The 144,179-nt window shown below is 47.6% G+C and overlaps 1 protein-coding gene across 3 annotated transcripts; it reads right to left on the reverse strand.

Annotated features, from left to right (window-relative positions):
- Positions 1-5,586: 5,586 nt before the first annotated feature.
- Positions 5,587-121,044, reverse strand: IQCA1 (IQ motif containing with AAA domain 1). 3 transcript variants are annotated; one of them, XM_070423368.1, is made up of 19 exons: positions 120,793-121,044; positions 112,955-113,089; positions 109,549-109,668; positions 106,007-106,198; positions 103,849-103,920; positions 91,415-91,620; positions 67,206-67,290; positions 58,245-58,364; positions 53,147-53,222; positions 48,308-48,414; positions 47,757-47,858; positions 45,635-45,690; positions 43,896-43,978; positions 38,107-38,214; positions 33,869-34,068; positions 22,329-22,415; positions 16,956-17,133; positions 11,038-11,276; positions 5,587-6,125 (listed from the first exon to the last, which is right to left on the reverse strand). In XM_070423368.1, the coding sequence occupies exons 2-19, from the start codon at positions 113,051-113,053 to the stop codon at positions 6,003-6,005; spliced, it is 2,253 nt and encodes a 750-aa protein (XP_070279469.1). In that variant the 5' UTR covers positions 113,054-113,089; positions 120,793-121,044; the 3' UTR covers positions 5,587-6,002. The 3 variants fall into 3 exon arrangements, with proteins under 3 accessions (XP_070279469.1, XP_070279467.1, XP_070279468.1); XM_070423366.1 differs by having other exon boundaries at positions 112,955-113,279; XM_070423367.1 differs by lacking the exon at positions 109,549-109,668 and having other exon boundaries at positions 112,955-113,279.
- Between the last annotated feature and the right edge of the window lie 23,135 nt (positions 121,045-144,179).

Genomic DNA, 144,179 nt, shown 5'->3' on the forward strand with positions numbered 1-144,179 from the left:
GGGAGGTGTGGTGAGTTTGGCCGTGGCTCCCTTATCACAAACGATGACCTTGGTCATGGTCACAGTTGGGGGTAAGGATGTTCAGATCTGTCACCTGGGAAGCTTCTGTCCTCGGGGCCACAGGAACTTGGAGCTTGGAGGACCTTTATGGAGTTCACCCCATCTTTTAGGAGGAAATACACATGGCTCCCCCGGGGACCACAGGACCAGCCCCGGATCACCAGGTACACGGACTCCTTGCTCCTTCCTCTAAATCTTGTGCATGTCCTGTGGTGTCAGAGCAGCTGTGTGACTCTGAGCAGGCCCCTGACCTCTCTGGGCCCTGTGTGTAAGTGGGGATAGTGGTTTTGGTTTCTGGTGTAGAGGCACTTCGGCTGCTCTCCAGGGCAGCGGCATCGGCCCTTCCTGGCCTCCATCCCCATGCAGCTGGGGCAGCGGCGTCTGCGTCAGCCTTTCCTGCTGCAGCTGGGTCTCCCCCGACTCCCCAAGGAGCAGGAAGCGGATGTTTTCAGCACACACTCACTAGGTGTAGACAGTAAACACCGCCCCCCCCTCCCCCCCGCGCTCTGGGGCCCAGAAGCACCTGCTGAGCATCCTCCCTGTTTGCTGCTCTGGTCCCATGGCCCCAAGTGGGCCTGAGGCTCAGGGACGCTGGGGCCACAGCATATGCTCTCAGCTCTATTGAGGAAATGGGGCTGTGGGAGGCGTATGTGCATCATGTGTAGTGTGTGTATGCATGTGAATGTGCATATGTTTGTTACATATGTGTGTTTGTGTAGGGTGTATGAGTGGGATGTGTGTATACCTGTATCTGTGTGTGTTCCCATTTACATGTGGTGTATAGTGTGCATTTGTTGCATGTGTGTATGTGTACATGCAGGTATATGTCTGCATATGTATATGTGTGTTGCGTATGTTATGCGTTTTGTATTGTGCATGTGTGGTGTGTAAACACACATACACATACATGTGCATGCACGGATATGCATGCATGTTCATGTGTGTGACTGCACGGGTCCAAGGTCACAAGGTTGGTTTGTGAACCAGGACAGTCCAGCTTCCAGGGCTCTAGAGCTCTCTTTCCAGCTCCTTGGCTGGTCTCCCTTCCCAGTCAGCCTGGGGTGAGGCCCGAGGACAGGGTGCAGCAAGGCCAGCTAGGGGCTCAGGGTCCCTACAGGGAAACAGCCGAGTGAAAGGGTTGGAGATGGAGAGTGGTGGGGGGACCCCACAGAGAGGCCCCAGCTTGTGCAGAGCCTCACCTGCTTCTCAAGGGACCCTTTACCCAGGCCCTGAGGAGGCGGGAGCTCCCCTCCCGGGCCCTCCGTCACCGCAGCACTGTGAGGGCCTTTCCTGACAACAGAGACCACGCTTACAGCACCTGCCCCCGCAGGGCTGCCGAGAGCGTGGGCCAGGCACTGTGCGGAAGGCCCGGGTCCTGGCTGGTTTCCTCCTCACAGCAGCCAGGGAGGCAGAGGCTGAATGCGTGAGCGTAGAAAACCTGGTGTGTGCAGAGCCGGCCAGGGTGAGAGTGGTGGCGACTGGCCTTTGCTTAACACTAGACTTATTTCTAAGAGGCTGAGTCCTGAGGCCAAAAGAAAGAGCTTGCTTGCCACTGGGCGGGGACCTGGGCTCCTTGGAGGAGAGAGTCTGTCGCCCTGCACTGTACCTGCAGGTTTCACCGACAGGCCGTGCGGCAGATGCCTGATGCTCACGGGGAAGGTTCTGGTGCTTGGAGACACAGGTTTGGGCCCACGTCCCTTTGGTTTTCCGAATCTCAACATTTAGGTGGCTGCCAGCTCGTCTGCCGTTGCTTCCTCTGCTTTTGTTGGCACTAACCCGTGCCTCTCTCCCATCAGAATCTTCACTTTCATCACCGAGCCGATGCCCTGCCCTGCGGGTGATGACGTCAGGGGCATGACAGCGGTGACAGCACCTCCTTCAGGACATCAGAGGCCACGCCCCTCAGTGGTTTGGGTTCCCTGGTGTCAGTCCTGTGAAGAGCCAGGCACACCTACCACAGTGACTGTCTCTGTGGCGAGCGTGGGCGTTGATTCCTCAGCTTTGGGTGATCTGCCGGTGCCAGTCCTGGATGGAGGCGTTCAAGCCCGAGGGTCTCAGGACATCTCTCCAGGAGCACGTTGCCACGAAGGGTCCGGGACCTGGAGCCAGCTGGTCCCCGGGCGGGGAGTGCAGACCCCACCCCCAGTTCTAATTCCACTCTCATCAGGTTTCATTCCACCGAATGCTCCATTAACGAGGGTTAATGACATTAATTACTGTCCTCTTCACTTAAGAAGGTGCTTGAGAGGAGCTAATTGTCGCACAAGGGCTCAAGCATAGCTCAGACTCGGGTAGAACTCCAGGAAGAGCGTGTCTCCCCTTCTTGGTTCCAGTCCCCACCCATCCCCACCCCAGCCCATGCCAGCTCCTCCCTTCTCTCCTCTCACATCAGAGCTGCCGCTTCTCCTGTCTCCGTGTCAGTGCCAGGGAGCTGCAGCCATTATTGCATCACCCTTCCAGGGACCCTGCCCCATGGGTGGGGAGGGAAGGGGCACCTGTCCTCTTGTGTGAGGCCGTGAGGAGCACCTCTTCGGAGGGCAGTCTGGCCAGAGCTGCCGAAGTTAAAAATCCACAGGTAAGTTTACCCAGTAACATCGCTTCTAGGAATTTATCCTGCAGATCCCCCGCCCTGTACATGCCCACAAAAAAAGGATGTCTAAGGGAACTCACTGCGGCATTGATGGGAGAGCCAGAGGGTGGGCACAACCTAAAGATCTGCCCAGGGGGGGCCTGGCCGAATCGATTATGCGCTTTCCATAAAGTGGGCGATTGTGCAGCTCAGATAAAGGCCAATCTGTGTGCTGATACGCAACAGCCCCCAAGATATATTATTGAGTGAAAAGAGCAAGGGGGTAGGACATGTTACATTTATGTATAAAAAGTGGAATACATGTCTCTGTGACTGTATATGTCCACATAGCTATACATCCCTGCCACCCTCACAATATAGGAGGCCGTGGTGTAAAGGCCATAGGTGCTGGGTTGGGGCCTGTCAGAATCTTGTGGAGTCTGTACTGACATACCAGGGGGTCTGCTCGGCACAGAGTAGGTGGCATCTGTTGGCAGGGGGAGGAAGGGGCAAAGCCTGCTGGGGAGGGAGGCAACATCACGGTCCTTGGAAACTAGAGGGTGGGGCTGGCTGACACGACCCATGAACCTGGCGAGAAAACTTAGCTATAGAATGGGCACGCGGTCACAGCTGGGAGAAGACAGAGCTACCAGTGTGATCACAGCTCAATCTGAGTGGTCCCTGAGAGAGAAAGCATGCCCAGGCCATACTGAGGCCATCTTTTCAATGTTTAAGACTCAAGTTACTCTAAAGCTACATGTTTGAATACACCAGTCACACTAGCCATATGTAGTGATTTAAATGCAAATTATCATTAACTTAAAAAATAAATCCAGTTGCAGCAGCCACAGTACAAGTGCTGAATGGCCACACGGGACTATTGGCTACCCCCAAGGGACAGCACAGACCCAGACCATGTCCCCCCTGCAGGAATCCTGTTGGGTGGGGCTGCTCCAGAGCCTAAGCCTTGGTTAAAGTTTTGTTATTAATGACCGCTCATTCAGCTCTAGCAGATTTGTATGAGTTCTGATAAAGTATACTTGTTATTAAACTGAGACCAAGTTCAATGGTATTGGCTACTTTTTAACATTTTCATAATGTCCATTTCCTTATCATAACATTCAATTTTTATTATCCAGATCCTATTATTTTGCAAAGAATATCATATCCTAGAGTCTTGAAGTTCTCTTCTTGGGTCATAACCCTGGGTCTGATTCCCATGATGAATGATGGGAAGGGTGTTGGTACCACTGCCCAAGAGAGACCAAACTGCTCTCTGAGGTAAGGGTGCAAAGTCTGTCTCTCTCTTGGGTCACTCTGGGTCTTGGCCAGATACAGTATGAAGTGGGCAAGGGGGGGGGGGCGGTCAGGCCCACCGTCTTGAAATTGGGGGTCCTGCGGTATGAGAAGACAAGTCTATGGCAGGGCACTCGGAAAGCAGAGACTCGGGAGCTTCCTGGTGCGCTCAGATGTGTCCAGAGCATGTGGCCTGCGGCCGTCTCCCTCTGTCCTACATGGCATCGGTCTCCTGCACAGACACAGCTGAGGGGCATGTGCTGGTGGCCAGGAGATACCTGGAACCACTGGTGGTTCTGAGCACTGAATCCCAACCTCCTGGGAATCCAGGAAAACTGTGACATCTACTGTGGTCTACAGAGGAGGGGACTGTACCACATTCTGTGGTAGAACTAAATCTCAAATTACATTCATCCCACCTCCATGTGAGTCTCCTTCCTGTGTTCTCACCACAATTGAGAAATGGGTGACTATCTTCCACTCCTTTCATATTCATATAAAATTCAAATTTCCCTTTGAATCCTTGTTTTTCTATCCTTTATTTGGTTTCTTGTTCAGTTTTCAAAAATTTTTTTTTACTTATTCATTTAGGTTTTCTCTTCTCCACATTTATCCTATTTTTACGTCATAGTTTTCATCTAGCATCGGCCTGTCACTGTTCCGGTGCTTTGCAAGAGTAGTAGACAGGGAACTAAAGAGCAATTACTTCAGTCCCAATGTTCTAAAAGTCTGAGAACTCATGTTTTTACTTCAGGAAAATTCTCAGCAAATACTTCTTCAAATTATTGTTTCTTTGATATTTCTTCTAGAAATTCTGTTAGTTGGGTGTCAGTGTCTTTAAAGATTCTTAACTGTAGTTTATAGATTTCATCTTTTTATTTTTCTGTGCTGTCTTCTGGGCTAAAGAGCAATTACTTCAGTCCCAATGTTCTAAAAGTCTGAGAACTCATGTTTTTACTTCAGGAAAATTCTCAGCAAGTACTTCTTCAAATTATTGTTTCTTTGATATTTCTTCTAGAAATTCTGTTAGTTGGGTGTCAGTGTCTTTAAAGATTCTTAACTGTAGTTTATAGATTTCATCTTCTTATTTTTCTGTGCTGTCTTCTGGGCTAAAGAGCAATTACTTCAGTCCCAATGTTCTAAAAGTCTGAGAACTCATGTTTTTACTTCAGGAAAATTCTCAGCAAGTACTTCTTCAAATTATTGTTTCTTTGATATTTCTTCTAGAAATTCTGTTAGTTGGGTGTCAGTGTCTTTAAAGATTCTTAACTGTAGTTTATAGATTTCATCTTCTTATTTTTCTGTGCTGTCTTCTGGGCTAATTCCCCCAGGACCGTCTTCCAGTTCACTAATTTGCTCTTTGACCATGTCTAGTTAGAGTTCATACCTCTTTTATTTTTTTCATTTTATATAAATTACTATATTTTTAACTTCTAAGCTTTCTTTTTATGGTATTTTTCATAATTATCTCTTCTTATTCTATTTCTGTATGATTCTGGGTTTTAGTTTCCCCATCTTCGAAGTCAGAAGATGGACACAGTTAAATTTAAAGTTTTGTTTTCTTTTTGTTTGTTTTTAGCTCAAGCAACCAAATTACTGAGTCAGTTAAAGGACAATATAATTTTATTCCATTATAAAAGGTCTATTAATAGAGCAAAGAATTAATTTATTAAAATATGTGCAAGAGAATATACATTATATATGGATTAATAAAAAGCTAGTGTTCTCATAATAGATTCTAGTTACTTACTAGTTGTCAAATTAGAGTATTTCCTAACTATCAAATTTTAAATTTGGCAACTAGTACTGATGAGATGAAGTATCCAATTTGAAAACGTCATGGAGTGTGAAGACTGAGTTTTGGTTATGGACAAACTTTACGTGGACTAAGGAACAATTACAAGCTCTAGAAACAGTTGCCACGGACAGCTAGCCTGGTGTACAGCCCAGCAAAGGTCTCGCCGAGCGAGTCAGAGGCTGAGGAGCTTTCGGCATCAGCGTGGGTCTTCTTCAGACTGGAGAGTTGGGGCCACCGTTATCCCCGAGAGAGACTCAAGGATGGCTCCTCAGAAAGGCATTACTTTTTCTTCTTTTTCTCCTTTTTCCCCTTCTTTTGTCCTTTATCCTTTGCAGTTCCTGTGTTCCCTCCCATCAATGCCAAGGCACGCTTTTTACCCATAGGCGTTTTGGCATACCAGTTCTGAAACAAAACAAATATTTAGGAAAATGTCAAAATGACACGAATGCACTGGAATACTCTTAAAAAATAGAGAAGATCTTGCTAAGATGGAAGGGGCAAGCTGCCATTAAACTTTGGGCATTTAATGTATGTTTAATACAAATTCTTTGTCACTGGTATTTCTATACAATTTGGGGCTTCTACTCAAGGAGTTAACAGTTTTCAGAGAACCACAGGCTGAATCTAACCAACAGCACTTGCCAATGAAGTCACCTGTCTCCCAGGAATCTTACTCTATCCCGGGGTGTGGGTTTTCTTGCTAATGTGAATGGCTCCTCTGGTGCACAGAAGCTGCTAGAAGCTGGACTGGTGGCCGTGTGTGCACCATGGGAGATCAGACGAACACTCTAAGGGAGACCACTGAAAACATGGCAGGAATATTGGAGCCAAAATATCAACAAAGCAGTTAATTGCACTCGGGCCTGTGATGGCATTTTCCTCAGCCTTCACATTTTGTTTGAAACCTGAGAAACATTTTGGTTTATAAACTTTGTAGTAGTAATATTTCTTTCTTTTTAAAAAATATATTTTTATTGATTTCAGAGGGGAGAGACAGAGAGAGAGAGAGAGAGAGAGAGAGAGAGAGAGGAGAGAAACATCAATGATGAGAGAGAATCATTGATTGGTTGCCTCCTGCAAGTCCCACGCTGGGGATCGAGCCTGTAACATGGGCATGTGCCCTGACCGGGAATCAAACCATGACCTTCTGGTTCATAGGTTGATGCTCAACCACTGAGCCACGCCGGCTGGGCTGTAGTAGTAATATTTCACTGAATGACTACACTATACATTATTTATCAATGCTCTAGTTGCTGACATATAGGTCATTTACAATTTTTTATTAATATGAATGATGTTGAAATTCACAACTTTTGCATATCTCCTTATACACATGAGAAAATGTCTCTAGGGCTTATACATAGAAACAGGATTCCTGGGGTTGTAGGTCATGAGCATCTTTAATTTACTTACTATGTTCAGATTGCTCTCTGAAGCGGCTGTGAGTGGGAAACTACCTCGGTCTCTGTATGTCTTGAGATGTTATTTTCTCCTGTCTCTTGGATGCGAGCTGAGCTGGATATAATTTTAGGTTGATAGTTGTTTTTCCTCAGCACTTTGCAGAAATGACCTCAGTGTTTTCTGGCATCTCTTGTGGTCAGAGAGCTGACTGATTTCCTAAGTGTTGTTTCTTTGTAGGTAATCTGGTATCTTTTAAGACTCGTCTGTGGTCTTGTTCTCAGGTTTCCAATAATGGATGTAGGAGTAGATTTATTTTTATTTGTTCTGCTGGTCCCTTGGAGTATATTTTTAATCTGAAACTCATGCCTTTAGTTCAGAAAAATTCTCAGCAAGTATTTTCTTCAAAATTATTGTTCCTCAAATTATTTCTTCTCTTGCTTTCTTCAAAAATCCTCTCTTAGTTGGGTGTAATGCTTTCAAAGGCTCTTGATTACATTTCATAGGAGTTAGCGTCTTGTTTCTCTGTGCTGCCTTCTGGGCAGTGCCCAGGACCACCCCCCAGTTCACTAATTTGCTTTTGACCATGTCTAGTCTTTTATTTCCCCCATATATGTTAGTGACTATATTTTTAATTTCTAGACTTTCCTTTTGCAATTGTTTTCATAATGATCTCTTCTGATTCTATTTCTCCATCTTTGTTTCAAAACTTTGTGTATACCTCTAATGGAAAGTTATGCCTTCATTTATTTTCTTGAACATCTGCATTATATAAATTTCAACTTTTTTTTCAGATTATGCTTAGAATTAGATTTCCTAAAATGTTTGGCATTTTGATTTTCAGATGCATTTTGAGTAGGAGGGTTTGCTTTGGTCTCTTCCTCTCTCGTTACTCCTCCCTCCCTAGCAGTATTGCAGTTGTTCCTACCCAGGCCTCTCAACCCAGATGCAGAATTTATAATGATGCTGATGGCGTCTGGAAGCGGGTCTTCCTGGGTGATATGGGGAGACCAGAGAGCCTGTCACAGAAGCAGCAGGGCTGCTACTTCATCTGCCATGACTCAATCTCATTTGTGTTCTGTGCCTTGTTTCTCTCTTTGCTGCACACCAGGCTTCTGACTGCTCCTGCATTGGAGACTTTTCTTGGTTTCTGGCGCTCAGGGATCTTCTCATCCTTCTTTGAACTTTGGCTAACATGTAAGGGGAGGTGGCCAAGTACTTAGGTGATGATTCATTGAGACACAGTAGAGAATATGGGTAATGGAATTGGCTTTTAGCTTTGGAATAAGGTTTGAATTTCAGTCTCCTCCTTTCTAGCTGTGTGACCTGGAACAATAGTCCCTTTGACTCTTGCTTATTTTTTTTCTTCTGTAGCAAAGTACCACGAACTTCGTGGTTTAAAACAGAACATCATCTTCTATTTCTGCAGGTCAGATGTCCAAAATGGGTCTCCCTGGGCTGAGATCAGGGGTCTGCAGGCTGTGCTCCCTCCTGAAGGGTCCAGGGGAGGGCACCTCCCTTGCCCTCTGCAGTTTTCAGAGACCACCCGCTTTCTTGGCTTGTGGGCCCCCCTCCGTCCTCAAGCTGGTGACACTGGGCACCCAAGTCTTTCTCCTGTTGCTCTCTCTCTGGTTCTTTCTTCTGATCCCTTCTTCTTACTTCTGATGATCACAGTGGACTCCCAGGGACAAGCCAGGATAGCCTTCCCATTTTAGGGTCCACTACTTAGCAACCTTAATTTGACCTGCTCCCTGAATCTCCCTTTCCCAGGTAAACTCACATATTCATATGCTTCAGGGAGTAGGATATACATGTCTTTGGGGGGGGGGCATTATTCTGCCTCCCACATATCTCCATAACTCAGTTTCCTCATTTGTAAAATAGGGGGCTAAATGAGTTATAGAGTGTCTGGCACATAAGTAGTCAATATGTATGAGTTAACAGTATTCTGATTATTACACTATTATCACTCAATATTTCCTCCATCATGTCTACGGAGCAGGGACAACGTGTTTGGAGGCTCCGTGAGACCTCAGTCTGACACGTTGTCAGAGCATAGGTCAGGTTTGTCAGGACAGAAGTGACCAGCTGGTTACAAGCAGCTATAGCCACAGTGTCACATTATTCAAGAGTGTGACAGGGCCACTCCATCTATCTAACTGCTCAGGAAACTTGCCCCTAAACAAGTTTGTTGAACAGGCAGATGGGGCAGCCACTGTGCCCAGCCCTGCAGCTATGAATGGGCAGCAGAAGTGAATTTGGGGGGGATGGGGGAGGAAGATGGTGGTAAAATGATATAGTTTCCTTAAACAATGAAGTGATCAAATAGGCCGAGAACGAATGTGAGAAGCCTATGTGTTCTCATCCCAGGGTATGACATGGTAGCATTTACTACTCTTGAGTTGTATGATCAGTTATATGTTAGCTACTGGGCCCCAGGAACCAAAGGATCATTTTGCAAAGTGGAAAACACGGCTCAGAGAAAGCATAGGTACTTTATCACCCTAAACGTTGCTCCTCCAAATAAGGAAGAAAATGATATTTTAGAAAAAAGGAAAAGAAAATTTGGAATTTCAGAGAAAAATATGATATATCCCTTGAAGAGGGTAAATATTTATCATTAATTCCAGCAAGGCTTGAATAGTTAACAAGAATAGGAATGCAAATGCCTGGCAAAAACTCAGCTTGGAGTGAAAATATCTTTTTCCAGTTTTGCTGGCACGTGGCTCAGCAAACTATGGCCCATGAACCTGATCTGGCCTGCTGCCTGTCTCTGCAAATAAAGTTTTATTGGAACCCAGCCATGTCCATCATTTACCCACTGTGGGTGGATGCTTTTGTGCCATGATGCAAAATCGGACAGTTGTGACAGGGACTTCAAAGCTCTGAAAGCCTAAAATAGCTGCTGTCGGGGCCTCTACGGGAAAAGTTTGCTAACCACCGTGCCAGGTCATCCTCCAGGGGATCAGCATTGTGGCTATTTCCCACCTCCCCTTGAAGCATTCGTGGCAAAGCAGTAGGGAAACACAGTTTTCGAGTGGGTGGGACAGGGTTACAGTGTGAGGGACTTTTCTTAATCTCAAGCTTCCAGAGCCTGCGTTGAGGGAGAATTCAGATCCTCTCTCTAATGGTGGCGTGGCTGATATTAGGGTGGGCAATACTGCATGGGTATCACTTTCCTCCCTTGTCTTCCCAGTCGGGCAAGAACTATGTGCAGGTCCAGAAAGAGGACACTGCATTCCTCTGGATGAAAAGCACTTTGAGGAGTGCCCGCCGCCTGGGCTTCAGGGGGCAGGCTGCTAATGTGCTTGGATAAGGAGGGACAGAGCCTCTGTAACTCCCTTTCCTTCTATAGAAGACAGGTTGGGAAGAGTTGGTTCTCCAAGTCTCCTCCAGACCTAGGGAAGTCTGAACATCTCAGAATGTATTCAAACATTAGAAAACTAAATTTTGGTGTGTTCTCCTAATAGGTGTGATTTCCTATTGCTGGTGCCTGAAAATTCAAGTGGACCACGGCAAGTATGGGACAAAAACAGCATTGTTTGTAATATAGGGAATGGTCTTCTCTATGCAAGACTTGTTCCATTGCCTGAAATATGAAGTGAAAACCAGTGAGAAACAAGACCGGGAGTGTGTGCAGGTGCATGTGTGTAGGCATTTGTGTACATGTGTGTGCATGTGTGCAAGGGTGTGTGTGTATGAACCCAATAGTATTGATGCTGCTACTCAATTCTGCAGTCTGGCTGCTAATTTATAAGATCACGGACCATGATGTTCTTAAAATTTGGAAGGCACATGTTTTACTGCTCAGGATGGAAAGATTTTGTGACCCACAAATTCCATTGCATATGGCAAGAGTTCAAATTCCTGCCATCCAGGGCGGGTTGGCTGCTGAGACCATATGGGCTCCATTTACCTTAAAGCTGTCTTCTTCCTCTTGGTATACGGGGTCCATGGTGCTCAGAGCCCCAATGAACTCCATGGCGATGAGCGGCTTCTGCTGCTGCTGCCGGAGTCTCCGGTCAGTGAGCACACTCCTCACCACCCGGACGATGTGTCCCTGAGTGAAGCCATCAGTGACCTTCGCCAGGCAACTTATGTTCAAGGCACTCGTGATGACTCCTCCATGGCGCTGAATGATCTGCTGCCACAACACTGTTGTTTCAGAGACAGTGGGAGAGACAGAGAGAACAGAGAAGGCAGGATTAATCCGGGTCTCTGCACAAAGCTGCATTGCCTGGATAGGCTCAGGTCCCTGTGGGTGTGAGACACCTTGTATTAAATAGAGCAACTCGACCCTTATTCTCTGCCCCCAACAACTGTGAACACACGCAGCCTGACTGACCTACCAGACGGGAGCCCAGCTGTTCTCTGGCTGAGTGGGACCCGGGGCAACCGAGAGATCTCAGGACACAGGGTGTCGTGAACATGAATTTTGAAGTGACTCTTGAGGTTTACTTAACATAAGAGAATGGACGCCACGCTCCATCGGAGATAACGCTCCACTTAGAGAACCATGCCCTTTCTGGAAAGACAGGGTGTGCATGAGGGTCATGGTAACTGGTGCGCCCGCAGGCAGACGGGAGGCCATCGGCAAGGCCACCTGCCTCAGAGCCGGAAAGATCTGCTCAAACGTCTCTAAAGCATTTCGACCTTCTTGGAGGAACATTTAAAACTTTTTACAGAGGCGACCATTGCCACCTGATCTGAGCACCGTTGGGTCTATGAAGTGACCACGTCATCCAACCATGTGGATTCAAAAAAGCTCAGTGAAACTCGAAGTTCTAACTACTGCCAAGGAATGAATGATGGGCAATGTCACTGTGACCACATTGGAGCCTGGCATTGGGGCCATGAGTTAAACCAACGCGTCACCTCCACTGTCCTCTTTGGCGGGGGTCCTTGGCCCGGTGGTGAGCTGAGGTGCTGGCAGGGGACACTCTGCCACAGGGCCTGCCGGTGTCTCCAAAATGTGGAAGGTTAGGCTTCAAGGGTGGAGAGTCAGGGCAAGGAGTGCAGCCAGGGCTCCAAGGACCTCAAATTGGCCCCTACAGCAACATCTCACTCTCCGGACCTACTGCCTGGTGGGTGTGTGTGAGCTGGAGCCTGCCTTGGGGTTCCCTGGACATGGGTGGGGGGAAGGCTGCGTGAGAAATCAGGATGTCTGCCGAGCACCTGGGAGACCGCTGTTCTTGTGCAGGTCGGGCATGTTGTTTCTGTAGCTGCGTCAGTGTTGTTTTAGTAATAATAGTAATAATAATAATAATAATAATTAGTCATTCCAGTTTGTGCCAAAGTTCCCTACTGCTCATTACACGTCAGTTATAGGAAATCATGCAAAATACACTAAAAGCTATTTCAAAGCTGCTTGTGTAAAGACAGATTGCAGAGGTAGGAAGTGCCCTTATCAGAATATGACTGCTGGAGGGTGAGACACCAGAAGCCACAGCCCATGGTCAAAACAAACCACCACAGACAGACAGCATCGTTCCAGGGATCTGGTCTACCTCCTGCCCAAATTCATGGCATCTGAAAAAGTGCAGCAGCTTGGAGTGCTGACTGGACGCTGAGAAGGGAACGCGTTTTATGGGCGAGTCTCAGGGGTAGTCCCTAAAGCTGAGGACCGGTGGGTACCCTAGGCTGGGGACCCAGAACAACTTCATCCGTGGGCACCCATGGGCCAATGCCCACCTGCAGCACAGAGCGGACTGGCCACGGGCACCAACAGCAAATACTCCGCACTCCCCCTGCCAACCATTAAGCTACGACAGACCCTGTCATCCCGCTTCTGACATGAGGAATGTCTACAAGTAAAGATTCATGGACCGTGGAGCAAAGACCTACACGGACTCTGGTCTGGCGTGTACGTGTAAACACACCATTGACCATCTAAGTGTATGATTCTTGGTAGTCATGTAGAATTTGGTCAAGATTCCTCAAGGTTGGTTACTTCAAAGCTCACCAGTGTTCCATGGAGGCGCAGTAAGGGGCTCTGGGGATGCATCACGGTTACCGTGGGACCTGCCCTCTAGCCCAGAGCCACCTCTGTACTTAGATCCCAGATCCAGAGAAAGGGAAAGGCAACCAAATTTGACGTCCTTTTCTTGTTAGATGAACTGGACGTATCAGCCTTTGAAAGAACAGCCTCGAAGCTTTGACAAAGCCACCGGCTCATTCTTGACCTTAACTAGCTGCTGTGGGGCTGCGAGGGGGCCGAGGGGAGTGAGTCACAGCCTGGTGGGCACGTGGAGGCGGCGGGAGCCACCAGCAGGCTGCTGAGCCTTTAGCCCACGGAGAACACAAGAGCAGGACAGGCCCAGGGCCAACAATGAGCGTGGCCGTGAGGACTGGGGCCAGGGAACCGAGGGTGGGAGGGCCGAAGGCAGCAGAGGGCTCCTCCCGACCGAGTGATGTATTATTTACTTTCCTCTCCCAGATGCAAAAGGCACCTCAGTTCTCCAGCTAATGGACACCCTCCCCACTCCCTGGACTGGAAGGGACCAGGCATCGGGACTTTGGGTCTCCTCTTCTGCTTCTGAATCCAAACTGATTCCACCCTGGCTGGTGCTCCATGACACAGTGACTTAAAGTTCGTGTTTATTTGGGATTTCGCAGAAGCATGAGGGGTAAGTAATATACTATGGATGAGCTTCTGGCCGCTGCAGCCTAGAAGTCCAGGAAAATCAGAAGATGTGGGCAGGACTCACCTGAGCAGACACCGGGACCAGGATGGGGGCCTGTGATGAATTGGGTTATTAGCAAAACAGACCCCAGGGAAGAGAGTCAAGAGGAGCAGCATTAGGAAAGCGGAGAGAAGGAAGTCCAAAGGGATTTCTGGGGACCAGACAGGCATTAATCAACCTTGGGGCGGGTTTTCTCTGCAGAGACATTTGGGAGGAAATAGCTTGATTTGGGGCAAGAAAGTAGATACTGAGTTAGATCTGGTAAACCTTAAGGACTGCGCTTCCTTGGGCTAACCCACCCTTCTGTGCTCGGCCTAGTCCCTCCTTGATGCTGCCTCAAGGATGTGACGGTGGGACTGGGACTGCTCCTTACCCCTTCGGCTCTGGGCTGGGAGATGGATGGCTGAGCAAAGGCCCCCATTATGGATTTGCAGCCTGTGCGTATGGGCTGGAAGAGACCATTTTTGATCACTGCAAAGACAGGAACAGTCTTTCTGTGAGATGGACGTCCCAGCCACGGTGGCTAGGAATACTCCGCAGCCACTGGAGGAAATGTTGGGCATCATTTGTGATGCCCGAAAAATGGCGGCCTGAACAAATCACCCCCAAGAAGGAAATACGTGAGAAGCGTGTGCTGTAGTGGACAGAGCTCTGGGCCCACAGGTATGGGACGCTTTCTCCTTCCTCCCCCATGACGCTGTCTTGAGGAGACTCAGGTGGGAATCTGCAGATCTAGTCCTTAGAGGTGACTGGCATTTTATTAAAAGAACACAATTGTCTTCTTTGTACATCAAATAGCTCCACTTTTAAAGAGCCCATGGTTTTGTCAAATAGAAACTATTCAACCCAAAGTGAAGGATAATACCCTATTTTATTCCACTAAGATAACATTAAGAATATATATATATATATATATATATATATATATATATATGGAGAGAGAGAGAGAGAGAGAGAGAGAGAGAGAGAGAGAGAGAAGAGGAAGAGGAAGAGGAGGAGGAGGAAGAAGAAGAAGGAGAAAAAGAAGGAGGAGGAGGAGGCAGAGACAAAGGCACAAGAAAGGACACCTGGCCAAGGGGAGTGAGGAATGAGTGGGAAAGCTCCGATAAGGCCAGGAGCATGGGGTCCTCCACACTGAGTCAGTGGGCTGACACTGCTGTGCTCCCCCATTTCTGTGCTGACGCCTTCCTTGGCTGGACTACACACCCCTTTCGCCTTGAACCTTGTGGGGCCATGTGACTCATTCTGGCCAATGTAATATGGGTGGAAGAACAGTTGGCCTTCCCGGTCCGGTCCCTAAAATCTCCTTTGAGACTGTCCATACTGTCTTTCTCCCTTTCCTTTGATGCTGGTTGGATGCAAAGGACTGAGTGGAGGTCCTAGAAGATGAAGAAGTCACTAGATGGATGGAGAAAGAACTGGGACCTGAGTCCTCCTGTACTTTTTGTATAACATGGATTTATGAAGCCAGGACCATAACTTATCAAGACAGAAATGAGCGCACATTGCAAATGGGGTGGCTAAGCTAGGAGTTTGTAATAGGTGAGGAGGAGAGAGTTGTGCTTTTAGCTGACCAGGAGTTCAAGACCAACCAGAAAGGACCCCATATCCCCTCTATTTTGGTGGTGCTACTGTGACTAGCTAAGGATGAATAGAAACTAAGTCTGACCTAGTCATTTTTATAATTATCATGAATACTAAACACCGTTACCATGTCACCATGGCCACCGTCTCCTCTACCTCTCCCACCACTGTGACCCCCATCATCTCCATTAGAGCCACACTGCCACCCCTATCACCATCTCGACACCGAATTCACCACCACCACCTGCTACTGCGGGAGGTGAAGGTGACCCCTCAATGAGCCACAAGTGTGGCTTTCACACCTGTGTACATACTGCCCTTGAATGTGGGCTGGCCCTGCGAGTGGCTCTTGACCAGTCCGGGGCGGTAGAGTGACTCTGTGTGACTTCCGATACCGGGCCACAGGAATCCTTCCACATCTGCCCGGACCTCTCAAAATGTTGCTCTTAGGATGCTCCCCCTGGGACCAGCGGCTGTGCTGTGCAAAGCCACACGCAGAGGATAGGTAGAGGCTGTCCGGGCGACAGCTGTCCAGTTGACAGCTGAGCCGGCGGTGGCCAGTATCAACTCTGTCACAGGGCTGATCCCCTCGGAGGTCCAGCCTGTCCAGTCTCCCGATGAGCAGAGCCCCACCTGACATCTGACAGCAAAGTGCTGAGAAGCTCAGGGAGAACTCCCAGCGGAGCCTGTGGGCCCTCAGGACCACGAGAGCAGATCGTGTTGTTTTCAGCCCCTGGGGAGGTGACTCACAGCTGCAGAGAGCCCCCCTCCTCAACCCCATAGATGGCCTTCCTCCCTCTCCATCACCAAGCCCATGCTCTTCTGGGGGCGGATTTGGTGCTAGACATTCTGCCAACCACCTCCGGCCAGGGCTACAATGGCCCTGACAGATAACCATTCCCCTGCTCTGCAGAGAACATGGTGTCTCAAAAGTCAACTGAGGTGTCAAGGTCACCCCACTGTTCCCTGTCTGAGCCCGTCCTGGCTCTTTCCAGTCGGGCCCCACTGCCCTCAGGGTCTCTTCCTCCTATTGTTCCCATCAAAAACGCTTCAAAAGAAGTGGAATTTGAATCTATCTTTTCAAGAATAAAAAAATTGAAAAAGTAAGCTTCTGTTGTATTTAGTGTTTATTTTAAGTGAGTCAACATGCTCCTAGACTCACTCTTCAAGACTGAAAAAATAACAAGAGTGACCCGGTGTAAAGAAATGGTTTTATACGAGAAAGACACCGTCACCGTGGGTACAACATGAGATGAGTGACCACACTCTACTCTTCATAAGAAACATTTGCACCCATGAGGGCTTTGTCACGTTCAGGGCCCAAAATACTAATCGCTGCCCAGTGTCCTTAGCTCTCGGGTAAAAAGAAGTGTGTTAACAACAGAGCAGAGATGCATGTTTTGCTCTTGTGACCCAGTGATTTACATTCGTGGCACCGAGCTCAGCTGACATCGGTGTGCACGCCACTCTAGGGACATCACCTGGCGATGACTGGGTGCCTGGGCCACCCTCCCAGCACCTGACAGCCCAGCCTCGGCCACTGCTCAGGGGCGGCCGGGGTACTTGCCGTATCTGGACGCATAGTCTGGTCTGGGAACCAAGATGATTTTTTGGTAGACTCTGCAGAAAGACTGAATTTCGGCATCGAAAGGGCGGCGTGTGGTCCCCACGATCAGAACCCTGTCGTTGGGTTTCAGGAGCTTCAGGATTTTGGGAAGGTGTTTTTTCAGGCGTTTGGGCTCGTTCTGGGAAAAAGAGAGGGGAGACAATGAGCCACGTGCAGAGAAAAGGGTAAGCGGAAGACCCTGCAGCCTAGGTAGGGTGATACCAGCTCTCTAAGCACTGCCTCCCCAGCCTGGCCTGGGCTGCAGGGACCCGCTCCATGGTCTGGGTGCCCTGACAGCAGGAGCTTCCTGTCCTCAGCCTCTGGCATTCAGAGTTGGAAGGGGTAGGAAGGAAGCACCTGCAAGGCACTCCAGCACCTCGGCCCTGAGAACGGGAAACGGCGGTGGGGTTCCCAGCGCAGGGGAGCTGGCTGGGATTGACAATCTGCCTGCGGGGCTCCGCATCCCCTGAGCTGTTCCGAAGGGGACCCCGAGGTTTCCTCTGCTGGCCGCAGGGACAGGAGGGACGAGGTCCTGGATCTCACGTCTGAAAACGCCCGGTTACGTGAGGGTGAAGCTGCTGCCTCTGAGGCAGTTCGGAAACCGTGTGAACCTGAGATTTTAGCGGCATCTCAGCACTAACCAGGAAGAGAAGCAAGACTTGGCCCAGGGAGGACGACTTCCACCCCAGGGGTCAGCTTTGGCCAGATCGCCATGGAACCACGGCTCTAAGTGAACCTGGCCAGGCACAGGGGCCAGGGGGAAGGGAGGAGGAGGACACAGGGTGAGCAGTCTGCGCAGGGACACCCAGGCTTAGTCCTGACCAGTTTTGCTCTCAGTTGGTTCAGGGGCAATGGAGCGAATTACAATGCGAATGCTGAGCTAAAGACCACGCACGGCTTCCCTGCAGCGGCCTGTGGACCCCGGCAGAGACCACACCTGTGTATGGCACTGTGTGTCCGCCCCTCCCGCCCAGGCCCCCCCCCCCCCCGCCCCCAGCAGAGAGAGCCCTGCCTGCAGGAAAGGCCGGGCACCCAGGGAAGGGAGAGGGTGTTTGATAAATGCCACTCTCAGAAGGAAAAGTGAAGAGCAGGTGGGGTGACAGAGCTGGTATGGGGGTGGGGTTAAGGGGGGCAGAGCTGTGCTCAATTTGTGGGGCCTTTGGGATGATACACTGTTGGGCTCTAGAACCCTGCTCCATGGCAGGCCCAGGGGCGGCCCAGTGTCTCTCCCGCAGAGCTGGGAGTCAGACCCAGGTGGTCACGCTGCTCTGCACAGTGACAGTGCACCCTGGAGGACAGGGGAGCAGAGCAGAGAGTGGAGGGAGGAGTCCTCCAGGGAAGGCGGGGGTGCCCTGGGTGGGCGGCTGGGCTGGGCTCTGGGCACAGGTGTCCACTCCCGTTGTGAGGCTGTCAGCCACGCAGCGGCCGCGTGGTTGTTCACCTTCTTCCTTCCTGCTTGACGGGGGAGAAGGCCAAGTTCTCTGTCTGGTTGCCCAGGTGCAGGGAGAGCCTGGGCCGGAAGAGCAGGACCCGGGTGGAGGGGCTGTTGGGGGAAGTCCGATGGAGGCTGCAGACACCTGGGGCGCCCCAAGGACAGCACAGGGACTCAGTTCTCCCTAACAATCCCCCTGCACTCACCCATTCTGCCAGTCAGCTGTAAGTCTCCAAGGGTAATAATACTAATAATACTCGTATGTAGCCCCCGCTGAGTGCCGACTGCAGGTGCTCCTCTTAGTGCTCGGTGTGGGCTCAATCACTTAATGCTGGCGACCCTTGTGGGTGTGAAGGGGTGTCTCGCTGTGGTTTTGGTTAGTATCTCTCTGATGGCTAACGAAGTCCAGCCTCTTTTCATGTGCTTATTGGCTGTTTGCATATCTTCTTAGGGAAAATGTGTAGTCAGATTGTTTCCCCACTTTTTCCTTAAGTTACTTGCCTTTTTATTACTGAGTTGTAAGAGTTCTTTATGTATTCCAGATACAAGTCACTTAGCCGTATATGATTTTGTAGATATTTTCTCCCATTCTGTTAGTTGTCTTTGCACTTTCTCGATGACAGCAAACATTTTCTTTTTTTTTTAGTTTTGATGAGATACTACTGAATTTTTCTTTTGTTGCTTAAGCTTTTGGTATCCTATCTAAGACGGGCCACATGGGAGCTTCCCAGAGTCTGGTGGGAGAACTGATCCCAGGGTCCTGGCGAAGGAGGAGACTGCCACTCTGTGGGCATAGAGACCCACTTGCACAGTCTGAGCCCCTTTCTAGCAGCCTAGTTGCCATGGTGACGATGGGGCAGTTCTTCCTGTTCTAGGGCAGAAGATGGTATTGCTACCAGTCCTGAAATGACAGGGACATCTGAACTTAATTAGCCTGTTTAGATATCAAATGTTGATCCTGGGCTGTGTCCAGAGTGGCATTCCTGCTGGTAGTGAGACGCAGCCCCATTGGGAGGGCGGAGCGAAAGGTGAGTCCATTCAGTCAGCGCTCCCCTGCACTCGGGCTACTCCTGTTCCGGTTCAGAGCTGCATCCATTATGCAGGAAGTCCTCATGCTCATCCATCACACTAGCCAACATCCCAGTCCAACATCCCAGTGCAAACTCCACAGCCGTGCCCCTGCCGCTAGCCTGCAGCCTGCAGCCTGCAAACCTGGCATTGTGGGCAATTTCAAAGGAGTGCCCAGCATCCCCGCAGCGATGGCAGTGTGCTTTTCTGCAGTCAGCTCCTCAAAACCACGGCACAGCCAGCTCCAAGACCGGCCAGTCCCTCCCGGAGGCCCCACTGCGATGCCGGGAAGGCTGCTGTGAGATGAAGGAAGGAAGGGTAATGGTGCAGAAAACACAGCCCAGACAGTGCCTCATTCCTCACCGCCTGTGCCTCAAACACCGCTGACCGGCTGTGCTGGAGCCAGAGGGTGGAGGACGGCTCTGCTCCCAGCAGCAGGAGGAGGGGAGGGCCCTGTGCAGGCCCTGGGCAGGGGTGCGGTGTACGGGGAGCCATCCTGAGAGTCTAGGCGTGGAAGGCCTTCTCCAGGGTGTGGAGGACAGGGGTGTCGTGCGGAATGTGGGGATCCTGGAGCCCCGCACCTCTGGCTCTAAGACGAGAGGGCCCCACGGCGGTTTTCAGGATGTGGTCTAATGGCCCCGGGGATGAGGAGGGGAGGGGGGCGGATGGACAGACGGAAACCAGGTGCTGGTGCTCAGGTGCGGTCCAGGTGGGGAGAAAGGTGTGGCTTCTGCATCCAAACAGAAGACTTGTGTCCGGGTCCCAGGGCAACCCCCACCAGCTGTGCGCCCCTTACAACCTTCGTCCTCTTCTGCAAAACAGAAGGGCCGCTTCCCTGACACAGTCGCGGTGCCCCGGGGCCTTTGAGGCTGCCTCCGCCGTCCTGGTGTCCTGGCGGGTCCCCAGACCTGGAGCTCCAGAGCCGCACGCTACCTGGCTCTCCTCCCTGCCTCCCTGCTTAGGGCTCGGAGAGCCTCATGCATTTGACCACTGAGTGACCTTCACTGCGGTGGAGGCATCCAGGGTGGAGTCAGTCACTGCAGGTGAGGTTTTTCCCAGTGTGATTCGGGAATCCCTCCCATCCAGGGGGCAGCCGCCGGGTGCTGTTTGTGCTGTGGCTGGGGGTGGGGTGGGGAAGCACAGCCGCTCCGGTTTCTTTGCAGGTGGAATTCTTCTCTGTGCCTCAGTGCCTTTGGGATCAGGGGAGCCTGTGGGGCAGAGGCCGGGATGGGTGGATTCCTGAGGTCGCCGAGTGATGCCGTGAGGAGCCGAGCGATGCCTCGTGGTTGCTCTCCTCTGTGATGCAGCTCGGCATTCGGTGGTCACCTTCAGAACATGGCTGGCCGTGCTCATGGCTGCCCCGGGCCCAGAGACTTGGCTGAGGGCAAAAGTCAGAGCTGGGGGCCCGGAGAGCAGAGCCGGCCCAACCCTGGCCCTGAGTCCCTGAGGCAACAGGAACCCCTCAGCTCTGCTCTCCAAGGGGCAGGCCCAGCACCCCTTGGAGCCCTGCTCTCCTGGGGAGGGGTGGGGGTGGGGAGGAAGGGGGCGCTGGGGCTGGCCCCCACTGTGCTGGGGAAGGCTCAGGCCCCGGCTGGCCTTGTGATGATGGGGCTCAGGGAACCCTTCTGCTGTGCTCATCAGGCGGCCTAGGGTTCCCCCCAGGGCATGGTCCATGGTTGTCAGTGCAGTGAATTCCTCCCGCGATAGACTCTTCCAGTGCAGAGGCTAAGGTACTTGCTTAAGGACACACAGCCCGCTAAGGTGAACACAGAGCCGGCCAGGAACCCTTGCTTCCGGAGTCCCCGCTGCCCACCATCTTCCTGCTCCCCAGGCTGCTGTCCAGTGGGACGTCGAGCAGCCCTTGCCCATGAGTGAGACAAAGCGTCCGATGGCATCAGGTGTGTGGCAGCGTGGGTTAAACACCGCCCGGCATTTCTCTTCAGATTTACAGTCTGGTTCCTAGTAACCCCAGCCTTCCAGTTGGCCGCTATGTGGATTTTTTTCACATGTACAACGTCGCCAGCAGAGGGAGCTAACCACTAGGTTCGCAGACTAAATAATAACCGAGTCCTCCTAAGAGTCTCTAAAATGACAGGCCAATCAAGGCCCCTGTGGGGAAGGAAAGATTGAGCTTTCATTCTTCATCCAAATCATCCCTACCTGCTAACAGGGATGCATAATACATAAGGATCCAAAGTGATTAAAATCCTTACGAATTTAATCAGGAATTCGCAGTTAACCACTATTTGCTTTGGAGCAAATTGTTGTGGAATAACAATCATGTGTATCTGCACATTTTTTTAACGTGTGGGAAATCTGCGGTGATCTGTGGGGGGAAGTGCGGGGGTGGGGGCCATTGAAAGGAGAGAAAAGCAGGAAGGAAGCAATTGAAAGAGGGCTCCCCGGAGGCCCCGGGCGCTGCTCTCACAGTTCCATTGATGGCCTTTGTTCCTAAGTTTCAGGCCCTCTGCTATTTATTATTATGAACAATAGGAAGTCCTAATAATAACCCCTCTGTGTGCCATTTGCTCTAACGGAGCAGAGTTCCCTAAATCGCGCCCTACCTCTGACGCAGGTGACGGGGCTTTAGCTCCCCTCTCCCTCCTTCCACACAGCCCTTCACTTGCTTTTAAACGATGCCTCATGAAATCAGCCCGCTGCGTCCTTTCAGGCACGGACAAGTACTGAGGGCCCAGGGAGAGGGCTGAGCCTTTCCGCCCTGTTTCCTTCCTCCCTCGAAAAGCAAGACCTTCTTGAGAAGGAGAGGGAGCCTGGGAAGGGCCCCCCTTGGAAAAAAGCAGAGCCCAGACTAAGCAACGCCGGGGGAGCCTCACCATCCTCTCGGCGTTGGGTACTTTCTTGTAGAAGGTTTTCTCCGTGTCGCCGATCCACACCACGGACGGCTGGAGCTGTCGGGCCACCTGCCAGGAGAAGGAAAAGCCTCGGTTGAAAATGCTATTCCGTTTTGGGTGCACACTTGACCCCAGGGGACAGCAGGACCGGAGGGCTCCTATGCGGGCTCTCGGGGTGGCGGGGTCTGCCCCCCTTCACTGCAGGGTGGGGATATCGCAAGGGTCCCGTCCCACCTGATGGGCAGGGCACACCCGACTTCGGCACCTTCTGCTCCAAGTCCCAGGCCTCTCTCCATCTGGCTTGAAATAAGCCAATAAATAGTTTTCTGCCGCTAACAAACGGGAAACCGAGCCTTGAGTGTTAACTCCAGCCTGCCCGTGGGCCCAGGCTCATTCAGGTTTGCTCAGGGTGGGAAAGCCGTCTCAGCGCCAGGGCCCCGCGACGCCATTGGCTTGTCTCGCTTGGCTGCACCACCGTGGCTGAGGTTTCGCCGGGAAGGTGCCCTCCGGACGGGCTGGGGCTTTCTGGGCTGGTGAACAACCCACCCACACACACCCACCCACCATCGCTTCAAAGTGCCCCCGTGACAGCAAAGCCTGGGTAGTTTTTAAAAAATATATATATTTCTTTATTGATTTCAGAGAGGAAGGGAGAAGGAAAGAGAGACAGAAACATCAATGAGAAGAGGGAATCATTGATCGGCTGCCTCCTGCACATCCCCTACTGGGGATTGAGCCCACAACCCAGGCATGTGCCCTTAACCGGAATCGAACCTGGGACCCTTCAGTCCGCAGGCTGACGCTTTATCCACTGAGCCAAACCAGCTAGGGCGAGTCTGGGTATTTTTGCACCCGTTTGTGCTTGTGCTGAACGGCGACAGACAAAAGCCGCCCGCAGCCCCAGTGAGTGGTGATACACACTCCTATTTTTATGTTTCTTTAAGCATCGTTAAGGCAGCAGGTGTGATTTTAGACCAATGCGGGTGTTTAGTCAACGATGGGAAAAGCACCGGGAACACTGGCGGGCTGTCTCCCGGGGCCGTGGACCAAGGGGAGCGGACCGTGCACTTTCAACCACCAGGTGGGTTTCCCTGGGTCCTGGTGCCCATCCGACACCAGGCTGGCCGAGTTCACAGGCCCCCACACAGGACGTCCTGAGAGGAAACAGTATCAGCCAACCACTCTTTGCTAGGTGTTATTTGTTAGAACCAGAGATTTAAGAATTCCAAACTGCACGTTTTAATCCAGTCCCGAGGCCGTGGTGCGTGCTGTGCAAACAGCGGCAGCTCTGGGGCAGTTGTGTGCCAGGCCTGGGCCACACACGTGGCACATGGCCTCACATGCATGGTCAGGGCCAGCGTGGACCCCGCATGTCCTCCTGCAATAACTCCTTCACCCTCCCTGCTACCCGGTGAAACAGGTACCAGTATTACCAACCCTGTGTACAGACGGGGAAGCTGAGGCTCAGACGTCAAGTGACCTATCCAAGGTCAAAGGGCTAGAAAGTGACGGAAGCTGGAGGCAGGGCCTGCAGATGGCGGCCAGGTCTGTGCTGATGGCGGCCACACCATGGGCCCCTCATGTACTTGAGCCACACACCTGAGTACCCACCTTGCCTTGCCTCCCCACATCCAACAACCCCAAAGCCTGCCCAGTCCCTAACCTCCTTCAGCTCCATCATTTGTCCATTCTCTCGGCTCCTTACCAGGGTGGCCTGCCTGCGGGTCAGGGTCCCAGTCAGTGCTCCAAGGGCAGCCCAAAGGGACCTTGTTCCCTAGAAGCTATTCTCAGTTTGTTAAAAGCTTCCCTAATCCCAGCCTCCAAGGAAAAGAAGAAAATGAGATACAGTGAGGGAAAGGCTTTAAGCTCCATAGAAAAAAGGTACTTTATTATGACAGAGGCAACATCTTATTCTTTTCAGTCCCTCTGAAAAGTATCAGTTTTAGACCCAAAACCCATGGAAAAGCAATTTTCACATAAACAGTCGTCTCCTGTCTCAGCCTAACTCCTGCTCGCTCCTCTCCTATGTTCATTTGGCGAGCGATGGATTTTCCACGGTTTTTATTTGTGAGGTTCTAGTCTCTCAGTCCAGCTTTTCTTAATGGGAACGGCAGATGTGAGCACCAAGGATTTCAGGGGGACTGTTCTCTTCCTGCTTGTCACACAGTGAGCCACATGATGGACTGGGGGCGCAGGAGTCAGTAGCTGGGGATCTTACTTCTAGCCCCCGGCTCACAGTGGGGTTGAAGTCCCGGCCACAGCATTCCGTTAAACGAGAAAGTGACCGATTGTTCCCTGAAGCGCCTGCCCTCCCCGAGCCAGTGGGGGACGCCACGCTTCCTGTGCGCCTGCTCTGGGGCACACAGCGCCGTGTGGAGGGCGGCGCAGGTGACGTGGTTTGGAAACGTTCAATTATTATAAAATGAAACAGAAAACATTTCCCCAGCGAGTTCTTTGACGATAACAATACGGGGAACGACCCTTTGCCAAATGCCTCCATGTCCAGGACACCCTCTCACCACATGCCACATGCTATGCCAAGCATGTCCACGCTTTGTCCCTCTCACAGATGATGTCACTGAGGCAGAGAGATGGGTAAACCATGTGCCCACCAGCATTGGAGAAGCGGTGGAGCCCGGGTCTGCCTGGCACCCCCCAGGCCGGCGCCATGACCCACAGCACTCTGCCACGCCCCATGGTAGGCAGCTGTCTGCTCCATAGAACCCAGTTACCCTCAACACGTGTCCTCTCGACACCTTTCATCCGGCAGGAGAGCTCGGAAACCACCACTGCCGTGTCCTCCGAGCTCGAGGCCCTGGTTTCCCTGACCTTCCTCAGTGGTGAGCTGGCTGGAGGATGCCTGTGACGTGCTCGGTGCTGGGCAGAGAGGACAGGCATGTAACACTGGGCCCCCAGGAGGAAACCTCCCCAGGAAGGTGACCTTGGAGGGAGAAGGGCTCATCTTCCTTGTCCAAGGACGGATGTCGGAGGGACAGACGGCTGCTGACTCGGGCAAGGGACGGGGGATGCTGCAGAAGCAGCAGGCAGACAGGCTGAGCTTTGAGACACATCTGCCAGAAACCCGGTGCTGTCTTACTGTGATTGCAAAACCTGTATTCACTAGTCAAAACTTCAGAGCGCACTTTCAGACTGCCGTCACCCACCCACCACCCTCTCCACGGAGGACCGGTCGTCCCGAGTTTCCCATCCTTACAGGCCCTTCCGACACTGGACTGCAAAAATGAGATGGTCCTGCCTACGCTGCTTTGTATTCTTGTTCACTTAACAAAATGTATTTGTCCGACATCACTTTAACACGCTGCCCCATAACGTACTGATCTAAGTGTTTTTGAACATTTGGGTGCTTCCCTTCTTATTAAATCAAACAGTGCTGGTGGAGGGGGTAAAGGGGGAGGAGAGAGACATCTATAATATTGTCCACAATAATAAAAGAAATACATAAAATAAATCAAACGGTGTTTAGAGAAGAGCGCTTTGGGCACGAGCGGTCTTATCCTTAGCACGATGGTGGACGTGACGCTGCTGGGTCCGAGGGCTCATGCGTTCTTCATGCTCCCACGCGTGTCGCCAGCCTGCCGCCCGAGGTTCTGTTTACTCTCTCGCCCTAAGAATGTGGGTCTGTTTTTCCACTTTTCTCCTCAATGAATATTAACAACAAAAAACTCTTTACCTATTTATTAAATGACAAATGGCTTCCTTTGCTCTTTTACTTTTCATTTAGCAATGACAAGGCTTCATTGAAATGACCCACAGATAGTTTGAGGTCATGGACAATTAAATGTAATTAATGCATAATTGAACTTTTCTGAAGTTACGTGGGTCGTGTGCTTCCGCTGCCACTAGAGGGCTCTTCAGTCCTACCAAATACACGGCAGGTTTCAGTTTCCTGTCCGTTCTGGGATAAACACCAGTTCCCACCAACAGGGGCCTTTCCCAGTTCCGGGAAGTTCCATGAAAGAACTGAAGACTTCCCATCTGTGTCAGTTTTATGGGTTTGACCTTTTGTGTTCTCCAAAGCAGCACTACCCAATGCTGGGCCTCAGACCGAGATCCCAGGATCAATGGCTCAGCAATGAAAGCCTGTTTGTGTTCAGTTAACAGGATCTGCCCAAACGACCCTGGGACGCTTTGGAGGTTCTTTCTGAAAGGCCCTATTCTGCCTGCCACGGAGAACCTTGGGAGAAGCTGGCTACTCTTTTCAGCGGTTGTGTATCAGTTTACCAAACTGAAAAGGACAGACCATCCACCCACCCACCCACCCACCTATCCATCTATCCATCCATCCACCCACCCATCCCACCCATCCATCCACCCACCCACCCACCCATCTACCCGTCCATCCATCCATCCACCCACCCACCCATTCATCCATCCATCCATCCATCCATCCACCCACCCATCCATCCATCCATCCATCCATCCACCCACCCATCCCTCCATCCATCCATCCATCCATCCATCCATCCATCTATCTACCACCCATCCACCTATCCCTCCCTCCCTCCATCCATCCATCTACCCACCCACCCACCTATCCATCTACCCATCCATCCACCCACCCACCCATCCATCCACCCACCCACCCATCCCACACATATCTGCTGAGCATCTGTGAGGGGCAGGCTCCATGGTGGGAGGCAGGGATGTCTGGGACCAGGCAGACATGGTCGCTGCACAGGAGCGGGAGCGGCGGGGAACAGGCCGCCGCCAGGGAGGTGCTACCGTGCGGGAAGCAGGGGTGGGGGCTCACTTTCTTGGACTGTAGTCACTGGGATTCTGTTTAAATACTAATACCTGGGGCATTCTGAATTCCTACTACTTTAAAATAATATTTTAAATTTCTATTTCCTGCATTACCTTCTGTGAGATTGTGGGAGTTACCTTAAGTCCTGACTGGGTGTCAGTTGGGATAAACTGCAAATGACTAAGAGCCAGGAGCTCAGCTGGGCTGATCCTGTACGGAAAAAGGTAAACCGAGGCAGAGGAGAGGAGAGGGCTGGGGATACAGGTGACGTGGGGGAACTAGACTAGTAACAGGGACAGGCTAGTGCTATTGCTGACAACCAGGCTGCATTCGAGGGGAAGGTGTGTGGAGGTGACAGGCGCCAGGCTCACAGAGCATCGGGTTTCCTCTGAACCTCGTCTTCTTTCGGCCCCTCCCCACACTTGATGCCGACTTGGAGAAGCACAGGCCATGCTCAACTCCTCCTGGCACCTGCTAGCCTCAGTTAAGGAGGCCACCAAGCCAGTGTCAGGTCCAGGCCACGTGGCCTGTGAGTCTGGACAAAGGGAGGCCATGGTGCTGCCCCTGCCTCGAGCGTTTCCAAATTGGTTAAAAATTCTTGAATGCCTGTGGCATCGACCCTGGTCCCAAGCTCATCCCCATGAGCCCGGCCACAGCAGGAGTGAACGCACCCAGTGCTGAGAGTGATTTACAGCCACAGAGCGCTCTCTAGGCCTGCCCGAGAGACTGCGCCCCAGGCACCCACTGCCTGTGCCCTCCTCCCTGCGGAGCCCACCCCGTACTGCTGTTCAATTCTGCTGTGATCCAAAAACTGCCCTAAAATATCATGTCTATGTAAAAAATACACCCGAGGTTTGATGCCTACATGTGCGCCCTGCCTCAACCTGAAACTGCACGACACAATGCAAGGTGACCAGGCTTTCTGGCCGCGGACCCACTCAGGACCTACGTCGCCAGCCCTCCCTCTTTATTTTCACACCTGATGCTGCACCACAGCCGGTAACCCTGCTCCTCCCCCCTGCTCCTCCCCCCTGCTCCTCCCTCCCCCTCTCACTTGGGCAGCTCTCGCTTTTGGGTCCGGCGTAGGTCTCTGCTTTATCCTTATTGAATTTCACCTTGTAAAGGCAGGGCTGTCACATGTATTGCATTTATTACACATCTGTGTGTGTGTGTGTTTAAAACTTCATCCACGAATAGCAACGCCGCCTTTGTTTGGGTTATTAGCCTGGAGTAGAAGTCTCCATGCCTGACTCCTGGCCCAGGGTTGACACCAGCACATCTGGGCAATACCCTCTGGTGTGCTGCCATGGCTGCTGGCCGAGAGCCCAGCGAGGAGCCCGGGGTGGGGTGGGGTGGCACCGAGGCAGAGCAGCACCCTAGCCTCCCTTCGTCCAGGCTCCCAGGCCTCGAGGCCTGGATCTGACACTGGCTTGGTGGCCTCCTTAGCCCATTCTCCCGAGAAGGACACAAGAACCACTGGGCAGAGAGGACAGGCATGGGGGATGAAGGAGAAACCACGTGTCAAATACCCAAGGAGACCCCACGGCTCCACCTCGACTATAAATCAAAGTGCCTCAGACGCAGCGGAGGCGGAAATGCTGTGGACGCAGTCATCAGAGTCACAGACACGGGCATCGTGTGTGGGGTCGTGGCCTCGAGGAAGTCCCTGCTCCAGCCTCTTTCCCTGGGCTCCACTGGTCTGCCCTGGCCGTCTCCAGGGCGGCCTGGAGGGCAAGGGAGGAGTGATGGCAAGGGGGTTCAGGAAGAAGTGGGGTCCTGGTGGAGCGCGCCAACAGGACACATGGCTTCCAGTTCCCTCCCCTTTCACGCTAAAATGCCCACGGCTGACACTTTAACCCAGGAGTGTCACCAGGACCCAGCGCCCCAGGGCAGGGCTCAGGGAACCTTCAGTGCCCTGGAGGCAGCGGAGGCCAAGGGATTGGCGGTGGGAACAGACCTGGGCTAAAGTCCAGATGCCAGCCCCTACGTTCCTTTGTAGTGTTTGGTCAAAGTAAGCACTCTGAGCTAGTCTTCTTGTTTGCAAATGGAAACATCAATCCCTGCCCCATCAAGGGCTTGGTCCCATGAAAAGCAAAAGCGTGTGTAAAACCCATTCGTGTGCGCTGGACTCCTGGCCAGAGGTCAAGGTCAGTCCTTCCTGCTCGTCCAGCCCGACTTACTCTTGTGAAAACCCAAGGAGGCCAAGGCTGGTTGAGAGATGGCCTTGCCTTTTGTCCATGAAATACTTATTAAATATTACTCACCACATTTCTCAACTGGTTAGATGACAATATTCCTAATATTTTCCCACTAAAGAGATGTATATTCTTCTCCACAGATAGCTTTAGCAGAAGAGAGAATTTTAAATAACAGTAACCACATTTCTTAAAGGAACCCAGCTTGTTAATCCATTAAAGCTATTGTGTATGAAAGAAAGGAACCCTCCAGAAATACTGAAAACAAAATGGATTTGAATCTGTGGTTGTGAAACGAATCAGAGACGTGTCTTCCCAGTGTGTTTTCACGTGTGCAGGGTGCTGGGTGCGAAGCAAGGCCGCCGGCCAGAAGTGACCGTACGAACGGCTTCCTAACGGGTGCCATCTCTGCTCTGCGGAGGTTAATTCAGTCCTAGGAGTTCTGTACCAGAAGAGATGGTGAGTCACCAGGCCTCCTGTTACTTCACCTTCTGCAGCAGCTGCCACAGATCCATGCTGGCTGCCCTTAAGCCTCAGCCCCCAGGCCATGGCTCAGGGGACACAGGAATGCACGCACAGCACCTGCCAGAGGTTTACCAGCTTTCTCTCGCTTAATTAAAAGCAAATACCTCTCCGCAGTGCAGATAGCTGGTCTGTCACTCATGCCGGGAGGCAGTGTCCTCACAGCACATGGTTATAATTGAATGACTCCTACACCTGGGCTCTGGGTCTTTCATTAATCAGTTACACACACAGCAGAGGTGAAGCTTAATGAGTGTCTGATGTAGAGTGGCCTTGGTGGGTGAGTGTGCCATTCCACATTTTGAAAATTTGACACATAGCATGTTGTGGTCTGCATCATGTCAGTTTGCAACGATTCTAAAAAAAAAAAAAAAATGCCAGCACAGTTTATTGGATAGCAAGGGGAAAAACCTCTCTGCAGCAGAAACAATTTCCTGAGCATTAGGACATCATGATCATGCCATGGGCTCTGTCCTGGAATCACACTGGGAGCACTGAGCCATATAGTGGGTGGGAGGAGACAGGCTTAATCCACCCCAACCTCAGGGAGAGGCTGGATGAGGCACTTGTTAAACCTGGAGGCTCTGGATGCAGACTGTGGCAACACTGTCACCTGGAAAAACGACTTAAATGCTCTGCGTCTCAGACCAGGGAATAATATCTGTAAAGGGCTGAAGAAAACATATGTCAGCCCAGAATTCTATATCTAGCAAAACTATCCTTCAAACAATGGAGGCAATATGAAGATATTTTGAAAAATAAAATGAAAACCAAGACAATTTGTTCCCAGAAGATCTGCACTAAAATAAATATGAAAGGAAGTTTTGCAGCTAAAAAGAAAATTACAACAAATGGAAAGTTGGATCAACAGAAAGGAATAAAGAGTACTGCATATGGGAAATATGTGACTAAGCGTAAAATACTAATTTTTCCCTCTTAAATTCTTTGAAGGACAAACGACTAGTGCAAAATAATAACACCCTATTGTAGTGTTTATAACACTTCTAGATGTAAAACATATGATAAAAACATATAGGATTACATGGTTGTAGGATTTGACATTTTATGTAAAATAGTACAATATTCACCCTTTGTAGACTGTGCTAAATTAAAAATGGCTAAAATAATCTGTAGAACAATCACTAAAAAATAAGAAAGAGTTTTTGCTAAAGTATATGATTGTTTAACTGCTGTGCTGTGTACCTGAAACTAACACAAAATAATATTGAATGCAAACTGTAATTGAAAAATAAAAAATAAGTGACATTGCTAAAAAGACAATAGAGAAATTCAAGTAAAATACTAAAAACTACTGCGTTACCCAAAGGAAGGCAGGAAAACAGAAAAAGAAGAGAAAAAAAGGAAAATGGGATAAATGGAAAACAAACAGCAGAATGGTAGACCTAACCCAACCAGACGAATAACTGCATTTAATGTAAATGCTGCAAGCATTCTATTAAATGGTATATATTGTTAGACTGAATAAGAAAGCAAGACTCAACTATACCCACAAGAAATGCACTTTCACTATAACGACATTGAAAATGAAAGGGGATCAAGGAAGCTGATCAGACCAGGTATACTTCAAGACAATGCGTATTACTAGAAACAAAGGGGACAGCTCCTAACGATAAAATAACTGATCAGAAAGACATAACAGTTCTGAATATGGTGCATCTCATGACAGGGCTACAACATCCACGGGGCAAAACCCGACAGCTACAGGGAGAAATAGAGAATCCAACAATCCTAGTTGGAGCTTTAACACCCTCTTTCAATAGTTGACAGGACAAATAACAAGAAAAATGAGAAAGTGAAAAAGCAAATCACAGAGAAAATTTGCAGTATGTTATGTCCGACAAAGAACTTGTATCCAGAGTATATGAAGAACTCTAACAAATCACAAGACCAACAGTCCCATGAAAACTGGCAAATTACTACTTGAACAGACATTTTAAAAAAATACGTCATACAAGGGGCCCAAGAGCACATGAATAGGGTGGTTACACAGCTGCGTATATTTTTCAAAACTCATACTTAAAACGTATACTTAAGATCAGCGCATTTTACTGTACGTAAATTTTACCTTGATAGAAAATAGTGCAGGAGATAAAGAAGGACATAGGTTTGAATCCCAGCTTGGCCACTTGACCTTGGTCGCCTTGGACAAGTTGCGTCACCTCTCAGAACCCCAGTTTCTCTCTCTGTAAAACGGGGACAAGGATGAACCCCCTCACATAACAATACAAAGGTGTGGAACACCTAACTTGTTTGAGGTGCTCTGTTAAATAACTCAATGATCTTCCTCTATTCCCTACCCACCGTCCTCTTCTCCTGCCTCCTAGCTCTTCACATTCTCTCTCCATGGGTTCCTTCTGGACCAGCAGGGAGGGGAGGAGAGCGGGGAACGTCCTACTACCTCGCCACAGGGTTGGGTCCATGTGGCCAAGGGAAGAAACCCCACTGCCCTCACTTCCTTACTGTGGCCACTGGGATGACAGGGAAGAGGAACTATTCCTGTGGGCCACTGCTGATGACAACCATTGCCTCAGGGCCCCCTGAACACCGATGCACAGCCAACATCTAGCCCCAAGTACAGTGCTATGCATCTGCATTGATATAGTAAAGCTGCCTTATTCTAGCCACTAAAAATACACTGAACAGCATAAAGTTAAACTTGAGCTATTCAACCAAATAAAAATAAAATTCTGTGAAGTTTTAATATTATATATAAGTATTCTGTATCAAAGGGCTTTAAAACTTGGTAATCTTTGTGCTATATATGTATGTTATTTATCTATTTATGTATCTACTAGAGGCCCGGTGCACGAAATTCATGCACTCGGGGGTGGGGGGGTCCCTCAGCCTGACCTGCACCCTCTCACAGTCCGGGAGCCCTCGGGGGATGCCCAACTGATGGCTTAGGCCCGCTCCCCATGCTGGCTGTCAGACATCCTTAGCACTGCTGCAGAGGCGGGAGAGGCTCCCGCCACCCCCACTACGCTTGCCAGCTGTGAACCCGGCTTCTGGCTGAGTGGCACTCCTCCTGTGGGAGCGCACTGACCACCAGGGGGCAGCTCCTGCGTTGAGCACCTGCCCCCTGGTGGTCAGTGTGCATCATAGTGACTGGTAGTTCAGTCATTAGGTTGATTTGCATATTAGCCTTTTATTATATAGATCTATCTACCAAATCATCTATTTATTATTTATCATCTATCACTCTATCTAACAATCATCTATCTATCTACCTACCTACCTATCACCATCATCTACAGATAAACTATATCAGAGAATCATTGCTTTCAGGGCTGGCAGAGCACCTCCTACCATTTGGTGTGGCTCATTCACTGTGGGGATGATACAGTGGAGGCTCAGGGCGGTGCAGAGCTTATCTAAGATCATAGAACTGGGCGGTGCATGGATCTTCTAGTGCAGTGGTCACCAACCTTTCGGATCTCACGGAACACCAGTGGTCCGCGGACCACTGGTTGGCGACTGCTGTTCTAGTGGGTGCTGGGTGGCTGGGTGGGGGTGGCTCAGGCGGACTTCCCTACCCACTGGCCTATGATGTAACTGAGCATGGACATTATTGGGGTCGGCTTGGCTTCCTGCAGGCTCCCCTTACTACCCATGTGAGGAGCTGACGTTCAGAAGGTACTGGACTTGGCAACTCATGCATGTGAGAAAGGACCCAGAATGCAAAGGTAGATGCCATTACTGGAGGGAGGTGGGCTGAAAGAAGAAACTGTGGATTTAATTTCCAAACAGAGGTGCGAGCATTTCAGAGCGGGTTCCTGTGGCACAAGGAGGTGGCCTGGGGCACAGGGGAGTGTTTGTGCAGAGGAAGACGCTGTTGCTAATGGTTGGATGCTCAGCCAGGTGCAATAACTAAGACGCCTGCAAGAGGACGCAGTAGGGACGTTGGAGAGGGATGTTCACGTCAGCCTGAGGAAATGACCTGCCAGGGCCCGTGCTAGTCGGTTTAAGGGGATGAGCTACAGGAGAATGGGAGCCCGAGAAATGAGAAGCGTCGTCAGTACCTTGAGGACCACGTGTATCATCATCTGCAGGCCGCTTTTGCCCGGGTACTTCCCGGCAATGTTCTCCGCGGACAAGTTGAAGAGGTTGGCGCCCGTCTCGCTGCAGATGGCGTGGACCAGCATTTTCTTCCCGACCCCTGACGGCCCGGCCAGCAGCAGCGACTTCACCAACGGTGCATTCTGGTGCACCTCCGCGGAACCTGCAAGAGGCAGAGGCCCAAGCTCTCAACCCCGCCAGGAAGCCAGAGGCTTGCAGACCAGGCTTCCTTGAGGCCATGACCCCACACACGATGCCCGTGTCTGTGACTCTGATGACTGCGTCCCAAGCATTTCTGCCTCTGCGGCGTCTGAGGCACTTTGATTTGTAGTCGAGGTGGAGCCGTGGGGTCTCCTTGGGTATTTGACACATGGTTTCTCCTCCATCCCCCATCCTACACTTCCCCCCAAACTCATAATTTTAAAGAACATTCCTGCAATAACTTGCATCTGGCATTTTTTCGGGGGTGGTAGGGAGGAAGGGGATGGGGTTCCTCTGCTTGTCAGCAGCAATATCACTTCCTTGGAAAGCTTGGGAAGAGGATGTGGGGATGGTCAGGGGTGGGGGAGGTGGGGGAGGACTGCCAAGTGTCCATTAGCGATTCTTAGGAGACCAAGGGGGAACCAAGGATGCCGTGGCCGGAGCCCGACTTCTTTCTTCTGCCTGGTTTCCCACCTGTCGAATCATCGTGCTGTCTGTCACTCAGAGGTCCACCCGTGCCTCAAGCTCTCACCACACCGTCCATCTCCTGCGAGTGCAGATGGCACTCAGACTTGAGCATCTCCCACCGTCCTGAGCGCCAGGGGAGGGCCCGGGCACTGAGTAATGACTTCCACAGGGAGCGGAACTGCAGCCGGGGAAGGGCTGTGGTGCAGGCAGCTGTCGCTCTGGTTTGCTTTTGCTCAAGCACTGGGCACTTTCTGACGTGTAATTAATTGCAAAGGTATTGTGAACGTACCAGCTCATTGGAGACAGTTTTTGTGGTTACCTAACATACTCCACATGGACTAGAATGTCGTTTTGAGAAGTTCTCTTTAAAATGGCATTACGCAGGCATGCTTTATATGTGAGGGGTGGAGACCCTGCTTTCCACCACTGGAGAGCGCGCCCATTCGCGGGGTCTTCTCAGCAGCTGGGCACTGAGGGCTGCTTGGGCCCTGGTCCCGGCTGGCAGCCTATGGGGGTCGAATGTGAGAGGAGTCAGAGATTGCTGTAAAAAACGTATTAAAGCTGAGCGGACATGATGAGAATGGAAGGCAAAGAGTGCTAAGACCCCTAAGAGCCACAGAAAGTTCAGAGAAGAAACACATTTAACGTGGGGGTGGCTGGGTGGCTGGAGGGGGTGGCTCAGGCGGACTTCCGGGAGGAGGTGGCGTCTGAGCTGGCCTCTGAAGCACAGGTAGAACTGGAACTCGTAGTGAAGGGAACAGGTGGGAAGATTCCGAGTGAGGGGGACGCAGGCCTGCTGTGGGGAGCCAGGTGGGTAATGGGGGAGCGGCGGGTAATTCTGACTGGTGCTGCAGCAGGGGCAGCGAGGAGGTGGGGAGGGAGACGGATGCCAGCTGCAGGGGCCCTGGAAGGTGGTCAGGGTTGTAGGTTATCCAAGGGTGCTGGCTGAGGTGGGGTGGGAGGGGTCCTGGGAGGGGTGGCGGAAGACTGCTGAAGGGGGAAAGGGGGCGGGGTGTGGGAGACCTAGGAGGAGGTTCGCACTTACTCCAGGACCTGACTTTCCAGGAGGAAGGGGTGGTCACCAAGGTCGCTCAGAGAGGGAAGGAGGGGAGTCCGGGAAAGCCTCTGCACCCGGGGCCTCGCTGACCTCGGAGCCGCTGACCGGCCAGGACACACCTGCCACAGTGTCCACGGCTCCTCCTGCCCATCTGAACGTTCAGGGGCAGTTTTAAAAAAATACGGGGAATTATACAGAGACAGAGTGAATTTCCAGGCTTTTCGGTTTGGGGAGGATTGGAGTCACGGGGCCAGTGTTCCACACGCTGAGCCAGCTCTGCTGCTTCCTGACACTGGGCTCCTGGCGGCTGGATTGGAAAAGCAGGTTCGCCGCCATGGTCACCTGATGCTCCTGCTGGGAAGCGACTCAATTCCCCTGCAACTCCCGCAGGCTGTGCCGCTGCTCCTGCTCCGAGGGCGCCCTCCTTCCTTCCTCTTCCCCTCCTGCTCCCGGAAGGTGACGTTTCCAGGAGGGAGGGTGGATGCGGGGCAGGTGGGTCCTAAGTGGGAGGCTGCAAGCTCAGACCTGGTCCCGGGAGCCCAGCCCAGAGGCCAGCAGAGCCGGTGCTGGAGGCCAGGCGTGGACAGTGGCCTCGACCTGGGTCCTTGGTGTTCTCTGCCCAGTGGCCGGGTGGGTCAGTCCTGGCAGTGGTGACCTGAGGGGTCCAGGCCAACAAACACATTCCTTTTTGTGACTTGACACCATTTCAGATGCTGGAATTTAGATGAAGCACTGGGAAGGCAGACGTGAACACATTTCTCTGTTGGCCTTGGTTGTGCACTGCATACATGTGCACAAGCGTGTGCACACACACACACACACACACACACCCGTCATGAGAAAGACGTTGAGGTCAGCAGCCTGAAGGGGCGTCAGTTCCTCCCTGACAACGCCCGTCACCTGCACCAGGAGCCGAGGATGCAAACACACCCTCGTCCCCCTTGTTAGGAGTTTCCTTAAAAGCCCGCCTGCTCCTGGTCTCTCAGCTCCAGTGCCTCCCATGACACTGTGATGACGTCTGAGGACTAGTCTATTTATTTCATTTACAAGGACCCACGATATTATATACGTACTGTGTTGATCCCAGGTATTGTCTACTTGTTTATGTTATATATATTTTATCTGCATCAACCCCAAATTCCATTTACTACTTCTCACATTCAGTTAAAAGAGGAGTGTACTGCTTCTTGCCAATAGGTTTAAGTTCTTATTTAAGTCAAAGGAGAACAATATTCTAAGTGCTCAAACCACTCTCCTCTCATTTTAAAGCAAACTGCCTGGCCGATGTGGTTCAGTGGTTGAGTGTCAACCTAGAGTATCACCTGATTCCAGTCAGGGCACATGCCAGGTTGCAGGCTCGATCCCTGGTAGGGAGTCTGCAGGAGGCAGCCAATCAATGATTCTCATCACTGATGTTTCTTTCTCTCTCACCTTTTTTCTTCCTCTTGGAAATCAATAAAAATATCTATTATCTATCTATCTATCTATCTATCTATCTATCTATCTATCTAATCTATCAGCCTAAGCGACCGTTCGACTATTCTACCATTCGACCGGTAGCTATGACATGCACTGACTACCAGGGGGCAGACACTCCGACCAGTAGGTTAGCTTGCTGTTGGGGTCCGGCCGATCGGGACTGGGTGAGATGGGCTGGACACTCCCTGGAGCCTTCCCATGGTCCCTCCCCGGCCCCGATCGTGCAATGGTGGGATCCCTCAGCCTGGCTTGCACTCTCTCGAAATCCCAATCCAGGACCCCTTGGGGGATGTTGGAGAGCCGCAGGCCAGGCCGAGGGACCCCACCGGTGCATGAATCCGTGCACTGAGCCTCTAGTATAAAAAATAAAACAAATTAAACAATCAAGAAGTGATCTCTATTTCAGAATGGTGGTCAGAGAACAGCCTAGCTGGGTCCCTACTCCTGCCCCCGTCAACTCAGGCCATACACATATTAAAGTAAAAAAAATAAAAACAGAAGTGAGCAGCAGCAGCAGCAGCAGCAGCATATCTTTCTGTCACAGAGAGCCCTGCCTTTCCGACACCTCTGCACACATCGTAGAACTCAGGTCCCTGTGTCTGAACAGCCGTGACTAAGTCCCACTCAGCAGTGACACCTGGCAGAACCTCGTCCCTTGGATTCATTTAACACCTTGACCAACTCTCTTAAGGACCTGGTCACAGAAACCTGTGTGTTAGGCAAGCGGAACCTGGGCCCTTTGCCTAATCCGAGGCACTTTAATTGCAGGTGCCTGCATTGGCTGGTATTTCACCAGATGATCGCCCACAAGACCTTCCCGGGAGTGCCTTTCAGGGTGCCCTGGGATACACCATCACGATGGGACTATCTTCACTCAAAGCTCAGGAGGAAGAGTTACGCCCCAGTGCATGGTGATGACAACGGGAGACATGGTCAAAGCCAGCAGGTGGTGCGCTGGCCTCTAGAATAGTCCCAACAGGCTCGTGGTGTCTTTACCTAGTGGCAGGACCCCATACAGTGCGATGAGCTGTCTGACATCCAGGAGGGAAGGCATGGGCTCTATGGAGACCCGGCGAAGAGTGGCCCCCAGGTAGCTGTACTCACCTGGGGAAAGAAACGGAGGACAAATGAGTGGGAACTGCTGGTCAGATCTGGTGATTTTAGCACTTGATGCAGATCTAACATTTCTAAGCAAATACAATCCATGATGGAAGGTCATTCTGAAGGACACGTTTTCTCAGAGAAAGGCTGGAAGAATTTTCCAGTCTCGAAAGCATACTGGGGTAGTAACTGAGCTGTGTGCTGACTGTGACATTAACTTCTTCATATTAAAAACAAAAGTAACCTCCGAATATTTGGCTTGTGAAGAGGAACAACGTTCTAAAACAAGGGATGTACACAGGAGACTAAAAGATGCAGGTTTTGTTTACTTTATATTCCAGGCGAGTCTGACGCCTGCACACACAGATCGCCAGGTGAAGCCCGCACTGGAGCGGTGAAATGTGACTCTGAAACACACTCATTTGAAAGGAAGGACACGAGTCTAATTGAGGATAAATAGAAACATCTCTTTTTGAGGGTAATACTCATTTACATTTTTAAAGGATCACTAAAGGAATAAGTCCGAAATAAATCTTTACAGGCTTAATTAGAAGGCATCAAAGGGCTTAATTGTGAGGAGTCATAAATCTGAAGTGTTATTTTCTAACTAATCTCGAGAAGGTCACCACGAAAATGAGCTTGGCGGTCTCATTTGCGGAGGACGGACCCTGACATGCTCATAGAGTCTTGATGTGTAGCAGAATCTGAAGTAAAAACACTACATGATCATTTCTTCTGAGTCTTTCTATAACAAGTTCAGATCTTGCCTAGCTTTTGATATTATATATGTAGGACAAGTATACATTTATGTGTGTATATAAAAATACTGAAAAAAAATGCTTGTGTGCATATGAAATATTGAAAAAATCAAAATCTTTAAAGCATTTTCCAATGCTAAGAGAACTGGAGTCAAACACCAGATGACGCTTGCTATTTTGTTGTGGAGGGCAACCTCGCAAAGCCACCACATGGAAAAATAAAGTCCTTGGTAAAGACACGAGGACAGGTGTGCCGGTGGGGAGATGAGTGATAACGAAAGTTTCTGCTCCTGACCCCGTGCCTTTTAATGAACAGGTAATAAACAGAACAGTGGTTAATTTCACCGTCACTGGGATTGGGAGAGAGCCTGTAGTCAGCGTTAAATCCAGTCCTTATTACTGTAAACATGACATGAGCGGTGACGTGAAAGTGACCCCCATGTCCCTGCTTAAGTAAATCCACACTAATATCCAATGCACCATTTTTTCTAGCAGAAATTTACTCCATTTAGATAATTCATTTAGGCTCAATTAGTGGCTGTGGGTTCTGACAGAGTGGAGGACACAACGAGTCGGGGCCCTCTGCCAAGTGATGAAACGCATTCTGAAAGTATATGACCATGTTTGCGGTCATCTAGCATGGGAGCCACATGCCTATGTCACCTGCCCAGCAAGGACTCAGATGCTAGCTCCTCCATGGGGAGGAGAAGGAAATGGAGGTGAAGAGGTACTTGAAGTAAAGGGCAAGGAGACCTAGTGCCATGAAAGGAGGAGAAACAGGGACTCTAGGATGGATTGGATTGCGTCCCCTTAACCTTCCTAGGTTGAAGTCCTAACCCCCAGCATCTCAAAGGTCACCTCATTTGGAAGTAGGGTTGTTGCAGGTGTAACTAGTTAAATGAGGTCAGGAAGGTGGGTCCTAATCCAATCTGACTGGTTTAGCATGCAGGAGAAGGCTACGTGAGGAGGGACACAGAGATCAGGTGATATAGCAGAAGCCAAGCAACACCAAGGGCTGCCAGCACACCAGCAGGGACCAGAGGAGGGATGAACTGATGGGGTCATTCAGGCTGCGGAGCCCGGGGGCAGTGGAGCATCCAGACTGGAGGACCAATGGGGCCAGGTAGCAGGAGAGAGGAGGGGGCTGCAGCACAGGAGCTGGTTCTGCCTCAGTGTCTTCGGAAGGAACCAACCCTGCCAAAACCTTGATCTTGGCCTCCAGAACTGTGAGCCTGGTACATTTGTTAGAACGTCTTGGTGTTGGTCAATGGGAGTTGATATTCTCAGGTACACAGTGAGATACTTCACTATGTGGTTTGCATTTCTGTTTTAGGAAGCTTTTCATGAATAATAACTCTTGGTATTTGTTCTGTTCCTTCCTTCTGGCTTTCTTTTTCAGGACGTCATTATCTGTAAGTTGGATCTTCTTTGCCTATCTTTAGTATTTGTTACTTTCTTTTGAACCCTTTTAATCTTGCTCTTCATTTCCAATTTTTTTAAAAAAAATTTTGTCTTTCACACTCTATTTCTCTTAAAGCATTTGTTGACTTTATCTATTATAATTTTTTTCTAAAATAAATTTTCCCTTTATCATTAGCATTCCTTGAGTTTTGTCAACTCATTTCTGAGTTTTTCTACTTCTATTTTATACATTCTTACATATCATCTATACTTTTCTTAATTTCTATATTCACTTGGTTTGAAAGAGTAGGTGCCATATATGTCTACTTTATCGATCTTTTTTGTGATATAAATTTGTTCCTGTTTTTTCTGTTTTTATAGAAACATTGCATAAGCTTTTACTGTGAACATTTTCCATTGCTTAAATATATGATTAAAGAGAGTTCAGGGTAGCTTTTAATGTTTCACAGAGCCCCCCTTTCTGCTGTTTTCATTTATGTTAGAAGTATGGTGGCTTGCTTTTTCAGATGTCCTTGTCCTGTGCCCCACCCCCAACTTTTCTGGACCTTCTCTTTTATCTCTATTGGCCTTGTCCCATTCAATTCTAATTCTAGTCCCAAGAGTTTCTTGTCAGTATAAGGCCATCTGGGAAGGGCGCTGTGGTAGGTCACTTTTAAGAGTGAATAGAGGTTGGATTGCTCTAGCCCAAGCATGTCAAACTCAAAGGCTAACATGGGCCAAATAAACGAGGCATGCAGCCTGTGGGGCGTGAGTTTGACATGCTTGCTCTAGCCGCTATGTACTTTCTTATTTTACCCCTTTGCACTCATCTGCTTCTGAGGTGGGCAAAGCCCTCCCCACTGGCGCTGTGCATTCCAGTGAGTGCTTGCCGTTAATTTGGAGACCTCTGTTCCCTGTCCCCGATGGCTTGCACTTTGAGATCTGAGGGGAAACCTTGGCATTTAGTTTTAGTGTAAATGTTGCCCACAGGTTTTTATTTTTGTGTCTATTTTTATGAGGGGATTGGGGAAGATTCTCTGCCATCTTTTAAACTAAGGGTCTTCACTGGAAAAAGGAAAGGAAAATGTGGAAAAGACCACAGGGAGACAGCCCTGGTGGCAATTCGAAGAATTCTGTCAGACCGGGTCATTTTCATTGGAGGCCACTCCTCAGCGGCTGATCCCCTCCACTCTGACCTTAGGCATCTGAAGGATGCTGCCTGGAAGTGGACAGAGATCACGGAAAAAGTCCAACAAGTAAATTAATAAGAAGATGAGAAACAGGTCCACTATTTTTTTGAGACTCTACCATGTGCCAGGCACTGCACCAAACGCTAGGAATTCAGTGGAGAACAAAACAGACGTGATGTGAAGGAGGAAGAAGGCAAGGAGGAGAGGACTCAGAGATCCCAATCTTGAGTCCAGAGTTCTGTTAAAAATATCATTTTTTTTGCCCTAGCTGGTTTGGCTCAGTGGATAGAGTGTCGGCCTGCAGACTGAAGGGTCCCAGGTTTGATTCCATTCAAGGGCACATGCCCAGGTTGCAGGCTTGATCCCCAGTAGGGGGCATGCAGGAGGTAGCCGATCAATGATTCTCTCATCACTAATGTTTCTATCTCTCTCTCCCTCCCTCTCTGAAATCAATTAAAATATATTTTTTAAAATGTCATTTTTTTCATAGGCACAGAATTAACATAATAAAGGGAGTCTGGCAAAAAACCCTATAGTACTTGAACAAGAAACACATAAAATAAACAGAAACCCAACACATATTCCAATATACCTTGGTAAAATTCTTACACTCTTAGGAACTATGGAGGCCCCTCCACGGCCTCAGGAACGAGATGTGACTTTCTTTCAAGGGGATTAAAGTGACTTTTTTCTTTTTTTTTAATCAAAGGGCGACATCAGCCTTCTCGCTCCCACAGACCCAACTGGGCCATTGGATACGTAAGAATGAATAAGATGGAATTGAATTATAACAGTATTTTAAAAAGAGAGAATCTATGTGTCTACACTGATACCACAACTTTACAAGGAGGTTTCTTCCTGGAAGAACAATACCTAATAAACATAGGGGTGCTAGACACAGAACACCGGTACCTGACAGCCACCATGGCAACAGCTGACGCAGCGAAACTCTGCAGTAGATGCAGACACCTTGAAGCCGGTGAGGAACAGACTCTCGACAGCCTCAACGTACCTGCCCCCCAACTATCCATTAGTGAAAAAGTGGAAAATGAAGCTTTACAGGGGAAACCTGGGGAACAGCTCACTGGCCAGTGATTACACTTATCACCCGTGAGGGACAAAGTGTCACCGTGTGTCCCCGACGTGAACTGCCCAGAAGGTCACAGCGTCACCGGAGCAGCTTTCCTGTTACACGTGTCTCACGTGAATCAAGTCGTAAGAAAACAGTCAAACCAATTCAGTCGAATGACAGTCTGTGAAACAGCTCCGACTGTTTAAAAAGGTAATTCTGTGAAAGACTGGAAAATGCTGGAAATTGTCCTGGTTGAAGGAGTGAAAGGAGACTGAAAAGGGGTGACCAGCATGTCCCTGATCCTGGACTGGAGTTTGGACTGAAAAAGACAGACACTTTTACAGGACATTGTGGGACTGCTGGTGAAATGGATTAGTAACTAGATATTAACTGACAGCATCATATTCATGTTAATTTTTTTTTGTTAGTCCTCACCTGAAGATATTTTTTCCATTGATTTTAGAGAGAGCGGAAGGTAGGAAGGGAGAGACAGAGAGAGAAACATCGATGTAAGAGAGACACATCGATTGGTTGCCTCCCACACGCCCCCAACCAGGGCTGGGGACTGAACCTTGAACGGAATCAAAGCCAGACCCTTCGGTGCTTGGGCGATTCTCTAACCACCCAGCCTCACCGGCCAGCACAATGCTAGATTTTCTGAGTGTGACCATCCGTCTGTGGTTATGTAGGAGAATTTCCTCGTCTGCTGTGGACACCTGACACTGAAAGTGACATCTGAGTCAGGGTGGGATTGCGTGGAGTCTTTAAGCTTTTACTTTGTTTTCAGGTCATCACATTTTTTAAAAATTAAGGAAAAAGCATTAGTTGAATTGGTGATGGCAAATGTCCTCCCAACTTCCTCCCGACTCCGCCAGTGGTGGCCCCTCTGGACGGGGTCCTCCTAGAAGGACTGAGTGTGGAAGCACCAGTGCTGTCCCCTCAGCACCCCTTTAGCCATGAACGCATGGACACGTCTCTGTGTCCTCACATCCTCCATTCAGCTTCTACCAGAAAGAATGCCCCAGGGAACCTCGCCACCAGGTTTGAAAATCTGCCTCTTCCGCGTCAGGGGCGAGAGCTGGACCCATTAGTTCACAGCGGAGTGAATTCAAATCAATTCAAATCCAACAAACACTGCGAGCCACAGTGGGCCAGGCCGGGGGTTGGACAAAAACACAAATGGAACATACTTTCAGCTCTCGGGGACTCACCACCCCGGGGTGACCTAGCGGCCTCATGCATGCATTCCTCGCCACACTTTACCGATGTAGTCGGAGAGGTTGACTTTCAGAGTCTGGACCAGGAGCCCTTCCTCCACCAGTTCCTTGTACAGAGACTCGATGGTTCTGGGAAGGGAGCAGACGGTCGGTTTCATGAGCACATACGCAGGGGCAGCAGTATTTCCACTAATCATCACATCTGCAGAGAACTTCAACCAGATCGATTTCAAAGTACGTTTGTATATGTGCAAACAAATGGGTTTTTGAGGCATTTCTACAATTTTGGGATAAATTAGACTTTAAAAAAAAACAATACGTTCACACATTCATGTATATAGCAGATGTTTCCCAGGAACACGAATGGTATCTAAGGACCAGCTATAACGCCTGCTGTCTGTCCTTCCATCGGTCTTCATGATAGCACAAATGTGAATTAGAAATTACCCCAAAATAGTAACACAATGGACCATCACCATATATTCAGTTAGCATCGGCAAGCCATGGTAAATCATTAATCCTCCTCAAAATTGATGTTTCCTTTTAAGCCAATAGCATAATCGTTTACAGGAAATATGTATAAAGAACAAAAGACTTACAGGGGAAATGATTCCAGTCTAAAGTTCTGAGTGTGATGATCTTTCAGGAGGATATTATACTTTTCCATAGTGTTTACAGATGTCAAAACCACTTCCCTAAGAGGTCCTTGGGCACACAGCCAGCACACGGGTAATTTATACTAATTGAGGGAAAACATGGAGGTACTATGCCCCTTGATGAATGAGACTCCCCAGTGAAATTAACTGGGGCCCGACTTGCAGGCATTCAGATGGGTCAAGTTCAAATATTGTTTGGCAGAGTCCTTGGAGGTGTTTTGTCTTTTCCCTTTTCTCTCCCAGGGGCCTTACTCTTTCTTTAGATGGAGGAGCTGTAAATGTGACGATATGTAAACAGCTCCGTGGCTGCTTGAGGACCCAGGTTAGCGTGGATCCAGGTTAAAGACTTCAGAATATCAGGTTCAAGCCAAATACCAGTGGGATGAATGTTAATTCAATGACCCCAGCCTTTGATTGACTGGAGTTTTATTCCACCAAGTATATTTAAAACACGGTGCCCTCAGCTGAGAACGAAGGAGGTTTTAATTGTGATGGAATTTGGGATAACAGGATCTGACCTATGTCAAGGAAATATCAACTGTAGCAGTTTAGCTTGAATACCTTATTTAATATAAGCATATACCATGCACAAAATATTAACATGAAATGAAAGATTCTCTAAAAGAATGGAAACTCTATATTAAGAACACAAGCCTATATTTGAATATTGCCAGTGAAATAGACTTTTGTTATAGAATACCTTTTCACCCTCAAAACTACCTTAAGCTATTATAAAAATACTGGATTAAGGTTGCTATTAATTTGATGAAAAAGACCTTTCTTAGAGTGTCTCCATATGCCCTCAAAAGTTGGATCAGGATGCTATCGTTTAAACAATTTCTAAGACCCCCATGAATTTTAAAATGCAAAAAAGGTCACATGAGCTCAGAGGCAACGGCCCAACATGTGCCTTTCAGGCCCATCTTCCTGGTGCATCTCCCAGTAGGTGCTGCTCCTTGTACAGGGTGCACGGAGGCCTCACTGTGCCCGTGACACCCATGGGGTGTGGGGAGCCAGCAGGGGCCCCTTTGCCAGATGGAGGCTGAGGACTCAGGTGTGCCCCATCCTCCTGTGGGTGTCCTCCCGCCCCCCCTCCCCGTGCTTTACAACAAAACAGGGCCCTCCTTACCTGTCAGCCGTCAGGTCTTTATCCTTCCCCCTTCTCCCTTTCTTCCCCTTATTTTTCTGGAAGACAATGGAAATATCCAACAGGTTAGGAAAAACAAGGAAGCAGATTAACTCTAGAAGTCAGCTAAGGGAGCTGGTTTCTGGCGGCGGAGGGAGGCCGAGGAGAAGCGGCTGTGGTAGGGAAACACGGAGCAGATAGAAGGCTGGCTCCGTGAACGTAGGAACTGGCCCCAAGACCCCACGTTGCTCAGTGGACACGTCCCTGGGTGGACAGAAAGGAAGGGCAGCACCGTGAATCCGCACGGGGCCGCATTCCCATCAGGCCCTGGGCATTGTGATTCTGTTTCTCTGGGCTCTGACACAGGGTACAACAAAGTGTGAGAGGCCGTGCACGCAGGCTAGCAAGTCAAGCGTGTCTTTGGTACCCAGTCACCTCTCTGTTAGCACCCAGTCTGAAACCAGGAGCCCACAGGGCCGGGCAACTGTCCACCTCTGGTTCCCAAAGGGCTCTGCCTTCAGAGACTCGAGACAGCAGGGGAGGCGTGGAGAACATGATCTTTATAACAGGGCCTGTGACCTCTCCATTGTGATGAGAACACCCCGCTCCCAGGAGCAGGTTAAGGTGCCTCAGCACAGGCACAGTGCTTCCAGCCCGGCCTCTCTCCTCCTTTCCTGCTTCATCTTCTATCTCAGGCCTCCTCAGGCGACCCGTGATCCGTGCCACACGGGACTGACCGCGGGCCCTTTCTTAACGCTCTGCTCTTTCTCTCCTCCGTATTTCCATTCATTCATTCATCCATCCATCATTTTCATTGCAGTATAATTTATGTGCAATAACGTATACCCATGGCTTCTTCAGAACTCTGATGACCTAAAAGGTTTCGTGTTACAACAAGGGAGGAACTCAAGAGAGAGAGAGATGGCCCCGAGAGGCAGGGCCAGCGGTGTCATCAAGGGGTTGCCAGCTGATGAATGTGAATCGATTAATTTACAATAAGAAATAGAATTGTCCAGGGAAATGAGCCCTGTAGATATCCCCCTGGCCAGAAAATCAACATGGAACTATAACAACTGCTTACGAGGCTGCTTGGTGAGAATGCTGCAGACCAGCCGGCTGTAAATCTGAGCTTCCCACGATGCCCTCCCTGGGTTCCATTAATTTGTTGGAATGGCTCACAAAATTCAGGGAAACATGTCTATTGAAGTATATTATAAAGAATACAGACCAATAGCCAGGTGGAGAGACACAGGAGGCGAGGTCTGGCAGAGTCCTGAGTGCAGAATCTCGGTGAAGTTGGGGTGCATCATGCCCCTGGCATGTGATTTGTTCACCATCCTGAACACTCTCCAAACCCCTCACTGGGGTTTTTATGGAGGCCTCTTCACATCAGCACGGTCAATGACCCTCCCCCTTTCCGGCCAGCCTCCCTCCTCTAGAGAATGGAGGTGGGGCTGAGGGTTCCAGGCTCCTCGTCATGGATGCTCTTCCTGGGGACCACCTCCCATCCCGACCCATCCAGGAGCCTGTCCAGTGCTGCCCCATCAGAACAAGATGTTCCAAGTGCTCCTATCACTTAGAAATCTACAAGGGTTTCAGAAATTCTTTGACAGAAGCAGGCAGAGACCAATATATATATTTTCTATGACCTCATAGGGCTCTAGGAAGGGAACTTTAATTATTAGGATCCAACTGGCTACTCCGAACCACTGTGAGAAGGATCCGTGGCAATTTAAAATTCAGTTCATCTGATCTGCCCCCACCCCACCCCCAAAGAAGCTGCTCATTGCCATAGAACCCCCACCCTCACAGATCTACCTACAGGGAGAGATGGGTGGGCATGTGAGGCACGTGCGCTGGCTCCTCTAGTTCCCCTCCGATCGTTGGGGCTTGGGTGATCAGAATCCACAATGGTGAGGGTTGACTTTATCCCCACAACCTGAGGGCTAAGTGGTAAAACAAGGCAGATTCAGGGAGGGAAGGCATGTTCCCCCGGAAGCAGAGGGACAGCCAGGTGGGCTGGGCAGCATCCTGGCCACGCCGCTGGAGCCTGGGAAAGGGGCTCCTTGTCACAGTTGGAATCTGCCCTCGGCCTCATCCCTCCCCACACTCATTCACTACTCACATTTTTACCTCCTTTCTTCTTTCCTTCTTTGACCGGAAGTTCCTTTTCTCTGTTCACGGCTAGTTTGATGTTTTTCAGTTCCTGTCTCATCAGCTCATCAACCTAGGTGAATACAAACACACGGCTTTTAGGTGACTTCCATGCCTTGTGTGTCCTCAGTTCCGGGTTGGTCATGAGGAGGACGGCGCTGCCATGAGGGCGTGGTGTCAGCACGCCAGCAGTGTGGCTCTACCTCAGCGGTTCTCAACCTGTGGGTCGCGATCCCTTTGGGGGTCGAATGACCCTTTCACAGGGGTCGCCTAAGACCATCGGAAAACACATATATAATTACATATTGTTTTTGTGATTAACCACTATGCTTTAATTATGTTCAATTTGTAACAATGAAAATACATCCTGCATATCAGATATTTACATTACGATTCATAACAGTAAAAACATTACAGTTATGAAGTAGCAACGACAATAATTTTATGGTTGGGGGTCACCACAACATGAGGAACTGTATTAAAGGGTCGAGACATTAGGAAGGTTGAGGACCACTGCTCTACCTGAACCCGGATCTCCGACTCCAGCTCCTTCCGTTTCTCCTCTTTGATCATTTCCGGATCGTAGTTCTGGAGGAAATTCAACGACTCGTCTTTATTCTTCCATATTTCTATGCTCCAGAAGGACAAAGAAAAGGAGAATGAGCATTTCTTTCAACAGGAAGACAGATAAACAGCTCCTGCAACAGAAAACACACGTTTACTTTCTACACGCAGGTCCGGCGGGCCCACCTCACTGCGGGGACCGGCGACTCAGCAGGAAAGCTGGCCGGGCACAGCCAGTCTGGATCCAGGTCTGGCAAGGGCAGAAGACCTCAGAGGCTGGAATGGGCCCATGTGGCAGGAGTGGGCATACAGGAGGGGGCTGACAGCGGGGCTGAGTTTTTATTATTTGAAATAACCACTCCCATGAGAGAGGCCAGAGAGGCCTCCCCGTTTCCAGAGTCAGAGCACGAGGAAAACACATGGTGTAAAACGTCTATATCATCCCATTGGTGTGAAAAACGCCATCAGTCATAAATGAATGAACGTCATCTTGTCCCGAGCCCTCCGGAAGGTGAGTTTGTGGTTAGCGTGTTGGGTGTGTGCACCGAAAGCTCAGCTGGTTTGCTGAAACGTACATACGCTTAAATGAGGAGAATTGGAGACGGAGGAGTAATAGCACGCTTCTTCTTATGTGTTTAAAGTTGTAAGCTTTCCCCCTCGAAAATACTATAACAGGTTTAAATGTGTCCTATTTGTTAACAGTAAATATACGATTAACTAATAACAATAACTAATGAGAATGTACTATCTACTTATGACAACTCTTTTCTAACTTATATGATGACTAAATCTTCTCCAACAGTGATTTATAAGCGTTTCAATAAAGCAAAACTGCTTTGTTATTTATTAACTTTGCTTTTCACTTAGATACTAGTTTTACCAAAATCGGGAAGCAATGCATTCAATAATGCGAAGAACACATCAAGAAACAGCACGTGCTGGCGAGGATGCGGGGAGGAGGGGACTCTTGTGCACTGTTGGTGGGATGCAGGCAGGTGCAGTTGCTGTGGAAAACAGTATAGAGGGTCCTCAAAAAGACGTTAAAAATGCATCTGCCTTATGACTCAGCGACTACACTTTTGGGTATATATCCAAAGAAATCTAAGACACTAATTCAAAAGAATATATGCACTCCTGTGTTCATCACAGCATTATTTACAATAGCTAAGCTATGGAAGCAACCCAAGTGCCCATCAATAGACAAGTTGGATAAAAAAGGGGTGGTACCTATACACAATGGAATATTACTTGGCCATAAAAAAGAACGAAATCTTACTATTTGCGACAAGACAGCATGGATGGACATAGAGGGTATTATGCTAGGTGACATAAGTCAATTAGAGAAAGACAAATACCATAGGATTTCACTTATATGTGGAATCTAAAGAACAAAATAAATGAACAAACAAAATAGAAACAGACTCATAGACACAGAAAACAGACTGCTGGTTGTGGGGAGGGGTGGGGTGGGGACTGGTTGAAAGAGATGAAAGGAGTAGGAAGCACAAATTGGTAGTGACAAAAAAGTCATGGGGATGTAAAGTACAACATTGGGGATATAGTCAATAATATTGTAATAACTGTGTAGGGTGCCAGGTAGAAAACACATAAAAATTTTTTTAAAAAGCAGAAAGGGACACAGACTTCCACAGAAAGGAAAGCATGATGCGGTTACTGATGTAACAGCAGTCGCCCCTCGGGGCCAGTTCCCGGCGCTGTAACTGTAACACAGCGATGCAGCCCGCCGACCGAACCTCCACTCCATTCACCCGGTCCAGGCCTCGTTTCCACCGAGACTTTGCCTTTCTCATGACACTTCTGCACAGGGCACTTCTCAATCCCTTCAAGAATGTCACGGACATTTGTAAATGCAGGCAGCCATTCACTGCCCTCCAAGGGCGACCCCTGCCCTGCTCCCCCCTCCAGCAGAGAATGAGCCTTTATCTGAGACTGAAAAGCAGGCCAGGCCCTTTCACACGTTAGGGGGTGAAGAGGGAGGGGGTTTCATCTCAGCGATTAAAATGCTAATGTTTGCTCTGAAAAGGAAAACCTTTGATTTTTAAGAAAAGAGATCTAAGACAGGACATTTCATTTCTTTAAGTTACCGAGGACCTGGCAGATAACACACAAAGTGCCACACCACCCGCCCAGGGGAGTGACACCGTGTCCTGCTCCGGAAGGGCCACTGGGCCTGCTTTGGTTTTAGTTTTCGTTTTTTTGTTGTTTTTTTTTTTTTTTTGCCATAATGGAAACAGATATTACACAAAAGGCATGGATAGTCTCAAGAGCTTTCCTGGAGCTTTTCCTTGGTTAAAAGACTTGGCTTCTCCAGGAAATGTAAGATTTTCCCCAAATTAATTTTTCCTTTTATCAAAACAACGCATGCACATTGTCTTCAACGAAGTTCGAGAGTATTAAAAGATTATGATGAAAAATTGTCTGTCCGCCTCCAGGACATTGCCTGATGACATTCATTCCCACGTTCATTCATTCATTAGAAAATGCACTGAAAAAATTCAGATGTATTCATAAATCTGACTTATTCACATGCTATGTAATTTATAAGTACTTTCTCCACAAATTGTTAAATTCAGACTTTATGGAACCACATTACCAGCCAGGCACTGCCCTCGGAGTGGCCCAGAGCAGCAGGCCCTGCTTCCAAGGACCTGGCTTCCCGCTGCAGGAAGACAGTGAACACACACATCCAAGGCAGATGGGGGTAAGTCAAGCTGTGTCAGGGTGGGCACAGGGTCAGGCGGGGAAGGCCTGCAGGGACAGGCATTCCAGGCAAGGGGAACAGAAGGTACGAGGGCCCTGAGGTGGAAGTGTGATTGGCTTGTGGGCAGAAGAGCAGAGCAGCCCAGGGGAGCAGGGTGTGAAGTGATGTATTTTCACATGAGCTTTAGCTGTTTCTCGGGTCTTCTCCTGGTGTCTGAATAACATGCTTATAGAGCTACCTGTTGATTTACCAATGTTAGCCATGAGCTCCTGACTTCTTATGATGGTCGATGAAGATTTTTCTCTCTCCCACTTTTTCTCTTTCTCCCTTGTTTTCAGAGGGGAAGAGAGCCAGGCCTTCCAAATGCTGGGGAACTGTTGCCTGTGTGCGTGCAGGACAATACCTAGATGTGCAGGGCACTGAAGTCCCCTTCTCAGGACGCCCTGGAGGACAGGCTCCACCTCAACGAGGGGGTAATGAGAGAATGAGGGGGTGGCAGTCAGGAGAAGCAAAGGAGGCCCGAGGATGAGGTGCCCGAGCCCTGGGAGCCAGGGCTTCTGGTCAGTTGCCTAATCTGTTGGAAGGCAGGGAAAATGAGCTTGAAGGTCCGAGAGAATATAAAACAAGTGAGGGTTTAACTTACACAAGCTACCCAGCATATGGCACTGTCCCCACCCCATCCACCGCCACCATCCAGTAGGCGTGCTGCTGGCACGTACCACTCTGTATCTCCAGGTTGGCACAGTGCCAGGCACACGGGAGACAGCCAATGATGTTGAATGGATGTTTTTGATAGTGACTGCTCTGCTCTGTTGTTGGTTAAGGAGTGGATGAACTCTCAAACCTCAATGACAGCAGGTCTATCAGCACCTGCCGACAGGGGGCAGTGATGCTCACCTGGCCTGGTTGTTGTGAAGAAGTGAAGTCAGCATGGGAAACACTAAGCTTTGCATGTCTGGGGCCCCTAATAAGTTTAAACTTACCCCCCCTCCCCGCCTTCCTCCCCAGTTAGAGCAGCACCGAGTCCTGCCAACACTGTCCTCTCCTCTGGGCTTCTCCCGCAGGCCAGCCTTTCATGCAAAGCAAGACCCTCACTCTAGTGCTTGGTGAGAAAATTTTAGGGGTACACGACACTCTTACTTTGGATAACTGGTGTATCAAACCTGTAAGGACACTGGGATTGTGGCTGAGGATGAGGTTCCATTTATTGGGGTAAAACCATGAGTCGATTTAATAATATGTTATGTAACCACCAGCATGGGTGCTGTCCAGACAGGACCAGAGTCAGGAGGAGGCGCACATGTGCCTGACGCTGGGGAAACACCACTTCACGCCCTTGTTGCATTTCTGAGGAATTCCCAACTACCGCCAACCAGCACCAACGACCACAGTTCCCGTGGCCAGTCATTCTGTGCTGGGGTTTATCCCGAGGGTGGAGTGGACCCAAAGGAATTGGACAATTGTTCTTGTAAATCTTCGTGGAAACATCTGAAAGGCCGATCCGCACACTTGCAGCTCCGGCTGGATGTGGCTGTGCTAATTATGAGAACAGGGACAAAGAACGGTGTCGTATTTGGGCACAGGTCTAACAGGGCTAAAACCTTTTGCTGTATAGATAGTATTGGTTTGTCAAACCATCCAGGACATGGCTTCCTTCCCTTTCATTACAGCCAGAGAATGTGAAGTGTTAGGGGTCCAAACACAGAATGGAGGTTTGGATTATGTTCTCATCCTATTTTCTCACCCACTATATGCCTTCTTCCTTACCCACTATATGCCTTCTTCCTTACCCACTATATGCCTTCTTCCTTACCCACTATATGCCTTCTTCCTTACCCACTATATGCCTTCTTCCTTACCCACTATATGCCTTCTTCCTTACCCACTATATGCCTTCTTCCTTACCCACTATATGCCGGGAAGGCACTCAAAAGAATGAAAATAGAGGTGGACAGGTCTTGGCTCTGAGCTGCATGCTTGCAGCCTCTCCTGACGGGGCACTGGGTGCTGGGGTCAGGGGCCTGCAGGCAGACGGAGTGACACCTCAGTTGTTGCTCTCATTCTCCAAAACTGACCTTTATAGGTGTTATTTCCTTCCTCCATTGTTTGAAGGAAAGCACTGGGTGACATTTTCCACGGCTCATCTTCCTCCTGTTAAGCAGAATGATATTTCTGTGACTCGCAGGCACAGTGCATCTGCCGAGACCGGACAGAAGGGGTGCATCTGTTGTGACTCCTGCCCCGATGGTCCCCACACAGACTCCTCCCTGGGCAGCACCCCTGTGGGCCGCCGGACTCAGGGCGTGGATAGTTTGGGAGATGTAGCTCCGCTGCTGGCTCATGAGGCGCCCTGATACTGCTGTCCACATCGGTCGCCTCCCCTGTGGTCCCCACGCCCTGAGTTTGGTCCTATCCCCTTCCTCCACCAAGATGCCATCCAAGCCCCACCTGGGCTCCAGGGCAGAGCCAACCACCTGCCCGAGCACCTGCTGACCACGCCATCCTGGGTCCCTGCACCGCCTGCAGGTGAGGCTGAGCCCTCACCCCCTGGAGAAGTCCCCTCTGCCCCGCGGCTCCCCCTGTGACAGCCCGGCTTGCAAACCCTCATCTGAGGTTTCTGAGCAATAATGTTTGTTTATACCGTTCGAGTGCCAGGTGCCTGCAGACCACTCTCATGGCTGTTGTCACCCCACAGAGGGAGGGGAATACTGTGGGGGATGTTATGTCCATGAGGAGGTTTCCTGGGCCCCCGGGTACTCCCTCCACAGCTGAGAGGCAGCACGGCCACCAGACGATGAGCACTTTCCCCAGCGTGGCTCCCGGAGGGCATGGGCGTGTTCCTCCTTTCTGGACACCATGCACCCAGGGCCGGAGGGGAGACCGGTGAATGGAGCTCACAGAGTGAGGGGCTCCGAGGAGGAGGGGGTCGGGGTGCTGGGGGTCATTCACGGAGGGCCTGCCTGGAGTCACAGCTCACAAATCATGCAGGGCTGCTGCAGCCCAGGAGGGAGACCACCTGCCTTGCAGAACCTGGGGGAGAACTTGAGCCCAGAAACACCAGGGGCTCAGAGCCCAGGGAGCAGCTGCCCCACCTTCCAGGGCCCACAGGAGACCCGAGCTCACTGGGAAGGTACCTCCCTCCCCAACCCCCATCCCCCCAGTGCCCAGGGCTGGCCACCGCCGCTCCTGGCTACCCCACATCCAGTCATTTGAGAAAAGCCTGCAAGGTCAGCAAGAAGACCAGTGTTGGGTAAAGCACATCCTTAGAGCAGGGGTCCTCAAACTTTTTAAACAGGGGGCCAGTTCACTGTCCCTCAGACCATTGGAGGGCCAGACTATAGTTTTAAAAAAACTATGAAAAAATTCCTATGCACACTGCACATATCTTATTTTGAAGTAAAAAAACAAAACGGGAACAAATACAATATTTGTATTTGCATGTGGCCCGTGGGATGTAGTTTGCGGACCCCTGCCTTAGAGGAAAGAGCTAATGTATGGCCACCCGGGAAATTTGAAATAACTGCAATTAAAGTTCTCTGAGGTCCTATTCATATCTCTCTCTTCCGGTGTCACTGAGGACTCATGGGTCTTTGACATTTTTTAGTCAATGTATTGCTAACTATTATTGCCATTTTTGTTTTGGATACTCAGATGTCCTAGTTAGCCTCTGGGAGCCCCTATAGGTGAGAATATTGCCATTATGAGGAGGAGGAAGACGAGAAGGAGGAGGAGGAGAGGAGGAAGGAGAGGAGGGGTAGGAAGAGGAGGGAGAGCAGGAGTGGAAAACTCCTGTTAGATCTGAGGCAAATGTCACCTCCTCTGTGAAGCCGTCCTGGATTCCCCCAGCAGAAGTGACTTTCCCGTTGCTCAGCAGGACGCTCTGGCATCCTGGCGTCTGTTTCTCTGTACGGATTACTGGCTATTCACATGTCTTGAGTGCTCGCTTGGAGCAGGGTTCCATCTCGCTGATGTTCTGTACCCTGCCTCGACCCCGCACTGCATCTGGTCCCAGAATAGGTGTTTAAGGTGTTTAAGGCACGTAGGTAAAAGTGAGATGGATAGGTCTATTTGTATGACTTTGTTTCTATAATAAATATTAAGTTCTTGAGGGGAACGCAACATGGAGGCCTATTGGGGACTCTGATCCTGGCCGCAGAGAATGATGGGAGTGCAGATACTCCCATAAGTCGGGGCGCAGCGCTCCACGTGGTGCCCACATACCAGGTGGTCTCGGAGACACCTTTTCACTGCAGGAGAAAGCATGATGAAAGTGCTTGCTTTCCTCTGGACGACATTCTTCCTTTGGTCGACAGCCCTTGAAGTTTATTGGGCCTATCCCTTTCTTTGGTTGCTGTTTTAAACATTCAGTATTTTGCTCATTTTGACATTTGTAAGTTACACCCCCCCCCCCACCCCCCCCGACCTGGGAAGGGGATGTAACTTACAACCCAGATATGTACCCTTGACCAGGAATGGAACTCATTGCCCTTAAATGTGTGGACCAATGTTCTAACCACTGAGAAACACTGGGCATTCCCCCACGAGCAAACTCCCAAATGGCTCAGAACCCAGGCCACACTTGCCCTTGGGTGGCCGTGCCTTGCCCTGACACCGTCTCCGGTCTCCCCGCCTCTCCATCCTGTACCTGACTGGCCTCCCTGCCTTGGTCACTTCCTCCCCCACAGTCCATCCCACAACATGGCCGTGCAGCACAGATCTTAGACTATAACTCACTGAACTCCCAGCTGCTCAAGTCACTGCCCGGAGCTGACTCCTCTCTGGAGGCACAAGGCTCCGTCAGCCCCCCCGAGCCCATCCCGCTGCACCTTGGCGGCCCCACCCGCCGCACATCCCTCTCTGAAGCTGTCCTCTGGTTCTCTGGCTTGGAGACTGCCTGGAACCCCGCCTGGAACCCCTCATCCTGCCTCCAATACTTGTCCTCCAGGGCCCTCTCAATAGCCCCCCTGCTACCTTTGCTCACTTGTAACATCCCAGGAACATACAAAGCTTTCAATCTTCTCCCTGTGTGACATTTTGAAGAGTATTTTCTGTTTCTAGAGGTTAGTGGAAATATTCAGATAATCCTATCAGCTTTTTAAAACTATGAGGTCTTTCCTAGTTTTCTGATTATACACATGTGGCTGGTGACTGACAAGCCACTAAGTTATGAGATACCAGAGCATAGTCACAGCTCTGCCCCGCGACACAGGCCGCGTGAGTCAGTGTCTGTGCACATTCAACGGAACTAGTTCCTCTTAACAGATGTCATTTTTCTACAGGTCAAAATACCAACTCACGTGGGTTTCGCTGGCTGGTCTCAGGAATGCTTCCAGATACTTGGGGGTTGATTCTAGAATACTTTTAAAAGTCAATGGGGCCTTAACTGGTTTGGCTCAGTGGTTAGAGCATTGGCCTGCGGACTCAAGGGTCTCAGGTTTGATTCCGGTCAAGGGCATGTACCTTGATTGCAGGCACATACCCAGTAGGGATTGTGCAGGAGGCAACTGATCAATATTTCTAACTCTCTATCCCACTCCCTTCCTCTATGTACAAAATCAATAAAATATATATTTAAAAAAAAGTCAATTGGAAAGATAGTCTGATCTCTAAGAAGCATACCCGCATAATTTAAATATACCAATTTTTATTAGTGATGACCATTTATTCTTTTAATAATCACACTGTCACTTTGGAGACCTGTACTTTTCAGGACTAAATTCATTTCTAAATGATTCTGCAGGGTGTCACCTCTCATTTGCAACTACATCATAAATACTGATGTACTCAAACTTTGCTTTTTGTTCCAAACTGTTCATCGTTAAGTGACTCTTTAAAAAAAGTTTTTATTGATTTTAATTTTTAAAATATATTTTTATTGATTTTTTTTTTACAGAGAGGAAGGGAGAGGGATAGAGAGTTAGAAACATCAATGAGAGAGAAACATCGATCAGCTGCCTCCTGCACACCCCCCACTGGGGATGTGCCCGAAACCAAGGTATATGCTCTTGACTGGAATCGAACCTGGGACCTTTCAGTCTGCAGGCCGATGCTCTATCCACTGAGCCAAACTGGTCAGGGCAGTTTTTATTGATTTTAGAGAGAGAGGAAGGGAGAGGGAGAAAGAGATGGAAACATTGATGAGAGAGGAACATCATCGAACGGCTGCCTCCTGCAAGCCCCATTCTTGGGATTGAGCCCGCAACCCAGGCGTGTACCCCAACCAGGAATCGTACTGGCAATCTCTTGGTGCATGGGTCAATGCTCAATCACTGAGCCACACTGGCCAGGCCTTAGGTGACTCTCGAATAGCTAGTTAATAAAATACCATCACTCAACACAGACCAGATTGCGTAGCTGGTAGTACTTTCAGACTTTTATGAAATGAGCTTCACTCACAGTGAATTTTCAATCTGCAAATGGCAGGCGCCCTCAAGCATACCGAGAGAAGAGATGCTCAGAATAACCCTGAAACTCTTCCAATTGTTCTTGCTCTTGGGGGCTGCTTAAACCTCTCTTACCAAGCGAGAGGAGGATTATTAAATCAGCGTTCCTGTGTGAGCTGTCTTTTTTGGGGGGAGATGAGGGAACAGTTTATAACTTTTGGGGTGCAGGCAGATTAGCAGGGCAATAGGTGGTCTCACGAGTTGGGTTCCCTGGAGATACTCAGAGGGTTTACTGGGAGCAGCACCCACAGGAGAGGCGGGGAGGGAGCAGCGGCTCGGGGCCCAGGGAGAAGCTGACGATTACGCAATTAAAAGGAGCTCTTGCTGATCCCACAGAGAGCCAGGAGCTGGGAGAGCCCTTCGGAGTGGCCCCAGTGAGATAGGGGCTGGGCCTTGGTACTCTAAGGTGACTGTCCTTGGATGCAGCTGCCCTGGGGGTGGGGGATGGTAACCTCAGGTGGATCAGCTCCCTTAGACCCAGAGGTCAGAACATTCTGGGCAGTTGGGGACGGAGTGCCTGGGTCCGGAATTGGACGCCCAGGGGCCCACCTCAGCATCGAAAGGATGGCAACCAACTGTCGATCAGCATAAACAAAGGGGGAAAACCGCTGGTTGACAGCGTGATTTCCTCGGAAAGGACTGACTGCCATCTCAGCAGATCTGAGATGATCCCATTGAGTCAAAGCAAAAGAGCAAAAAACTCAACTTTCTAAAATTCCAAATTCCTTACCTTACTTTTTTCTTTTGGTACTTTCTTTTCCTTAACTTTTTTGACTGGCTTTTTTTCCTTTTTCTTCTCCTTCCTTCTTTTTTCCTCCTCTTCTTGGTTTGCAATAATATCTTGAATAACCTGGTGAAACACAAAACAATGGTAGCATTTTAATGGACCTATCATGAGGAGGACTGTTTTTCTTGTCTGGATGGAAGTGTTTGCTGGTCAGTCTCGGGTCTCTGCCTGCTCTGGGCCTGGAGGCTGGCTCCTCCTGGGACATCACAGGGCTCTCGCCTGCCTCTGGGCGGGTTCGTCAGTGGGTGGCAGCAGTCGGGCCTCTGAGGGCAGATGAAGAGAGAGGTCGGGCAGGCGTTCTGAGCCCAGCTCCTCCCCAAGGCAGAGCTGCTCAACTCCCAGCGGCTCCACGACACGAGGGGATCGAGGCTTCCTCCACACCCGAGCCACGAGCCACGGCCTCAGTGCCAGGCCTGGCCACACCTCTTCCCCCAATCCCAGTTGGGGACGCCTTGTTTCCTGCGGGGTCTCCGATGGTGACAGCTGCTCTTGTAACAGCATCACATTCCCGTAAACGATCTCTTCTCAGAGTTGGTTTCTTCCAGCTGTGGTTTACTTTGTATTTCCTGCAGTGACCAAACCCATTTACTCCTCTACAATTAAAATATTCGTTAAGTAGTACCTGGTTCACACAGGACCAGCGTCATCGAAGATGCCATACAATTCAGTTCAATGCAACGGATGCCTCAGGAGCTCTCACTCGCTGGGACGGAGAGCTATGGACTCTGGGAGCTGGGAGGGTAAGGATGATACGTAGGACACACATCCTGTTTGGCCCTCAGACTCTGCTCATCACTGGCCATGGGACTGAGATGAGCGACATACCTGATCTGAGACTCAGTTTTCTCAGGTCTAAAATGCAGTTAACACGTCTGTCCATAGCACTGGCGATATGCCAGGCCAGGTTCTGCTGGCAATATGCCAGGCCCCGTTCTGCGAGCTCCACCGACTAACTCCTTTACTCCTCGATTCAGCCCTGGGTGGCGCTGTTATCACCCATTTTACTGATGAAGGAACTAAGGCACAGAGTTCAGTAACCTGGTCAAGGACACACAGCTAGTGAGTGGCTGAGCTGGGATTAAACTGGTGCTCACCAGGATGCATTTCATCATGTAGGAGAGAGGAGGTGAGACGAGAAAGGATATGTGCAAACGCATCCTATAGTATGATATGCGTATAGTTAAGTAAAGAATAACGCTCTGCAGCTTCAGGATACATGCATGTGTAGTCTAAGCGTAAAGAAACGGAAAGGAATAGGTTTCAAAGGCTGACATCTCCCCTCTAACATGCTGTGCCAACCCATCCTCCTGGGAGCAAGGCCACCTGATTATGTCTTATTCGAATTTACCCAAAATGCTCAGTTTATTCTCTAGTAATATATACATATTTAAAATATATTTTTATTGATTTCAGAGAGAAAGGGAGAAGGAGCGGGGGAGAGAGATGGAAACATCAATGATGAGAGAGAATCACTGATCGCTGCCTCCTGCATGCCCCCTCTGGGGATCGAGCCCACAACCCAGGCATGTGCCCTGACCGGGAATCGAACCCTGATCCCCTCATTCATAGGTGGACACTCAACCACTGAGCTACACTGCCACTCTAGTATTATATTTTTGATGTTTATTACCTATGTTGCTCTTGCGAGCTTAATTCACACCTTTTAAAGTATGAAAAGCAGCTTTATCATGAACAGCGCAGCCATTCTGGCACCATCTGGACTTAAAAAAAACCCTAAACAAAACTATAGTCATGTGAGCTTGCATTCTAGGAGACTGTGGTGGGGTGAGGCCCTGAGAAGGGCATTGGGGAGGTGAGAGGTGACGTATGTGTTGTGTGTATTTTTTGGTAATAAAAAGGGTGTCTTTGGACAGGATTAAAAGTCTCTTGTCAAAATAGCAATGTTTTCCTTGGGGATCGAGTTCACCTCAACTCGTAGAACCAAATCATGGCTGCCCATGAGTGTTGTATCCTGAAGCACTGTGGGGCATGGACAGTTTTTGGTTCTTGGAAGTTTAGAAACTTTCAGAAATGCAAAGACTTTTAAAAACACATAAAAATGTGAGCAGTTGCAAAAAGGATGAAATCGTTATTTGTGGAGCATACAATTCAGCATATCTTTTAAAGCCTTGTCAATTGTGTTGTTTGTTCATTTAGTTTTTGAATAGATAATACATTGACATGGCTCAGAATTCAAAAATAACAAAAGAGCATGTAGTGAAACATTTCCTCCCGTGCTGTGAGCCAGCCAACAAGATCCACTTTAGAAAGCCAACTCATACCTTAGATATGCTTCCGGAGCCATGGTAGATAGATACATGAAAACATGTGTGTGTGTGTACACACCCATGTACAGGAAGCACACTAACACCGTCTGCCAATCATGTCCATGAAAAATGGTATGTGATTGTGGTGGTCCATCTTTTAAACCAACACTGAATTTATTTTGCTCATGCTCTTCAACTATAGCAAAATCCTCCAAAGTGCACACATATGTACACACACGTACATGTACTATAAGCATATATTTGCTGTGCAACCATCTCCATAAATCAATTTTAGAACATTTCCAAGATCCCAATAAGATTCCCTGGTGTCTATTCATTGTTAATCCCTTTTCTCTCCCCTCTCCTCCATCCGGGCCAGCACTAGTCTACTTTCTGCCTCTACATATTTAATGTTTCTGGACATATCATATAAACGAAATCATAGAACATGTAGTCTTTAGGGTCTGGCTTCCTTCACTTAGCATGTCTTTGAGGTCACCCATGTTGCAGTGTGTACCAGATGTTTGTTCCTTTATTTATGGCTAATACTCCATTGCATGGATTGATCACATTTCACCTCTCCATTCACCAGGTGATGGACAGTTAAGTTGTTTCAATTTTTGGCTTTTGTGAGTAATGCTGCTATGAATATTTATATACTAGTATATAAAAGCCTAAGCGACTATTACGACCGAACATCAGGTCGACCAGTCCTATGATGCGCACTGACCACCAGGGGGCAGACACTCAATGCAAGAGCTGCCCCGTCATGGTCAGTGAGCTCCCATAGCCAACCTTCCGAGGCTGGCCAACCTCCCGTGACCTCTCCCCCTGGCTGGCCAGCCCCCCCATCGGCTCCAATCGGAGGAGGGGGGCAGCTGGCCAATCTTCTGCGGCCCCTCCCCCCGGCCGGCTGGCCCCCAATAGGCCTTGATCGCCAGCCAGGCCAAGGAACCCCACCCATGCACGAATTCGTGCACCGGGACTCTAGTTCATGTATAATTTTTTATGTGTGTAGACATATACTTTCATTTCTTTAGGATAGAGTCCTAAGTATGGAACTTCTGGGTCATTTGTAAATTTATGCTTAACTATTAAGAAAGTGACAAACTGATTTTCCAAAGTGGCTGCCACATTTTACATCCCACCAGCACTGTGTGAGGGCTTCCTTTTCTCCACATCCTCAACATTTGCTGACAGTGGCAATTATTCCAGGAGGCACGAATCTTTTTGATAATGGCCATCCTGGTGGGTAGAAAATGGTATCTCTTTGTGGTTTGAATTTTGTTTTCCTAATGACTAGTGATGTTGAGCATCTTTTCATGTGTTTATTAGCTGTGAACTGTCTATTCAAGTCTTTTGCCAAGTTTTCCATTGCCTTATTTATCTTCTCATCATTGACATGTGTAAGGGTCCTTTGTATATTCTGGATACAAGTCCTTTATCAGGTGTATGTTTTCAAATATCTTCTCCCAGTCTGCTCTTGCCTTTGCAGTTTCTTAATGTCTTTTGAAATGCAAAAGTTTTGAATTTTGATGAGGCTCAATTGATCAATTTTGTCTGCAGTGTAGCTTTAATTTGCATTTCTCTTATATGTGTGAGGGTGATTATCTTTTCATATGCTGAACACCTTTTATTATGTTTCAAATCCATTTAGGTTTTCTGTTCTGAGAACTGTCTGTTCATATCTCTTGGCTGTTTTTTATGTTGGGTTATTGATGTTCTTATAGAGCCATGGGAGTTCTTTATATATTAGAAAAATCATCTCTCTCTATGATACTTATTACAAATAATCCTCCTAGTGAGTCCTCTGCCATTTGACTTGACTTGGGGTTGGTTCTGCCATGCAGGTTAAAACTATTTTTTGTGTGTAGTTGAATTTATCATTTTTTCTTCTATGACCCTGGGATTGTTCAACAGCAGTAGAAAGGTCTTTCTCACCATGAGGTTATGACATGTTTCTTCCTTGGCTTCTTCAAGTCCTTTTGTGTTTTTTTTTTTTGTGTGACATTTAAATCTTTGACCCATTTGAAACCATTCTGGGATAAAGAGATGATTTAATATTCTTCTTTTTTAGATGACAACCTGGTTATTCTAATACCATATATTAAACTAGAGGTCCGGTGCATGAATTCATGTACAGGTGGGGTTCTGGCTGGCCCGCCCTGGATTGGGACTGATTGGGCTGGGCCAGCTGGGGGGAGGGGACTCAGGAGGTTGCCAGCTGGCCCCACCCCCTGGTCAAACTTCCGGTCGAGGGGACAATTTGCATATTAGCCTTTTATTATAAAGGATGGTGTTTTTTTTCCCTTATATAAGAAAGGTGAGGTGCTACATTTATTATATAACTATCTTTAAATATGTACTTGGGTATATTTCTTGAGTTTCCATTCTTTTCCTCTGATGTGTCTTTCTAGTCATCTGCTTATACCAATGGTCCTCTAATGACATGTTTTCATACACAGCAGGGCTCATTACTCCTCATTACACTTTATTTTCTCAATTTTACTGGTTGTTCTTGGTTATTTACTTTCTACCTGAAGTTTAGAATTGGGTTGGTCCCCTCCCTGTACCCCCTCCCACCCATGCTCCAACATAATGCTCCTGATATTTTTATTGGGTCAATGACATTTATAGATGATGCTGGGGAGAGCTGAAGTATTTATGATGTTGAGTATTTCTACCTAAGGACACTGTATGCTTTCCCATCTTTTTGTTTGCATCCCTCCGAATATTTTAAACTCTTCCTCGCATAAACACATATTTAAGTTTACTCCTGGGTATTTTATGTTTGTGTTGTTGCTATTGTAAATGGGCCCTTTTATCATATTTCCTATCTAGTAGTACCCACAAAAGCTACTGCTTTTTATACATTAATTTTGTAACTCCCTCATCTGATTTCTCATATATGTTAAAGTAGTTTTTCAGTTCATTCTCTTTGCTTTTGTAAGTATAGAACACATGTTCAAAGGGTGATCATTTTGCCTCTTTCATTCCAATCTCTACATCTTTATGTTCTTTTTTTTTTTTGTCTGTCAGTAATCCATAGATCAGATGGGAGAAAGATGACAAAGGCGACCCTTGTATTTTTCCTGACATTAGTGAAAATGTTTCTAGTGAATTTCACTAAGCATGACATTGGCTTTTGAACTAAGATGGAAATATTTTGTCATGATAAAGAAGTATCCATAGATTCTCATTGTTTTGTTTTATTTTTTAATATCAGGAATGGATGTTGAATTTGCCAAATGACCTGTCAGCATCCACTGTGATGAGCTTATGGTTTCCATGTTTGGCTCTCTTTATATGACACAGTGTATTCATATACATCCTGAAATTGAACTATTCTTACATTCTGGAATAACCGTGCTTGCTTGATGGCGGTGTGTTGCTTATTTAAGGTGCTGCTGGGTTTTAGTTTGCTAATATTTCAGTTGAAATTTTTGCACTAATACTCATAAGGAAGACTGATCTGTGGTTTGATTTGTACTCAATCTTTTAGGTGCTTAGTATCAATGTGATTATGCTCTTTTCATTAAAAAGTATTTGTACTGTTTTTATTTTTTACAAATATAAACTTGACTACATGCATCATAAGAATGATTAGGCTTGGTCTACCTCTTCATCCTACTACAACTAACATTTGTACCAACTGCTAAAGCTTCCTGAAAGCTTTCCGCGTGCCCAGTTCTGTTTTCAGTACAAGTATCATCCCCTCTAATCAGTGCATCAGACCCAGGAGGTAGGCACGGCTTGGGTGTCCTTGTGCAGATGAGAAAACCGAGATGTAGGGGGACTAGCTGGCCTCAGGCTGCAGACCTAGCATATGGGGGACTGTGACTGCACCACGCCAGCCCGACTCCTCAATCGTCTGCTCTGTGTACCTTTGTGTTATTTTAATTATTAACCAGGCATCCTCAGTTCTCTCGTTTTTAGTTTGACTAGATGTTAACTCTACTTTTAGATGTTTCTCCTGTACAATTTAGACATTCCACTGACATTCTTAATCCTATAATTGTTACCTTTCTAAACTAACATGCAACGTGTTTGGCTGCTTGCCATGGACTTTCAAGACAGGACTTGTGCCTGATGATTTAGCTGGAGGGACAAGACCTAAACATAACGAGTGAAATAACACCAGTCCAAACCACAGTCACTCAGGTAGGGCTTGGTGACCTGCCAAACAAGGGTGGGTATTAAGTGTCCACGGAGTTCAGAGGAGAAAGACGGGAGTCCTCTGGGGGTGGAGGGAAGGCTCTGGAAGCTGAGTTGACTTTGACAGGGAAGTGGGGGAGACCTGTGTGCTTGACTCTGAGAGCTCCAGCAGGGGTGCACAGGGGGACAGCCAAGATGACCAGAGCCCTCCACAGCTGCACAATTCCTACTGAAGACCAGTAGCCAGGGATCAGTGAATTACAGTGCCTGGGCCAAATCTGGCCTGATGCACATGTTTATAAATAAAGTTTTATTGAAGCACAGACATGTCCATTCATTCACATACTGTCCGTTTTTGCTTTCATACTATAATGGCAAAGTTGAGTAGTTGTAGTAGAGAATGTAGGTTCCATAGACTCAAATATTTCCTACTTTTGTCCCTTTATGGAAAAAATTTGTTGATCCATGTAAGCGTGTCTTATTATTTCCTTAGTATCAATTTCTTCAATAATATTTATGGATCAAAGGATATAGATTAAAATTTTTGATATTTACTTAGTCCATTCCCCATAAAAAATGTTATGCTCATTTATGTATCCAGCAGCAATGTATGGGAGTGTTTTCCTCCCCACATGCTTAGAGACTCCAGTTAGTACCATGATTTCAAATTTTTACCAATCCCATATGTGCAAAAAGATACAGTAACATTTTCATATTTAAATTTCTGTTAGTGACTTGTAAAATTTCTGCTATTAAATTTCTGTTTGTATTCTTTGTCGTCTTTTCTACTGAGGTGGTCAGATTTTTCTCATTACTTTCTAAGAACTCTTTATATATGAGAGATATTTATCATCACATGTTATCAGTCTATTCTTTTCCCATTACTGTGATATTTTAATTACTTTATCTTTATAATTTGATTTATATCAAATGGGGCAAGTTCCCTGTGGTTATAGCCCTTTTTCAAAAACTTTTCACACATTTTCACGTATATATTCTTCCATGTAAACTGGAGAATAATTTTGTCAATAAAATTGTTTTGATTTGATTGGCATTGCATTGACTGTATAGGACAGTCAAAGGATAATGTGTACTTGTACTTTATTGAGTCTTTCCAGGGAAATAATCCACCAGTCTATAGGTTCAAGTCTTCTTTCAATTTCTTCAGTATAATTTTTGTAAATATCATTTTGTATAATATGTCAATACAATTTTTAAGTTTATTGTGTTTTCTAAGAAGATGATCAGATAATCTAAAATTAATGATAAAATTATCACTCTAAAATAGTTATAACTCTTTTTCTTTTTCTTATCTTATTGCATTAGGTAGTAAGAACTTAGGAAAATATTAACTAATACTTCTTACAGCAACCATTTTTCCCCCGAGTTTTACTTCTGAGAGCAATGCCTCTAAAGCTTCACTGATGAGAATCATGCAAGTCTTCTCTTGGTTTCTATGATGCTCCGAGAGTAAGAACATTTCCCTATCTCTAGTTTATTAAGACATTTCTAAGACTAGCTTTCCATGTCAGTTTAGTCAGATGCCAGGGAGATGAACAAATAGCACTTCTCTGGAAGAACATCAATGTGGCAAACAGTGGAGTCTGGACGGGTGAGAAGGACCTGAGCAGGGGAAGGTGGGTGGACAGGCGCCGTGGAGGGAGGGAGGGGCCTGACATGGACAAGGGCATTTCAGGCGCAGCAGCCTGAGGGTGAGGAGGAAGGTGAGGGGGTGTGGTAGTGACTGTGGTAATGATGGGACAGGAGACGAGGCTGAGGTGAGCAGGGACATGCACAGAAAGGGCTCCTGAAAGCAAGCCGCTCAGAATTGACTAATTGGAGCACCACGTGTTGTTGCATCTCGTTCAAAGGCAAGAGGGAGAAAGGTAAGTTCATTCTGAAGTAAATTGGAAAGTACGTGCATTGGTGAACTCATCGCAGACCTAGTCATTTACATGTTCCATCTTTGCAGTGGAGTTGCTTGTAAAGGGGGCATCAAAAGAATCAGGAGACTGGGTATGAACTAAATATCTTCACTTATCTATTAAATATATTTAATATTACTTTTGCAAAAAGTACCATGAAAAATGTATGTTATTAAGTCTTATTGTGACAATTGACGTGCAACAAAGTTGAAAAATAACCAAGATCTGCCCGGCTGATGTGGCTCAGTGGATGACTATCAACCCGTGAACCAGGAGGTCATGGTTCGATTCCCGGTCATGGCACATTCCCAGGTTTCAGGCTCAATCCCCAGTAGGGGGCATACAGGAGGCAGTTGATCCATGATTCTCTCTCATCATTGATATTTCTATCTCTCTCTCCCTTTCCCTTCCTCTCTGAAATAAACTAAAAAAAACACATAGTAAAAATAAATTAAATAAAAATAACCAAGACCTAATAACGACAAAACCAGCAACTCCAAACTTTAAGGAAATAAAATCACGGTACATTTACATTTTATTTTCAAGCATATTTGTACCTGTTGTGGGGTCTTGTTTGAAAAAATGATAGCGGAACCTCCTTCTTCTGCTTTAGGGTATTCGGGGAAGGCGCCAGTTAAGTTCCTGAGGAGGAAGGAAAGGCAAATTTAATAGAAAGGATCGCAGTCCTCTCTGTTATTTTCCCCCTTAGCTGGCTCTGCTGATGCTCATTTAAATAAGGGCTAGTTATTCAGATGGGGCCTCCCTGACCATCCGGGGCCAGACCCGAGGTCTCACAGGAACAGGAGGGTCTGGGACCCGCAGGAGCGGCTTCCCTCCTGCAGGAGTTGTTACTCTCTCTCTCAGGCAGACTGGACGCTTCGTTTTCTTTTTTTCCCCTTTAAATTATTGAGCTACTCTGTGCTTGAGTTAAGAATCAAGACAGAAGCACAAATCATTTCTTCCTGTTTAAAGTTTAGGATAAACACAGGAGTTTGAAACTAAACAGAAGGGTGGAGGTGTTACAGTTACAAATGTAGTAATAGTGCATGAAATACACACGCATGCTTTAGGCTTTAGTAAGTCTAAGGGTCTATATTTTATGGGTGCCAAGTAGTAATTTACTTTTGCTGTAACCATATAATTTCCTACATTTTGAAAAGCAGGCTTTGTAATTTAATGTTGAGGAATTTCAGAAGGAATGTGTAGTTAATATTTCTAAAGGGAACTGACTCTGACACAAATGTTATGTTTACTCAGCATATAGAAAGAGAAGATGACCCAGTTAGTTCCATCAGTATAGAGCCCAAGGGTCCGAGGAGACAACCATGTTTAAAATGACTCTATAGCAGTGGTTCTCAGACTTTGGGGCCTAGGAACCCTTTACATTCTTTTTTTGTTGTTAATCCTCATCAGAGGGTATTTTTTCCATTGCTTTTCAGAGAGAGTGGGAGAGAGGGAGAGGGGTAAAGAGAGAGAGAGAAATCAGTGTGAGACTCATCGATTGGCTGCCTCCTGCATGTGCCCGGACCAGAGGTGGGAGCAAACCCGCAACCCGGGTACATGCCCTTGACTGGGAATCGAACCTGCACCCCTTCGGTGCACAGGCCGATGCTCTAACCACTGAGAGATACTAGCCAGGGCCCCTTTACACTCAAACTTTTCAGTATCCCAAAGAGCTTTCTGAAAATGTGTTATTGCTATTGATATTTACCGAATTTTATAGTAAAACTGAGACATTTCTAAAATATGTATTTTTAATTCATTTAAAAATTACAATAATAAACCTGTTATATGTTAACATAAATGTCATTTTTAATGAATAACATATTTCCCCAATAAAGAAGTTTAGTAAGAAGAATGTGACTGATTTGCGTCTTTGAAGTCACTTTTTGGTTTGGCTTAATGGAATAGCTGGATGCTCCTATCTGCTCCTATGTTGAATCTGTTGCCATACGTTGTTTTGGTTGAAGCTTAGTAAGAAAACCTGGCCTCATGTATATGCATAATTGGAAAAGAAAGAGCAATTTTTTTGTGTTAATCCTCACCTGAGGATTGTTTTCCCATTGATTTTTAGATAGAGTGGGAGGGAGGGAGAGAGACAAAATATTGATATAAGAGAGACACATTGATTGGCTGCCTCCTGCACGCGCCCCCACAGGGACCGGGGAATGAACCTGCAACCCAGGTACGTTCCCTCGACTGGGAATTGAACCCAAGACCCTTTAGTGCCTGGGGCGACACTCTAACCACTGAGCACACTGGCCAGAGCAAGAGAGGACAATATTAATAGCCTTTTAGGTAACAGAATATTCCGCTTTGATTCTACACCACTCAATAAGTGATAGCTTCCTCAAGGCTGGCTGTGATGTGGAATCTGAAACCATCAGTGAACTTGCCTTCTCCATCACGTGAAAATCCATCCGCCCATCTTGAGTGTTGGATATGTCTTTTGCCCACGCACGGTTCTGTAACACCAGGTATTGGTCATTGGGTTCACTGCATTATGCAGATCTTCCCAAATGTCGATACATTTCCTCTCATCAAAATCACATTCATTATCAACCTTCTAACAAAAAGGCTAAGTAATGGGAAGCTCTCAAACTCATGGAGGTCCTACAGGGTTTTGAAATTTTCAATTTCCTCTAGAAAGCTCAAATTTTACTGTTGGCAACAGATACCCTGGGTTGTTTTCCATTAGGCTCATTTGGCTCATTTTTGAGAAAAATCTCTCCCCCAAACCCAACTCTGAATCACCAGAGTTCATCAGTTGTTTTTTAAATAACAGTGACGTCCTGTAAAAAGTGGCTAGCTCAGCTTGTGACGGTGGTCACACTTGGTGTGCAGTGGAAGGCATTTCTGGGCGCTCCTGGCTCTGTCTCACAGAATATTAAAAAGCTGTCTATTCAAGGGTCAAGTCTTAATAACTGAGTTATCCCTTACTGCACCCGCAGGGGTTGTTAAACGAAACTGTTTCCAAGGCCGGTGGGTAACGAGGAGGACCATGGTGACCACAAATGGGGGTCTCTGCCTTGCTCTCTGCTGCTCCCCCCACCACTGTGGTTTGGTGTGAATGTCAGGAACCATTGCAAATAAGTCATATGGAAAGAGTTTGACTTTTAGATCCTGAGAAGATCTTGGAGACCTCAGAGGTCACACACTTTGAGAACCGCTGCTCTAGAACGTCTCCCCGAGCCACTGCTCAGATGCCCCCATGGAGGTCGGCTCCCTCTCCCCGAGTCAGCCCATCCATTTCCAGCCCTCCGTTGTTATGAAGTCCTTTCTGACACTGGGCCAACTGCAACCTGACTCCTGGCTTCTTGTTTGACCTTCTGGGGACACACAGAATTTGATTCTTTCTCTTCCACATAATTGCTAGTCAAACATTTTAAGACAGTTATGTCATTGTCTGGACGAAACGGCCCAGGTCTCTTGAATCTTTACTGTTGGGCTCATTTTGTGGGAATGTGACTCAGTTCCTCAGTGTTGCTTTGAAAGGAACTAAACACAATGCAGTGTGTGTGTGTGTGTGGGGGGGGGGGGGGCGGGGCAGACTCTGTACAAATGCACTAACACTGAGGATGGTGGGTGATCACACAGTGTGTGTGACATTCTGTCTACGGAGCTACCATCATCACAGCTACTTTGGTGTCTTCACACACTCACCCACCATCCATCCATCCACCCATCTATCCATCCATCCACCCATCCACTTACCCACCCATCCATCCACCCATCCATCCATCCTCCACCCATTCACCCACCCACCCACCCATTTTTCATTAATGCATTTATTTGTGTAGTCAATCAACAAATACCTGGTTAGTACCAACTCGATTCTAGATGCAATGAGGGAGACAGTGATTGAACATTAAAAGATGCTGACCTTGCCCTCACGCAGTTCACATTCCACATCACATGGCGCAATATTTGGCTGATGCACATGCTTGACCCCAGACATTACTTGTCCACAAGATTCATAGCTCAGACCTCCTTAACTTGCCTGACCATGCTTTGTCTCGATCTGTAAATCACTTGACCCAGCCGGTTCCTGGTTAAAAACTCTGAATGCATGGAGCTTACAAACTAGGACACTCTCTTCTTCATATCCAGTCCCCTGATTCCGTTGATGCCACCTTTACAAGCAACTCCACTGTATAATTTTATTTCCACATTTAAAGCTCGAATGGTTTTGAGGACTCATAGTAGACGTAGCAGTTTATATAAACTAAAAACTAAAAGAATTTACATGTTCCATTTTTACAGTAGAATTCTCAACTTAGTCCCACACCAATAGTCACAGTAAGACTTAATAACATACATTTTTCATAGTACTTTTTTCAAAAGTAATATTAAATATATTTACTTTAATAGGTAAGTAAAGATACCTGTTTCTTCTTAGTTACAATAGTTTAAACAATTAATAATCTGAAATTGAATTAGTCTTATCTTGAAAGAATGTAAAAACTGCTACAGGGCACACATTTAAAAGATAAATTTTAAAATTCATATCTAGAAAATAACAGTGTAACTGATAGCTCTTCACCTTGTGCTCAGGAACACGAACACACACACACACACACACACACACACACTCACACACACAGGCTTTCTTGTGCTCATACCACTCCAGTCTGTCCCTCCGTGACAAGGGGACCTCCCCCACAGCAGCGGCGCCCTGCTTGGTGATATGCTGAGGGCACCCTGGCTTCGCCCTGGCTGGGACTCTGTCCCTGTGACTTGGTCACTTGGAGGATGCGAAGAGAAAACAGTTTTTGTATTTTCTTGGCTGCTGGGTGTCACCCCACGTTTTCAGTGTGTGGTCTGGCTGAGAGGGGGCTCTGGTTAAGACGGGGGCACTGCCTTCCCCCTCGCAGTCTGGGTGCTCAGGACTAAGACACAATTGATCCCTCCCTGCTCACCAGAAGGAAGCTGCAGCTGACGAGTGTTTCAGTGCCCGGGGCGCAGCGCACTGAGAAGGTGTGAGACCTCCGGGGAGAGACGCGTACACTCAGACATGAGCGAATGGAAACATTATTTTGGCTCCCACAGTATTTCTGACACTGACTGCTGGGGGCTGACAGCATCCCTGCAGATGACAGTCCATATGGGGACTTTCAGGAAAGTTACTGAGGACTTCAAATTATGGGGTACCATGGCCTCCACGTGGTATTTCCCCTGTGCCTGGCTCACCTCCCCCCTCCTCCCACTTCCTCTCTGCTCACCTGGCTCCCACTGCTCCCCCATCCACCTGGACCCCTGGGCACTCCCTCCTCAGAGAGAAGTTCACTCTTAGAGGTAAAATACTACACCCAGTGTGTCCCTCGCTTGCTCAAATGTCATCGCATCCATGAGGTCTTCCCTGACTATCCTATATAATAAAAGAGAAACATGTAAATTGACCATCCCTCCACTACACTTACCAGCCAATCAGGAGTGAGTATGCAAATTAACCCAACAAAGGTGGCAGGTTAATTTGCATACACAGGCGCTGGCGGAGAGCAGAGTGGGAGATCCGGCAGCTTGGGGGGGACGTGGCTCCCTCAGTCACTCCCCCAAGCTGCTGGGTGGAGAGCAGAGCAGGAGAGCTGGAGGCTTGGGGGGATGTGGCTCAGTGACTGAGGGAACCACGCCCCCAAAGCCCCCGGGCGGAGAGCAGAGAGGGAGAGCTGGTGGCTTGGAGGACTTGGCAGAGTGGGAGGCCATGGGGTGGAGACAGGGCAAGAAGAAAAAACCAAGAGCGCGGGGAGCACCAGGAATTCTGGGAATAGTAGTTCTGGTGGCAGCCCCAGGACCTGAAGCGGAAGCCCAGAGCACGGGGAGCACCGGGAATGCTGGGAATCATAGTTCTGATGGCAGACAGATCTCCTAGACACTAGAGCAAAGTGAGTCTGGAGCAAATTACTGTTGCGGTGGGGGATGGAGGGAAAGCAAAGGTGAGAGACATAAGTAAAATCAGAGTGTTTACGAAAAATTAAAGGAAAGATATCAAAAAACTTCCAGGAAATCTCCACCAATGAAGCAAAGAAAAAAAATGCCTCTATTATTCTGTAAGCAACAAACCAAACTGAGTTGGGGTCTCAGACAATTCACTCATATGATTGCAAAGACAGACAGAAACTCCCGGATTGGAGAGGGCTCCCCTGAGGGCTCCCAGATTGGAGAGGGTGCAGGTCGGGCTGAGGGACCGCCACATCCCTCAGTGCACAAATCTCCATGCACCGGGCCCCTAGTCTTGTATAAAATAAGTTTTTGACAAACAGAGTAGGTTCCTCTTATCCCTCAGCCCAAGGTCTTGTGCAGCGGGCACACTCGGGTGCAGCAGAGGGGGATGGTCAGCTGGTTTTAGATGGTTGCTGCTGTGTCTCTTTGCAGCTTGAAAAGTGCTTTCAGAAACACAAGGATCTTGCCTACTGAACTGTTAACACAAAATCCTCTGCAGAATTATTGTTAACTGTGCTGCTGCCTCTGTGCCTATACACGATTTAAATCATGGCTTTTCCTCCATTATTCTTTGAATCTTAATTCTAAAACCATTTGATTATCTTTGAACTTCCCTCATTTTGCTGATTTACAAAGGCAGTGTGCAGCCTGTGCTGGCACGTCATCCCCCCCGCCTGGCTTCTATCTGCCTTCATGTCCCCCAACAGGCGAGGCCAATGCAGCCTCTTCACTGGGCGCCAGAACCTGCCGCTGGGACCGGTGGTGTAGAACCTGGGCCCTGCCATGTGGCTGCAGGGCGATAACCTGAGGGTGCGTGTGAAGGCTCTGGTTTCTAAAGAACGAGACAGGAAAGGAGAAGCAAGACCGTGAAAGCCACCCAAGAACACAAGGTTTGAGGGCGGGGTATGGAGCCTGGCACGTCTGTGGATGTATCAGTATCCTGAGCTCAGTCTGCATTTAGTCACCCACAGGCCAGTGCCAGCACATCTCAGGGGATCACATCTTTTTGAAGGAAGAATTCAGCCTTTTGGAACAATATTTAACTTGTATTAAAAAGTATAATTTCCAAAGATAGACTTGAAGTTACTCATAAAATCTATTCCCTAAGAAGTATTTAGAAACATTTGAATATGAACATTGAAGATGGACTTTATAATCTAGAAAATTTTAGACTCTGCTTAACATTTTTAAAAACGAAATGGCACTGCTCTCTCTCAAGTCCAGATGGCTTCTGCAATATTGTAGAAGACGGAGCCCGAGGAGCCCCAGGTACCTCCCTGGCAGAGAACCAGTCTCCTAGGTGATGGGGTCGTCCCACTCTGCAGGCCGACGGCTCTGGAACCTTGAATTTCTGTGCATCCAGTTCCTTTTATGTCTTTTTGTATCTTTCTTAGAAAAATTTTTTTTCTACAGTTGGAAAATTCTGACCTTCCTTGAGGGGGGTTACACTCTCCATTCTGCTTTCAACTACCTGTGGGCTTTAACAATTAAGCAACCTACTTACTGCAACCATATTTTTTTCCACCCTTATTACCGTTTTCCTTAATTTATCACGCGCCGTCGGTTTCCATCTCTGTTGTCAGGTCCTGGGCTCTCTGCTTTGTTTTGCTGATCTATGTGTGTGCCTGTACATTAGTATCATGCATCCGCCTCATTTTTCTTTATAATATACTTGAAAATGCAGTGCCATTTGTCCTTCCTTATTGTTTTTCTTTTAATCCCAATGACTTTAATAAGTATGTTTTCAAGTTCAATAACTAATCCTGTTGGGATTTTAATTGAAACTGTGTTCTCTCTATAAATTACCCAGAGCAGACGTGTCATCTTCCCCTTTAACCAGAAACACGGCAGGGCCTGCCAGCTATTGAAGAGGTTCGTCTCTCCTTCCTGTTAACATTTATAGGCTTTGTACGGGTTCATGGGTTTCTCTTTCATAGTAATCCTATCATTGATCTAAACAACATTTTGAACACTTAGCAATATTTATTCCTCTTATTTGCTAAAATGTCAATATTTTAACAATAATTTATATTATGGCACTAACTGTTATCAGGGGCAAAGCCCATTCATATTGTTCTTTTCTTTCATGGGAAGGAATCTAGTATTTCCTCATTAAGTATGTAGCTCTCTTTTGTTTAAAAAAATAAATGTTTCATTCATTCATTCATATACTCATTTAAAATATATTTATTGAATGTCTACTAGGTGGTGGGTACTGTTGTAGTTTATTATGCTAAAAATCAACCCTTGTCTTTATGTTTTTAAGTTTTTTAAATAAGAAGTGGGTATTTTATCAAATGGTTTTTCTGCATGAACCAAAAAGGTCATATTGCTTTTATTGATGTATAAAATATTGCATTTTCCTACCATTGAGCTATTTATGTTTCTGGGAACAGTTACTTGAGGTCTGATTTTGTTCCACTGGCAGTCTCCAACCACCGTCTGATGGAGTACATGATGACGGAGCCAGAGAGCAAGCAGCCTCCAGCCTCGCTTCTCCCAGCTCCCCGAGAGGGACAGTCCTGGGAGCAGAGCCACGGAGGCCGGTCTCCCCAGAGCTGGGATTCCCGTGGATGGGGTATCTGGGGCGGGGTCCCAGTTCCTGCCCTGAGCTGGCAGATGTCCCTGAGCTGACTGGAGCATCTGGGAGCCCAGCTGTCCGTGGCCACAGGACAGTGAGCCCGGACTCGCCGTGCTGGAGTGAGGGGAACACAGCAGGACAAAGGGCTGCCCCTTCCCTGAGTGTGTCCTATACGGTGGTAACTTCCACCTGCTCCCCAACTCTTCTGCTGGCTTTGATGAAGCCAGCTGCCATAGTGACAGCCCACCTGGTAAGGGGCTGGGGTGCACTCTGGCCAACAGCCAGCAGGGAGCTGAGGCCCCAATCCGAATGCTGCTATGAACTGCACAAGAGTGGAAGCAGAGGACACCCCGACCCCAGGCGACACCTGTTGCAGCCGGTGGGACCCTGAACAGAGGACCCAGCTCAGCGGTGCCCATGCTTCTGCCCACGGGAACTGTGCCATCATCAGTGGGTGTTGTATGAAGCCACTAACTTGATGGCCATAGTGTTCCTCAGCAACAGATGGTGAATATCCGGCCATCACACCGAAACAGATTTTGAGAATAGGGTCGGAGCAAGGCGATGAGTTAGGAGGCTACTGGGGTCCAGGCCAGGGTGGGTGAGGCTGAACCTGACCCAGCTGTCAGTGAAGACAGGGGTCTGCAAAGTGGGTGGGTTTGGGCATATTTTAAAGGTGGAGCCAATGCTATTTTTTAATGGACTGGGTGTTGGGCTGAGATTGGGTGGGTGGGTTCACATGCACTGGGGAAGGAAAGGCCATATGTGGAGCCATTGGAGGGGTGAGATGCCAGCACAGTTCTGGACACATGGAAGCTGCGCTGTCCCACATCTGGACAGCTGGGTCTCCACATCTAGAATTTAAGAGAGCAATCTGGACCGGAGACTTGCCTTGGGGAGTCAAGAGTATGATGGAATTGAAGGCTGTGGGCCTCAATGAGATTACCACGGGGTCAGAGAAGGGAAGCAGACGAGGAGACAAGACCTGAGCAAGTCCGAGAGCCGTGTCCAAGCAGAGCCAAGCTCTGAGCAGCTCAAGAACCTGCAGGCTCGGCTACACCGCCCAGCACTTTCCCCGGGACTCCAGGGCACGGCCAAGTTCATGGCCACGGAAAGCATATACCACTGGGTTCCAGCAATAAAACCCTAAAATAAGGCCATAGACTTGAGACAGAAGCACTAGGGAGGCTGGACGTGTAATGAAAATAGCATTTTCCTGGAAATGAAGAAACCCGGGGCTCCTGCCACTAATTAGCGACGTGATTTGAGCCAACGGCTCCACTGCAGTGGGAACCTGGCCGGCTTCCCTCTCCGCCACGTGGTACAGTGCAACAAGGTTGATTCATTCAGTTATTAAACAATAAGTGTTGTGTGCCTATTAGCCCATTTCCAAAGTTCCTTTCAGCTCTGGAAACTCTAGGATTTGCATGTGACAAAGGCTGGCGGGGGAAGGGCGATGTTAATTTCTCACAGAATCCACTCAGTGATTCATGTTACTTTCTTATAAAAATGCCTTCAACACAGCCATCTGCCTGTCTGTTCTTTTACTGAGGCAGCCTGAGGAGAAAAACACCCGTGCCCTGTAACTCTCAGTGAGCAGATCCGAGGTGGAGAACATTTGGTAAAGTGGGGGCCTGTTAAAAATTTATGCATATTGTCAAACATTTTTGCACAAATGTGAGAATGACTGGCCCCAGAGTTGGCGGTGATTTAGAAAGCAGGACCACTAAGGTGATACATTTTCCCCCCGAGGCCCGACACTGAGCTTCAGCGGGTCCTACCGTTTCAGACACGCAGGACAGAGATTTATCTGTGTTTCATCAAGTATGAAAAATATATGGATGGAGGGGTTTCCGGCCGGCACCCCCCAAGCCATCCCGCCACCTCTGTTCATGTCAGCAGGCTCGTAAATCCCTCCTGCGCTCTGAAGAGAGCAGCTTGTGCCACTGCACAGAAGCGCCCAGAAGTGTCACTCGCTGCCTATAAATTCACTGACACTCAATAAAGGCAATTGGCTGCACATGGCCTTAGTTACCACGGTCCTCCATCCCTCACAGGAGAGGAGGAAGGAGGAGTGTGTGGAGCATGGCAGTTTCTTAGTGGCCCATTACACAATCTGATTTATCCCTGGATGTTTCTACTTATTAGCGGGCATCACAAGCAGTTACCACTCAGACGGAAGCCTCCTTCTTGATCTGAAGGTGTTATCTTTGCGCCTGCTCGAATCCTACAGGAACCTCCCTGCCCAACCCCCGCCCACTTTTATCTTATTAGAATGGACAATATATGACAGTTCACTATTGTGATTTGGGTTGAGAAAATAGCCGCTTTAATTTCACCTCTCTGTCTTAAATACCTATGTGTAGAGAAAAATTAACACCCAGGCAAGAGCACCCCTTTAGGAAGGAATGGAAAGATTTTCCCACTAAATAGGCTGCCACCCGTCTCTCTGCACAGACTCAGTTCACAACCCCAGGCATTGCTCACCCACCAACCTTCCCAGTTTAAGGGAGGCGTCATTCCCCTCTCTAACTCAAGAATCTAGGAAGCTTGGAAAAGAGGAGGAAAAGGGCACACTAACAAAATGTTCAGATATGTATGTTTCAAACTCACGTCTCATGTGCTACTTTAAGAAAATAAACAATCCTATATAATAAAAGGGTAATAGGCAAATTGTCCCAGGACCAGGGTCATCAGTGTCTCCTGGAAGCTCATTAGAAACTCAAACTCTACTCCAAAAACACAGGCGACAAAAGCAAACATGGATCAGTGGGACTTCATCAAACGCAAAAGCTTCTCAGTAGCAAAGGAAACAGCCAAATAAAAAGGCAATCTACAAAGGGGGAGAAAGCATTTGCAAGCCATCTATACAATAGAGGGTTAGCATCCAAAATATATAAGGAACTCCCACAACTTGATAGCAAAAACAGAAACAAAATAATAACACGTTTTTTAAAAAATGGGCAAAGTAACCTGAACAGACATTTCTCCAAAGAAGACATACAATTGGACAACAGGTACAAGGAAAGGTATTCAGCCTCACTGATCATCAGGGAAATGCAAATCAAAGCCACAGTGAGGTGTCACCTCACGCTGCTAGGATGGCCACCATCGGAGAGACGGAAGACCCGTGTTGGTGAGGGGATGGAGACGAGACCGTGGGTACGATTGGTGGGAATGTGAATCGGTGCAGCCACTATGGAAAACAGTATGGAGGCCCCTCAAAAAATTAATCATAGAACTACTATACGATCCAGCAGCCCCACTTCTGGGTATCTACCTACAGGAAATAAAATCAGATCTTGAAGAGTTGAATGCAGACTGTGAAATAACAGAAAAACCATATATTAGTCTCTGCTCTGGTTCCTGGCACAGAGTTCCTGGAACCCGGGTCATTTCCTAAGTGATAAGAGCACAAGGAGCGAACGTTTGAACTCTGACCCTGGTTCCTGACACAGGGCTCTGAGACCCCCTGGAATTTCCAGGTGACGGGAGTGTCTTTTGCTCTAATGAGGCAATGTTTGGTGGGGACTGGTCACCAGGAAGATGGAGCAGTGATTAGAAGCTAGGAAATTTCAATCTCACCCTCTACCTTCCAGAGAGGTGAGAGGGGATGGGAATTGAGTTAATGATCTATCATGATCACATGAGGAAACCCCCATAAAATCCAAAAAGTGTGGGTTTAGAGAGCTTCTGTGTTGTGGAGTTTGTTGTCCAGGTGCTGGGAGGGTGGTGATGTAGGACAGGGCGTGGGAGCCCCGCCCCTTTTCATGGGCCTTGCCCTACACATCTCTTCCATCTGGCTGTTCATCTTCGTCTTTTATCACATCCTTTTATAGTAAACCAGTGAATATAAGTGTTTCCCTGAGTTCTGTGAGCCATTTCGCAAATTATCAAACCCAAGTAGGTTTTTGTAGAAACCCTGATTTATAGCCAATCAATCAGTAGTATGGGTGACATCCAGGAATTGGTGTCTGGCACCTGAAGTTGGGGGGCAGTTTTGTGGGACTGAGCCCTCAGCTTGTTGGCTTTTATAGGGCGGTGTCACATGAATTGCTGGATGTGTGAGTGTGATAGTAGTGTGTGGGGAAGGGAGAAAACAAAAAAGAGTGAGTTATTTCTTTCTTTCACACACAACCCCATGTTCACTGCAGCAGATAAGAGATAGAAAAACCCTAAATATCCATTGGCGGATATATGGGTAAGGAAAATGTGGTATATATACACAATGGAATGTTATTCAGCCATCAAAAAGGAGAAAATCTATCTGCCCGGCTGGTGTGGCTCAGTGGTTGAGCATCGACCTATGAACCAAGAGGTCACGATTATATTCCCAGTCAGGGCACATGCCTGGGTTGCAGGCTCAATCCCCAGTGGGGGCCATGTAGGAGGCAGCTAGTCAATGATTCTCTCTCATCATTGATGTTTCTATCCCTTCCTCTCTCTCCTTTGTTCTCTGAAATCAATTTTTAAAAATATACTTTTTTAAAAAGAAGGTAATCTTGCAATTTGCTCCCATATGGATGAACCTGGAGGACATTAAGTGAAGTAAGCACAGGACAAACACTGTATGATACATGAAGAACCAAAAATACTCAGACTCATAGGAGCAGAGAGGAGAAGGTTATTGACAGGGGCGAGCAGGGGAGGGCAAAGAGGAAGTGCTAGTCAAGGGTACAAGTGTCAGTCTTACAGATGAGGAAGCCCTGGAGACCCGCTACCCAGCATGGAGCCCACAGTCAATAAAAGGGTCGTGTGAGTGAACAAATTAGCTGGAAGGACAGACCCTATGTTAAGCGTTCTTATCACACACACAGAATGGCAAGTCAATAAAGGGTGTGGGAGGTGACTTCAAAACGCAGCCTCTCAGGTTCCACCTGAGACCCACGGACAATGAACTCCGGGGCTGGGCCCAGAACTTGGTGTTTGACAAGCTTCCGGCTGATTCTGATTTGGGCCCCAGTGTAGAGGCGCCACAGTCTGGCTCAACATTCAGGACAGTATTATCAGGATCTTCAGCATCTGCTGTCCCCCCTGGCCCTGAGCAGAGTCAGGGAAGATGGGGTGAGGGCATCACAGCCCTGCCCCCCGAAGGCTTGCCATCCAGAGGGGAGGAGAGAGGCACACTGCAGGGAGCAGCAGTATCCCCTGGAACAGACGGTGGGCCGCAGAGAGTGAGTGTGTCCACTGCATTTGCACACGAGCCCTGGGCCTGTCTTTTAACAGGCAGGCGCCTGGAGAAATCACAAGAACCTATAGCTGCTGCGTGTTCTTAATCGGATTTACTGCGATAACGGACATCAAGATAGGCGATTGCTCAGGGGGTGCACCTGTCCCAAGGCCTCGGCGGGAACGCCGGGACCTTCAGTTCCCATCCCTCCTCTCCTTATGGCCCCCATTCATTTTCCACCAAAGCAACTGGCAGAAAAATGTTATTCGCCTTCTCATCTGAGTAACCTGCACATGTTCACATCTCCACCGAAGGACCACAGATGCTTCTGAGAATTTACTGAAAACATATTGCAGGAGGAATAGGAAATAATGAGCCCCTCACACACCTCCCTGTGTGCGGCCACCCCTCTCCCACCCTCCTCTAAAACTTCTTTTTCATCCTGAAAGTCACTCACACTCCATGCGGAAAACTTGGAATGTAAAGGGAAAAACGAACAAAGCCACGGTCCCCCTACCCAAAGGCATCCATTGTCAACATGCTGGTGGCTTCTTCTGATGTCTTACAAGTCCTCAGAGGGACAGCTCGGAGCCGCCCTCGAGACCCAATTCCAGTTTCACACAAAGCCCATGATTCAGTCTGCCGGTAACTACCCAAGTTTTTAACCAAGTTCCCTGACTTCCCTAAGCCCGCTTTGTCGTCTATAAAATAATTGGGCAAGCCAGCTCTTCAAATCCCATCATGCCCCTCTCCCTTCTATCTGCACAGAACCCACCCCAGCTCCGTGTGGAGGTGCTTGGAGGCAGGAGAAAGAGATGGGGTCAGGAACAAGGGGAGCCCCGGGTTCACAGGTTGTAGCTAACGAGCCCCGTGGCCTTGGCAACTGCCATCCTTCCCACAAGATGACACAGTGCACTCGGCCCGGTGGTGGCAGTCGGGGCCCACAGACAGGGCTTCTGCGGCTGGAGCGCTCAGAACGAATGTGCTTTGGGGACATTGTGCCTTTTAGAATCAAGCCCCATCTCTCAGGAGCCTCGAGCCCAATAAACCTTACTCAACCTTTCTAAGCCTTGGAGTCCCATAAGGGCAACCGTGGGAGGCACCTGGCACAGTCCCTCGTGTATGAGCAGTGGAAAGACCCACGGCATCAAAAGAGAATTTTTTGTCAGTGTCCACAGGAGTGAACAGCAATGGAAGCCAGGTAGGCCGTGGTCTAGGAGCGACCCAGGTAGCCTCCCACGTGTATAGGAGACAGTCTCCCACGTGTGCAGGAGACATGCACTCCTATGTGTACAGGAGACAGCCTCCCATGTGTGCAGGAGACATGCACTCCTATGTGTGCAGGAGACAGCCTCCCATGTGTGCAGGAGATACACACTTCTCCAAGAAAACAGGAAACCTGACATTCTCCTTCACTCCAAACACACCACTCACTCCAGCCCATTCCTGCCTTGCCCAGTGCCTGCTGGGCTGGGAGCACTCCTTTCCCCAATTGCCATCAATTCTGCAGTCCCTCCAAGAATTTGGGGCCGAAATTAGCACAACTTAGGGGGCGGGGTAAGACAGGAGTCCATAGGCCCCTAGGCCCACCTGCCTTAAAATGACAAACCTTGACTTGCAGAACTGTATGCAAAGGGTAAATCTGAAAATGAAAAAACAAAACAAAGCATTCCAAGACCTCTTCCAGAAAGAATGTCCGTTTGCGGGTGATCTTAGACATGTCACACCCCTGCCCTGGGGACTCGAAGCACATTCCTCACTGTCTATATTTTGTTTGCCTGCTCTGTTATTATCCCCTCAGCGTTATCCCCCTCTCACCCCCACTCCTCACAGCCCTTTCTCAGCCCAGCCTCCTCCCAGAGATTGGCAACAACGCAGCGTTTTGGAAAGACACAGTTGTGAATAGTGAATAGGAAGGCCGCAGACCCAGGGGTGAACTGCAAATTGTGTGTCTGAGAATGAACGCCTTCCTACACGTGGAACATCATCACTGAAGATACAGCCTGTGCTGCACATTGTTCAAAGGCCTTAGAAAAATTGATCTACATCATCCTTCCTTGCAGTGAGAGCTAGTAATACTAACACCCTCACTTCAAGATGAGGAGATGGAGGCATAAGTGGGTTAAGTAACTGGTTCAAGGTCACACAGCAAATGCTAGAGCTGGAATTTGAGCCCAGGCAGCCTGGCTCTAAGACCTCTACATATGGTGTGTGTGTGTGTGTGTGAGAGAGAGAGAGAGACAGAGAGAGAGAGAGAGAGAGAGAGAGAGATTTATAATGGATTTTTAAAATTATGCTAACAGAATAGATACCATTACATCATGAGATTAGAAGGCAGTGGCATTTCAATTCCCAGCCAGGCTCACCTGCTGAGGACCCCAGAGCCCTTCCTCTTAACCATCACTTCTGATTGTGTGTTGGCTTTAAAAGTGGAACAAGGCTACTTAATTTTCATCCCTTTCAGATTCCTTAAGATTCCATGGATGGAAAGGGACCTGCAGAAGAAGGACTGGCACGGGCCAGCCCGGAGCCATCAGCCTGTTTGGGGATGTCACTCTCCCTGGACTGAAGGGTGAGCCGGACGTCAGGCGTGGGTCCAACAAGTGAGTAACAGATGCAGCTGGGAGAACGGCAATGCTCCACAGCAGACCCGGCGGTCTAGGACCAGCCCTGGTTTCCAGAGCTGATGGCCACTCAGGTGGCTCTGCTCCCTGTGAGGGAGCCAAGGAGGAGCCCGGAACCTCTTCAGAGACAAGAGCCCGTGGTCCACGGCCTGGCTGAGGGCAGGCGGCTTCCCTGGGCTGCAGGTTCTCCTTTGTCACCCTAAGGGGTGGGAGGAAGTCACTTCTTGATGACACTTTATTACTTCCTTTTTTATGTTATTTATTTTTTATCTACCTGTCCATCTATTTTTAAATCTGTATTACTTTATTGGGGTAACATTGGTTAATAACATTCTCTAATACAGCATCTGTATATTGCCTTGAGTGCTCTGCACCTGAACTCTAGTCTCCTTCCATCACCACTTATTGGACCCCTTTTACTCTCTTCATCCTTCCCCTCACCCCCTTCTACTCTCATAATCACCATTCTGTTGTCTGTGATGATACTTTAAATGAAGCTTATTGATGGATCTTGAAACTGAAATGATGGTTTATAACAGGACCCAAGCCAAGAGAAATAGCACCTGTAGCAGATGTTTCTCCAAAGGAAGTGTCCCATGACTGTGCTGTCCAGTATGATATCCATAATAGCATGTGCCTGTCTACATTTAAATTTAAATAAATTGAAATTAAATAGTCAGATCTTCAGTGTCCTTGACCGCCTTTTCAGTGTTCAGCAGCCATATGTGGCTCATGGCTACTACACTAGAAAGTGTGACTCTAGACCAGTGGTTCTCAACCTGTGGGTCGCGACCCCTTTGGGGATCGAACAACCCTTTCACAGGGGTCGCCTAAGACCATCGGAAAACACATATATAATTACATATTGTTTTTGTGATTAATCACTATGCTTTAATTATGTTCAATTTGTAACAATGAAATTGGGGGTCACCACAACATGAGGAACTGTATTAAAGGGTCGCGGCATTAGGAAGGTTGAGAACCACTGCTCTAGACCATTTCCACCACCTCAGAAAGTCCATCCAGGGCAGTGCTGGTCTAGAGTGTGATACAAACTCTGTAGTTTGGTTCTTCATATGGATCAATGCATGAAGGGGAGAACAGTGCTTACCTCACAGAGTGATTGAGGGAGAATTAGGCTGAATAACAGCCTTCAAAATACTGGGTCCTAATCCCTGGAGCCTGTCAGTGTTATTTTATATGGAGAAAGGGTCTTTGCAGATGATTAAATGAAGGGTCATGAGACAGGGAAATTATCCTGGGTTATCTGGTGGGTCCTAAATGCCATCACAGGTGTTCTCCTAAGAGTGGTACAGAGTGAGATAGAGATACACAGGAGAGGAGAAGGCAATGTAACTCCAGAGGCAGAGACTAGCAGGGGTGGGCAAACTTTTTGACTCGAGGGCCACAATGGGTTCTTAAACTGGACCGGAGGGCCGGAACAAAAGCATGGATGGGGTGTTTGTGTGAACTAATATAAATTCAAAGTAAACATCATTACATAAAAGGGTACGGTCTTTTTTTTTTTTTAGTTTTATTCATTTCAAACTGGCCGGATCCGGCCCGCGGGCCGTAGTTTGCACACGGCTGGACCAGAGTGATGTGGCCACAAGCCGAGGAATGCTGGAAGCCTCTTGGAGCTGAAAGAGATGAGGAATAGACATCCCTCTAGGAATAGACATTCCTCTAGAGCTCCTAGGGGGAATGCAGTTCTGCTGATACTTCGATTTGATTTCAGATTTCCTACTTCCAGAACTGGGAGAAAATAAATTTCTAGTGGTTTAAGCGACTATGTTTGTGGTAATTCATAACAGTGACAATAGCAAATTAATACAAGGGTTAAATTAGTTGATGTGTTAAGCACGTAGAATTCCTGGCACACAATAAGTACCCAATAAATATTATTATCATTTTAAATTAACACACACTTAATATACCAAATCATCAGAATGGTTTTAATGACAAGAGAGGTCAGGGGTGAGTTACAGGCGATAAACCCCACATTTGAGTCCGACTCTGGGAGGATGAGGAGGGGCGGAAGGTGAAGGAGAGGAAGCTGGCGTTTGCTTGATGAACTGAAGTGCTCTCCAACTGAAACCATGTTTCCAAGATTGAAATATTTGACAAAAACAGTTATTTCAAATAGGTTGGCCTGTAGGAAGGACAGTGAGCTCAAATGCCCCCCAGTCCAGAGATTCCAGGTCCCTGGAGCATTAGTGTGAAGCACCCCGGAGGTGACCACAGCTGAGAGCCTGCTCCACGGGCGGGAAAGAGACCTAAGAGTGTGACATGGGCACGGGAGAAAGTATCAGCCATGCTCTCCCATGACTGTACATCCAAGAACATCCTAGAGCCTCAAGTGGAAAACCATTCGAACCCACTGGAGAGTTGGGTTAGGTGATGGTGCACATTGTTTAAAAATATATAACCAATATTAATAGAAAATAGTATTTGGAGAAAATCTCATCTAAAGCAGGAAAAACACCTACAAAGTTCAAAACCTTAACAGGAAGCTTGTGGGGCCCGAGTCTTTACTTGCAGCATCTCATTCAATCTCACAACAACCTGGCAGCAGGTACTATCGCTGAGGCTCCGAGCAGGGACGCCCAGGGAGCAGGGCCAGCCCAGCTGCAGTGAGTCGTAGACCCTGGGCAGTGGGCTCTTAAGGACTGTTTATTTCTTCTCTTCTGTGTCTTTTTCTCTCTAGCTTTCCTATCTGCCAGTTAAAAAATAAAAGGCAAATGACAACTGGAAAGTCATTATTGCAATGATATGTTAATAAAGCGTTGGTATCAGTAATATATATATATATATATATATATATATATATAATTATAATTTAGAGATCACTTAAAAAGGCATCATAAGGAGAAGCAGATAAATGACAGGGAAGAGATTACTGAGATAGTATCTTCTCTTTTCAATTGACAAAAGATTAAAAAGATAATAATTCATTAACTAGGGCAGGGGTCCTCAAACTTTTTAAACAGGGGGCCAGTTCACTGTCCCTTAGACCGTTGGAGGGCCGGACTATAGTTTTAAAAAAAACTAGTTGGCTGCTAAGCAACAGGCAGCAGCGGCAAAAACACCCGGCGGGCTGGATAAATGTTTTCGGCGGGCCGCATGTGGCCCGCGGGCCGTAGTTTGAGGACCCCTGAACTAGGGCATCCATGCACTAGGCTGTTAAGCAATCATTAAAAACCTCTTTTGAAAAACATTTTAAGGATATGGGAAAAACCAATTTAAAATTTTTTTAAATTAGAAAAAGAATCCATCAAGCTGCAATTAAAATACATATGCAAGAGGGAAAGACTGGAAGGAAATTTACCCAAAATTTACAGTAGCAACCTTTGTATACACAAGTTATATATGCTTTTAATGTTCTTCTTTAAACTCCTCTGTCTTATGAACTTTCTGCAATGAGCATGTATTACATTTAACTCTGGAAAAAAAGATTTCCTTTAAGATAATTTAAAAATTGACTTAAAAAAATCTGGGTATAACCCTTTTTGGCAACTGTAAGTATTAAATAGATGAGCTAAGAATAAGTATTTAAAATTGTGGGAGTATATACGAATTGTAACTTCTAGAAATTCCCTAAGTTGCCATCGTGTGGCCTATTGGAATTTAGCCTGAGGGTTGATCATGTTTCATGTTTCAAAAGACAACATTTGCTTTTTATGTGTCTTTGATTTAAAAGAGCAAGGAAAAGGATTTTTATCAAAGTCAATCAGATCAATGTAATCCAATTAAGAAGATAAATGCACCCTCGACCTTACATTCCTCCAAGAGAGGAACCTCTACATCTTTGTGAATTACACGCAGCAAAGCCCTGGGAGCTGCTCTGACTTGGCCTCAGACTGTCAGGTCAGTGACCCCAGGATGAACATTCTCAAGGGGCCGGCCAGCCAGGCCTGGATCTTCAAAGGGAGCCCAGAGCCCCTGCGCTGTTGGGAGGGCCGCTCCCGGGTGACATCAGGGCCTGCAGAAGTCTCCCATGACCCTCCCAGACCTCAGGTGGGGGAAGCAACTCCTGCCTCCCTAGTCTTTAATCAAAAGATGATTTCCAACCGTGCCATGCAGGTACTGCATTCATCACTTTGAAACATTAGAGTGCTTTAAAATTTAAATGTTTATTTTGGGTTATGCCCAATTCATTGCTTGTCTTTCTTCTAATATATTTTTAACTAGGCTTTTTATTATAAAAATAGTGCTTATTAAAAAAGACTTCAAAAGCACATGAGAATATAAAATAAAAGCCAACATCACCGCTCTAGTTTGCAGAGGTAGCCACACTAACAGTGTCTAGTGTATCCTTCCAGAAGATTTCCATGCACATACAAACATATAATTAATAAGTTAAATGTGTGTATGAATATATACATTGAGTGGCCAGATTATTATGACCACCTGACGTTTGTAGGCAAATTGGCCGTACATTGCATCGTATGGGATATGGAAGCCAAAGGCCTGTTCGAACACCTTTGCTGTCTGCAGTTATCAAGATAAAACGTCTCCAATTCGCACAGGAACACAAGGATTGGACAGTCGAGCATTGGAAAACAGTCATGTGGTCTGATGAGTCACGTTTCCAGTTGCATCATGCAGATGGCAGAGTGAAAATTTGGCGGAAGCAGCATGAAAGCATGCACCCCACATGCATGAGTACAACCCTTCAAGCTGGTGGGGGCTGTGTTATGGTTGGGGCATGATTTGGGCCCTTTAATTCATGTGGAACAACGTCTGAATAGCACAACATACCTAAGTATTGTTGCTGATCAAGTTCATCCTAACATGTTGATGGCATATCCCAATGAAGATGGTTTCTTACAAGACAATGTGCCATGCCACGGTGCTCGTATTGTGCAGGAGTGGTTTCAAGAACATGAGGGAGACTTTACCTTGCTTAGGTGGCCCCCACAATCACTAGATCTCAATCCAATTGAGCATTTGTGGGACGAAGTTAAAAGAGCCATCAGGCAGCTGGTTCCACAACCATCAAATCTCACAGAACTGGACAGTGCTATTTATCAGGCCTGGTGTCAGATTCCTCACATCACCTTTCAACATCTCATGGAGTCAATGCCAAGAAGATTGGCCGCAGTATTGAAGGCAAAAGGTGGCCCAACGAAGTACTGATGGGGTGGTCATAATAATCTGGCCACTCAGTATATATATCTCCATCCCACATTCAAAGGTTGTTAAATTGCATTGTTTACCCATATCTTCAGAAAAAATCACTTCTACTGTCATGGTAAACAACCTGCTTCTCTATTTATAATGGTCTGGCCCTCTAGCAACTTCAGTGTGAAAGTATAGCTAATTTGCCTACAAATGTCAGGTGGTCATAATAATCTGGCCACTCAGTGTATATGTATGTGTGTATATATTATATATTTTAGCTTATTTGGGATTATAATTGTACATAGTGCTTTCTACTTTGTTTTGTCAAATAAAAATAAATTTGATTTTAAAATGTCTATATATCATTGGTAAATATGTTCTCCCATACAGTGGGTTTCATTTTCATTTTGATGTGGGTTTCTTTTGCTGTGTAGAAACGTTTTATTTTAATGTAGTCCCATTTGTTTGTTTTTTCCTTTGTTTCTTTTGCCCTACGTGTTGTATCAGTAAATATTTTGCTACATGAGATGTCTGATATTTTGCTGCCTATGTTTTCTTCAAAGCTTTTCATGGTTTCATGAATTACATTTAAATCTTTTATTAATTTTTAGTTTATTCTTGTGTATGGTGTAAGTTGGTGATGTAGTTTCATTTTTTCACAAGTACCTGTCCAATTACCCCAACACCTGGGAAACTGTCCTTATTCCATTGTATGCTCTTGCCTCCTTTATAAAAGATTAATTGAGCATAATGGATTGGGTGGATTTCTGGGTTCTCTGTTCTGTTCCATTGATCTAAATGCCTGTTCTTGTGACAGTACCGGCTGTTTTAATAGCTTGATATCTGGTATTGTGATTCCTCCAACTTTGTTCTTTCTTAAGATTGCTGCAGGCTATCCAGGCTCTTTTTGGGTTCCGTATAAATTTTTGGAGTGTTTGTTCTAGATCTGTGAAATATGCCATTGGTATTTTAATAGGAATTGCACTGAATCTCTAGATTGCTTTGGGTAGTATGGACATTTAAATGATGCTAATTCTACCACTCCATGAACATGGTATATTCTTCCAATTGTTTATATCTTCTTTTATCTTTTTTCAACATTCTATAGTTTTCTGAGTATAAGTCTTTTACCTCCTTGGTTAAGTTTATTCCTAAGTATCTTAATTTTGGTTGTTACAATGGTAAATGGAATTGTTTAGTTTCTCTTTCTGAGAGTTCATTATTGGTGTATAAAAATGCCAATGATTTCTAGGTGTTAATTTTGTATCCTGCTAGATTGCCAAAATTTAATTTATTAAATCAAGTAGTTTTTTTGGTGGAGTCGTTAGGGTTTTGTGTGTACAATATCATGTCATCTGTGAATAATGACATTTTTATATCCTCCTTTCTGATTTGGATGCCTTTTATTTTTTCTTCTTGTCTGGTCACTGTGGCTAGAACTTCCAGTACTATGTTGGATAAAAGTGGTAAAAGTGAGCAACCCTGTCTTGTTCCTGTATTTAGGGGAAATGGCTTTAGTTTTTGCCCATTGAATATGATGCTGGTTGTGATACATCTGATAAAGGGTTAATATCCAAAATACATGAAGTACTCATACAACTCATACGAGTCAACAAAAGGAAGACAAACAACCCAATCAAATGGGCAGAAGACATAACTAGACACTTCTCCAAAGAGGACATACAAAAGGCCAAGAGACATATGAAAAAATGCTCAAATCATCAGAGAGATGCAAATTAAAGTGACAATGAGATACCACCTCACACCTGCCAGAATGGATACCATCAATAAATCAACAAACAAGTGCTGGCGAGGATGTGAAAGAAAGGAACCCTAGTACACTGCTGGTTGCAGACTAGTACAGCCATTATGGAAAACAGTGTGAAGTTTCCTTAAAAAATTAAAAATGAAACTGCCATTTGATCCAGTGATCCCACTTCTAAGAATATATCCTAAGAAGCCTGAAGCAACCAATCAGAAAGAATATATATGAACCCCTATATTTATAGCAGTGTTATTTACAATAGCTAAGATCTGGAAACAGCCCAACTTCCCATCAGTAGATGAGTGGATAAAAAAAACAACAACTGTGGTACATTTACACAATGGAATACTACACTACTATAAAAAAAGAGAGAAGGATCTTTTACCCTTTGAGACAGCCTGAAGGGACCTGGAGAGTATCATGCTAAGTGAAATAAGTCACTCAGAGAAAGACAAGTATCACATGATCTCATGTATATGTGGAATCCAATGAACAAAATAAACTGACCAACAAAATAGATCTAGAGACATGGAAGCGTGCAATAGACTGAGGATCCTCAGAGGGAATGGGGAGGAGGAAGGAAGAGATCAACCAAAGAACTTATATGCATAAATGAATAAACCATGGACACAGACAATAGTGGGATGAAGGCCTAGGGAGGGGAAGGAAGTGGGAAGGAGGAGGGTCAATGGGGCGGAAAAGGAGGACATCTGTAATACTTTCAATGATAGAGATAAATTTTAAAAATGTCTATATAAAACTAAAGCATCATGTCATTGATAGAAAACATTTCTGTGGACACCTATTCTCTGAAGTCCCAAGAGAAGGGAGGAGAGCTCCTGATGGCAGAAGTTCATGAACATTGGGCATGTCATCCTCATTAACTATAAAAATGAGGGTTTTAATGATAATCCCACAAGATTTAATCGGAAGACAATTCATTTGAAACAATGCCTTTCTCCCTAAATTTCCATGATCCCACAAGCCATCCTAAGATTATTTCCTCCGGACACAATTACGTAATTGGATAAGAATGAAAGGCTGTGACACCGTAGCCCACACCATTTACTGCAAATACCTGACTTGTATGTACCATTCTGTTCTCAGGCCAGATGTGTGAATAAGCAGATGGTCATAATATAAGAGAGTAACAATGATCTACACGGAGAGGTCTAAGTGCTCTGCATTTCCTAACAACCTCATGATGTGGTACGAGTCTTGTCCTCCTGTTCCAGATGAGGAAACTGACCCACAGAGAAGTTAACCACACAGGTCACTAAGCTATTTCTCCCAAAGCAAGGCTCCACACTGCCTGGAGGAGGAATGGGGGTGGGGCGCATGATGTTCAAGTCCACGGGGTCAGGGAAGCATTATAGAAACTGTGATTAAAGAAAAAGACAGCAGCAAATGCATTACAAAAAATTAGTTCCTGAATTCATAACCTTGACATTTCACTTTTCTACAATGAAGCCGAAAACCCTCGTGAATCTACATCAACATGCTCCTGTGCTGAAAACATACAAGAGACAGTCAGGCGTGGTCTCTACGCCACTCGCGCTCACCTGCATTCGAGGATCCAGTGCCGGATCTGGTCTCGGAGGTTCTCCTTGATGTCTGCACCTTCTATTAACTGCAGCTGGCTCTTGATGGTGTCCAGGGCAGTCTTGTAGTCCTCTTCATGCTTTATCTGCAGCTCATCCCGCAGGCCGGTCACCCTTTCAGCCTGGACTATTGCAGCACTGACTTCATTCAACAGAGGAGGCGGGTCCTGAAAATACAAGCAGAAAGGTTTGAGATCATAAAGGTTACAAAGCTGGTGGAAAATATTAGAACTGGGGAATTATCCCAATATCTTCAATGGTGTCTTACCAAAGGCTCATAGAAATACATGCAGGACACAAGAATCAGATTTGGCGGGAACATCTGTCACTGTGATTCACTGCCCCGGGGAAGAAAGATGGTGCTCATGCCACACCATTTCCCAGAATCCAATGGGAGATGTAAGTTAGCTTGAAAAAAATGCATATTCAGTAAACCTTAAAAAAAAAAATCACCCAAACTACAGAAAGTAAACTTTTTCTGAATCTTCTTGGTTAGTGGGAGAATAAACACTATAGAACAGGGGTGGGCAAACTTTTTGACTCGAGGGCCACAATGGGTTCTTAAACTGGACCGGAGGGCCGGAACAAAAGCATGGATGGAGTATTTGTGTGAACTAATATAAATTCAAAGTAAACATCATTACATAAAAGGGTACGGTCTTTTTTTTTTTTTTTTTAGTTTTATTCATTTCAAACTGGCCAGATCCGGCCCGCGGGCCATAGTTTGCCTAAGGCTGCTATAGAATAAGAAAATATTTGGAGCAAGCCAAAAGCTGTGAAGAGAGTGTGAGTGCTCTGATTTCAAGAAAATCCAAAATCAGCCCTGAAAACTCTGTTCCATTGCTGGAGACCTCCAAAAAAGAAAATTATCTGCTGACCCAGACACTCACTGTGATATTGTATCTTATTGTCAGAATGTTCTTCCCCAAAGTCTGCAGATTAGCAAGCCAACAAATGCCTGTCTATTGAGTACCAACCAAGTGCTCAGCCCTGGTCCAGCATCCTGAAGGGTGTGGTCAGAGAAAATACAGAACAATGTTGAGACTTAACTTCTATTCTTTAAAATCCCTAGAGAAAAACAGTTGGCAGGATAAGAATGATGCATGACATAGGCTAGAACAATGGCCAATAACCTATGAAAGTGCTATGTTGTAGGTTTGGGTGGAAAGAGCTAAAAGGGACTTGGAGAAGGAAAGCATGTCTGGGGCTCCTGGTGCCAGGAATCACACCTTGGAGAGCTGGGACAGAAGAGATCCTGAGCTCCAGGGAGTTCAGAGATTCAGCCCAGGTCACTTAGCAAATGAAGGGCCAATTCAGGGGTGAGCTGGAGCCAGCCCATAACGGCTCATGAGATCTAATTGATGCATTTTCAGGAATTTTGCAAGCTGGCTGTTAAATCATCATCTTTGAATGCTAAATTTTATAAATTTATAATTAAATCAGTTATATTAAAAATGAAAGTCATCAATACTAAAAATCTCATCACTTCTTAGCTGTTTTCACTGGATTTTACTATTATCTATGCGCTTGACATTATGAATGTTCATCATTTCTCTATGTTGAAAGTGCCATGTGATGGTGGGTGACTGTATGTACCTTCCAACAGTGTTCACTCAGGTAGGAGCCTGAAGTTGGCTACAGAAATTAGCAAATGCTGTGAGTCAGGGCTTCGGATATTGTTCTGATTGAACTGTCTAGACTTAAGTGATAGGAAAATAACAATGCAGATAAACATAAAAATGTGCCGTGCCTGTATCAGCTACATTGTGACTAGCACAAGAAGTTGAGGAAATATTCTTCCAGCCCCAAAACTGTAATCTGATTCAGCAAAGGGGTGTCCAACTTTTAAAATTGATGGCTGAGTGAAGCTGCAGTGTCCTTGGTTGTCTCACTTTCGTCTTATTAAGGCACATGAAGGTAACAATCTATGTCCATATCAGAACTACACTCACTCATCAGATGCAACCCCTTATCATCCAGACAACAGACAGAAGAGCTCAGTAACAATCAAGGAAAGTGTTCTGTGAGCATTGATGGCTAGGTGAGATTGGCAACAAAGAGGAGCGTATATTTTATTATTAGTAGTAAATTGTATGTACACAACCTTATATCAATGAAATGATATATGCATACATTTTCCCCAGAGAGCCTTGGTTAAGCATTACCAGTGCAGCACTGGGTACGTCCAAGACTAGAACCCCGTTGTTCTGGAAGGTTCTCCCACCACTCACCCGTCATCTGCATTCTACCCACCGCCCACCTTCTGTGGGCTTTCCTTCCCAAAGAGGCTGTAGGGTATGGAATGGTCAAAGAGCCTGCAGAATCCAGGGCAAAGCTAAGCTCAAAAGATTTCTGTTGAGTCAGAGCATAAAAGGAACCTCTCTTCCTGGAAAAGAGAACAGCATAAGCCAAGGCACTGAACTGGAAGAGAACATGGCTGTGGTTCACAAGGAGATGAGCTGGAACGGGGCACAGGAATTAGCAATTCTAATCCTCCGTCATACCCATCAGTGGCTCTTAACAATGTCTGTGCCTCAGAGACCTCTGTCGGTCTGGCAAAGCCTAGGGATGTCTTTTCCAAATAATGTTTTCAAATGAATAAAAAGAAAATAAACAGATTTATAAAGGAAACCGATTATACTGACACACATCTCTATCCGGTAACGACTAGACTGGGGTCCTGGGTCTCTGAGAGGAAGACCACAGAGGTAAAGTGCCATTTTTATCATGTCGTATCAAGAGGGCAGACTATCAACCTGCTAACCTGGATCACCTGGCTTACGTGGTATCTTCCAGGTTTCCCCTTCTAAGACCACTGCCCCCCTCCTCCCCACCCCCTCCACACTGTCCTCTGGTAGGAAGTCACTGTGCATAGCTCCCGCTTAAGGAGTGGGAGTGATGTTCTATTTCCTTGAAGGTGGAGAACCTGAAATTATTTGAAAATTTTCTGCATAATAGATTGGTCTCTTCTCCCACATTTATTAAATGATTCAATAATTTATTTAAATCAATATGGACTCATGGATAGTTCACTCATACTTTGGGTTATAATCCCAGTATCACTTTATTATGTTGTTTAGATTGTCCCAGTTGAACGGTTGTGACGGAGACTCTATGTCCTACAAAACCTAAAATGATGAGGAACAGGAAGGAGGAGGAGAGGAAGAGGAGGAGGAGGAGGAGAAATTTATAAAAGGGATCAAAGCAGCAGAGGGGACCACTTCCTGAGCTTCTCCTGCGCTTGCTCCCTCTACAGAAACAATCTCGTAGTCCTTGCGACAGTCCTGCTGGGCAGGTACTATTATCACACGAGGACATGGAACCAGAAAGTCGAGTTAGCGTTCCCCAGTCACACAGCTGGCACGTGGCAGAGGCAGGGAACAAGGCCTAGTTTGTGTGCTCCAAAGCCATGCTCTGGGATGTCGGGGCAGGGTGTCTGGGCTTAAGTCTAGGCTGTGCCACGTGCTACCTGTGTGACTTCATACAAGGCCCCAACTCTCTGAAGGCTCCGTCTCCCCCTCTTTAGGATGGGGGCAGCATTAGGCTGTGACGACTGAATGGGACCCTCTCTGGAAAGCCCTGTCTGGAGTCTGGCATGGGTGGGGGTGCCTGGTGCAGGTTCACTGTGGGGTCAGTGTGGAGGTCAGTGTGACTGCTGTCCTTGCACCAGCGGCACCAACATTGGGTGCCTGGAACCCAGGGAAGCTAGGAAGCTCCCTTGTAGAGAAATTTCCAGGATAAGAGAAAAATATTAAAGTCCATTTTGAAAGCTGTGAAACCAGCAGATGACAAAATTGAAGGCCTTGTTTCCATGGATACAACTATAAATTTCAATCAATTACTGGGGGAAAATGGTCATCTTAAAGACTCAATTCATGTCATATACTAAAATAAATTCCAAATGAATGAAACAGTTAAGTGTAACAAGTACACACACACACACAGACACACACACAGACACACACACACACACACACACACACACCACAACCTCCAAGAAATACCTATGAACCCCTGGGAGTGATTTCTCAACTTGAAACCACAATCCAGATGTTGTTGGAAGTCAGCATTCACTTAATGACACAAAATCAAGTTAGAAAGATGAAAAGAAAATCGCACATATAGGAGTTTATAAAAACATGCATCAGGAAGTCGAAGGAAAGAAGGCAATTGTCTACATTTAGTATAACAAGAATGTGTCACTATTATGATAGGAAAAAATGCTAAAACTACTTTAAATCTGAATCCAGAATGAAAATTATAGAATCCTTTTGAAGAACAATCTTAAAAACAAGCTAAATTGCCTCACTGTGCAGGTGCTCAAAGGCAGGACTTTATATGATACATTTGGTGTCACTATAAAGAGATAGGCATTCCCTTTATTTAATCATATAAAGAAGTAGCCAATTCTTACACCTCCCAGGTAATGTTTCCCCTTCCTAGTGCCTACATCTTATAATTCTTCTACAGATTTTCCCCTCATCACTCCAAGGACTACTGTAGAACCCATTGTTTTCGTGACTATGTTAAAATGGGTCCCTGCTACAAAGGACCAACTTCCTCCGTCTGTGATGACTGTGTGAAATTGAAGTCTTGCATTAATGTTATGATTCTCACAATCAATGAATCACACAAACGGCTTCCGCCCCCAATTACATCCTTCTTATGGTGATTTATGGCAAATTTCTTTCACAGATGTACGTATACAAACTGTAGTTTAAACTGGGCCTTCTCCCGGGTTATCCCTAAAAATGAAGTAATGAGTAGTGACTCTGATGCGTGTCCTGTCCATAGCTCTCCATGTGCTGCATGGCGGACTTCCTCCCGCTCCATGGCCTCTGAGCGGAACAGGGAAATCTCCCAGCTCCCATGGGACTGCACTGTGTCCCCACGTTGGTTCACCGGAGTCCTTTACTCATTTCACATCCACCTCCGAGGTGGAAATGGGGACCTGGCCGCCCCATTGGACAGATGAGGACACGGAGGTTCAGAATTAAGTGAGTTTCCGAGTCATTCTGCATTAATGAACAAGCCATGAGGTTTCCGGCTCCGTCGCTATGAGTTCCTCCTGCTACACCAGGCAGTGCTGTTCTCCTGTGTGTCCATGTGTGTTTCTCCCTATAGACGCCCTCCGACAAACATACACTTGGGGTCACTGGCAGCATCTTTCTCTAGTTGCTTCTAAATGTAGAGGTTGTCATCTCTTCGGGTCCCAGGTTAATGAGCAGCTTTTCCTTGGGGCTAAAACATCTTTTCCTCCTCGGCAACCCCGGTCATACGGAATTCAAATTCGAGAACTCATCATCGCATCAACAGCAACTCATTTAAAAATAAATTACGAATATTAAGGGGAAATAGGAAGCGAGATAACATACGATGTATTGAAATACATTAGCGGTAGAATTACGCGTCTTAATGAAGGCTTCCCATGTGAATAAACCATTATATTTACAAGCTTTCCACAGTTAATGACCTGGAACCGGATAACGCAACCTACACTGATGGCAAGGTCCTCCGTCAGCAGAAATATGCATATTAATAATTGATGCTGCTGTAAAAACAGGACATCGGGGGACGCTTCCTGGGTTTGTGGGGAAATAGGACTCCATGGTCCATTAACTTGAAATGCTTAGCTAATGTTTCATGGGCTTTGTCTTAAAAAATCCGTGTTCAAATTAGTAAGAGAAAATGGACATTTGTCCAAATGGAAATCTGTTCCATGTAGCAGTCGCAAATGCACTTGCAAATAGGTGGTTGGATGAGGGCAAGCTTCTGGAGAGGCCCAGGGTGTTGGGGGGTTCGCTTCTTCATGGTGCTTTGTTGTCCCTGAAGGCAAAGCCAGAGCAGTGAGGGGAAGGGGGCATCTAGCGAAGCAAATGACCGCCTTGCGGGGTCTCGTGCTGTGGCCAACCCAGAGATGAACCCGCCCGCCGCCTCCTGGGAACAGCGGGCAGCACTGCTCATTAGGAAGCTCTCGGGCCCAGCTCCTGGGGCCACGGGGTGCCCCTGCCCCCGTCTGACTTTGCCAGGGGATGACCGCCTCATGCTGTGGAGGGAATGGCGCTGCAGTTGCTCCATTTCCTTGGTTTATGGAAATGAGCCATTTTGTTCCATCATTCCATTTTAGAGCGATGTGTCTGTATTTATAAACCTGTGCTTATACCAGCGCGCCTCCTCATGACGACGGAGCCAGCAGGCGTGGCAACAGGACCGCAGGGAGACCCAGGCTGGTGGTTTCCTTTGCCCTCAGCGCCAAGTCCAGTTACGTTATGTCGTTAAGTGAAGATGCCCCAATTTGAGTGGGTGCCAAACTATTAAAGGTTAAAATTTTTCTAGTCCATTAGGTCCAATTTCTAAAACTTTCTTAGTAGTTTTAAAATGTGCGTAATTAGGAGCTGTGCTAGAACAGAGTCTGATTGAGCTTATGATTGATTAGTGGAGGAAGCTTAATCTGTTTCTTGGGTCCTACATTCTTTAAAAATGTTTTAGATAAACACTTTAATGGCATTTACAGGGTGCAAAGCACTGTTTTAAGTGGCTGACCAATATTAACTATTTTATTTATTATAATAGCCTTATGTATAGGTACTGTTGTTATTTTCATTTTAAATATGAAGAAACTGAAGCACAGAGACCCAGGGTCACACAGCAAGGAAGTGGTAGACTGGGGCTTTGACTCAAGGCATCTATTTCTAGACTCTCTGTTCTTAGCCTCTATGCTTTGCTGTGTTTCTCCACTGACAGGTTTCTTACAGCTTAAAACATTTTGTCTGAAGATATTTTTTATGGATACTATAAGTCAGACCTTTTAAAAAACGTGCATTTGTAATTTCAATAGCTATTGCTGATCTGCCTCGCAAAGAGGTCGACATGTCCCTCTCCCCCCGACAGTTTGATGGAGCCTGTGTTTCCAGACTTGCCAACATTGTGGCATTCACCTTTCTGATCTTGGCTAACTTCAATAAGTAAAAATAGCAATTAAAAAAAAGATTTACTTTTATTTTTTAAAAATTGACTTTTAGAGAGAGAGGGGAAGGGAAAGGGTGAGGGAGAAACATAGATGTGAGAATGAAACATTGATCGGCTGCTTCCTGCATGCCCGCTACTGGAGATCAAGCTGAAACCTGGGCATGTGTTATGACCTGGAATTGAACCAGCAACCCCTCAGTGCATGGGACGACACCCAACCAACTAAACCACAACGGCCAGGGCAAAATGGCAATTTTTAAATAAACCTTTGAATCATGAGCGATATGAGCATCTAAAGCTGTGATTCTGAGCCACTGGAAGAAAAACAGCTGGCACTTCCCCAGTGCTCACTGTGCACAACACGCAAGACTGTTTTGAATGCTTTCCAGAGGGCAGTGTCTTTAATACGTAGCACACACCGATGCGCAGGTGCCAGGACCATTTCCCATTTGCCTATGCGGAAGTCTCGGCCCGAGAAGCCAGGCCACCACCCAAGTCCACACAGCGGGGCAGTGGTGCGGCCGGAACGTGAGCCCAGGCGGGCCGGCTCCGGAGTTCTGGGCCTCAACCACTCTGCATGCTCCTTGAAAGGACTCTGCGGGCCTAAGCGGAGATGAATTAGGGCAAACGTCCTGTTTGAGGACGTGCCTGTAGGAATCCTGGGATCAGGAGGCAAGAGGGAGAGAATACCTTCATCACTGAATTGCTGATGACCTGAGACCCGGGCGAGAAGAGAGCAGAGGAATAATAACAAAAACCACCTCACGTCAGACTACAGGTTACCACGTCTCTAGACTGTAAAATCCCATTTAACAGAAAAAACAAAACAGTGACTTTTCCTTTTTTAAAACCTCTTGAGGCTTTTGAGTTCCCAAAGATGACTCAGGGTCCGCCTGACTCTCCGATCGCCTGGCTCCGCCTGTCGGAGACCGCACATCTGCACCGGATACACAGGCAGCCTGGTCTGCGGGCCGTTCCCGGGCAGCACACACAGGGCGCAGTGTGGCGGCACCTGCTGCCTTAGGGACCCTGGGCACCTCCCTGGCAGCCAGATGCTCAGCTGCATGCTAGACTCGCGCCTGCGCCGCTCCAGCTCCACTGCAAATGCCTGAATCACAAAGGCCGAGGTATTTCCTATTTGGAAGCCAGTGGCCTGTGAATTTGATGCAACAACTTGTTCTGAAGTGTTTCGTGTTCTGCAACACAGAAAAGTTATCACACTTCTTGGTACTTCGCACTGTAGACATCATTCCGTTACCAGGACGACACACTGATGTTCCACGATGACCAGCAGCAGCCGCCACTCCTGGAAGGGTGTCTTTGTCATCCCCCCTGAAGCCCCATCAGCCCTTCTGTCCTGCTCTTACAGCAGATGGGACGGAGGCTCACAGGGAGGGCCGGGGTGTCGCTCAAAGCCCCCAGCTGGCCACCTGGATGCCTGCTTCCTTGTCAACACAGTGGAGCAAACCCTTCAACACCTGTGGTGGAGACGGCCACTCATTTCTAAAATGCCGCCTCCCCCCGGGACATTTAGGGAATGGCTCTTTTGCATTTAAGACATTAAAAAAAAATCTAAAACAAAGCAAAACAAAATCCCATAGATCATGGCATAGCCGTTCATTGAGAATAAATTTCTTTCTAGAAACAATCAAATGTCATTTGGAGCCAACTATCCTATATAATATAAGCCTAATATGCTAAGTGTCCGACTGATCGTTTGACCATTTGACCAGTCACTCTGACGTGAACTGACCACCAGGGGACAGATGCTCTGACCGGTAGGTTAGCTTGCTGCTGGGGTTCGGCTGATCAGACCCCAGTGGTCCCTCCCCAGCCCCAATCATGCAGCAGGGGGGTGGTCCCTTGCAGGACCCCTCGGGGGATGTCTGCAGGCCAGGCCGAGGGACCCCATTGGTGCATGAATCCGTGCACCGGGCCTCTAGTAATACACAATGCACATGGCCCGGCTGGACGCCATGGCTTCTGGTTGATATTAACGTGCAACCATGAAAGCGTTTCATTTTGATTCTTGGCTCATTTCAGCTTTGACAGCCCTTTCCAAAGAGGAGCCCACGGGTGCTGAGGGCTGGGGAAGCACTGGGCGCTGCACCCGCCTTCCCAAAGGAAGCCTTGGAGGGAGCGTGCCGGGGGCCCCAGCACCTACTGGGGGTGATTTGTTCATAAAGAAATAAGTCTAATTCATTGACCTAAAAACAACCTAGCACCCAGCTTGCTTTGCGTTGGGATCTGAAAGTGAGCAGGCCTTTCCGGTGCTATGAGGGTCCCACTGATGCATTTCACGGTGACAGTTCTTTCTCTTTACTACGCGCCCCCCCAGTGTTCATTATAATGCAAACAGTGATAGCTTCAGGCTAACACAGAATATATGATGGTCATGACTGTAGGACCAATTATTTCAAAGGGATCCACAGAATGAAATGTATGACATTCATTAAGTTTCCCTCTACCTGATCCACCCCATTGCCTCTGCCAATTAAAATAACTGCACATGAATTTCTAGAGTGCTATTTATTTTCCTTTGTAGATTTTAGAATATAAATATTTAAAATGGCAATATCAAAAAAAAATTTATATGTCAATGGTAAGAAAAACATTTGGCCGGGAGTGGAATGATGGCATAATGATGTTTCTTGCTCTAATTCTGGTTTCAGTTACTAAATAGTCACCCCTGGAAACATGCCAAGCTTCCCTGACAGATGCATATACAGTTTTGATCAGATAAGTCACTGGTTTCCTCACTGGCATAATATAACAAAATGAAATAAGGGAAAAATGAAATTTTAAAACAAGCAGACACTATCTTAATTAGTGATAGAGTGGAAAATACATTCAATTGGAAACATTTCTTCAATTTGGGGTAATGAATTTTTATGGTTATCAATTAGTGAGCAGAAGATACCATTCTTAATAAATTGAATCCATGTATTTCACAATGGTGTAAAATTTCAATGAGCATGCATACCACACACACACATACACACACATACACACACATACACACGCACACGCACACGCAGAGGGGGAAGAAAAGTCACCTTTAATAGAAAACAGATGAGTTACTCTCTTTATATTGTCCAAACTCTGCACTGCTGAAAAATTAATAGGCATTTTTTATTTGAGCTGAGCAGATACAAATGACAAAAGCAGAAAAAATCATAATAAGAGACATTCTATCTTTATGTGGGATCAATATAAGATATTAAGGCTTCAAGATGGAAAAAAATATTGTTTGGCCATTCCCTAAGTTTCTGGTGCATGAACGTAGTAGATGGTCAGCAAATGCAGGCTGGGTTAAATTAAATGGAAATTGTTGAATTAAAACTGCTGCTAACACAAAATTTTATGTCCAACTTAGATTATCTGAGATTAAATCTTTGACTGCGAGTTTAATTTTTAAAGTAGAAATTGGAAGTATCTATTGTTTTTATTATGATGTCTCATATCTGCGTGTCTATTAAGGATGGTGTAGAGGAATGTCAGCTCATTCCCTATCTACTTCCCCACATACACCACACAATTTGGAGGGCTTAGGAGAAAAAGTTGATAATATTCCATGGCCATTTACTTTTATTTTTAAATGTGTACTTTTTTTCCAGTTAATGAAGCAAAATTCAAACGCGTAGGAAAATACAGACAATTATGGACAAAAAATTATTCAAAAGTCCCCACATTAAAAAATGAGCAGCCCCAGCTGGTTGCTCAGTGGTTAGAGCTTCAGCCCTGGTGAACTGAAGGGTCGCCAGATGGATTCCTGTCAAGGGCACACACCTCGGTTGCAGGCTTGATCCCTGGCCCGGTCCCGGTGAGTGCCTGTGGGAGGTAACCAACCGATGTGTCTCTCTCACATCAATGTTTCTTCTGTCTCTCCCCCTTCCTTACACTCTCTCTAAAAATCATTGGGAAAACTATCCTGGGGTGAGATTAATGAAAACCAAACCAAAAAAAAAAAAAAAAAAAATTAGCATTATCTGAACTCGGTATATTTTCTTTCTTTGCATGTGTGTGGATGTGCGTATATATTTAGATGAAATCGTACTGTTGTGTATAATTCTAAATCCTGTATTTTCACTTTGAGCATTGGGCCGCCAAAAATTAGTCATAAACATGTTTCTGATGGTGGCTGGTGGCGTGGCACTACATGAATGTAGGTCCACCGCAAATCACTTAACTACATCCCTACTCTGAACACCAGAATTGTTTATTTCCAATTTTCATTAAAAAGGACACTAGGAAACTTCTATGCACAGACATCCCTATTTCTGATGATTTCCTTAAGCTAGAACTAGAACTGGGGGTGAAGGACGGAAATATGCTAATGGTCTTGCACAGCCGGCTGACTGCCGTTCAGAAAGGCCGAGTGGGTCTCACCCATCGGGGGTGCGGGTGAGCACCGCCTCACGTTCCTGTCAACAATTATAACTTGAAACACAGACACACCTTGCCCTCCTCGGAGGCTTTTGCTGGGGATGCCGACCAAGGAGGAAACGCCCAGCACAGACAGAGGCTCCAAGACGGTCCAATGATCCTCACCTCCTGGTGCTCGCGCCCTCCTGCCCTCCCCTCTGCCTGAGTGTGGGTGACCCTTGACCTGCCTCTAACCCGCCCGATTGGGCAAACGTGAGGCGTGCCACTTCTGTGATGCTTGCAGGAGATGGAGCATCTCTCCCTTGCTGGCTTTGGTGACCAAGTTCTCACATGGAGGGGCCCCATGGCACTGAGCCGGGCTGCGTCCGGCTAACAATGGGCCGGAAAATGGAGGCTTCTGTCCGACAGCCCACAGGGGCGGAGTCCTGCCAACCACCACACACACTGGGAAGCAGATCCTCCCCATGCTGAGCCTCAGAGGGGATCCCAACCCGGCCAACACCTTGACTGCAGCCTGGGAGAGGCATCCAGTCAAGCACAGACTCCTGACCCACGGCAACCGAGAGAACACGCCTGTGTATGAAAGCTGCTCGGTTGGTGGTAATTTGTGACGCAGCAGTAGGTAACTAACACACCCTTTCAAGTCTGCGTCAGTCACTGTCCCCCAGAGGCAGCAAGTCAGTGCAACCTGGTCACCACAAATACTAATAAAGACGAGTGCACTGCTGACATCAGCCGGAACAGCATGTGGTGAGCAGCTCAGCACCTGCGTCCACATCTGGCGGCGGCGGGGAGCGGGGTGGGGAGGGGTGGTCCACAGATTCTAACAGAGCGGGTGTGGGGGCACACCCCTGCTCCCCTTCCCCCAGGCAGGCTCTGTCAAGTACAGGTGATTCCACCTTCGTCAGTCACTGGTTGTTTATTTTTCTTTCCTCTCTCCCCTCAAGGAAGACTAGCTAAGGAAGACTCAAACCATACAGGTGCTACTGTCTTTCAGAAAAGCGGACACATGTTGTGTGTGTGTGTGTAAGTGAACTTACCATGCCCAGGAACACCATCTCCTCTTGTCTCTCTCTTTCGGTTTTCTTACTTTGGTGGAAACCTCGCCAAACCTAAAAACAAAGAAATGGTTACTTGTTTTGTATATAAAAATATAAAAGAGAACAGTACCCTACTGTTTCTGCCGTACAAACGCACGTGCCAAAGGACAGGCTGTGCACGCAAGGTCGTGCACGCGAGTGTTGATGGAATACATTTTCTTCTGCCATCAGAGGCACAATCTCTAAGAAAGAACAAATCACAGAAACGGTTTATACCGCTGTCTGAGGACACAACCATGGACCCTAAGGTGGGCCCTTGTACCAGCACCGCCCTACTGACCGGGGGGTCCTGGGGGCAGCCCCTCCACCCAGGGACCAGACTGGATCCACACTCACCAAGACCCTGGGAGGAAACCTGCTAACCTCAAACCCCATCCACCCAGCAACAGCCTCACACCTGTCAGAATGGTTATTACAAAAAAGACTAGAGACAACAAGTGCCTGCAAGGATGTGGAGAAAAGGGAACGGAAATGGGTGTGGCTACCATGGAAAATAACATGGAGGTCACCAAAAAAACAAGGAAGAAACAGAACTACCACACAATCCACCAATCCTACTTCTGGGTATAGATCTAAAAGGAATAAAATCAGCACCTCAAAGAGATATCTGCACCCCCATGTTCACTGCAGCATTCTTTATAACAGCCAAGACAGGAAAACACCTTAAGTGTCTGTTGATGGGTGAATGGATTAAGAAAATATGGTTTACAATATAATGAAATATTATTCAGCCATAAAAAGAAAGAAAACCTGCTATTTGAGACAACATGGGTCAACTTGAGGGCATTATGCTGAGGGCAATAAGTCAGACAGAGAAAGGCAAATACTGTATGATCTCGCTTACACGTAGGTTCTAAAAATACTGAACCCATGGAAACAGAGAGTAGATTTGTAGTGGCCAGGGGCTGGGATGGGGGGATAAGTGAAGGTGGGCAAAGGTACTAACTTCCAGGTATAAGATGAGTGGTAAGTTCGGGGGATCTAATACACAGCATGGGGACTGGAGTTAATGACACTGTATTGTACCCTTAAAAACTGCTAAAAGGGCTGCTCTTAAATGTCCTCACTATAAGGAACAATGGTAATTGGGTGCAGTGATGGCTGTGTGGGTTAACCTGACTGTGGTCACTGTTTTACAATATATTCGTGTATCCAATTATGACATATATCTTAAAACGTGCACAATATTCTATATCAAATACATCTCAATAAAGTTGGGGGTGGGAAGAAATGGCCTATAATTGTCCTTAGGGAGATTCCCCTATCTGGGTTTCTTCTAGGTTGCAGGAACATGGGACTAGATCTAAGGGAGTTAATTCATAGTTACAAAAGAAAATTTCTGCAGTCACGTGGGGAAATATAACGGCAGCGTTGAACTGCACAACTCAGCTGTGAATTCAAATGCTTATTTAAAACCTCATATCTGCATAGAAACCAGACAGAAGATAGTCTCTTATCTGACCCTCCCCCGCCCCTCGCTGCCATTCAAACACAATAAGGGGCAAGCATCCGACCTCCCTGCTCCAGCTCATGCCCTTATACTTCCTTTCTCTCCAGCCTAATTCTAATTTGTCACATGCCGTATTTTGCGTTTTCCTATAAGCAACGTGGTCTGTATTTGAAAAACGACAGGGTATAAATCTGACTAAGAGGAGGGAACCTCAAGGCCCGCTTTCTAAAAGGGCACCGAGGCCCCGCTCACTGGCGCTGGTCGCTGGGACCCTGTGTGCACCGTGCTGTAGGGCACCAACACCTCCTGTACTGTATGTCCATGTGTCAGTGGGTTTTAAAAAGTCATTAAAGATTTATATCCTCACTGAGTTTTCAGCAACATTCTTTCCAACAATTATCAATGACTTCAAAAACGTGTGAAGAAAATGCCTAGACCTATTTATAATAACATTTAAAAAACAGGACCAAGCTTAGTTAATGGTTTCCCCAGGGTAAGAAAAATCAATCTTTCTGGAATTTCGTCCGGCTCTACTACAGGTAAGATTTTGGAATTCTGAGGTTCGGAGCTGACTGCACCCTGGTACGCATCCCTGGCGTGCCAGACACCAGATCCCCAGGACTGAGGGCCCTCCCCATCCCATCGCACCTTCTGGATCCGCAGTGCTGCTGCCCCCACGTCTGCCATTTTCTCGCCGATGAGCTTGGCTTGCCTTGCTCTGAATTCTTGGAGGAAGATCTGCTTCATGAACAGAGCTCTCAGGCGACCTTGCCGTGCCCTCTCTGCAATCTGAATTAATTTCACAGCCTGTTCTAGGGAAATGGTCTTTATAGATAATCTCTGCAAAAAATATTTGAGATCAATCAATATTTAATCATGTTAACTATACCAACTGATCCCAGAAACATACAGGCGTACTGCCAGCCCCACCCTGCAGAGTTGCCAAACTGCTGATAAAGAGTGTGACGTCCGCTCACTACTAATCATCTTCCCCGTGATTTATGTATATTTTGATAAGATGCCATACTCGTGCCGTGGTCCCACATGTAAGCACCCCTTCGGCTTTCCTCTACCATTCCAAACAAAATACTAATTAGCTCCACATTTTAGGTTGGCAGCAAATTATACTAAAAATGCCAATAAAATGGATTTAATGAAACTTGAAATGGCTATCAATGTTCATCAACTTAATAGTATAACCATGAATTAAAAACACATCTCTAGCTCGGCTGGTGTGGCTTAGGGGTTGAGCATTGTCCCGTGCACCAAGAGGTCACGGGTTTGATTCCCATCAGGACACATGCCCAGGTTGCCGGCTTGATCTCCATTAGGGGGCGCTCAGGAGGCAGCCAATTGATGTCTCTCTCATCAGTGTTTCTATTTTTCTCTCCTCTCTCTCTAAAATCAATAAAAACATATTTAAAAAAACATAATACAAACAAAAAACAAACACATCTCTGAGAATTTAAAACATAAAACACACGTGAAGTAAAATGCTGACTTTAAAATCCATCACAGAATGATCTGGTGAATATAACGAATGCTAGAATTACTGGAGGAGTGTTAACTTTATATATGAAATGTCCTCCAGTATCTACAAGTTTGCATTTCAAAACATTCAGACATGACAGGCTGGTGCAGTACAATGCTGTCTTTGGAGGCAAAGTCAGATGAGGGAATGTGATGTTTTGGAGGAAAGAGGAGTAAGAGCAAGGCTGCAGAGGCACCCAGAGGCCTGCATGTGTCCAGTGCGGGCTCAGGCCCTCGGCCTTCCATTTTCCTGGGAGGGAAGGGGAGGCTGTGCATGTGGTCTGGCTTGGGCAGAACCGCATACACGGATGGGGCAGATGGGAGAGGCCACTGGAATCAAAAACACCCACGCACAGGCTGAGTCCTTGCCCAGGCCTCAGGGTAGCAGTGGCCATGATGTCAGGATACAGCGCAAGACACTGAGGTCCCAAGTGTGGCTGCTCCGATTCATCACCTGGGGCCATCACTTCTCTGTGTAATGGCGTGTATGTGCATGGGTGTGCACATGTGTGTGTATGAACAGGAAGGACAGCAAAAGGACATGGACTGAGAACCCACAGATGCCAGACACTTTCCATGCACATCCTCATCAAATCAAGGCAGGCATTACAGTGGCCACTTAAGGGTGAAGGAGAATGAGGCTCCAAGAAGTAAAGTGATTTGCACACATTCCCTGGTTAGTAAGGGGTGGAGCCAATGTGAAGGAGAGGCCCCTCCTTCCTCTAGAGCAGCCACCACTCCTCAGTGTGGGCTGGGTTCCTCAGAGGAAGCAAATTCACCTAACAGTCCCCCAGAGTTCTGTGTTCAGTGAGCTCTCGTCCTTCACCTTTGCAGCGAGCACACATTTTCAATAATGAAAGAGCGCGTGTTAGACTGGAATGAATGTTATTCAGGCTTTAAGTCAGAAGATGTGTGTAAAAGCACTTAAGCAGATAGCAGGTGCCCAGCAAACGTTAGCTCTTATTGTATTTATTTCCTTTAGATTCTGTACTGTCTGTTGTTCTGAAGATAATTACAGTCCTTACTGGCGACTTCTAAGGGATGGAGTAGTCGATGCGACAAAGATAAGAGGCTCTGAGAGTAAATATTAAGTATTACAAATGTAGGAGCGGACAATCATTTTCATTTATCAGAATTCCTCTTGGGGTATATATTGCATATATTTTCCAGAAATAAGCAGCTTAAGATGAGAGTGGGGGTCCAGTGAGACCCCGAAGGGCATGGTGACATCAGTCAGATGCCCAGGGCTGGTGCCAGAAGCCAGGAGTCTTTTTTATTTTTTAATATATTCTTACTGATTTCAGAGAGGAAGGGAGAGGGAGAGAGATATAGAAACATCAATGATGAGAGAGAATCATTGATCATCGGCCTCCTGCACGCCCCACACTGGGGATCGAGCCCACAACCTGGGCATGTGCCTTGACTGGGAATCGAACTATGACCTCCTGGACCATAGGTGACGCTCAACCACTGAGCCACGCCAGCTGGGCAGAAGCCAGGCATCTTGCTGAGAGTGAGCACCTGTGACCCAGAGCTGAGCAGTGCCAGGGCTGGATGCTGAGGGAGGTAGAGCCTCCTTGTTGCTGACCCACACAGAGGAAGAGGAACAGGGGGAAAGGGGGAAGAGTAACAGCAAAGAGGAATTTTTAGGGTTTTCCTGTAGTATGTGCAAAGTAATCTCTCTTCTCTGCTCCCCTGTGCAACCTTAATTCTGCTCGCTTGCCAGTACTCTGGGCTCAGGAGGGGATGGGAGGGGTGACTAAATGAAGGGCTTCGTGCAGATTGAGCATGAACTGAAGGGCAGACTCAGGGCTCCAGGGGTGAGGATGGCTAGATGACGCAGGCAAGTCAGCCCTGGGACCTACTTCCAGGAAGGTACAATGTGGAAGAGGGGTCAGTTACTTAGGGGACAGGCGTGGGAAGGAGAGTTGTCTCCAACTAGGTGGCGGGGGCTGGGGCGGGGGAGGTCAGGAAAGAATTCCTGAGGGAATGAGTGTCATTTGGATAGGCTGGGACAGAGGGAGGAGAGGGAGCCCGCTCTGCCCAGGAAGCAGCTCACCTACTCAAAACGAGAGACAGTATAAGGCTGGTGAACCCGGAACACGTGATCTTGCCCCATCACCACTCAGCATGAGCCTGGAGTCAGGCTGGCAGTACCCAACGGGGCCTGTGTGTAGGGAGACGGCACAGGCGAGGCATCCTGGGCACCCTGGTCGGCACCGGCAGGGGCGGCATAGCTGCCAAAAGTGTCTGGTTCGCTCTGAACTTGAGGTTGTGAAGGTCAATCAGCTTTTTAGAAAGTGTAGTCATTTTTGAGTTCCGTGTAAGTTATCTCAGCCCTCCATTATTTTATATGAACACCATTCAGCTTCTGACTTAGGCGAGGTGAATTTGAGATGAAAAAATTAAACCAAGTTGCTCATCTACACAATCTTAGAGGTGCCGATTTAACCAACAGCGTATTATATTTTGGTCTCCATTTCTAAGTTCTTGACAAATAATAGTTATGAATCACCAAAAACTTCTATACTGAGTAACAAGGGGAGAAAGGTACTGCTCTCCTCACACTAAAAATAATCTAATTGCTTCTCAATTAGGAGTATAAAAAGCAGAGTTTGTAGATTACTACAGAATAATGTGTGTTAAGATGATATACGAACCATTTCTTGTATGTCTAATCCTGTGTCCGCTAATATTTGAGCAAGGATTTTCTCTCTTCCTTTTATTACTTCCAACTTCTCCTTCAAAAAATACTTGGGTATGGGAATATCTAATTGTTGCTAGAGAAAGAGAAAAAATAAGCAAAAGAGCATTTTTGTCACAATTCCAGGACTCATATCCATGTAAAATATACAGTAAGAACATGACAGGCCTGACTTCCCATCCTCATTTCAGAGACGATGAGGCGGTGGTGTGAGGAGAGTTCGCTACTGCTAAGGAGACACAAATAAAGTCAAAAGGAAAAATTGTACCCATATTCCTTGTTTAATCATTACAGTAAGATTTCAGTAATTCATATCAGTTAGGCCTCCATTAACTAATGAATTTCTTTAAAGAAATGTAATATCATCTCAGTCTACCTAGAATAATAATGCAAATTAGGATAGCAAAATCTTGAGCTGTAGAGATCTTTGAGTTAAACCTAATAATTTATCACTAGCATCATCAAATGACTTGTTTTATTTTTACCCAAATTACTCCATTACAAAAATCACTTACAAAATTAATTTGCATTATTAGGAAACTTGTTTTTTATACAATAAATATAAACTTCTATTCTTTACTATGTACATTACCTAATATTTCAAATTAGTAGAGGTCAAGTGAGTATTTAGCAGTCTGAGATCAATAATCAGGAGTGTACAAAGGCTATTAAAGGACTTAGGTGGGCCCTTGACCAACTCCATTGAGAAACACTGTTGGATACTCTTGGACACTCCTGGCTGGCTGCCTTCTGGTAGACCAGTTGGCTGGGGAAAGCTAAGGTTCTGGTTTTCAGGATTAACTGTCCTTTTCCCTATTCTGATGTGAACTCACACTCTCTGCCCTAACCAGGAATTTTGAACAGGCCTTCCCCTAAATAAATATTATAGCATAAAAAGGTGTCTTTTTAAGGACTTAGTGGGATGGGATCCCCAGAACTGGGAGGTGGCAAAAGTTTTTGAAAACCAAACCTTTAGGCTAATGGAGTATTGGGGTGCATTAAGCATGCGTTTCTAGGATCCAGTGGGTGAGTGTAGTCCAGGGACAAAGGCAAGTCAGGGGAGAATGATTATATTTTTATTTTATGTTGTGATTTTTATCAAGATTTTATTTATTAGCAAGCATGTTCAAGTGTTGTACTTTTCTCAAGTATTGTGTTCTCTCTCTCTCTTTCTCTCTCTTTCTTTCTCTCTCTCTCTCTCTCTCTCTCTCTCTCCCCTCTCCCCTCCTATTAGGGAAGTCTCCTGGTTCTACAGGTCCCATCAAATAGTTGGGTGCTGGCCCTCCAAACATAGAGGACCTGCAGGCTATGCAGGTGACAGAGCCACTGAAGCCCAAATACCGAGGATGCTAGTTGGTCTGGGCTTCCACCCTGAAATACAGGACTAGTCCCCACAGACATTTCCAGAGGTTAGTGTGTCTCCCTGATCAGGGCACTGTTTATGAAGTCCATGTAACTGATGTTGGATGCACCCTCTAATCAGTTGGATCTCAGTGTCGTCACATGGTCAGTCCACATCTTCCAGGACTGGCAGAAAACACTGCTGAGAGTTTCCTGCTATGAAGGTTTCCAGAAGGATGTCACTTATTCTTCATCTCTCTCAATGCTCAGTGGCTCCATCATCTATCCCTCTAACTTCTCAGTGACTCAATCATCTCTCTCAATGCCCAGTGGCTCTATAATCTCTCTCAATGCTCAGTGGCTCCATCATCCAGCCCTCTAACTGCTCAGTGGCTCCATCATCCCTCTCAGCGCTCAGTGGCTCCATCATCCCTCTCAGCGCTCAGTGACTCCATCAGCTCTCTCAATGCCCAGTGGCTCTATCACCTGTCTCAATGCTCAGTGGCTCCATCATCCCTCCCAATGCTCAATGGTTCTAGCATCCCTCTTAATTCCATGGCCTTCAAGAAGATAAACCAGCTGCAGCAGAGTACTGATGGAAGTAGTAAGAAAAGCAGGGAATGAACTGAACAAACCTGCCATATAAATTACATAAATTTCTTATTCCTTAAATTTAGGAATATTTATTTAATATCCTTAAAATTAAATTGATAAATTCAATCATTGAATATGATTGAATGACTATTTCATGTTTATCCTAAGTTGTTCTTGATATTTTCACAGGGGTGAGTAAAGTGCATGTCCTAAAAAAAGCTTTAATTCAAGCTCTTATCAATAAATGCAATAAACATGAAGGTTTTCAAATGATCCTCAACATTTTCATTCATTTCAGTTATTCTCTTCAGTCTTTAGGCCATTCTGATAAAATGCACTACTAATGCTAGGAAAGTCTATCCCAGAAAGAAACATAACCTTTAAGGAAGCCCAAATATTTTCAAAAGGAAGAAACATTAAACCCCATGTAGAAAATTCAACATTTTCTCCTTTTTTTTTAAAAATATATTTTATTGATTTTTTACAGAGAGGAAGGGAGAGAGATAGAGAGTTAGAAACATGGATGAGAGAGAAACATCCATCAGCTGCCTCCCGCACACCTCCTACTGGGGATGTGCCCGCAACCCAGGTACATGCCCTTGACCGGAATCGAACCTGGGACCTTTCAGTCCGCAGGCCGACGCTCTATCCACTGAGCCAAACCGGTTTCGGCAACATTTTCTCCTTTTATCTTTACTTTAGGGAAATCGTTCCTTTCACAATGAAGCCTGAGCTCACGGGGCCATGAAGCTGAAGTGTGGGATCCACTGGCCCTTGGAAGACCTAGCCAGACAGAGTGTCAGAAGAGACCCTGGAGTCTGGCAGCAAAGGTCAGAGGGTAGTCACAGGGGCAGAACGCTCACAGGAAGACATTGTGGCCACAGGTGGGAGAGCTCCAGGGCCTCAGAGAGGGAGAGGGAGCCCTTCTTTGGTACCTGAGGCTTGAAGATCTACTATCACACATCCTCTGAGTCACCAATGACCCAAACAACGGAGGAGATGCATCCACCTGGGAACAGGGAACCAGCAACCAAGGCTGCTCATCCAAAAGATGATGGAAAAGAAGCCAGAGAGAGATTTCCTTGAGAAACAGAGTAGAAACACGGCTGATGGAAATGGGAGGGTTTGCACCACAGCATATCTGGGAAGGGGTCAGCCTGCTCCATTCCAACAGGCCAGGACAGACACCATGATGACAAGACGACAATAACCTCAGTGTCCAACAGACCCAAAGACTGTGCCCCAAAAGAAGGAAACCCAGGCCGGGCCCACGGCAGTGTGGTGGAACTGAAGGGCTGTGCTTCAACTTCCAACACCACAAACAGCAAGTAAATCTGTCTAGACAGCCTGGAGAATATTGGTCACAGGACTGCACATCTTATTTAAAACCAAAAGAAACTAATAATAAATGAGAGCCGAGTACTTACGGGAGCCAACTTTAGATCCTGTAAGATATCATCAAAATAGTGGAACTCAGTTAATTCCAGTTCAACCATTTCGTTCTTCAACTCCAGGATGCGACCCATCACTCCGTCCAGTATTTTCCGGATCAGTATTCGTTTCTGCGGATGAACGATCTGGTCATAGACATTCTCCAGGTTTCTAAAGATCTGAACATATTTTACGTAGAAGGTGGCTAACATATGGAAGATGAAAACTTGATTTCTGTTTGGCTCTACCATCTTCTGAGACTCTTTATCAAGCAAAGAATTGAGGGCTTCTTGGGTCTGATGCCACATCTCATTGTACATTCTGAGAAAAGACAGAGAGTCCAGATAATGCAATAAGCAACAATGACTTAGTCAGGCATACAGACTGGGCATCTGGAATAACAAAAGGTAATATCATCAAGTGTGAGCTCAGAACACTGCATGTAGTCACAGGCTCTTTAGATAATTTATGTCCTGTTTGGATGTACATGTGATTTTTAGATATGACCATTTCTACTATTATCATCAAATAAATAGTTTAAGAAGCCTTTTATCGATATGCTATACCTATAAAGCCAGTGTTGAAGCTAGTTAACTGATTTGTCCATATATAGAGATGGTGGTGTATAAATTGGACCAACCACTTTGGAAATAACTCAGGATCCTCTTGGAAAATTGAACACGTGCACACACTATGGAGGAACAATTACACTGCAGAGAAGCTTGTAAATCTGCATCAAGAATGACCACAATAACATTTCTCTATAATAGCAAAGACCTGGAGATAACCCAAGTGTCCATAACAAGAGACAGGCACAGAAACTGCAGTGTATTCACCAATAGATTACCACACAGTCGTGAAAAATGAGTGAATTACAGCTATAAGCACCAACCAGGAACCTTGCAAACATAATGGAGAGTGGCAAGCACAGTGCAGCCACGGCTTGGAGGCTGACCTCTAAGGACTGCCTTAGCAGGCTCCCTGGCCCCAGCTTGCAGTTGGGTGAGACAACACATTTGGGAGCCTCCAAAGGCTCAGGATGGCGAGGGCCTCAGCATTGCCAACCCCAGGACACCACACCATCCCTGGTTGGCTTCCCTGGACTCAGCTCACACCTTTGTCACTGGTCCCTTCATTAGTCCCCTGTGCTGCTGATTTCGTCATTCTCTTCCTGTCGGGACTTTGCCATTCATGGCAGAAATGTTTTATAAGGCATTTTGGGTGATTTGGGCTTTGTATAATATCTAAGAATCAGGACTGAAAAGCGAACTGAAGTTTGGTGTGTTTGGGAAGGAGCTTATGAACCAGTGGGCTTCACCTGGGGGTGAAGGGCTGGGCAGGATCCTGGCCACTTCCTGGGGAAGAGAAGGACCCAAGAATGTTGATGTCTGTCCAGGTGTCTATCTGCCCGCAGAGCAAGTGGGTCCAGGGGGCTGAGAGTTCTCACTCCTCCTTGTGCTCAGTCTGGCCTCTCCTATGCCTGGCATCCTCAGGCGCCTGCACATGCCTCCTCTGCCTGATGAGCAGCCCAGCGCTGCTCTGGGCTGAAGTCCCTGATACAGATCTGCAGCCCGTCCTCACCCGCCCAGCCCCGCTGAGAAGGACCGGACCTCCTCCCCTCTTCCCAGGGCTCTGCCCAGACCTGGCTTGCTATCTCCCCGGTTGCTGGCCCCTGTCGGTCTCTGCCCTGCCTCTCCTTTCTCATTCAGCCTCCTTTCCCTCCTCCTACATTTTCCTGACATCCCTTGTCAAATGCTCCAGTGTCCCCTTGGCCCTCATGCGTTTATAGCCTTTTAAATCTTTTATTGCCATTTTGGAGGTGATTTGAGAGGAGGTGGTGATAAACATGCTCCTTCAATCTACTTTTTTACACTGGGGCCCCTCCTCTACCTTCCCAAGGTCATTGCGAGGCAGCCCCGCACCTGCTCCGCTCTGGCCCCACTGTCTGCCCTTCCTCACTCGTGCTCTGCACTTTCCTATGAGTAAGGAGTTGTGAGCACCACTGACTGAGCTCGGACCACCTGCCACCTTCTGTCCTACAGGTCATCCTGGCGACATGCCACCAAGGGGGCTCCTATCACTCCCACCACAGTTGGGGGAAGGAGATGGCTTGCTCCTGAGTGATGGGGCCAGTGTTGGACCACCGGTCCCTGTGATGTAAGCTCAGACCACTATCCAAACTGACCCACCTCAGCATCTACCAGAAATGAGTGAGCCACTGCCACCACTAATGCACAGCTGTGATTTCTGCCTAGATGGGCAGACACCACGAAAACTCAGATTTATGGCTCCAAACCTCCCACAGTTCTTCCCCTGCCCCTTTCCCAGAGAGCTTGGATACTGAATATTGCCCCTGGCACTCCAGCCACAGGGTTCAAGTGCCCGATTTCTCCAAACTTAGAAATGTTTTAAAAGCATGGCAGTGAAGAGCACTCTGCTTTGCGAACTTGTCAGGAAAGAGAAGCTGATCGTCAGAAAGTTAGAACTCCTTTCGCCCAGGACGTTTCACTCCACCCATAACGCGGGACCAGAAACCAGTGCTGTTTACCGGAAACAAGCCCACAAAGAACAGTAACAACAGCAGCAATGTCGCCTGCCTGTTCAAAGCGTCGGGGACGGCTGGGCACTTCTGCTTGTCAGGCCTCAGAAAGACAAGCAAACAGCAGAGGAGGGGAGGAGGCAGAGTGAGCAGGGACCGGATGCATCGTGGATCAGAATAAACAGAGGCTTATCAAATGTCTGCCTGGAGAATATAAAACTGTGTAGGGTCCAAAGAAGCCCAGACTTCCAGCATGGGGGAGGGGGCCGCAGGCCTAAGGGGCTCCCCTCCCCGACCTGACGAGGCCACGGGCTGCGCATTCCAACAGGCTCAACAAATGTTCACATAAAACAGAAAACCCGCCCCGGTGCATTCTGTGGACTAAATAGGGTTTAGAGCCTAAACCTGTCAGGACAACATTATAGAAGGAAATTACAGGCTAATGCTGTTTAAACTTGGATCTGAAACTCCACTTAACAAACAGAACAGGGCGCCAGATCAAAAGAACCATTCCCTGCGACCAAGGAGGGGCTCATCGCAGGAACTCAGGAGAGTTAAACATCAGGCTGAACTAAACGCAGCGACAGAGCGGTAAAAACCAGAGATGATTTCCACAGACACCTAAAGATGCCCAATAAATTTTAATTTACGATGCGTGCCCGATTAAGAGCATTACCTACACGCCCCAGAGACTAGACGACGATGACTGCTTCGACATCCTAAATCCAGAGACCGAAAATGATTTCGGCCGAGAAACACACCCAGAAAAACGGAAGTCAAAGGATAGGCATATAGGAAAGGGATTCATAGAAAAGATTTTAAAAACTGCTTGTAAAAGACTGCTTGTACATTGCAAAATCTAAGGAAATCAGTAACAAAAATATAAGAAGTCAATTAGTACAGCAAAGTAGCAAGATGTGGCTAAAACCCACAGCAAAGCTGAAGAAACGTCCAGAATGCTAGCTGCAGAGCAGGCAAAAGGCAATGTCTGCTCCTGCCCTGAGAGACCAAATAAAAAGAAAGCAGCCTCCTGAGCCTGACACACAGATTTCATATGACCAAGAATTGGGTAATCACACACTGCAGACTCTAGAAAGAATTTTAGTCATAATTTCTGCATTGGGGGAGAGGGGGTGGAGTTGATGATAAAAGATAAAAGGCATCTTATCAGACTTCAAAGCATTGAACACACTGGTAAGCATTAAGGTTGTGCAATAGCGAAGGATACTGCCCTCATAGGAAGCTGGAGGGGTGACCTGAACCCCACAAAGCCCCAAACCCATTGGCAGCAAGGGATCTTGGGTAGAAGAGGCTTCCACCAGGGGAACCACAGCCAAGTGAACAGAATGGAACACTCCTAGAATTTAAGAGCACCTAGACCAGTGATGGCGAACCTTTTGAGCTCGGCATGTCAGCATTTTGAAAAACCCTAACTTAACTCTGGTGCCGTGTCACACATAGAAATTTTTTGATATTTGCAACCATAGTAAAACAAAGACTTATATTTTTGATATTTATTTTATATAGTTAAATGCCATATAACAAAGAAAAATCAACCAAAAAAAATGAGTTCGCGTGTCACCTCTGACACGCGTGTCATAGGTTCGCCATCACTGACCTAGACGCTGCTTCGGTGCAGACCCAGCCAGGACCTCGTCCAAATTCACTCAGGGTCAGAGAAGCAGAAACCCTTCCAGGGCCATGGCGGAGCCAACCCCTCCCTGGAACTTTTGGCCAAAGGCCATGCTGGTGGCTTGAGCCCTCAAGTCCTGCTATTTGGGCTGCAGCCCCTTCTTCCTCACCCACTGTCTGTCCACTGACCCTTGTTGGAGAGACCAGACAAAGGTTGCTGGTTGATGGGGAAATATTAAGTAGCTAATTAAGCACGCTGACCCCCTTATCCTGGAGACTGACTTTGGCTTCAGTGCTTCCTATGTGTGTCCAGTGGCCACAATCCCTCCATTCCCTGGTCTGCCAGGGGCCTGGACACTGGGCCTCATCCAGGCGCCCCCACCTCCCCCACAACCCCAGACTGGCTTGAGCCTCATTCCACCTCGCTGCCCGGAGGCGCAGCATCCTCCAGGCGGTGCCCATGAAGAGCACATTGGATAAGGCAGCGGTTCTCAACCTGTGGGTCGCAACCCCTTTGGCGGTCGAACGACCCTTTCACAGGGGTCGCCTAAGACCATCCTGCATATCAGATATTTACATTACGATTCATAACAGTAGCAACATTACAGTTATGAAGTAGCAACGAAAATAATTTTATGGTTGGGTCACAACATGAGGAACTGTATTTAAAGGGCCAGAAGGCTGAGAACCACTGGGATAAGGGATGCAGAGAGATGACTTTTTTATAAGAGCATTACTGAGCTATAATTCACATACCATAAATTCACCCTTTTGAAGTGTACAAATCAGTGGCTTTTAGTATATTCCCAGAGTCGAGCAACTAACACGTTTACCTCATTTCAGAACAGTTTCATCACTCCAGACAGAAACCCTGTACCCGTTAGCAGTCAGTCCCTGTTTGCCATCATTCCCATCTCCCCGGCCCCTAACAACCACTCATCTAATTTCTGGCTCTACTGGTCTATTCTGGACATTACACGTAAGTGGAATCAGATGCTAGGTGGTCCTTTGCGGCTGGCGCCTCAGCCTGGCACCGTGTTTTCAGAGGTCATCCATGCTGTAGCCGGTCTCAGTGCTTCATTCCTTTTTATTGCTGACTAGCGTTCCATTGCATGGACACGACACATTTTGTGAATCCGTTCATCAGCTGCTGGGCACGTGGGTTGTGCTGCCTTCTGGCTACTGTGACTGACGCTGCCAGGAGCATTCCTGTGCCGTTTTTGCGTGGACATGTGTTTTTGTTTCTCCTGGATATGGCAAAGTGGTGTTTAAAGGCAAAAGCGCTCCAAGTTTAAAATCAGAATCTGCTTCCTGAGTAGTTGCTCTCAGGCAGGTCACTTAACCTCCTTTGCCTTGATTTCCTCACGCGGGATACGGACGCCTGCCCCGGGTCCCCCGAAGGATTACTGCGGGATGGGAGAACAGATGTGGGAGTGTTCTGGAAATCTTACATGCGCCTTGTAAAGAGAAGGAACTATTTTATCCAGGAGGCTACTAAGAATTGTTTAAGTACATGATTGGTTTCAGGCTTGAGCATATGACCTAGAAATGTTACAGATATTGAAGTCAGGGGGACTGCGGGTGGAGGAGACTGAATATGACAGTTGAAAAAGACCAGATTGTAATATCCATAGCCTGGCAGTGTTCCTAAACTGGAAGTAGGGGTGTGGGGCGGAGGAGGCATGAATATTCAGGCATACCGTGGACTTCGATAGAAAATCTAAATACTGCAAATGGGACTTCTCACCAAGTTCTATTACACACGACAAACCTTCACTTCTTCCACTGTTATCTAGCTGTGAATTCTCTTTCTGGAATATTCCCTGAGCCTTTTTGTTGTAAGGGAGGCCTGGCTGTCCCCTAAGGACACAGTGGCCCTCTGGGGGGGGGGGGGGAAGTGGGGGGTCTCTCTTCTCCCCACTGGCAAGGAACTGGGTCAAGGGCCTTCCTTGCTCCTTACTGCCCCCTCCAGACCATTCTCCCTCCTCCCCCAACACTCCCCAGCTTTGAACCCCATTTCATCAGAAGGTATGGTCCACTGCCCCTCAGTGTCGCCGTTGTCTACCATTTACACCACCTTTCCAGGCCTCCTCCAGGGCATCCACCCACTGCGCTGCATGTTTACTGAGACTCCGTCTGCCCTTTCACTGTGATAAACACTCCTCTATCTGAAGCCAAGGCCTGGACTGGTCCCGTGCCCTCTCCAACAGGATGTCACCTGCTGCTCCCTCCTCCTCCCATAGCATCCTGTTTCCTTGACCACTGGGCCATTCCCTCCAACAAACAAATAGGCTATTGTTTCCTATCTTTAAAAAATATCTTTTAAAAAAAGGTCTGTCTCCAGGTCCTATTTCCCTGCCACCCACTTACAGCAAAATTCCTTAAAAACTTAGCTGTGCTCACTGTCTACAGTTTCTCTCCTATTCTCCCCTGCACTCACTCTAGGGAGTCTTTCTGTTCCATCGCTCCACTGAAGGTCAAGGTCACCATTGGACTCCGCACTGCCAAATAAATGGTCATTTCCCAGTTCTCCTCTGACTTCTCTCAGCAGCATTTCACAGGCTGCTACTACCTCCTCTGAGAAACATTTCCCCCCTCACCTGGCTTCCAGGCACCATGATTTCGCTTCTTCCTCACTGAGCATGATTTTAACCCCTTTGTTCAGTTTCTCCTTTTGTCCCCAACCTCTTTCCATCACAGGAACCAAGCTTAGACCCCAGACCCTTTTTCTCTTCTGTCTACACTCACTCCATACCTCATTAAAGACCACACATACACCAACAGCTGCCAGCTTATATTTCATACACAGAACTCTTTCCTGACCTCAAGACTTAAATATTCAACTGCCTATTTGATCTCCATTTGATGCCCGATTGGCACTTCAAACTCAACATGTCAGAAACTGAACTCCTGGTCTCTCCCACCCTCAATCTCTCTGCTCTTATTTCCATGCCGAAAAACCAGGGTTAGTAACTGCACAGGCTGGGGCTACAGTGCCTGGGTTGGCACTCTCTACTTTCTGTATATGAATGCTTAGGCTCTTAGCGCCTAAGTTTCCTCATCTGTAAAATGGACATAATAGTAGCAGCTCCTACATTACAGGGTGTTGTGAAGATCGAAAATTATTCTATTTCAAGCACTGAGAACAGCACCCAGAGTCAGCACTATAATACACGTTTGAAGTGGTCACTACGAAGACCAAGGAAATCGCCGCCAAGCAAGTGCTGATGCAGTGCGACCCCGGAGGCTGGTGCTCTTCAGGGCTACCTGGCTGGTGTCCTTGGGAAAAGCCAAGGGGAACCACCTTTCCTGACTTAATATTGGGACCTGGGTGTTTCCACAAAGCAACCACGTATTACTCTGAAATACTATCAAAAAAGCAGGCAACGTACTGAGGTTCTGCTTCCTACAAAATACACCAGCAGGATCTAGGGAGCACACCAGGGGGCCAAGAAGAGGCAGTGCCAGGGCAGGAGGAAGATCTATGAAATTCCTTGTCCACAAGAAGCTAATACTCTAGCCCGAGGAGAACCTTTATTTGCTAAAATGTAAAAAGAAGGAGGGAGAAGGGTGGGAGAAGGAAAAAGCAAAGAAGCAGCGCAAGCCACCTTTTGGTTTGGAGAAGCCCACCTTATGGCTATAGCCCAGCAACCCATTACTTACGCGCTCGACATGGCTGGTTACTTTCCCTCTTTCCCTCGGCCGCTGGGAAACTCTTCAGTCGTCCTCCTAAAGGCCGGCCTGGCTGGAGGGGTGTGGACCCAGGCGCTCAGGGGGTGGTCCTTCTGGAGGGAGGGGCAGGACCTGGAAATATCCTCGCACTTCGGGCAAGGAAAGGTGACAGCCAGGGATGCTCAACCACAAAGAGGGGAATTGGATGGATCCCGCGGCGACCCACAGCTACTGGAACTTTACCGTGGCCACCGGTCTGGACGCGAGGCAGAACCTAGCAACGGAGAAGCTACGCCTGCGCAGTGCCATTCCTCTGAGGCCTGGCGAGCTTCCGCCCCCCGCTGCGCGCTATGCGCCTGCGCTGCCCTCTGCTGTTTCCGTGGCAACCGCGCCGAAGGACGCTGGGGCAGTCCCAGCAGGAGTCAGCGGATCAGCTGTTGAAGCCCAGGCCTGGCAGGAGCCCCAGAGAGGAGCCGACCCGCGGGAGGACCCGCCCAGCGAGATTTATCCGGGTCAGCCGCGGGTCCCATCCACTTGCGCGTCATCCCGTTTTCATCTATCTTTAGATATGTAGCCCTGGACAAGGCCTGGAATGATTGTTGCCTCAGCCTTTCCACCTGTAAAGTAGAGGAACAGTTATTCCTTCGTTCAGAACGTTATTGGGCATCTGCTCTGAGCCAAGAGCAGACTTGGTGCGCGGTAAATGGGAAAAGCTACGTGGGTGTCAGTTATTAGCAAGTCGCTCCGATTGCTTTCTTTGCTCTCTCTCTTTTTTTTTTTTTTTGTAACTGTTCAGATTTATTTGCAAATTTTACACTCCGCAATTCGTAGAGGAATACATTCAGAACTCATGCAGCCAAAAGAGCGTGGTGAGAAAATCCATGTAGAAATGACGGAATCTGGGTGACAGAGCCCCTCCCCCACAGTGAATAATGCAATGACTAGAAAAGTAAAAACCAGCGAAAAATAAAGGAGCGACCTAACAAAAAAATTAAGTACAACTTCATGCCAGACTTCCAGAAATGGCACTGCATTACAGAATGACATCCATCTCACCCCCACCCCACCCCCTTCCGGAATATCCCTCCTGGGGAAAGAAACCAAGTAGACAAAATACGGAGAATTCTCACCCATAATTCTGATGAAAAGAAGACACGAGTCTAAGAAGTGAGATGAAAGGGTAGAGTACGAAAACCCCCCAGGAAATATGATACTCATGTGTACATCAACATGTTTTCAAATGCAAGTAATAGAAAACCCAGAGTCCAAGGCCTTAGACCAAAGGAAGTTTTATAATCTCCCTTCACAGCGAGAATGGAGGTGAGGCTGTTTCACAACTGATTGTTCCAGTGGCTTAGTGACATCATCAATCTTGATGGTCTTGCCATCTTTCGGAGCTGTCTCAGGATGCTGGATGCCACCCTCACACTAGTTTATAGCATAATCAGGCAAGTTATAAGCCCATCGCTCATTGGAAAACAACTGGGTGCTTTATTAGGAGGGATGGACTTTCAGACGATGGGAACTGTCAGACAACCAGTGCCAACCCTTCCGTTTCCTAACAGTGTGACTAGAAGCAGCTCCAGTGACATTTCTGCACCTAAGTCCATCTCTACGCAATGGGAACACCTGCTTGTTACTCAACGTGTGGGGTGGCTCCTTGGCTGGTTTTTCAACTGCCATGTGCTAGAACCCCGGAGGGTATGGCCCTGTGTGTGTACTATTCGGGAGATTGAGTTTCTGAAATGTTTTACTGGAAACTCAGTGCTTGAGCACTGTTGATAGTTTTCTCGTATTCCTTCCTGAATGCAGTGAGGAGTGGAGACTTGCAAAGATGAGTTTACCTAGCCTGTAACGAGGTTGTGGTAAGGTCATCGACGAGCCTGAGTACCGGACTCTGAGAAGTGACTGCCGCGATCCCATTGAGGTTTCGTGGGACTTCAAGGCACGCTGCAAAGGACGTGGCCCGGACTTTGATCCAGTTCCTCCTCCATCCTCCGGTAGGCCTGGGGCACCGTGGATAGCGAAGGCAGGCTCGATCAAAGGGAAAAGGTGTACAGTTCAAATAGAATGTGAAGGCCCTCTCCTCTGAACTTACACGTGAGAAGCATTTTCCGGGCTTCTAAGGATAAAAATATCACTCTACATAAGAGGTGTACGTTAAAATGCCAGGTGTGAAGCTCTCTGCTGCCACATCCGCCTGTTAGGTCTGGTGAATGTACAAAAGCAAGTGGATGAGATACTGCTGCTGACATTTCCACAATTAACTGGAAATAAATAAAGCCTGCGTTTTATTAACTCAGCCTTATTCAAGTGCACATTGGTAGATCTTTGGTGTTCAAAGACATGACATTCACAGTCTTTCTAACCAACCCCCCAATGTCCAGGACAGGTTAAAATTTGTAGTAGGGACAGTTCCACTCACCTTGAAGGATTGACATAAGGATTAGATGAATAATGCATGCAGAGCTCTTGGCACAAATTAGAGCCCGCACGCTATCGTGTGGCAGCTGGTCCCCTAAGCTGCTTAGGTTGCCTAGGGGTCTGCTCAAAATTCACATCTCAATTAGCAGGATTTCTAGTTTGGGGTTCAGAGAAATCTTGGGAGATACCCCAGGTGTCCAAGATCTGCTCCTCGCAGGATGCGCAGCTGGGCGCTCACAACACAGACACCGGCTTAGCAACAACGACTCCAACAGCTGATAGCTGCCTGCCTGACGGAGTGTGGCTGTACAGCTTGGCTTCCCTCCAGTCCATCACAATAGCAGCAAAGGGGACTTGGACCGGGAAATGAGTCTTATTTGACAGATGTCATTGAGAAAATGCTAGTCAACTGAATTAAAAGGGATATGAGCAATCTGTATATCACCTTCTGGATGGAATTCCAAAGAAAACAGATTATACAAACACCAAAGCTATTTTACGTCAAATAAACATCACTTCCACTGGGAAATGAGTGTGTGTGTGTGTGTGTGTGTGTGTGTTTCTTAGAAGCGGCCTTATTATCTATAAATAAAACTGCCCCGTGTGAGAAAAAAATAAAAAGGAACTAGCCAGAGGCAGGATGTTTTCGATTATTATTATTATCCTGCCTTTTTCCACAAATACAGAGGCAGCTTTTGTAAGCCAGGTGCAAAGGAGGTCACTTCTCATTGTTTTAACACCTGCTGTCTTTCAGAATGAACACGGCTTCCACCAGCCATTGATCAATTCAGTCTTCAAGCCACCGAGAATGACTGTCTCCTATATTTTGATAATACTTCTGAATAACGAACGTGTCCGTCCAATTTCTGTTTTGTGTTGTGTTGTCGTACCACTTCCCTTTTGCTGTTTTCACAGTGCTTATAATAAAACAATAGTTCCTGATTCAAGAGGCAGAATGCTGATAACAGCTGCATTGTTCATGAAACAAAAGTGATACATTCATGAGACTTACTTAGAGACTGGAATTGCTTATGGCCCTGAATATATCAGTAAAATGCAGTTTAACAGCAGAGAAAATATCTACTGAATCTATTAATTTACCATAGGTCGCTGCCAGGTATAACAGAAATATAATCTTGATTTTAAAAAAGCAGGTAGAAGGTCAGTAAGAATGTTCATGTGCACACTGCCTCCTCTGTCTGTCTGTCAGTTCTCCCTCTGCGTGTCCCCCTCTGCTTCCTCTCTCCCTAGAAGTGCAGTGCCTCTGAGAAGTGGTGTTGGCCTGTAGCAGGACTAGGATACCCGAGGCCCTCACAGCAGATGACAGGACAGTGGTCGTTGGCAGACTTTCCCACGGCGTCTTACTGCTCAGATGGCCAGTCTGGCCTGTGGGTGCTGGGAGAGCCTTAGTATTGGGTCATGGAGGGCATGTGCCTGCCTCATGCATCCCCATGGAGTTGTTTACTTATAATTTTTATGTAAAAATTGTTTCAGACGTTTTAGTTGCCCTAGTAAATAAAATGCAGATAAAAATGAGAGCGTCAACTTTTAAAATACTTTTAATTAACATATAAGTGCAGAAAAGTGTGCAACTCTCAAGCATCCAGCTCAATGAATGTTCCCCATTTGCAAATACCCATAGGATAGGTACATGGATAGAGACGCAAAAGAGCAGCAGAATTCCAGAAGCTCCCCTGCACCTTCCAAGTCTCATCCTGTGTCTCCTTCCCCAAGGCAATCACGCCTGCCCGACACCAAAGATTTTTTCTCCCCCATAAAGGAAGACCTTCTATGCAGACTCTATGGGAAAGGAACTGCACAGTGTGTATTCTTCTCGGTATAGCTGTGGCCAGCTTACGGGCGTGAGACTCATCGGTGCTGTTGTTTGTAGATGACATTGTTCTCATTGCTGGGCAGTCTTCCCTGGTCTGAAGAGACCACAGTTCACGTGTCCTTTCTACAGCGGAGGGGCAGCTGCTCCCAGGTTTGGGGCTGTCATGAGCAATGTACTGTGATCGCTCTCGAACGCACTTTTGTGTGTGTGCACGCCCCTTGCTGGGTCAGAGGGTGTGTATATGTTCAACTTCAGCAGATAAGTGGAACTTCGGTTCTGGAACTTAATGTGTTCCAAAGGCTGTTCAAGAAGCGATGTGTTTGGAAACCAAATCATTTATCCCCACTAGAAACAATGTAAATTGAATTAATCTGTTACAGACCCCCAAATAATTCCCCATTTTGACTTTCCTTATATACAGTACATGTCTAATGTACTGTTTAAGCTATAAATAAGCACTTTAAAAACAAAAAGGTCATGTATGTAATGAAAATTTAACAAAAAGGAAATGAAATGCTCCCTTAGCAACACTCTTAGTAACATCAGCACTCTTGATGGCCTCTTCATGCTTTAAAATTGTTCTCATTGTTGATTTCACCATGCTATGCTCTGCAGCCAGATCAGACACTTGCAGTTATTTCTTTTTTAAGCTCTAGCACTGTTTCCCCCGTTTGCCTTTGCCCAAATTCTGCACTCATTTTACTGCTGAATAGTAATACAGCTTCCAAATCACACACATACACAAGGAAGGTGACCCTGGCCAATTCATCCAGGCCTTGACACAAGCAGAAATAGAGGCAAGCCCACTCCAACTTCTGTGTCTGTGGAAAATGGAATTTTATCCTCATCAGAGGTCCTTGCATTTTTTCACAGATGAACGTCAAGGATTTGATTTGGCCAATGCTTGCCCTAGAGCAGTGATGGCGAAACTATGACACTTTTTTGGTCTTTGTTAAATGGCATTTAAATATATAAAATAAATATCAAAAATATCAATCTTTGTTTTACTATGGTTGCAAATATCAAAAAATTTCTATATGTGACACGGCACCAGAGTTAAGTTAGGGTTTTTCATAATGCTGACACGCCGAGCTGAAAAGGTTCGCCATCACTGCCCTAGAGTCTAGCCTAGGGCCTAGACTGACTCATAGGGATGGGGCCTGTGTGCCGGGCCTGACTGTGAGGAAACCAGGCTTCTCTCAGAGTCTGAAGACATTCAATGCCCTGCCGGCCACAGGGGAAATGTGGGCCTCTCCATTTGTATTGGAACATGGCGATAACAGCAGTAGACAGGGCATCGCCTGGCCTGCCCCAGCCTTCTGTCCTCCCAGCTAGATTCAGGCCTCTGAGGCTCTTGCGTTTCCCCTCATTCATCCGGATGCCTTTTTAGAGGAATATGGATGGTGGCTCCACCCCTGGAGCCTCAGAAAGGACAGCCCTTCTGTGGGAAACCAAAGGATGAAAGTTTAGCTATTCTGACCCCCAAACTGCTGCACAAGGAAACTAGACATGAGCACACATTTCAAGAAATTTGACCTGGAGAATTGAAAACAAATGATTAGATATGAAGAAAAAAGAGAAATGGATCAAAATCATAGAAGATGTCCTCTGTATTCATTTTCTATTGTGTGCAACCAATTATCACACACTCGGTGCCTTGGAACACCACCCAGTTGGCATTTCATTTGGAGGGTCAGAGGTTGGCTTACCTGTTCAGGCTCTCTGCTCAGGGTCTTGCAAGGCAGTAGCTAAGGTGGGCTGGGCTGTGGCTCTTGCTGGGCTCTGGGTCTGCTTGCTGGGCTGGGTCTCCTTGCTGGGCTCGGGGTCTCCTTGCTGGGCTCGGGGTCTCCTTGCTGGGCTCGGGGTCTCCTTGCTGGGCTCTGGGTCCTCTTGCTGAGCTCTGGGTCTCCTTGTTGGGCTTTGGGTCTCCTTGCTGGGCTCTGGGTCCCCTTATTGGGCTCTGGGTCTCCTTGCTGGGCTCTAGGTCCCCTTGCTGGGCTCGGGGTCTCCTTACTGGGCTTGGGGTCCCTTGCTGGGCTCTGGGTCTCCTTGCTGGGCTCGGGGTCTCCGTGCTGGGCTGGGTCCCCTTGCTGAGCTTGGGGTCCCTTGCTGGGCTCTGGGTCCCCTTGCTGGGCTCTGGGTCCCCTTGCTGGGCTCTGGGTCCCATTGCTGGGCTCTGGGTCCCCTTGCCGGGCTCTGGGTTCCCTTGCTGGGCTCGGGGTCCTTTGCACACTCATCCAGGTTGGTGACAGGATTCAGTTCCCTGCAGCTCCTGGAAGCTACCCTGAGGTCTCAGCCCCATGGCCCTGTCACACCAGCTGGAGTGCCTCTCTCTATGGGCATGACGACGGAGTCTTACAGAGTGTAACCTGATCAAAGGAGCCACTGACGCATCCCAGGCACCGTCTGTCTGTCCACACTCAAGGAGAAGGGTTTATACGGGCCCACCCATCAAGGCGTTGGAGTCTTGGGGGCCTTCTTAGAAGTCTTCCTGCCACAGGCTATAAAATCAGGTGGTTAAAAGAAACTACTTTGGCTAATAAAGAAAATAATGGATGGACATTATTGGGGAGAAAGGTCACAAAGTCCAGATTTTATAAAGTAGAGAACTGTACCCAATCTATGTCCTGTGTGGGTTGTTGCAAGACTGACTGGGTCATGCATGCGGAAAGCTCCTGCAGAATGAGCCTGCTCTGCAATGGAAGAAAATTAGAGAATGCACCTGCGAGTGTGCCTGTGTGTATCTCTGTGTGTGTGTGTGCCTCTGTGTGTGTCTGTGTGATTGTGTGTCTGTGTATCTGTGTGTGTCTGTGTATGATTGTGTGCCTGTGTGTATCTGTGTGTCTGTGTGTGTGTGTGCGCGCCTCTGTGTGTGTCTGTGTGATTGTGTGTCTGTGTATCTGTGTGTGTCTGTGTATGATTGTGTGCCTGTGTATCTGTGTGTCTGTGTGTGTGTCCCCAAGGGCTGTAAAATACCCCACATCACGTGCTTCTGCTTCCCTACCCACAAGTGAGCCCCTCACCTTTTCCACTCCTGAGGCACCGTTGCTTCCTAAAGGAACGAGACGCATTCCACTCGCCCTGCAGCTCCTCTTGTTCTTTACTCACTTCCCCACCAGTTCAGAGTGAGCACCTCAATTATGTCTGCATCCACTTCAGTGTCATCCAAAAGTGACAATAATTCCAGCATCAATGCAACACATGACAGGGCCGAGTGCAGTCTCCACTCAGCGCAGCGGCTGCCGCTGTCCTCAGGGCCCTGAGAGCAGATTTGGCGGGTCCCTTTATCAGGTGTTGATTGCGTGTCTGCGGTCAACCAGGAAAAACGGCATCCGAGTGGGCTCCTCCCTGAGGTCTCTGCCTCTTAGAGATGCTTCTGTGTTAAAACAAAGCAATACCCTCCAAATAGCCGTCAATACGAGGCTTTCATAATGGCACAGAGACCATTTTGAACTACGTTTGCTTTGCTGTATGAAAAAGCAATTGAACACAGAATAACAGTTCACAGTGGCCTCCAGGGTGGCCTGCACCACCCGGAGTTTCTGACCTCACAGGTGGAGGGGAAGCTGGTTTGCAGGTAGACCTAGCGGTGCGGTGTCTTCTGACCTCATCACGGGGCATGGGGTGAAGATACCATCAGCAGAGCAAAGGCTGCAAGGAGGCTTATTGCTCTTGGCATAAAACAAATGGCAGTGGTGGGCACCATAAATCCTCCAGATGAGGGAATTATTAGTGACACGGTGACCTGGTGTGAACCTGTAGCAAGTTAAGGGGCATTATTGATCGCCTTCTCAGTCTCCAGGCTCAGAGAGGGCTACCTTGCACTGAAATGTAAACACTCCAGGCATTCTTCCAATAACAGCCTTCAACCACCTCTCAGCTCAGACGAGAAGTTCCCTCTTGGTTGGGTTTTGATGCCCTGCTTAGGAGTAAATGTATACCAGGAGTTCTCAGCACGCTGAGTATGGAATCTCGGCTGTTATCAGCCCAGGGCTGTTTCTTATCTCCTCCGTGAAAGCTTAACCCAAACAGGCACCAGCACAGGCCACGTTTTCTTGTTCAGTCTCGAAGTCTTCTTCCTAGAGAGCCAAACTGTAATTCGTTTCTTCTTCACCAAGCGGAGACTTTTTACTAACGGACACATGGTCTCTCTGGTTTTGCAGCCAAGAGAGCTCCCTCTCCCCCTGCTCGTCTCTGTCCATGTCCCTCCTTCTTCTGTGACCTTCAAAGACCAAAAAAGCCCACCTTCGCCACCATCTCTCCTAGCAGCTCCCCAGGGCAATCTCTCCTTCCTCTTACCTCCTGCAGGGCTGTTGTTTATTTTATTAGGTTGTAAATGGCAGAGAAACCACCTCAAATTGGCTTAGGGAAAAGGGATGTTTATTGGCTTCTAAACCTGGAAGCCTGGGGGTTAACACTGTCTCCACAAACTCAGTCAGATGCTGTTCTCTATTGCTCACCAGCATCTCATTCTCCGTGGCCAGTCTCAGTCCCTGCCTGGTGGCTGGGCGTAGAAGGCTCTTCTGGCCCAGCTCAAGTAGGCCACGATTTGCCAATGTCAGATACTAGTAATTAAAGAGGGATAGGCCTAGAGCATTTTCCCCTGGATTACTTTATGTAGTTAGTTGGCCTATAAACGAACAGCTCTTGCCCCATGTGATCAGCAGGTCTGACCCCTCGAGTGTTTTTCCTGGGCCCCGGGAGGTGCACTGGCCACTTATGTTATTAATGACTGAAAGCATGCTAACTGGTGGGTAACTCAGACAGCAAATGAGCACTTGTTATGTAACGTTATTGCTGCACTTTGGAGAAGGTTCTAATCTCTTACTGAGCTGCCTCACTGGCAGGAAGGAGAAAGCCTTGCCTTCTCCCTGTGACGCCCCCACGCCGCCGGTGCACGCGTGCCTCGTGTCCCCGACACAGGTTAGTGTGGTGACCGCACGGCAACAAACTGGGCAAAAGGGCACCACCAACCTAAAGCACACAAGCAAAACCTGGACTTCAGCTTTAAAACCCTCCGTGCGGGCTCCATTCCAAGCCTAAGAGGCACGGTGTTTTCAGTATAGCCTCTGATCTGCGGTGAGGCCGGCCGGCTGCTTTCCAGTTTACAAAGAGGAAATCATTTATTTTGTGGATTTTCTAGGAATATTTAGTTTGGAGAAATGAGTTCAAAGCATGTGCCCAAATAACATTTTTCCACACAAGCAGAAAACTAGAACTGACAGCACCAATTCAACGAAAACCATTCTTTTACCACAGTGAAGACGACCCCTTTCACATTAGCCAATGAACTCAGCTGGGGTGGGAAAGGGAGGAAAGGTTGGCATTCTGTCTTCACTTTGAAACATAAAAATCTGAGGGTGCGTCCACCCTTCACACTGACCCATGCTCGGACGGGCCTCCTGCAGGCGGCAGCTCTATGCATTGTCTGCTCTTGGCCTTCAGACCCCTCCAAGAAGACAGGAAAGAGCAACAGAGAGGAAATAGGAATCAAAGAACAAGATGGCACACTCACACCTTGTCAGTAAATGCACTAAATGCACACAGTGGGAACCCCTGGCCAGGCTGTCCACTGGAGCGTCGTTGAAACGCCCTGGGTCTCAGCCTCAGCTTATAGCGGTCTGATGGGGACCTCGGGCACCCCACCTGTAAATTGCTCTTTAGCTTTGTGTTTTCTCCAGAAAGAAAGCCCTGGATTCCTTCAGCCATACTCACTGCCTACATTGCCCTCTGGATTCCACCAGGGCTGGGCCTTGCCTCATTGCCTGAGTCCTCATCCAGAAAATAGCTGGTGGGGAGCATTTGTTGACTCAGGGCTGTTTTCAGGACAAAATAATATCAAATGGTTTTACATAGCATTTTATACTTTAAAGCACTTTTATAAGCACGTTTTGTATATAGCTCATATAGTCCTCGCACCAATGAGGGAAGCTTTTTAAAAAAATTATCATTGTGTAAGTGAAGGTCATATAATGTTCTCAAGGTCAGAGGGCTAGGACCTACCCCAAGACTTTCATACTCTAGCGCCTCACATGACAAGAAAGTAAGTCATATAGCACGTCCCCACTGGAACCACAAGGTAGGAGGAAAAGAATTGCCTGCAAACTAATTTACCCCAAAAGAGGGATTTCTTAAGAAGATTCCAGGACATACCCAGAATCCCAGGTTACCTAGACCTCAGAAGGGCCAGAGTTCCAGGAAAACCTTGGGAACAAAGCTGCCCTCTTGCCCCAGCTCACTGTGTGTGGGGCCATTCCCTCCGCAGGTCTGTTCTGTCCTCCACTCACTCCTCTTTGATTAGACTTCAAATCTTAACCTTGGCCTCTCAATCCGCTGCTTTTCACAAGTACTAAACACATCCTAGATAAAACATAGCTCACATGGGAGTATATTATTCACTGAAGAAAAACACCAGGCTGGACAAAAGGGAGATTATTATGTGTGAAGTTCCAATTCCTAATCATTTTCCAACAGGGTGACATTATTTTTCACACCAAATTTCATATAGAGATTGCCACGAGTTTTACTCAAAAGTCTCAGCTCATTTGTTTTTCTAATAGAATCTTCTCAGTATAGAATAATTACTGATCCTCAATGCTGAATATTAAATTGAACCCACACATGAAAAATGGGTGGATTATGGGTGTGTGTTGTTGTTTTTGCTAAAAGGAAATGTAATTAGCAAATATAAACAAGGCTATAAAAGAGTATTGATATTATTTAGAAAGTTCCCAAATGGGCATCTGAGAAGATGGTGATACAAACAGTTCCAGGAGCCTTCATCTCCCAAATGTCTCTATTCTGTGGACAAGGACATTTGAACTCAATTGAGAAATGATGGGTTTGACTTGCTTCGGGCCTTCATAGGCTGCTCTTAAGCAACGCACAGCAGGAAGATGAATCCCTAAGGAGCTGGAAGGCGAGAATCTGGCAGGCCTAGTAATCCCAGCTCACACTAGGGGAAGGATTACATGAAAAATGACAGAACATATCCATATTACATCGATATCCACACACATGGATAAGAAACACATCGCATAGTTGGCGAATAACTGGGCAGAATGATGAGTAAACATTTTCACAAGAATACCCGCAATTAGTAAATAAGGTGGAAAAATGTTCGCTCCCACGAGTAATCGAAGGACATAATTAGATGCTCCATCTCCTACAGGAAGTGATTTAGGCTATTATGATGTGTTTCCTTACTTTTGGGAATTTCCTAAGAGGACGGGTTCCATCTACCAATTATTTTCTGTAATGAAGCAACATCTAGGGTCAGGAAACAGCCAGAACACTGCCCTGTCGGCCCTAACGCAGCCACCACACAGTCAGTTTTGAAGATTATTGGCAACATGAAGATATTTCTATCAGGATTTCAAGGGAAAGTTCAAAAGTCAATGAGAAGCTTAGAGTGGACCAGGTTCCTGATACTATCCAGTCCCCAAGCCTCCCACATAGAAGTGAGGACAGCGAGTGAAATCTGGCCAGTCTTTCTGGAACCAGCCCTGGCACAGGCCTGAGGGTGATGTGGGTCTGGGCACATCAGCTGAAAGGGGCCATGGGAACTCCAATTAGAAGACAGGACAACTATCGGACGATCCAGGGAGAACTGTAAAGGGCGTGGGATGCCCTGTGGAAGGGGAGACGGGAGTTAATGACCAGCTTGTCGACTTTGCATGAGAATAAATCGAACACCCTTAGGCATAGATAGTGGCACCTGAAACCTTTGCAGTCACTCATGTGCATTCTTTCCCCATGTAGGTACATTTTTAAAGATAATAGGACCAGGAGAAAAGCCTTCCTTGCACCATTTGATGTATCCGCTCCGGGCAGGAACCTGTGTCCCAGCCCTGGCTGCATGAGGAGGGTTAACCGTGGGCAGGGCCAGCTGCTGCCCCAGGCTGAGGTCAGAAGTCACCTGTCAGCACTCCCAAATCACATCCCAGCCTCTTACTGAGCCTCCTCACAGTCACTGTCTCCCTTCTTTGAAGTTGAGAGCTCTTCTTCCCTCCTCCCCCTTCCCCTTCCTAAACCTTTCAAAGCTCTGTCCAGACGCCCAGATACCATCTATGGACAAGGACTGCGGCCAGCTACGACCCCATTCTTCCGACCAAAGGAGCTTAAGTCCTAAATATAAATGGAAAGGAAACATCAAGGTAAACACTACCTTGATCTCATGGAAAGTCATCTTCCAAGGGTCTGTTGACGAGTTTCTTTCTCACTGTCACCAATCAGCACCTTCCCAGGCCGAGGGCCCCAGGCGCTGCATCAAAGCTAAGCAGATGGCCGCACCTGTGTCAACAGGTAGGGCTCCACAAAGGTGGACGGTGCCATGAGGCACCTCCAGTGAAGGGGTCTCACACCAGGTGACGCGGTCCACAAGCCAATGTCTGATGTCCTTTTGAACATGTATCCTTCTGCTCCTCTTCTGCTGCCAGCACCTGGTGTGGCACCTGAGCCGGACTGCCTTGTTTATTTTATTTTATTTTAAAAAAAATATATCTTATTGATTTTTCACAGAGAGGAAGGGGAAGGGATAGAGAGTTAGAAACATCGATGAGAAAGAAACATCGATCAGCTGCCTCCTGCACACCCCCTACTGGGGATGTGCCTGCAACCAAGGTACATGCCCTTGACCGGAATCGAACCTGGGACCCTTGAGTCCGCAGGCCGACGCTCTATCCACTGAGTCAAACCAGTTAGGGCCGGACTGCCTTGTTTTAGCACCTCTACCTTTGCCACTCAAGAATTGTGGCCCAGCGTCCATTTCAGTGCATGTTCTCATTGTGCTCTGACCCAGACTGGGTTCCCGCGGTAGATCCTGAGACAAGGAATTCGTGCCAGTAGGTTGCTTGACAGGCGATCCCAGAAAGCAATGATGAGGCTGGGAAGGGAGACTGAGAAGAGATAGCGCTCTGCACTGCACGCCTGCTGCGTGTCAGGCACTTCTATACACATAACATCAGAGAGTCCCACTGCAGCCCCTCGGTGGTACCTTTCACTATCCCCGCGTACAGATGGGGAGACAGAAACTCGGACACCAAGGGCCCTGCCCCGGGTCAGGGGGAAGTGGTGCAGTGGGACTCCTCCCTGCCTGTCTCTCTGCATCAGAGGAGCTTAGCCATCCTGCCCCAAACGCTCCCCATGGCCCTGGGGTAAAGCGTGGTGTCAGCTGGCGAGCATCTAGGGCTCATGACCAGATTCTAGAAATGCTATAAGTGGGTTACCCACTCTGCTGGCTGCGACTGGGGGCATGGAGAATGGAAGGTCCACCCCGCTCAGCCGGCCTCAGCTCTAAATGAACCAGCCACGAGGAAGCAGGCACTGTAACGGCTTTGGTTTTGCTCCGAGCAGGGATTCTTAGCCTGGGCTGCATGACTAGACCTGGGGAGGGAGACAGTGTCTGAGCCTCCTGAGATGGTCTGTAAAGTTGTGAGTCTTTTCTGGGAATAGGCTCATCACTTGTATTAGAGTCTTAATGATCCATGACCCAAACGTTTCCCACCCACGTCAGCTGGGCCATCCCAGGTAAACACCCCTATGACAGCTCTGGAAGCAGCAAGACCCAGCTAGCCAGTCCTTCAGAATGGCTTGAATCCCTGAGTTTTGTTCTTTTTTAAAAAAAATGTGGTCTGCTTTTAATTTTTACGTTTTTGTCTTTTTGCTACTAGTATTTATGAGCCAGCAGCAGTTATTTCCATGGAGAGCTATAGGGAGGGAAATGCAGGGTAATTTAATGATCAAACTGTTTCCTCCTCCTCCTCCACTGTTCCCTGCACTTTCCCCAAAAGGTATAATTTCCTTATCAAATTTACTCTCTTTCACTGACACACATTCATGCTCTTTCAAGCAAGTGAATGTGCCTCTATGTGCCTCTTTTAGGAAATCAGCACTTGCAAATTATACCTCTTTCTGTTGTCAGGCTAGGAAAAAAACCTATTAAGAAAATATTTATGCTCAAAGCAGGTATTCTAAAAAAAAATGCTTCTTTTAAAAATAATTCCCCAAACAACTCTTAACAGGTTTTGATTAAAAGGCCCTTTTTGTTACTAGTGTGAAAAGCAACACAAGCAGACCCCACTCCCCTTTCCTTGCACGGGGCTCACTCTGGGGCCGGACACCTGGGCTCGGCCTTCGGGAGCCTGCTAATAGCCGATGTGGCTGTCATCCTCAACTTGATGAACTGTGACTGAGCGTGTCTGCACAGTCATAGAGCTTTAGATGTCCCCCTGACAGAAAAGTGACCGGAATGAAACGGCAACATAGTAATGACATATTTTCCCAATTGGAAATAATGACCATGTGGTCCAAAGGATCCAATCAAGCCAGGGACTGGCTCTTTCCAGGGTCCTAGGGGAAGCCAAGGGCCTTCCATGGGGATACTTTTCCCCCAACTTAGAAGGACAGCAAGACCTTCACCCTCCCCCCTTTGCGAAATCAAGGGGAACACTGGAACCGAGCATTGAAGCGGGGGGTGGTGGGGTGGTGGGGAGGGGGTGTGTTGGGAGGGGCAGTCCTCGCTGTCTCTTCTCTGGGAATGGCTGTGGGCTAAGACCAGGCCTGGTGCACCTCCTAGTCCATAGACGTGCTTCTCTCAGAGGTGACAGGAACCACGGTGTGGGGCTGCCAGGTGAGGTGCAGGGTGCCGAGTGAAATTTGAATGTCAAATGAACAATGAATACCTCCTGGTATATAAGTATGCTCCGTGCATGTATGTGCCATGCATGTCTCAAATATTGTATGGGACATGGAAAATTTACCTGTGGTTTATCAGAAACTTAACTGAATGTCCTGTATTGTTGTCCCATGAACCTGACAACCCTAGCCTGGGGTGAAGGAGGCCCAGACAGGCCATGATGGATCTAGCCCCAGAACAGCCGTAGAGCCACCCTGGGGCTGCACATCCTCACTGGTGTCGGCCTGCATGCCACTCGTTGGCTCCAGCCCTTGCCAAAGACAAGGGTCCCTGTTTCAAAATCCCTGCCCTGATCATGCAGCGGCACACTGCCTCGAAGTGTTGGAACAGTTCCCCACTAGCTGTAGTTCCATAATTGCCCCAGAGCCTTTGGACTATCTCTTGGGTCTTTTATGCCATCGGAGCAAATTGGCAGCAAGAAGTTTATAATCCCGTTGACATGTGTTTCGGGTTAGGGAGGAGTGGTACAGATTTTGTTCGGAGCAGCATTGTGGTATTGCCAGAAGAGTTGCGTTTCAGTTGGAATTAACTTTGCATGTAAGTGAAAAGGTTTGTGACATTTCTTATCCACAGTGTAAACCTTACAGGAAAGCAGTATTGATCTGGGACACCCCTCCTGTATGAGAATCCAGTGGGGAGTTTCCCCTTGCGAGTGGGGGTGTCTTGTATATGCTCGGAGCATGCTACGATTCTAGTACTCCCTGTCATGGTTTCTGTTCCCTGTGGGGGACATTTAGTTATCCACTGGGGACTATTTGTCCAATGCCTACAACATGCATGTCTGCAACACTGACGTTACAGAGAATATAGTTCTTTCTCTCTAGGGGTACACATCAATTGTGGGAGACAGAGAGAATAAACGTTTACAGAACCGTGTGGTAAATGCTTTACTCAACCTAGAAAGAAACCAGGGAGTCTTCCTGGAGGAAGAGCTATTTGGAGTGTAAAACTCTGAATGGGAACCGCCTTAGCGGATAGGAGAGGGGGGCTGCTCCGAGGTGGGAGGAATAGTCCATGCCCATGGGGGCTCCAGGGGGCAGAGCTGGAGCAGTGGCAGGCGCCACGGACCGGGCTCCTGTGTTGTGGACCCTCGGGAATGGTGTGCAGCGGGGTGTGAAAGCAGAACCACGTTGTTTCAGTTTCAACTGAGACCCCAAGAAATGGATGTCACAGTCCAAAGTGGAGATTGAGGCCGCTGTGCCAAAGGTGGTGAAGACAAAGCTGTTTCGTTACTCCTGTCTCAGCCCCCGCATCGGGGCCACAGAAGAGAAGCTGCAGAGGAAGAGAAGCTGCAGAGGAAGAGAAGAGTTACGGATATGCTGTGCATTCCAACCCCTCCCCAGGGCGTGGATGGCTGAGTCTACACGGTGCAGGGCCAGAGATGAAACCCCTCCCTCCAAGTGGGTGCCCAGCCTGTAGCAGGCACGGGCTGGCAAGGAGGAGTGATTTTAAGTGAAATTGCATATACTGATTAAGTCATTACGCTTACACTAACATTTTAACTACTGACTGGCCTGGGCATGTTTATTGGTTGAAAGTGACCAGAATAGTGACGGGAACGGGGCCACTGATTTTCACCCCGAAGATGAGAAAGGTGGCCTACAGAGAGTGGTGGAAAAGCAGAGGAGGGTGCAGCAAAGGGTGGGAGGAGACGCGACCCCCAAGAAGCCTGGCATCTCAGGGGGCTGGCGTTCCTTGTTCACCGCAATTCCTCAGGCTGCCAGTCTTTGCTTCCTCTGGGTTTCATGGGACGCCCTGTTCTTTCTATTCATTCTTCTTTATGGAAGCTTAAGTGAGGTTGAGAGAGCTTCTACTTTAAGGCTTCTGAAGGGTAGAAGATAGACACACTGACCTTCAGGGGCTCTGTCAGCCCAAGAATTGGGACTCTGTGGCTGATGGTATCACTCACAGCTCTGACATGCCCACACTGCTGGGTACCCACGGCCCCTCCTCGTCACCCTGCCTAAGAATACGTCCAGGCTTCCTGCTCTAGTCACCGCCTCAGGTCACAACCACACTCCGCGCTCCCATCTGATATTTCTTTAGCATTTGTGCACCCGCCTGCAAGTCTCCGGATCCCTCCCTCAGTGCTGTGCTTAAAGAGAAAAAGTGGCTATTTACACATCTCACACCTGTGATCACGGAGCCAGGGTGCCACGGGCATCTAATAAATCCTTCGGGGAGGATGTTCATGATATGGCTGCAAGGATAGACAAAATATCAGGATTCCAGGAAGGAAGGAGTGCAGGCAAATCATCAGAAAGAGAAGCTGGCAAGCCGACACAATCACTTTCTCTCGAGTGCAGTTTAAACCAGTCAAGGTCAGGAAGTTCAGCTGGGCCTGGTGGCCCCTCCACCCTCCGTTGAGACTTTTGTCTTCAGCAGCGAGCAGGGCATGGGGAATTCTGGTTGGACCTCAGTCTCAGTACAACAGCTTTTTAATGCTCTGCTTTACAACTTGGTTATAAAACAGGAGGATTTCATGGCATGTAATACGGGTTTCTTCTCTCGGGGGTGTAGTAAGGTAAGACCCCTGGGAATCCTTTATAGCTATAATGGGGGGAGTTCATTGGGTTTTCCAAGCCAAATACTCTTATATTACTAGAAAGAGGAGTCGTGTTTGTTTATTAAATTATTTGCATGGTTTAGTCTATCCTTGTTGAACTTTGCAGACACACGGTGAGATGAGAGCTGAAAACCCCCCAGTTCCTGCACGTGAGAAAGGAAGTGAAGTTATTATGAGACAGCTGCTCTCAGGTCTTTTCCAGCCTCAGTACAAAGCAGGGAGCCGCATTTCGACCACAGGAGTTTTGCCTCCTTTTCAGAGATTCATTCCATGTGTGATCGGGGAAAGCACGCCACGGTGCCTTGTGGATTGTGAAGCACCAAATGTTTTAGTGCCACGTGTGGATTTTTCTTGGTCTCATGAGAAACTAGATACCTGGCTAAGTTTGCTGGCTTTCTGATATGAAGATTGCTTCTTTTTCTTAAAAAAAAATTTTTTTTAATTGATTTCAGAGAGGAAGGGAGAGGGAGAGAGAGATAGAAACATCAATGATGAGAGAGAATCATGCCTCCTGCGGGGATCGACCCTGAAACCCGTGCATGTGCCCTGACTGGGAATCGAGCCGTGACCTCCTGATTCATAGGGCGATGCTCAACCACTGAGCCACCGCGGCCAGGCTGAAGATGGCTTCTTACCGAGTTGGAGGTAAAATGGTGACATTGATGAATGGCATGCCCACAAGAGAAACGGGCCTCTTTCTGGCTCATTCTGGCAGGCTGGCCTTTCCGGTCACCCACTGAGGCCACTGGGCTTCATCGGCCAGTAGTCTTCCCGGTCTCTGTCTGTGCAAGGGCGGGGCTAGTCCATGTTATGGTAATACTAGTACACAGCTACTGTTCCTCTACAGATTTAATAAAACGTGTTGTCAGTTCTTGGGGGTTACAGTGAGAGTGAGATTTAAGGGAGCACGCGTGTCCTCCGAGGTCTGCTATGAAGTGCAAGGACAAGTTGTCCCTTGACCTTGGGGAGGGCGCTCAGGCTGCCAGCTTGGCCACCCTCCTGAGTGACGGCGGATGTGTCTTCTCATTATTTCAGACTTCGGCAATGATGAGTCTAGAAATGCAGAAAGCATAGCACAGGACAAAGAAAATAAAAATTGTCCAGAGCATCCCCACACAGATAGTGACTGTATAAAATATTATACTTGTTTTTTTCTTTTTAACATAATTCAAATCTATAAAAATGTAGGCACAGTTACTAAAGTTTAAGTCCTAAGAGATGCTCCAAGGAGACACAATTTGTCCCCAATTACTAGTATCTGCAAAACAAAACATAAAGACTAAGCCCCACAAATATATGGTCAGAACTGGTTTAGATTTGGCCACAAGTTCATTATTTAATTGCTCATCCTTTTCTTTGCATATCAAATCTTTTTTTTTAATTTTTAAAATTTCTTCCAGAAATAGAACCTTTAAAGAAGTTCATTTAAGGAAGGTTTGTTGCTTTAAAAATTCAATTTCTGATAGTCCAAAAGATTTATTTTTTACTGTATAAATGCATAATACTTTATTGTCAAAATGCTCTTTGGGAAATGTCATTGAAAATAATTTTAAAAATGAAATGCATCCTTGGGGTGATGAAAATGCTCTGAAATTAGATTTCGGTGACGATGGCAGAACTCTGCAAATTTACCAGAGACCTGAACTGTCCATATGAGCAGATGAACTCTGTGGTTTTAGGTCATAAAAGGCTTTTCTTTTGCATTCAATTAACAGAGGACTATCCTGGGTTTGCAGTTCTGGATTGATGGCTACTTTCTTGGAGTGTATTTCCTAAAGGCAATGAACAACAAGGACCCACACACTCATGCTGTTCTTAAAACTTCAACTGTAGCATCTTTTGGTAAAAAATTAGAGCTGTTTAACAAAATAAAGGACCTTGATTCCTTCACTTCAACTTTGGGGGGAATCTGAGGCTGCTGTGGTGAGTTACTGAGAACCCCTGGCAGCTCTGATACACGTCATCTAACGCCAGATAAGCTCTTCTCTTTTCTAATAAAAGTGAGCTGCAATGTTTTCTCGGGTTGTGGTATTTCTGTCCCTGCTCTCTCCCTGTCAGAGAGAGGTAGGTCTGAGTCCACACCTGCCACAGAGCAGCCTTCTCCTCCAATTCCAGCTTTGCGGGCTCCAGCTCCACTCTCCCTGCCCCCATCCCCACCTTTCAGGCCTGAGGGGTGCAGAAAGGGGTGCTTCTGCCTCTGCTGGTCCAAGCATGCTTCACAGTCCTTGGGGGTATCTGCATGCCGGCCCATACCCCTTAGGAGTCCCTGCTCAGTCACCCTTTGAGCATGCCATCTGTCTGCGTGGCCTCTGCCAGGAGGGTGTCTGCAGGGACCCTGTGTGCTTCCTCAGTGACAGCAGGCTTTCCTCCTTGGGTCCCCACACACAGCCACAGGGCCCATTCCTCCCAAAGGCTCCTCCCCACCAGGTGTCTTGACCAACAGGCCGGTCTGGATGACTTGGGAGGCACGTTGCAGGAGGTTTGAGTGATTTCATTTGTAACTAACAGTGGGGTGAAGATGTCTATCATGGGGGCATCCTCCTCCCATGGCTGATTTCTGGGTGTGAGAATAAGAAGCAGGGCGGGTCATCGCTGGTGCCAGAGGTTGGTCCCCAGATCATGCCGCAGCTGGAAGGGAGCGAGCCACTGCTGACGTGCCCTTCTGGCTGGGGCAGGTACAGCGCCCAGTGCATCTGGAGAGAGCCTTTGAACGTGGACGTCATGTCTTGTGTTTGGTAGAAGACAAGTGGTGGTGATCCACGAATCATCCCACTCATTTCCAGAGCACAGATGGGTTCATAGTGATTGCACATCATCACTTTCTTTCATGCAGCCGAGGAAGTTGCCGCCTCTCCATGTTCCTGACATGACCGTGTGTGTGTGGTGTGACGGCTGGCAAGGACTGGCCATCAGGGACTCCCACTGGCCTTCTGACAAGTGTCCCTTGAAAGTGGACAATCAAGGCGCCAGCTCTCCAGCAGGCAGCCGAAGCTCAGCGGTGTGGTTCCTACTTCGTGCCTGTCCTGTCCTGTGCCTGTGCTCACGAGAGGGGTGGCTGTCCTGGCCGGTGTGTGCACACTGGGGGCTGCAGGGGAGAGGTCAGTAAGCCTTCCCCGTGCCCACACCAGGGTCCTGTGGGCCGGGAACGTCGAGCGCTGCTTTGCCAGATGAGGTCCCGGCAGGAGAGGCTGGGGTCAGGCAGGCACCCCCTGCTCACACGTCTGCCAGGCCAGCGTGCTGACCCACAGCATCGGGTTAAAGACAAGGTCTTGGCTTCTAGCCGTGCAGTCAGGACGGGCGTGTCGACATTCCTCCTGTCACTGGGCAGTCAGCGCGTGCTGATCGATGGCATCGCCTCTTGAGAAAAGTCCTGCCGTTTGGGCTTTGTTTTGTTTCAGGCGAAATGTGTGCAGACTGGTTCCAGGCAAGGCGGCTGCTCCTAAAACAAGTGACCAATCCCTAACCAGGCCAGAGACTGAGGGACTCCCAAGAGCTGGGCAAGGCTGTGGCAGGCAGGGCCCTCTGGGAGCCTCAGCTCCCTCCTCTGTGACAGGTAAGTAATGTCCATGATCCTCTCTGCAGGGCTGTCACTAGGGTTCAACTAGATAAACGCAGCGTCGGTGAAGGGCACTCAGTAGGTATTTACTTGTTGCTGCCATCATTTCCTTTATTGTCAATAAAACCACCCGACTTGTCACGTCCATCCGCACCTAGCTGTCCCTGGGCCGCTGCACTGACCCGCACCTGTTCACCATCGTGGCTGCAAGCCTGGGCCCTGCTCCGGTGTCTCATGGCTAAGCCTCCACCTGTGTCAGGTCCTCGTCTCAGAGACGGTGTCTTTTCTCCTTGGGGGTCTCCACCTTGGTTCGCTGCCCACCCCTGCACCGTAGATGGACCTGTCCTCCGGCCTCCATCCACAGGGCACTGCCCACCTCAGCGTCTCACATCCGCCTGAGGGCCAGTCCCGCAGGTGCCCAGGGAACAGGAGGAGGGGCTGTGCGACCCGCTCCCGCTTCTCCTCGCCCTCTCAGCACTCAGGCTCCTTCCCAGGCCCCAGGAGGCTGAGGCCTCATGCTCCAGAGCCCCAGCGGTGACTCTGAGCTGAAAGTGTCTGTCGCCAAGACCAGCCGTGTGGCCCAAGAAGGAAAGTGTGCACCTGGCCCCCGGGAGGGATAGGGGGAACGCAGGAAGCACCTCCTGTGGGCCCCTGAGGCATAGCAGGCCCTGACGTGCGGGGACTGTCCTGCCAGCCATCTCCCAGAGGCCACTCACTGTGGGAGAACAGGATCCAGGTGCCTGGGGATCCACCTGCTAACTGACCTCACCGTCAAAACAGGCTGTGCGGGGACTGTCTCCTGTTCTCCGCCCCCAACAGGTAATCCACAGAAGGACGGCTTCGAAGTGGCAAATGGAGTATGTGCAAACAACAGAAGCGTCTTGGGCTGTTTGAAATAATGTTTCTCTCACTGTTCATGTCGACTGCCTTGATTTATATTTTAGCCCAGCCCGCCCAGTCCGCCCAGCCCGCCCAGCCCTCGGTCTGCCTGGATCCCGTGCCCTTGGTGCTCCGGTTCTTGCCACCAGGACCTGCCAGCCTGGACCTGTCCCTACAGAGCCCAGGCCGGGGCTCTCTGAGGCCCAGCTTCTGTCCCACCTGCCTTGGGACTCGGGGGCCAGTATCTGGACTCTGGCCTTGCTCCTCATTATCAAACTTTCCCTTCTACCCCCTAACCTCAGTCTCTTCCCCTGGTGGAACTTTCTGCTGTTTCCGGTCCCATCCCTGACTCACAGGATTTACATCTCCACTCGGCAGCCCAGGGGACTTTCCAAAGCAAAATGGTGTTGATATTTTACAATGGAAACACGTGAAAAGCGGTGGGAGAAGGAGGGAGACCTTCCTAGTGGGCGGCTTTGTGTCCTGAAGGTGGACGAGGGCGACAGGAAGGGACAAATGCTGGGGAGAGAGGGTGGGTCTGTTTCCACCTACCTGTCCTTGATCTGTATGTAGTTCATTCAACTTGTTTCTAACTTGCATGGCGAACGGAGGAGGAAAATTAGTAAAATCAGAGCAAGGGAACATAGCCCCTTTGAAAACCCCTGGGAGGTCCTGTCCTCCCCGTTCCATTGTGTGCCTCCTGCTGACTGTGAAAGGCTGCAGTGACCCCAAACAGCTTCTTTTGGGGGGTGGATGCGAGGGGGTAATTATATTTGGGAAAATAGTAAATGTCTGCTATTGATGAAGAATTAGAAAGATAAACCGCATGACCCTATCAGAGTAGAGGGGTGCTTGTCCACAAAGGGCACATGTACAAGGCATGCGCGTGGGGAACCGGACAGAGTGGGTGAAGGCAGGTCTGCAGCGCCCAGGGCCCTGGAGCAGGCATGAAATTGTTTGAAACATCGAGGAAGTGACACACCAGGTGAAGATCTTTCTCTTCCCGTTCTGATTTCAACTTCCCCTTTGGCACGTGCTTGGGGGTTTCGAGCGGCACAGGTGTTTTCTCTTTATAATGTTGTGTTCTTTTCTTAAAGGGGACCACCCGAACTGAGTCAGCCCCATCTCATGGAGAAGGAGGCAGAGTTGCCCGGTGTCAGTGGCTCTGGTGTCACCAGTTGCCTGGATGAGGGTGAACAGCAGGGTAATATTTCCCTCCTCCTGTCTGCTGCTGAATCCCACAGAAGCCAGAGTGCCCAGGAGCCCATGGACCCCTCCACTGGGTCTGCCTCAGGGCAGAGGACAGGTGGAGGAGGGCAGAGTGTGGGTCTGAAGTAGAGAACCATAGGTCTCCGCACCCTCACGTCTCCCACCTAAAGATAGCACTGGTGACACTGGGCATCTTTATGTTTGCAGTCCTTTA

Source organism: Myotis yumanensis, unplaced genomic scaffold (assembly GCF_028538775.1).
Source record: "Myotis yumanensis isolate MYYU_CA2020_CCGP unplaced genomic scaffold, mMyoYum1.0.hap1 SCAF_8, whole genome shotgun sequence".
Lineage (NCBI taxonomy): Eukaryota > Metazoa > Chordata > Mammalia > Chiroptera > Vespertilionidae > Myotis > Myotis yumanensis.

Coding starts and splice junctions, on each gene's coding strand:
- IQCA1 (XM_070423366.1), bottom strand. Junction 43,979..45,634: donor AAAGACCTGACGGCTGACAG/GTAAGGAGGGCC, acceptor CTCCCTTCCCAG/AACCATCGAGTCTCTGTACA. Junction 6,126..11,037: donor AGGAAGAAGACAGCTTTAAG/GTAAATGGAGCC, acceptor GTTTTGTTTCAG/AACTGGTATGCCAAAACGCC.